This window comes from Mesocricetus auratus, unplaced genomic scaffold (genome assembly GCF_017639785.1).
Source record: "Mesocricetus auratus isolate SY011 unplaced genomic scaffold, BCM_Maur_2.0 Super-Scaffold_100038, whole genome shotgun sequence".
NCBI lineage: Eukaryota > Metazoa > Chordata > Mammalia > Rodentia > Cricetidae > Mesocricetus > Mesocricetus auratus.
Genome location: NW_024429216.1, coordinates 7,464,546 through 7,608,724, shown reverse-complemented (window position 1 = coordinate 7,608,724; position 144,179 = coordinate 7,464,546). Strand labels below are relative to the sequence as shown.

Below are 144,179 nucleotides of genomic sequence, written 5' to 3'. Positions count from 1 at the left end.
GAAATTACCATGTAACACTGTATTAGAAACTACGTGCTTAACTTCTTAAAAAGTAACGATACAACACCGTATGTGAAACTACATGCTTACCTTCTTCAAAACTAATGATACAACACTGTGTGTGATACTATATGCTTAACTTCATAAAAACTAACGATACAACACAGTATATAAAACTACGTGCTTAACTTCTTCAAAACTAACGATACAAAACTGTGTGTGATACCATGTGCTTAACTTCATGAGAACTTCCCATATAACCCTATATTAGAAACTACGTGCTTACCTTCTTCAAATCTAACGATACAACACTCTGTGTGATACTACATGCTTAACTTCATGAAATCTAACTATATAACACTATATGAGAAACTACGTACTTCATGAAAACTAACGATACACCATAGTATATAAAAGTACGTGCTTAACTTCTTCAAAACTAACGATACAACATTGTGTGAGAAAACACGTGCTTAACTTCATGGAAAAACTAACAATACAACACTGTGTGTGAAACTACATGCTTAACTTCTTCAAAACTAACGATACAACACAGTGTGTGAATCTATGTGCTTAACTACATGAAATCTAATTATATAGCATGATATGAGAAACTACATACTTAACTTCCTGAAAACTAACGATACAACACTGTGTGTGAAACTATGTGCTTAACTTCATGAGAACTTACCATGTAACACTGTATTAGAAACTACGTGCTTAACTTCTTCAAAACTAAGGATATAACACGTGTGTGAAACAATGTACTTTACTTCATGAGAACCTCCCATATAACACTGTATTAGACACTACGTGCTTAACTTCTTCAAAACTAACAATACAACACTTTGTGTGAAACCATGTGCTTAACTTCATGAGAACCTCCCATATAACCCTATATTAGAAACTACGTGCTTACCTTCTTCAAATCTAACGATACTACACTGTGTGTGATACTACGTGCTTAACTTCATGAAATCTAACTATATAACACTTTATGAGAAACTACATACTTACCTTCATGAAAACTAACGATACAACACAGTATATAAAAGTACGTGCTTAACTTCTTCAAAACTAACGATACAACATTGTGTGTGAAAACACGTGCTTGCCTTCATGGAAAAAGTAACAATACAACACTGTGTGTGAAACTACATGCTTAACTTCTTCAAAACTAACGATACAACACTGTGTGTGAAACCATGGGCTTAACTACATGAAATCTAATTATATAGCACGATATGAGAAACTACATACTTAACTTCCTGAAAACTAACGATACAACACTGTGTGTGAAACTATGTGCTTAACTACATGAAATCTAATTATATAAGACGATATGAGAAGCTACATACTTAACTTCATGAATACTAACGATACAACACTGTGTGTGAAACTATGTGCTTAACTTCATGAGAACTTATCATGTAACACTGTATTAGAAACTACGTGCTTAACTTCTTCAAAAGTAAGGATAGAACACGTGTGTGAAACAATGTGCTTTACTTCATGAGAACTTCCCATATAACACTGTAATAGAAACTACGTGCTTAACTCCTTCAAAACTAACGATACAACACTTTGTGTGAAACCATGTGCTTAACTTCATGAGACCCTCCCATATAACACTGTATTAGAAACTACGTGCTTAATTTCTTAAAAACTAACGATACAACACTGTGTTTGAAACTATGTGCTTAACTTCATGATAACTTCCCACATAACACTGTATTATAAACTACGTGCTTAACATCTTCAAATCTAACGATACAATACTGTGTGTGAAACTATGTGCTTAACTTCATGAAATCTCACTATATAACTCTATATGAGAAACTACATACTTAAGTTCTTGAAAACTAACGATACAACATAGTATATAAAAGTACGTGCTTAACTTCTTCGAAACTAACGATACAACACGTCTGTGAAACAATGTGCTTTACTTCAAGAGAACTTCCCATATATCACTGTATTAGAATCTACGTGCTTAACTTCTTCAAATATAACAATACAACACTGTGTGTGAAACTATGCGCTTAACTTCATGAAATCTAACTATATAACACTTTATGAGAAACTACATACTTACCTTTATGAAAACTAACGATACAACACAGTATATAAAAGTACGTGCTTAACTTCTTCAAACCTAACGATACAACAATGTGTGAGAAAACACGTGCTTAACTTCATGGAAAAACTAACAATGCAACACTGTGTGTGAAACTACATGCTTAACTTGTTCAAAACTAACGATACAACACTGTGTGTGAAACCATGTGCTTAACTACATGAAATCTAATTATATAGCACAATATGAGAAACTACATACTTAACTTCATGAAAACTAACGATACAACACTGTGTGTGAAACTATGTGCTTAACTACATGAAATCTAATTATATAAGACGATATGAGAAACTACATACTTAACTTCATGAAAACTAACGATACAAAACTGTGTGTGAAACAATGTGCTTAACTTCATGAGAACTTATCATGTAACACTGGATTAGAAACTACGTGCTCAACTTCTTCAAAACTAAGGATACAACACGTGTGTGAAACAATGTACTTTACTTCATGAGAACCTCCCATATAACACTGTATTAGACACTACGTGCTTAACTTCTTCAAAACTAACAATACAACACTTTGTGTGAAACCATGTGCTTAACTTCATGAGAACCTCCCATATAACATTGTATTAGAAACTACGTGCTTAATTTCTTAAAAACTAACGCTACAACACTGTGTTTGAAACTATGTGCTTAACTTCATGAGAACTTCCCACATAACATTGTATTATAAACTACGTGCTTAACATCTTCAAATCTAACGATACAACACTGTGTGTGAAACTATGTGCTTAACTTCATGAAATCTAACTATATAACTCTATATGAGAAACTACATACTTAACTTCCTGAAAACTAAAGATACAACGCAGTATATAAAACCACGTGCTTAACGTCTTCAAAACTAACGATACAACATTGTGTGAGAATATACGTGCTTAACCTCATGGAAACTAACAATACAACACTGTATGTGAAACTACATGCTTAACTTCTTCAAAACTAACGATACAACACTATTTGTTATACTATGTGCTTAACTTCACGAGAACTTACCAAATAACACTGTATCAGAAACTACGTGCTTATCTCCACGAAATCTAACTATATAACACTATATGAGAAACTACATACTTACCTTCATGAAAACTAACGATACAACACAGTATATAAAAGTACGTGCTTAACTTCCTCAAAACTACCGATACAACATTGTGTATGAAAATACCTGCTTAACTTCATGGAAAAACTAACAATACAACACTGTGTGTGAAACTACATGCTTAATGTCTTCAAAACTAACGATCCAACACTGTGTGTTAAACTATGTGCTTAACTTCATGAGAACTTCCCATATAACACTATATTAGAAACTACGTGCTTAACATTTTCAAAACTAACGATACAACACTGTTTGTGATAATATGTGCTTAACCTCATGAAATCTAACTATATAACAGTATATGAGAAACTACATACTTAACTTCCTGAAAACTAACGATACAACACAGTTTATAAAAGTACGTGCTTAACTTCTTCAAAACTTACGATACAACACTTGTGTGAAACAATGTGCTTTACTTCATGGAACTTACCTTATAACACTGTATTAGAAACTACGTGCTTAACTTCTTCAAAACTAATGATACAACACGGTGTGTGAAACTAAGTGCTTAACTTCATGAAGTATAAGTATAAAACACTATATGAGAAACTACATACTTACCTTCATGAAAACTAACGATAAAACACAGTATATAAAAGTACGTGCTTAACTTCTTCAAAACTAACGATACAACATTGTGTAAGAAAATACGTGCTTAACTTCAGGGAAAAACTAACACTACAACACTGTGTGTGAAACTACATGCTTAACGTCTTCAAAACTAACCATATAACACTGTCTGTGAAACTATGTGCTTAACTTCATGAGAACTTACCATGTAACACTGTATTAGAAACTACGTGCTTAACTTCTTAAAAAGTAACGATACAACACCGTATGTGAAACTACATGCTTAACTTCTTCAAAACTAACGATACAACACTGTGTGTGATACTATGTGCTTAACTTCATGAGAACTTACCATATAACACTGTATTAGAAACTACGTGCTTAACTTCTTTAAAGCTAACAATACAACACTGGGTGTGAAACTATCTGCTTAATTTCATGACATCTAACTATGTAACACTACATGAGAAACTACATAATTAACTTCATGAAAACTAACGATGCAAATCTGTGTGTGAAACTATGTGCTTATCTTTTTTTTGTATTTTATTTTCCAGTTTAAATTTAGATAAGAAACAAGGTTGCTTCACAAGTCAGTTCCAGGTCCCTCTCCCTTTCCCTCCCTTCCTCCCGAGCTCTCACCCCCTCCCCCGAGAACTTCCCATATAACACTGTATTAGAAACTACGTGCTTAACTTCTTCAAAACTAATGATACAACACTGTGTGTGAAACTATGTGCTTAACTTCATGAAATCTAACTATATAACACTATATGAGAAACTACATACTTATCTTCAGGAAAACTAACGATACAACACAGTATATAAAACTACGTGCTTAACCTAAAAAAAACTAACGATACAACATTGTGTGAGAAAATACGTGCTTAACTTCATGGAAACTAACAATACAACACCGTATGTGAAACTACATGCTTAACCTCTTCAAAACTAACGATGCAACACTGTGTGTGATTCCATGTGCTTAACTTTATGATAACTTCCCATATAAACCTATTTTAGAAACTACGTGCTTACCTTCTTCAAATCTAACGATACAACCCTGTGTTTGATACTATGTGCTTAACTTCATGAAATCTAACTATACAACACTATATGAGAAACTACATACTTACCTTCATGAAAACTAACGATACAACACAGTATACAAAAGTACGTGCTTAACTTCTTCAAAACTAACGATACAACATTGTGTGAGAAAATACCTGCTTAACTTCATGGAAAAACTAACAATACAACACTGTGTGTGAAACTACATGCTTAACTTCTTCAAAACTAACGATACAACACAGTGTGTGTAACTATGTGCTTAACTACATGAAATCTAATTATATAGCACGATATGAGAAACTACATACTTAACTTCAAGAAAACTAACGATACAACACTGTGTGTAAAACTATGTGCTTAACTTCATGTGAACTTTCCATATAACACTATATTAGAAACTACGTGCTTAACTTCTTAAAAACTAACGATACAACACTGTGTGTGAAACTATGTGCTTAACTTCATGTGAACTTTCCATATAACACTATATTGGAAACTACGTGCTTAACTTCTTCAAAACTAACGATACAACACTCTGTGAAACTATGTGCTTAACTTCATGAGAACTTCCCATTTGACACTGTATTAGAAACTACGTGCTTAACTTCTTAAAATCTAACGATACAACACTGTGTGTGAAACTATGTGCTTAACTTCATGAAATGTAACTATATAACACTATATGAAAAACTACATACTTAACTTCATGAAAACTAACGATACCACACAGTATATAAAACTACGTGCTTAACTTCTTCAAAACTAACGATACAACATTGTGTGAGAAAATACGTGCTTAACTTCATGGAAACTAACAATACAACACAGTATGTGAAACTACATGCTTAACTTCTTCAAAACTAATGATACAACACTGTGTTTGATACTACGTGCTTAACTTCATGAGAACTTACCATATAACATTGTATTAGAAACTGCGTGCTTAACTTCTTCAAAACTAACGATACAACACTGTGTGTGAAACTATGTGCTTAACTTCATGAAATCTAACTATATAACACTATATGAGAAACTACATACTTAACTTCATGAAAACTAAGGATACAACACAGTATATAAAACTACGTGCTTAACTTCTTCAAAACTAACGATACAACACTGTGTGTGAAACTATGTGCTTAACTTCATGAAATCTAACTATATAACACTTTATGAGAAACTACATACTTAACTTAATGAAAACTAACGATACAACATAGTATATAAAACTATTGCTTAACTTCTTCATAACTAACGATACAACATTGTGTGGGAAAATACGTCCTTAACTTCATGGAACCTAACAATACAACACAGTATGTGAAACTACATGCTTAACTTCTTCAAAACTAACGATACAACACTGTGTGTGAAACTATATGTATTGTATGATGGAAGTGTCATTCATGCCATAGACATAGCACATAGAAAGCAGTATCAGCAAACGCAAAAAACAAAGACCTGACCATCAAAAGCCATCGCTCTGGGAAATTCTCTAAGTGTACTAACTTTGCTTTTTGGGTTTTGTAGTCTTACCTGGAGAACTGTTCATGTTAGCTGAAGTATCTCAACCCAGGTATAGTTTTGGTGCTTAAACGCTCACTGGGATCCAGAATACCTGTGTAGTTATTGGCCAGCTTCTAAAGACATTCTATTGGCTTCAACCCATCTCTGAGTATTCTTCTATGGTGGACAGTCACAGTATTTCTGGTGATCCTGCTCATTTCTCTAGACACCAAGCCTCAAGGCACTCGGGACCTCAGAGACCTTCAGAGCAGGCCAGCAGGTTTACCACATGGGAATGTGCAATGTGAAGACTTTGCAGGTCCCCAGGACCTGATCAGTTACTGCGTAAGATTTGGGAAGGGTCTGACACTTCATCTAAAAGGAAAAAAATTAGAAGGTCTCCTGATTTGTCCCCTCTGGAGGTAAGTCTAATTAAGGTACCTTCTGTTTAGGACACAAAGGAAAGTCTGAATGTGGCTGTTGATTCAGTGTCCGTGAGTTAAACATTGAAAAAAAATCAGCTGTTCTGTTCAGATGTATGAATGTGTGGTGACAATGCCTGGTTGTCTTTACTATGTGTGTCTCTGTGTGTGTCCCTCTGTGTGTTTCAGTGATTGGAGAAACATCTAAAATGAAAGGGGATGATTCTTTCTGGGACTGTACCTAGAAGCTGCCTCCCTGGGATGACTTCCCTCAGTCTCACATGCAGAGTTGTGTCCTGGTCCCCCTTTCACACAGTGACTGGATGCAACAGTGGCTGTTTTTCCTATAGCAATGCTGGCAGCAACGGTGGGCACTGGCCACTATGGCCCAAATGAGTGTTCTGCACATGAGGACAGATGTGATTCAGAAAAGGTCTGGACCTTCTGTGAAATATATTAGCATCATTTGGAGTTAAGTGCCCAGTGATGGTTCAGGCCTCCGGAAATATGAAACCCCATTCATCCCTATCAGGTTCCTCGGCTTGACTAGTGGCTTTCCCCTCCCAGCTTCTTGGAAACCCAAACCCTTTTGGCCCCACCAGGTCTCACAGAATATAAGAAATCCTATTCTCAGGTTTTTGGCTCCTATAGCACCTGCTTGTTTCATTACATGACTCCATCTCTTGGTCCTGATGGACCGTTTCCTGTGTGGAGGCAGGGAAGGGCCCCTGCCACCCAACTGGAATGCACACAGAGAGGGAGGAATCCTTCTTTCCTCTTTCATGGATTACACTTTCTTTTCAACCAGTAACTAATATAATTGGAAAACTCAAAACTTACCATTCTTTGACGAGTAGAAAAACCACACCCAGCTGGGTGGAAGGATCACTGCTGGACAACGCAGCCAGGAGACAATGGATTTCCCTTGTATCAAATGTTGACTAAGGAAGCAATTTTCTCAAGACCCTTTAAGAATGATGAGAGACAGGTGTTAAAAGGATTCCCTTTTCACCCAGTCAACCCCAGATATTAGAAAAAAGGTTATACAATTAGATGGATTAAAAGTTATAAATAGGTCCCAGCTCATGGAGGTAGCTCAAAAGGCATTTAACAGCAAAAAACGGATTGAGAGACCAGACCACCATCACTTACTCTATTGATGAGACCCAGACTACAGATACCCAGCAATATTTTCGTGTCTTGTGCTCTGTCAGAAGAGTGTCTCCTAGCTGAAAGCCTTGCTCCCATCAAAATATACAGCTGGACTGTCTTTCAGATTGACAACAATGATTCCTGGAGGTGAGGCAGAAAACAGCTCCCCAGGACTGGCCCAACCACTGGCCACATTAAACAATACCAATGAACCTGGAAACAAAAAGTGAGATTGCAGCTCATAATTCCTGGCTTGAAGAGATGGGTTTGGAATACCCCTGTCCTGTCTGTGAAGAAACCTGGAATCTCATCCAACATCTGAGGAAAATGAATAAGAGCGTAGAAACCACTCACGTCATGGACCCAAACCGATATACTCCCATGAGTCTGATTCCTCCAGAGAAACAGCTATTCACTGTCTTGGACGTGAAAGGTGCGTTCTTCAGCCTTCCATTGGCAGAGGTGAGTCAACCCATATTTGTTTTTAAATGGAGGGACCCAAGGGAGGCTATAGATGGCAACTTACCTGGACTAGGTTTAAAAAATTTCCAACCCTCTTTGATGAGACACTACATGCTGACCTCTTGCCTTCCGTCACAGGTTTCCTGGTGCCATACTCTTATATAGATGACCTCCTCCTAACTTCTAAACTAAAATAGGTCATAAAAGGTCCACTGAGGGATTATGGGAGTTCTAGACCAGGGGCTACCATGTCACCTCAGAAAGCCCTTTTGTACATCAGGGTAACTGATGAAGGGAGGCCAAAGGCACCTGTCTCAGAGTAGGAATGCTGCCATCCTTCATATCCCAACTCCAAAGACTAATAGACAGGTTCAAGAGTCACCAGGTATGGCTAGGTATTGCTGCCTCTAGGATTCAGGGTTTTGGGAGATAGCAAGTCCTCTATACACCAGCAAAAAGGGGGTACTGAGCCCCTAATATGGGCTGAGACTAAACAATAGATGTTTTAAAAAAACAGCACTGGGTCTGGTTCCAGTCCAAGCAATTCCAGACATCACAAAATCTTTCCGTTTGTCAACGAAAAGCATTGCAAAAGGGACTTCAATCAAAACTGTGGGGCCACAAAAATATCTTGTGACGGACAAGTCTGATTGTTGGACCCTGTAGACACTGGATGACTCACCTATTTCAGTGCTGTAGCAGGTTTTGCCAGTCTAGTAAAAACAACACAAACAAGTGGACTCTGGGCCAGGTCTTATACCCACAGTAGCCTGAGCAGTGGAGGCCCTCCTCTGAGGAACACCAGAATGCTGGCCATCTAGTGCCTGCATGACACCATTCTCGGCCCTACTCCTGGACCACCCTCATGTCTGGCTTGAGAAGCCCACTGTCATCAATCCCGGTACCCTCTTGCCTGATGATGACCTGCAGGTGCTTATCCATGACAGCTTTGAGATGACACACCCTTGAAAAGATTTAGATACTGCACTCTACCCAGATGGGAACAGTTTCATTAAGTTGAAAGCAGTTATGTGGGGCTGCAATAGTTACTTTAACTGAAATGATTAGGGACCAAGCCTTAGGGACAGATACCTCAGCCCAGAGAGTAGAATAGATCAGTATTATCCAGACGCTCAGATAGGTTAAAGGAAAGTCTATCACAATATAGGCAGACAGTCCCTATACCCTTACTACCATGCATGTCCATGATAATACCTATAGAGAAAGAGTGTTGTCGGATAATTGATTACACTGTGAACCTTGAGATTGTGTTATTTCCTGTAAAGTTTGTTTCTAGTTGTGATGCAGCTCATCCCTAGCACACACCTTTAATCCAAGAGCTTTCTACTTACTGTAAACAGGATTAAGTAAAAACAACATTCTATATGTCAAGAGGTGGAACAAGCAACCAATTGATATGAAGTAACCATAGAGAGTAAAAGGGAGTCAAGAGCATAGAGACGCAGAAGTAGAAGGGAGGAACGTTGGGTTGGAGGAGTTTTTTATGAGATGGTGTAGGAGAAAGCTCTTTCTGAGACATTGTCAGTGGAGGAAAGTCAGTGGGGGTGTTTTTCCTGCCTCTCTGAGCTAGCAGGTTTTCACCCCAGCATCTGGCTACCAATGCTGGTGAAATCAAATGATGAGATTTTGTTTAAAACAACAAAAGTAGATTTCTTATTGATGGGTAAAAGGACCTTAAAAACAAGGAGAAAATCTTAGGAGTGGAATTTTCCAAGGGAAAAGATTTTCTGCTTAGGGATTGGTTAGTAAAATTGGCCAGAGGGAGAGTTGGCTTTGGTTTCAGGGCCAAACTGTATTTCTCTCACTGGTCCTTTTTAGCCTTTTGGCTCTATTTTCAGGGCTAAGGGATATTTCTTTCACTGACTCTGCTTCCAAGGCCAAAGTATGTTTCTTTGGCTGTGGTTTCAGAGTCAGGATGTTTGTCTTTGGTTTTGAGCCCAGGGATAAAAGGTTTCTTACATGTGCTCAGGTTTCAGAACTAGGGTGCTCAGGGATTGGTTGGTTTCCTGCTCAGGGATTGGTTGGGTTCCTGCTCAGGGATTGGTTGGTTTCCTGTTTACGCAGTGGTTGGGTTCCTGTTTCAGTTGATCAGGAGCAGAGTTGGATCTGGATTCAGGGTCAAACTGTGTTCCTTTCACTGACCTTGTTTAACTTTCTGGTTATAGTTTTGGGGCCAGGGCATATTTCTTTCACTAGCTCTGGTCCCTGTGTGTTTCTTTGGCTCTGTTTTTAACCATCAGGGTGTTCTTCTTTGGTTCTGTGTTCAGGGATAAAGTTTTTTTTAACCCCCCCCCCTCAACTGGCTCAGGTTTCAGATCCAGGCTGTGTTTCTTTCACAGGCTCTGGGTTCAGGGCCAGGGTGCTAGATTTTGTGCTCAGGGATTGGTTAGTTTCTCTGCCTGGGCCTTTTACCCTACAGTCCACCTGACTGTGCCTCCTCATTGCTGGGAATGAAAGGCATGTGCACCCATGCCCAGCCAAGTTTATTTCCACTAGGTGAATTGCTGCCTTTATCACTGGCAATGTTCTTTGTCCCCATCTGCCTCGATTTTTTAAAAGTTGATGTAAGTCTTCTTTTGACTATTGTGAAAATGGTCATTTTAATCTGCTAGAGTATTTTCTTTTACATATTTTCTGTAGTTAACACATGGTTAGATCTGCTTATTTTCACACATAACATGACAATCTATACTTTATACTTTAGGTTTAGATCATTTTTGTTTTTTTGCCCTAGTTGTGAAGATCCCAAGAGACTACCAGGGAGACAGACCCACCAAATTGCAAAAGCAAGGTTTTATTGTTCATCCAATGATGCTGCAACGATAAACGGCACACTTACTGAAAGTAAAAATAACTATTTATTGTAGAAATTACTCACAAGAGACCAAACAAGTAACCCAGATGAGCCGAGTAGTTTTCCGCTGCTGAACTGGAAGCCGGAAAGCTGGAAAAAGAAAGAGAGCTAGACTTCCGTTGTTCAGTCTTTTATACCTTCCTCCTTAACGCCCCTAGCCATGCCCAAAAGTGGGCCTGGCTAGTGACGTAGTTCACCGCCTATGTCCGTATACGTCTTTAGTCATGCTAAAAGTGGGTGTGGTTAGTGGTGCGGTAAACTGCTCTTTTATTACCTCATCTGTGTGTGCCTCTAGTAAGTCACATGGTTAATGGCGGCATTGTTTTCCTCCTACAATTCCACCCCCCCCTTTTTTTTTTTTTGGTTTTTTCGAGACAGGGTTTCTCTGTGGCTTTGGAGGCTGTCCTGGAACTTGCTCTTGTAGACCAGGCTGGCCTCAAACTTACAGAGATCCGCCTGCCTCTGCCTCCTAAGTGCTGGGATTAAAGGTGTGCGCCACCAACGCCCGGCTGCGCCACCAACGCCCGGCACAATTCCCCTTTTAGTCTAAAAAGTATATTTAAACTTAAAACAACTAACTTGTGTCAATGAACAAAATGTACCAAACATCTGTCCCATCTAAATCTAAATTTATCTGAAAGAAACACCCAAGTCTGAACACCTCTTTCCAATCCCAACTCTAAAATAATTGAAAACTAACACTAACAGGTGTAAACTATCCTATAATATCAATAGTAGGGAGAGATGTCGTGGAATTCTCAAAACTACTTCCTGCTGAGATGGGACAATGACAAGCTCATGGGGACCGGTGAGAAGAAAAATGTTAGTGTAACAAAATCTTCAGTAGATAAGACAGTCTTTGTTTGGTAGGAGATGCTTGATTGAAGTTCCTGACTGGAGTTCTAGTGTTGATTGAAGCTCTGGTCTGAAGCTCTGGCCAAATTGTAGAAGGTGTGCTGTTTTACTTCCTTGGTCTGGAGTTGTGTCGAGTGATGTAGTTTCAAGCCAGTTTCAGGATAGTGCTTGTTAGGTGGAGTCGATGATGTGGGGCAGTTCAGATGCCTCCAGTCGAATCAGGTGAAGTCAAGGAAGTGGATCCTCATTCTCTTTCTGAAGCAGTTGAAGATTGCTGTCAGGAAATCCCTTGTTCTCTGGAAAACTCAAACATTAATGTTAACAAAGAAATATTTTAACTTTATATGTATGCATACTGGAAGGGGTGACAATAGGGAAGATGGTAAACATGAAGGAAATTAGGCTATTCAGAAAAAGAAATCCACAGATAACAGTCCCTAATTTTATTTTCTTCTGTCTTATATCAATGGCTCTTTGATATAATACAAAAATTCTGAATTTTATTTAAATAATATGCTTGAAGTTAGAGTAGGAGAGCCACTCCAACTCCAAAGCCAGCTTCAGTTAAATGAATGGGGACTGAAGTATGTGAAGAAACAAAGATAAAAGGGTACTATGAAAAACAATATAGAGAGATTTAGACTTTGATACCACACAGTGAGTTATTGTTTGTTTGATGGTCCTCAGGGTAGCTATTCATTCTTCTTCAGGAATCCATATGTCCAGTATTCTTTGCTGAGTTTACCTGTGAAGACAACAAACAAAACACTTCTCTTTCCTTTTATGAGGTCACTTTACCCATGGTAGAATATGATTGTATAGATGAGCTGTTATCTTCCTCCTCCTGAGATGTCTTCTGTTCTGATCGAATCTTAATTAATTTTGATGGAACCCAAAGCTTTTCTTCTCCTGTGGAAACAAAAGCAAAACCCCTTCCCCAATGTAACACATATCCTGGTTTGCAGACTGAGGTCATAACATCCTTAAAATGGTTGGTTCCGTTCAGAAGTCTTCTCTATAGTCTAGTGTCTTTCTGCTGCAGTTTGTCTTTTTTCATCAGCATTAAGAAAATTCAATGTTAGTAAAGCATTATATAACCTGTGTTTGGGGGTCTTTGCTCCCCCTGGCTGTTTATGAAGCATCTCTTTTAAGGTTCAGTTAGATCTTTCAATCACTGCTTGTCCTGTGGGATTGTAAGCTATACCAGTTACATGTTTTATATTATTTGAAAAATTATTCCAATTTACTGGAGACATATGCTGAGCATTGTCAGTTTTTATTGTTTTAGGTATACCCATAACAGCCATCACCTCTAAGAGATGTGTAATAACAGAATCAGCTTTTTCAGAGCTGAGGGCAGTAGCCCATTGGAAGCCTGAGAACGTGTATATGGTATGGTGTACATATTTCAAACTTCCAAATTCTGGGAAGTGAAATACATCCATTTGCAAAAGTTCATTTCTGTGAATACCTTTAGGATTACAACCTGCTGGTAATGGAGTTTGATTGTACAATGAGCAACTGGGGCAATTTCTTACTATTTCTTTGGCTTGTTGCAAGGTGATAGAAAAATCCTTCTTTAAGCATTTGCTGTTAACATGGTGTTTCTTATGAAATTCTGAAGCTTCTAACACATTACCTACTAATAAACAATCAATTTCATCATTGCCTTGTGCCAGAGGACCTGGCAGACCTGTATGGGATCTGATGTGTGTTATATATATAGGATGAGTCCTGTTTCTGATGATTTCCTGTAATTGTAAAAACAATGAGGTTAATTCTGTACTATCAGGACCAATTCTGCAGTCTCAATGTGCAAGACAACTCTGTCTGCATACTGAGAATCCGTGACTATATTGAGAGGCTCTGTAAAGTCTTTAAGTACCATGAGAATGGCATATAACTCTGCCTTTTGTACAGAGTTGTAAGGGCTTTGAACTACTTTACTTATATGTCCTGATTTATACCCTGCCTTACCTGATTGTTTGCATCCATGTAGAAGGTAAGAACTCCAGAAATAGGTGTTTGCCTCACAATACGTAGAAGAATCTAAACTGTTTTCTTTATGAATTTGATTCTCTGTTTTGGGATATTTATTACTAATAGTTCCCAAAAAGTCACTGCAAGCTGTTTGTCAATACTCATTATCCTTCCATAAGGAGGAAATTTCCTCATTAGTTAAAGGTACAATAATTTCAGCTGGGTCTTTCTCAGTCAGTTGACAAAGCCTTAACTTACCTTTTAATATCAAATCAGAGATCTTTTCTATATATGTTTTCAATTTTTTATTCTGTTTATGTGGCAGAAATACCCATTCTAGTATGATGTCTTCCCTCTGCATTAATATTCCTGAGGGGTATTCTCTAGATGGTAAAATAACCAGAATACAGTCCAGCTTTGGATCCACACAGTCCACATGTGCTTCTAATATTCTCTTTTCTATCCATTCTAATTCTTTTTCAGCTTCAGCTGATAGTACTCGTGGGCTGTTTAGGTCTTTATCTCCTTTTAAAGCTATTTTCAGGTGTTTTAAATCATGCCCTTCTATACCGATAATTGTCTGTAATTGAGATATTTCTTCTAATAGTTTTTGAAGATCATTAAGAGTCCGGTAACGATCTCTTCTGATCTGCACTTTCTGTGGTCTAATTTTCTGAGTGTCTTTTTTATAACCTAAATGGTTAATAGAATCTCCTCTCTGTATTTTTTCTGGGGCAATTTGTAATCCCCAGTGAGGAAAGTTTCCTTTACTGCTTCAAACATCTTTTCCAAAGTATCCTTATTTGAATCAGACAGTAATATGTCATCCATATAGTGATATAGTAACGAATATGGAAATTTTTTACAAATTATTTCTAGAGGTTTAGGCACAAAATATTGACACAAAGTTGGGCTATTTAACATACCTTGAGGTAGTACCTTCCACTGGAATCACTGTACCGGTCGGGAATTATTATAGGTAGGTACCGTGAAGGCGAACTTTTCTCTGTCGTTTTCTTGTAACGGTATGGTGAAGAAGCAATCTTTTAAGTCTATAACTATAATTGGCCAATCCTTAGGTATTAGAGAAGGTAATGGCATCCCAGGTTGTAGAGACCCCATAGGCTGAATTTCCTTGTTGATGGCTCTAAGATCAGTAACCATTCTCCATTTACCAGATTTCTTCTTGACAACAAAAACAGGTGAATTCCATGCACTAGTTGATTCCTCAATAAGTCCAGCATCTAGCTGTTCCTGAAATAACTTCTCCAAAGCCTCTAACTTCAAAGATGTCATAGGCCATAGGCCATTGACCCTCCCAGACAGGTTCATTTTTCAGCCATTTTAAGGGTAGAGCTTTTGGTTGCTCTGTAGGTTTGGCACTAGCATCCTGTTTCTGTACAGCCTGTACATTTGGCATCTGTTTTCTGTACTGCCTTACTTTATTCTTTCTACCACCAAGAGCTTGTCTATAATTCCTAGCTGATACAGGAGGAATGTTAATCTGTATATTCCATTGTTGTAATAGATCAGGACCCCAGAGGTTTATAGCAATATCTACAACATATGGCTTTAACCTTCCTCTCTGTCCTTCTGGCCCAATAAAATCAATCCATTAACGCTCTGTTTAACTTGAGATAGGGTTCCAATCCCTAAGAATTGAACGTTAAACTCTTTTAAAGGCCAAATTGGAGGCCAAGACGTCTGATTAATGATGGTGACGTCACTCTCAGTGTCCAAAATGCCATTAATCACCATATTATTTACTTTAACTGGTGACTTGGGTCTATGATATTATATAGAAGTTTGCCAAAATATACGTTTTGAATTTCCTCCTGATATAATTGATTCATCCTCTGGAGCTGATGTATTATCCAGTGCCGTATTATTTACAATGGGCAGTGTATCTTCTAATTGTCCTGGGAGAGGCTGTACTCCACTGTAACTCGGAATGACTGGATAATCTTGCTTTTCGGAGCCTCCCTGAGGCCCTTGTTTACGTTTCCCGGCTGTAAAGGTCTACCTTGTCTATCTGTAGTCGACCAGCATTTCTTGGTCCAATGATTTCCCTTTCCACACCTCCTGCAGAGACCAGGAGGCTGAGGCTTTCTGTCTGATGCATTCCTGGTAAAAGCATTATTTTTAGGAATGCGTTGTCTACAGTTCCTACTCAGATGTCCTATTTTACCACAGGTAAAGCACGTGGCATCTTTATGTCTGTTAAAATTTTTGGAGGTTGCCTCGCCTACCAAGGCCTCTATATCTTCACACGTAGGGTATTTGACATCCTGGTGCCTCCTCAAGCCTGTAGAAATAGCTTCATCTACCCAAGCTCCCGTATCCTGACTTTTACATTCAAGGTTTGCTGTATATAGGACCCATTCCTCCAATGGCGCTGATCTTATTTTTAATGGACAAAGTACCTGCTTACATTGTGGATTTGCGTTCTCATATGCCAAAGTTTCTATAAGGAGTCGCCTAGATTCTGGATTTGCTACTTGTACTTCTATTGCTCTGGATAATCTCTCTAAAAATTCAGTGAACCTTTCCCTTGGACCCTGTACTATCTTGGTATAGGGTTGCATTATCTCTCCTGTTTCACAAACCTTATCCAAAGCATTCAAAGCAGCTGTATGGCATAAAGACAACATGTGCTCGTCATATGCAGACTGAACCTGTGTGTCAGTGTAAGCACCCTCCCCAAGAATCTTGTCTTGGGGCACTTCATGACCGTTCTTTAATTCCTGAATCTCTAAGGCTTTTGCCTCTTGCCTCCATAAAGCTCTCCATTGAATTGACAAGAATTTTTGAGCACTGCCGATGCTAATTGGGCCCAGTCTTTTGGGGTTACTTTATTTACAGTGGCCCATGAGGTTAGGAGCTCTTTGACATAGGGAGAATGAAGACCATATGAAACAATGGCCTCCTTGATTACCTTTTGGTCCTTCATCTGTATAGGTTCCCATTGATAAGCAATGGGACCATTTGAGTGCTTTTTCGTTGCTGGTTTTTATGTTACAGAGACTGGGAAACCCATAGATGAACGCATAGCAACCTTAGGGAGATCTTTCTGGCATTTGAGAGGTGTTGGAAAACTCCTGTCCTGACCTGTTGCCTGTATATCTGATTCTAAAGTATCAGATTGAACGTCTTCTAAAACCTGCAGTCTATTCATCATTGTTTCTCTGAGCTCTTGAAGTTCTTGGGACAAATAATTTTCTAAGGATGTCATGGAATCGTTCATTTTTTTGCATTCATCATTTACATGTGATTCCAAATATTTAATATTCTTATCGTTAGAAAGTATCTCAATGGCATGTAAACTGCCTTCCACAAATGCCATTCTACCAGTTAGTTTGTCATTGCTCTCAGACATGGAAGAAATCTTTTCTGTTAGCATTTCAATCTTATGTTCCAGTCTTTGTAGTTTGCTAGTGAAATCATCAAATTTGAAACAGTTTTGTTGGTTAAACGTTTCAACATTATGTCCCACTTTTTCTTTTTTTTGTTTTTTGTTTTTTGGTTTTTTGAGACAGGGTTTCTCTGTGGCTTTGGAGGCTGTCTTGGAACTCGCTCGGTAGTCCAGCCTGGTCTCGAACTCACAGAGATCCGCCTGCCTCTGCCTCCCGAGTGCTGGGATTAAAGGCGTGCGCCACCAACGCCCGGCCCACTTTTTCTATTCTGTCTGTTGAACACATTTTTCCTGAAAGTAATTCAATTTTGTGTTCCATCTCTTTAAACCTGTTTGTCAGACCTACATTATCATTTTTAATATCCTGAATATTTTCTACCAAACCTTCCTTACTATCCTGCAAGGAATTCTCCATTTCCTGAATTCTTTGTACTAGGATTTCATAACCATCCTGTGATGACTTTAAGACCTGTATAAGTTTGTTATATTTCACCCTATTTTTGAACCATTTCTTTAGCAAAATTATATTGATTATGAAACTAATAATCACCATCGTGGGTAGGAAGTACCTTCCAGGCAGGTCCTCAACCCTTTCTAAAATCCCATCCATACAAAAAACAAGAAAATTCTTAACATCCTGCATTGTAATGTTAGTTGACATTGTATAAAGCAGTTAAGTTTGTTACCAGTGGAGTTTTATTCAGGCCGAAATCAGCAGGCTGCCAGTGAAAGAGCACATGGCCGCCAGTGAAATCTTGGAATACCACCTAACCTTACTGACAGGTAGAAGGTGCTGGTTCCAGGAGGCAGGAATTGTGCCTTTCCGAGCGAAGTGGTGGGGAACTTAGCGAAAGGAGAGTCCACGTGTGCCTGGTCGGGCCGAGGAGCAGCCAGCTGCTTTCTGGGTGCCTGGATTTGGGTTCCGGAACTTCTGACACCAAAATGATGCAGCAACGATAAACGGCACACTTACTGAAAGTAAAAATAACTATTTATTGTAGAAATTACTCACAAGAGACAAACAAGTAACCCAGATGAGCCGAGTAGTTTTCTGCCACCAAACTGGAAGCCAGAAAGCTGGAAAAAGAAAGAGAGCTAGACTTTCGTTGTTCAGTCTTTATACCTTCCTCCGTAACACCCCTAGCCATGCCCAAAAGTGGGCCTGGCTAGTGACGTAGTTCACCACCTACATCCATATACCTCTTTAGTTATGCTTAACGTGGGTGTATTTGCGGTGTGGTAAACCGCCCTTTTATTACCTCATCTGTATGCGCCTCAAATAAGCCACATGTCTAATGGCGGAGTTCTGTTTTCCTCCTACAATAAAAGTCTAAAACTCCAAAGCCTATATAGGAAAAGGAAAATTTCCAAGCCGAGCTGAATTCCCAAAAAGGCAGCCCAACAGATAAGGCTAAAGAAATAACTGGGTCCAGAGGCCTGGAACCAGATAATGCCTCCCAGTGGTGTCAACATTTCTCTGTCCTAATGAAGATCAGATAGTTGTCAATTCATAGTTTTAAAAGTCCCCGCTTAGTAGATAATTAACAAACTTTTTTCCTCTACAGCTTCCTGCTTCATTGCATCCTGCCTAAACATACAGTTATTGTTTTATCCTATGTAACCATAAAACCTCTGTAATCTCAAGACATCCAGTCTTTTGAAAAAAAAACCCTCAGCTAAAAAGCAGCACTCTGCTTGTTGCCGAATGTGCAGGGTCCGAGTTGCAACTTGTAATAAAGAATCCTTTGTTTTTGGATTCGGTGAGTCGTCTCCTGAGCAGTGGTATTTTTGGGGTTCCATGATCTGGGTGTAACACTAGGAGATCCTCGTCTCTGTGGGTTCCAGGCTAGCTTTTACAATCAGTGCTGCTGGCCAAACTCCTTTTTAACAAGCAGTAGAATGACATTAGACCCTCAGGCACACCACATGCAAAAGTCAACTCAAAACAGATTAAAATTTAAGAACCAAAACTGACACTACTAGAAAAAAATATACAGGAAAAGCCTCATGACACTGGACATTTGGGGCATTACTATAAAAACACAAGCAACAAAAGCTAAATGGACAAATGGAATTTGCACCAAACTGAAAACCTTCACACAACGGAGGAAATAATTTACAGAGTAGAGGGATAACCTAGAGAATGGGAGAGAATATTTGCAAATTACACTACTGACACCAAGGAGTTGACACCTAAACCCCTGCACTGAATGCAGACAACTCAGTGACAAGGACACATGCTAATTAAGAAACAGGCAAAGCACAGACAGACATTTCTCCACAAGAACACCAGTATGGCCGATTATAGGCACATGAAAAGCAGTGAAACCCTTCCAGAGTCCAGCTACAGCGTGGTTCAGTTCCTGAGGAGGAGGTATGGAGTTGGCCTGGGAAGAATGGAGACTCACACTCTCTGTGGCTCTCTGAGAGAGGACCTCTTTTATTTACTCTAATAATGAAACCGTTATGTGCAGCAAGACATGTAAAACATGGGTTCTTCATAACCGTCTTTGAAATACTTTCAAGAGGGGCTGGAGAGATGGCTCAGAGGTTAAGAGCACTCACTGGCTGCTCTTCCAGAGGTCCTGAGTTCAAATCCCAGCAACCAAATGGTGGCTCACAACCATCTCTAATGAGATGTGGTGCCCTCCTCTGGCCTGCACGCACACATGGAGGCAGAATGTTGTATGTTGCATGCAGAATAAGTAAATCTTTAAAAAAAAGAACTTTCAAGATTGCAGTGTTCCCCAAGCTTTCTACCCACTTGTCCCTTCCCTGTCAGGGAAAAAAAGGTTAGCCAGAGGTCAGAGGTCATCAATTCTATACTCTAAGAGCACCCCTCCCATGATGGGCAGAAAACAGCTGGCTCCTGAGATTAGCAAGTAACTAAGTATTTTTATACTAACTAAAGTATTTTTTATATTATATTTTATTTTTTAATTCATCTTATGTGTCAACCACAGTTCTCCCTCTGCCCTCCCTTACCAACCTATTCCATCCACCCCTCAGAAAGGGTGACTCCGTGGGGAGTCAACAAAGCCTGGCACGTTCATTTGAGGCAAGACCAAGCTCCCCCACCCCCTGCTGAGCAAGGCATCCCACCATAGGAAATGGGTTTCAAAAAGCCAGCTCATGCATGAGGGATAGATCCTGGTCCCACAAGCAGATCAGGCTGCAAAACTGTTACCTACGTGCTGAGGGCTTGGTTCTGTCCCATGCAGGATCCCTGGCTGTAGGTCTGACATCCATAAGCTTCCACAAGTTCGGGTCAACTGTCTCTGTGGGCTTCCCTTCATGATCTTGGCACCCTTTGTTCATGTAATCTCTCCTCCCTCTCTTGGACTGGACTCCCATAGCTCTGCCTGGTGACTGGCTGTGGGTCACTGCCTCTGCGTTCATCAGTTACTGTTTCTGTGATGACAGGGTAGTCACCAATCTGATTACAGGGGAAGGGCCAGTTCAGGCACCCTCTCCACTATTGCTAGGGGTCTAGCCTGGGGTCATCCTTGTGGGCTCCTGGGAATCTCCCTAGCATTAGATTTCTCCCTGGCTCCCTCTATCGAGATATCTCTTTCATTGCCCTGCCTCTTCATCTCTCCTCCTACGCAACCATCCCCTTCCCTCATGCTCACATCCCCTACCACCCACCCCCAGTGTACCCTGGAGATCTCATCTATTTCTCTTCCCGGGGTGACCCATGTGTCCTTCTCAGGGTCCTCCTTTTTAACTAGCTTCTTCTGAGCTGTGGATCCTTTGCTTTGCATCCAGTATTCACTTATGAGTGAGTACATACCATGTTTGTCATTCTGGGTCTGGGTTACCTCACTCAGGTGATTTTTTTTTTGTCTAGTACCAACCATTTGCCTGCCAATTTCAAGAAGTCATTATTTTTTATCGCTGAGTAATACTCCATTATGATGTAAACGTACCACATTTTCTCATCCAGTCTTCAGTTGAGGGGCATCTAGATTGTTACCAGGTTCTGGCTATTATCAATAATGCCCCTATGAACATAATTGAGTAAGTGTCCCTGTGATATGTTTGAGCATCCTTTGGGCATATGCCCAAGAGTGGCGTAACTAGGTTTTGATATAGATTGATTCCCGATTTTGTGAGAAACTGCCATACTGATTTCTAAAGTGGCTGGATAAGCTTGTAGTCCCACCAGTAGTGGAGGAGTGTTCCCATTAGTCTGCATCCTTTCCAACAGAGATGGAATGATCTTAGCCACTCTGACAGGTGTAAAATGGCAACTCAGAGTCATTTTGATTTGCATTTTCTTGATAGCTGAGGATGCTGAACAATTCTTTTTTTTTTTTTTTTGGTTTTTACGAGACAGGGTTTCTCTGTATTGTTTTGGAGGCTGTCGGTCCAGTCTGGCCTCGAACTCACAGAGATCCGCCTGCCTCTACCTCCCGAGTGCTGGGATTAAAGGCATGCACCACCACCGCCCGGCGATGCTGAACAATTCTTTAAGTGCTTCTCAGCCATTTGAGATTCTTCTGTTGAGAATTCTCTGTTTAGATCTATGCCCCATTTTAATTGGATTATTTGTTTTTTTGATGTTTAGAATCTTGAGTTATTTATATATTTTGGATATCAGTCCTCTGTCAGAAAAAAGGTTGCTGAAGATTTTTTTCCAGTTCTGGAGGCTGCAGTGTTGTCTTATTGACAATGTCCTTTGCCTTACAGAAGCTTCTTAGTGTCTGTGCTATTGGTATTATATTCTGAAGTAGTCTCCTGTGCCGATGCGTTCCATGCTATTCCCAGTTTCTTTTCTATCAGGATTAGTATAACTAGATTTATGTGGAGGATTTTGATCCACTTGGACTTGAGTTTTGTGCAGGGCAAGATATGGATTTATTTGCCATTCAGTTATGCCAGCACCATTTGTTGAAGATGCTCTTTTTTTCCTATTGTTTATTTTTTCTTTTTCATCAAAAAGCATGTTTTGGACTTATGTCAGGGTCTTCAATTCAGTTTCATTGTTCCGTGTGTCTGTTTTTATGCCAATAGCAAGCTGTTTTCATTACTGGAGCTCTGTAGTAGAGTTTGAAGTCAGGGATGGTGATGCCTCCATAAGTCCTTTATTCTACAGGAGTGTTTAAGCTGTCCTGGATTTTTTTTTCCTTATGAAACTGAGTACTTTTTTTTTTAGGTCTGTGAATTTTGATGGGGATTCCATTAAATCTGTAGATTGCTTTTGGTGAGATTGCTGTCTTTACTGTGTTAATCCTACAGATCCTTGAGCATGGGAGATTTCTATTTTCTGATTTTTCCCTCAATTTCTTTCTGCAATGATTTAAAATTCTTGTCATATAGGTCTTGTTTGTTTAGAGTTATCCCAAGATATTTTATATTATTTGTGGCTACTGTAAAGGTTGTTGTTTCTATGATTTCTTTCTCAGTCCATTTATTTGTATGAAGGAGATCTCTGATTTTTTTTATTAATCTTGTATCCTGACGCATCACTGAAGGTGTTTATTAGTTATAGGAGTTTGGGGGTCACTTATATCACCATAATATCAACTGCAAATAGCAAAAGTTAGACTTCTTCCTTTCCAATTTGTATCCCCGTCTTCCTTTTTTGCCTCATTGCTCTAACTAGAACTTCAAGTACAATATTGAAGAGATATGGAGAGAGTGGACAGCCTTGTTTTTCTTGTTCCTGATTTTAGAGGAATCACTTTGAGTTTCCCTCCATTTAATTTGATCTTGGCTTATTGTATATTGACTTATTTTAGATATGTTCTTGTATCCCTAATGTCTCTAAGACGTTTATCATGAAGGTGTTGGATTTTGTTGAAGGCTTTTTCAAGCATATAAAGAGATGGTCATGGTTTTTTTTTCTTTCTGTTTATTTGTATGGTGGACATCATTGATGGATTTTCATAAATTGGATTATCCCTGCATCTCTGGGATGAAGCCTACTTGATCATGGTGGATGAATTTTTGATGTCTTCTTGGATTCAGTTTGCCAGTATGTTATTGAGTATTTTTACATCAATGTTTATGAAGGAGATTGGGTTGTAATTCTCTTTCTCTGTTACATCTTTGTTTGCTTTGGGTATCAGGGTAATTGTAGCCTCATGAAAAAGAGTTTGGCAATGTTCCTTCTGTTTCTATTATGTAGAACAATTTGAGGAGCATTGGTGTTAGCTCTGTTTTGAAATTTTGGTATAATTCTGTCCTGGAACCATCTGGCCCTGGGCTTTTTTTTTTTTGGGTTGGAAGACTTTTAGTGACTACTTCTATTTCCATAGTGGTTATAGGTTTATTTAAATTGTTTATCTGGTCTTCATTTAATTTTGTTATGTGGTACCTATCCAGAAAACTGTCTTCTTCTTTTAGATTTTCCAATTTTGTGGAGTATAGGTTTTTGAAGTATGATCTAATAATTCTCTGGATTTCCTCAGTGTCTGTGGTTACATCCCCCTTTTCATTTCTGACTTTGTTAAGTTGGATATTCTTTCTCTACCTTTTGGTTACTTTGGGTAAGGGTTTGTCTATCTTGTTAATTTTCTTTGTTTCACTGAATCTGTATTGTTCTCTTTGGTTTACTTTTATTGGCTTCAGCCTAACCATGTCCTCCTCTTGGGTGAGTTTGCTTCTTTTTGTTCTAGAGTTTTCTTGTGTGCTGTTAAGTTGCTAGTGTGAAGTTTCTCCAAATTTTTTATGTAGGCATTTAGTGCTATGAACTTTCCTTTTAGAACTACTTTCATAGTGTCCCATTAGTTTGGATAACTTCTATATTAATTTTCATTGAATTTTAGGAAGTCTAATTTTTCCTTTCATTGTTTGTTTTCCATGAGGTTGTAGGCTTCTAGAATCTGTGCTGGTGTTGAATTCTAACTTTGAGCCATGGTGATCTGATAAGATGCAGGAGGTTATTTCTATTTTATTTATTTATTTGCAGCTGTTGAAACTGGTTTTGTGATCAAGTATGTGGTCAGTTTTAGAGAAGGTTCCATGAGGTGCTGAGAAGAAGGTATATTCTTTTGTGTTTGGGTGAAATATTTTGCAGATGCTTGTTAAGTCTATTTGTGTCATAACATGTTAGCTCCCTTCATTCTCTGTTAAGTTTCTGGCTGGCAGAACTCTCCATTGTTGGGATTGTGGTGTTGAAGTCTCTCACTATTAATATGTGGGGTTTGATATGTGATTTAAGCTTTAGCAACATTGATTTTACAAAGGTGGGTGCCTTTGTATTTGGGGAATAAATGGCCAGAATTGATAATTCATTTTCATTGATTTTCCTGTGATGAATATGAAATACCCTCCGTCTCTTTTAATTTTTTATTAATTTTAGATTGATGTCTATTTTGTTAGATACTAAGATAGCTACACCAGCTTGTTTCTTAGGTCCATTTGATTCGAAAATCTTTTCCCCACCCTCTACTCTGAGGTAATGTCTGTCTTTGAAGTTGAGGTGTGTTTTCTTTTTTCTTTCTTTCTTTTTTTTTTTGAGACAGGGTTTCTCTGCGGCTTTGAAGACTGTCCTAGATCTCGCTCTGTAGACCAGGCTGGTCTTGACCTCACAGAGATCCGCCTGCCTCTGCCTCCTGATTGCTGGGATTAAAGGCGTGTGCCACCATCGCCCTTTGATCCTGTTTTTTTTAACCATTCTGTTAGCTTGTGTCTTTTTATAGGTGAATTGAGTTCATTTGATATTAATTCCGATAAATTGTTAATTTCTCTTAATTTTTGGTTTTGTTGGTGGTGGTGGTAGAGTGTGTGTGTGTGTGTGTGTGTGTGTGTGTGTGTGTGTGTGTGTGTTTCCCCTCTTTGGGATGTGCTGGTGTGAGATTTTATCTCTTTCCTGTGTTTTCATGGATGCAGCTAACTTTTTTGGGTGGGAATTTTCCTTTTAGTATTTCCTGTAGGGTGGTTGGATTTGTAGATAGTTATTATTTAAATCTGGGTTTGTCATGGAATATCTTGTTTTCTTCGTCTATGGTGATTGAAAGTTTACTGGGTATAATAGTCTGGGCTGGTATCCATGGTCTCTTAGCGTCTACAGAATGCCTCTCCTGATCCTTCTGGTTTCAGAGCTTCCATTGAGAAGTTAGGTGTAATTCTGATTAGCTCTGTCTTTATATGTTATTCAGTCCTTTTCCTTTGCAGCTCTTAATATTCTTTTTTTATTCTGTGTGTTTATTGTTTTGATTATGTGGTGAGGAGACTTTTTGGGGGGTTCAGTTTATTTTGTGTTGTGTAAGCTTCTTGGATCTTCATAGGCATGTTCTTCTTTAGGTTGGATAAGTTTTCTTATGTGATTTTGGTGAATATAGTTTCTGTACTTTTAATCTGGATTTCCTTTCCTTCTTGTATCCCTATTATTATTATTATTATTTTGGTTTTTTGAGACAGGGTTTCTCTGTATCGTTTTGGAAGCTGTCCTGAAACTCACTTGGTAGACCAGGCTGGCCTCAAACTCACAGAGATCTGCCTGCCTCTGCCTCCCGAGTGCTGGGATTAAAGGAGTGCGCCACCAACGCCCAATGTTGAATGTATTCTTTTTTTTTTTTTTTTTTTTTGGTTTTACGAGACAGGGTTTCTCTGTTTTGGAGGCTGTCGGTCCAGCCTGGCCTCGAACTCACAGAGATCCGCCTGCCTCTGTCTCCCGAGTGCTGGGATTAAAGGCGTGTGCCACCAACGCCCGGCTTGAATGTATTCTTACACTGCCATTTACCCATCTGGGTCTGGGATAGTTACAGGTACAGGTTTTACTTCTTGTGATGTTTATTGGCTGGGTCTTTTGTTCCTTTATTGTCTTTTTCCTTTTATTGCCTTTTGGCTGGAGTGGCCAGGGGTGCTGGTGATCGGCTGGTTGTAAGTCAAGTGGGGTGGTCTCAGCTGAGGTTTGGTGGGGTTGGATGCCTAGATTCAGTATATTGTTTAGTTCTTCTGGCTGGTGTAGCCTTTGCTTGTGCCTATGGGGTTTCCTCTTCCATCTGGTGGGGGTTGTGCCTGCACCTATGGAGTCTGCTCTTCCAGCCTGTATAGTTTTTCAACTGGTGCAGGTGGTGCTTCTGCCTCTAGGGGCTGCTGATGTTTTGGGGGAGGATTATAGGTTAAGTGGGTGAATTGGCCTGCCTACAGGATTCTCACCTGCTCACAGGATACTGGAACTGAGCTTCCTTTTTTAAAAAGCTGACTGTATAGCTTTATGGACACATTCTTATTAATATATAGTAAGTACACATAATAACAGATATCATTATGGCACTTTTTTTCTGCAAACATTTTATCTAAGACTTTATTCACATGAAAATCTCTCTGGAAGAAGAAATACTTTCAGCCGCCATCAGTTGTTTTTACACAGAGCAAGTCAATTTTTCTTTTTTTAACTTTTCTCATCGAGGCTGCAGTTTTCCCTCCCTCTCCTCCTGCCAGTCTCTCCCCCACTTCCCCTGGATCCAACCCCTTTGTCTCCTGAGAGTAGAGCAAGACTCCGAGGGACATCCATCAAACACAGCATAAGAAGCTACAATAAGGCCAGGCGTATACCATCACATCAAGGCTGGATGAGGCAACCTAGTAGGAGAAGGGTCACACGAGTGGACAAGAGTCAGCGATTGCCCTCACTCCTGCTGTTAGGAATCCCACAAGAACACCAAGCTATTAGCCATAACATATGCAGAGGACCTAAGTCAGACCCCTACAGACTCCTTGATTTCTGTGAGTCCTCATGACAGTTTATTCTGTGGGCCACATTCTCGTGGTTTTCCTGACCCTTCTGGTTGCCCCAATCCTGCCTCTCCCTCCTCTGCAGGACTCCCTGAGCTCTGCCAATGCTTGGCTCTGGGACTCTGCATCTGCTCCCATCAGTAGCTGGATGAAGCCTTTCTGGTCTCTTTGATGAGGATTCCACAGGGCTTGGTCCCAGAACACTCTGCAGGCAGGACAAACTGTAGGCTGAAGCCTTTGTGGCTGGGTTGGTGTTCCAATTACTCTACTTGAGGCCTTGCCTGGTCACCAAAGATGGCTGGTTCAGGCTCTGTGTCCCCCATTACTAGGAGACTTTGCTGGGATTGGTCTCATGTTTCCATGGAATTTCCACTGCACTAGGTATCCAACCTGACCCTGAAATGACCCTCCCTTCACCTGCTCACCCCTGTCCCCGTCCCCTGCCACTTAATCTATTCTGTTTCTCCCTCCCAGGGAAATTCTCGTTTCCCCCCAAGCTCTTCTTGTTTCTTATCTTTTACTTTATACCTAATATCCACTCATAAGTGAGTAATACCATGTTTGTCTTTCTGGGTCTGAGTTACCTCACTCAGGATGATTTTTTTTCTCTAGTTCCAATCATCTGTCTTCAGATTTCCTGGTGTCATTGTTTTTAACAGCTGAGTAATACTCTATTGTGTTAATGTACCACAAACCACCAAGTATGTGATCAGTTTTGGAGAATGTTCTATGAAGTTCTGAGAAAAAAAGTATATTCTTTTAAATGGTCTGTAGATATATGTTGGGTCCATTCGATCCGTAAAGTCTGTTAGCTCTATTATTTGTTTAATTTTTGTTTGGATTATCTGCCCATTATTTTGTTTGGTTTCTGTCTGGATTCTCTGTCCATTGATGAGTGTGGAGTATTGTCTCCCACTCTTTGAAATCTCTAAGGTAACCTGCCTCTCTTCGCAACGATTAAAATCAACAAATTCTGTATTTCAGTCTTTTCAAATTTATCACAGTCCCTACCATCGCACAGCAAGGAGGAATCCTTCTGCAGGGAGTCTCAGGCAAAGCGTAATCAAATCAGTTATGTCCCGATCTGATTTTACTCCAATTCTTCACTTTAAGATTTAGGCTCAGCCAGGCAGTGGCGACTCACATCTTTAATCCCAACACTCGGGAGGCAGAGAAAGAAAAATCTATGTGAGTTCAGGGCCAGTCTGGTCTACAAGAGAGTTTGGACAACCAGGGCTACACAGAGAAACTCTGTCTCGAAAAAACCAAACCAAACAAACACAACAAAAAAAAAACACCAAACCCTTAGGCTCGTCTATATATTCTATAGGAGAGAAAATACAGTACGAAGAGCCCGGAAGTCCGTTTGTAGTACACCTGGGAGCCTCCCCTTTGAGCGCACAACCCTTTGGGAACTTCAATCTACTGGGCACAGCTCCCAGACAGGCTTCACAGGTCGTTTGCTGGAATTTCTCTGAAACGCTTGGCTTGCCCCTGCACGCGACGACTACATTTCCCAGATGTCACCGCGCCGGAAGTAGCCTATCACTTCCGGTATCCGCGCTGCTATTGCGGGAGGTCTGAGCTTTCTAGTTGGAGGAAGAAGTAGGCGTTAAGTCTCCATTGAGCAAGGAGGGAGCCAGCGGGCTGCTGTGGTGTGGACGGTGGTCAGGGTGAGTGTGTGGGGACCGTGGTGTGCGCGTGTGTGTGACTGTGCGCGCGTGTGCGCGTCTCGAGCTCTCCGGTGCCGGTGTCCCCGCGCTCGTCGCTCTCCGCTCCCGCTTCCTCGCCGTCACGGGGCTGAAGCAGGGGACCAGGCTTCAGGAGCGAGAGCTCAGGGACGGAGTCTGGGGGAAGCTTTCCCTGAGCTCCACACTTGAGCTCGGGCCGAGCACTGGAGGCCGCCAGCGCCCCCAGGGTCGCCCAGGAGGGCGGCTACTTGTTGCGTCCGTAACTTTCTCAGAGCTGTGGGCACCGTGAGTGTCGCGGGAAGGGAAGGGAGTGCGCTGGGGTGTGTGGTCTGGGGTCTCACGAGAGCTCGCTCAGGCTCCCCGAGTCCGCCATTGTTCAAAAGGAGGGAGGGCCTGGAGCGGAGTGCGAGCATCATTGCTGTACACCCAAGATTCAAGAGTGAGTGGCTCCTTCTTTGTGTTTGAGAAACGAGGTTGTAGTGTTAGAATAGAGTTATCAGTATGTGAAGATAGTTGTAAGTTGATATCTCCAGTAATGTACTTTTTCCACGTTATTTTTCCTTTCTGGAAACGGACACCTATTGAATATTTATTATTTACATATATAACGTAATATATAATGGAATATACATGTACATATATAGTACACTTACAATTGTTTGGGCTGCATGGCTGTGTGTTGGGAAATCAAAGCCCATCCTCTCCAAGAGTAACACGTACTCTAGCCCCTGGGCTATCTCTCCAGCCATCTGATAATAGGCACTGTCAACAGGCTTGGGGACATCCGTCTTTGTGACTTTAACCTGACTCACCGTACTTACTTTTCATGTGCCTATAATCGGCCATACTGGTGTTCTTGTGGAGAAATGTCTGTCTGTGCTTTGCCTGTTTCTTAATTAGCATGTGTCCTTGTCACTGAGTTGTCTGCATTCAGTGCAGGGGTTTAGGTGTCAACTCCTTGTCACTAGTGTAATTTGCAAATATTCTCTCCCATTCTCTAGGTTATCCCTCTACTCTGTAAATTATCTCCTCCGTTGTGTGAAGGTTTTCAGTTTGGTGCAAATTCCATTTGTCCATTTAGCTTTTGTTGCTTGTGTTTTTATAGTAATGCCCCAAATGTCCAGTGTCATGAGGCTTTTCCTGTATATTTTTTTCTAGTAGTGTCAGTTTTGGTTCTTAAATTTTAATCTGTTTTGAGTTGACTTTTGCATGTGGTGTGCCTGAGGGTCTAATGTCATTCTACTGCTTGTTAAAAAGGAGTTTGGCCAGCAGCACTGATTGTAAAAGCTAGCCTGGAACCCACATAGACCAGGATCTCCTAGGTTTTGAGCAATCCTCTTCCCGCTGCCTCCCATTGTTACAAATGTAGACCTGTGCTACCACAACCAGCAGGACATCCTGTACTTTTTTACATGGTGTTGTGACCACAAACTTCATGAAACATAGTCATAAACGTCATGAGGTCACACATTATACTATCACAGAAATGTATAAATGTTGCCTGGGTGACGGTTTAGTCGGTACAGGTGTTTGCCACATGAAACTGTGCAGTGTCAGATGCAGTTGTACATGTCCAATCCCAGCCCTCATATTGCAGGATCGGAGGTGGAGATGAGAATTTCTGGAAGACTAGCCAGCCTGGTGTATGCAGAGGCCAGGAGGGGAAGGAAGGATAAAGAAACAAAGAAATTTTGTATCTGAGTTTTGTAGGAAGACAAAAATGTATAATTTTATAAGACTTTCAGATGTGCACTTGAGAGTTAGGCATGGCTGTAATCAGCCTGGGAAATGGAAGAGGCAGCTTGAGGAGTTCAGGGACATCCTGGTATACACTAGACTCTGTCTCAAAGCAAACAACTCAGAGTGTATAGAAACCAAGGCTTAGCTTGGACCTGCTGGGTTAGAGCATTGGTTTCTCATTTGGTGATGGCTGCTCCCCAGGAAAATGTAAGGGATCTGAGGGTGTGTTTGCTACTATAGTGTAACATGTAGTCTTCCTGCCAGCCACCTGGGTCCCGCAGCTGTCTCAGCCCCCAAATAACACACAAAACACTATATTAATTATGAAGCTGTTGGCCATTTGCTTGGATTCTTACGGCTAGCTCTGACTTAATTATTAACCCATAACTGCTAATCTGAGTATTTCCATGTGATATCTTACCAGAGAAAAGGGTCCGGACCTCTTCTCCGGCGTCCGGCATTGTGACTGACTGTGCCTCTATTTCCCACAATCCTCCTTGACTCCTAGTCTCACCTATCTTGCTTCCCTGTTGGCCAGCAGTGATTTATTAATCAACCAGCAGGACAACATATACACAGAAGGCTGTCTCCCATCACTAGAGCTAGAATGCAGGCGGGATGCTGCTGGATGTGTAGACAGTCTTCCCACAGGATAATTACGACAGCATACTGAGGTTGAGAAAGCCAGTTCTAGAAACAAAGTCTTAGGGCACCTGATATAAGTTTAAAATTGTTTTGTGAAAAATAGTCCATAAAATGGAAAGAGTGAATCAAATCATACTCACCTATGGTGACACCGTGGCTTGCAGCTAATTATCTTCATCAAGATTCATGATTAGTTGATGCAACCTGAGCCGTAATCATAGATGAGCGAAGGCAGTCAGAGGGTGTTCCATGGTGTACGACTCCATTTACTAAAAGTGGGTACAGAATGCTGAACACTGCCTGAGGATTGCAGCTGCAGACCCCCAGCCTCGCTGTGCCTCACTCAGCCCTGAGTGTTCAGAGGAGTTACCGTTCTGTTGCCATCTCCCTGTCAGCCCTGAGGGTGGGATTCCGGTGGGAAGATCTGCTTATGGTTGGGGCTAGCTGCCTGTCAGAAGGAATGTGGGGTCCCCTCTGCTGGCATCTTCTGGGGACTTCTAGGCAGGCGTGCCTGTGCTCTGCATGTCCGCACTGAGTCCTTGTCAGTGGCTTGTCTGGGTTGGGACAGAGTCGCTTGTGTGGACTCCTGTCTGCTTCTGTTTGTGAGTGGGTGGCTATGAGCAGTGGACAGGAGTGTGTGAGTGCGGATGCCTGGAAATAAACGTGGTCAGTGAAGCCATGCTGGCCCGAGTCAGTCTGGGAACATCAAGTGACAACCCAATGAAGACTGTCTTTTTGTCCCCCAGGGGAGGACCCTGAAGAAGAATGGCCAGCTCTGGTTCTCAAGACATGGTCTGTGTAAGTTACGTTCTCTCTTTACATAGGGTGACTTTGAGGTTAGGTGACTCTGCTGTCTTTCTCTCGTGAAGCTTCCCCAGGACCCACAATCCTCCAGCCCAAGCTGCCCCATCATCCCTCTCAGTGAGGGTTGGAAGGTCAGAGCACTTCCTGTCTGCCTCTCTCCTGCTGCTTCTGGAGTTTTCTGAGTGTGTCCCTGACCACCTGCTGTCTGCTTGGTCTGTGGTCAGGGAGCAGTGTACTTGCAGTGGGGGGCCAGAGTCCCACAGGGAAGCAGGGTCTTTGGGGTTCAGAATATTGAGGTGATGGTGTCTTTGACTGCACTGGGAATCCTGATTGACATCTTTGGTGTTTTCAGGCTGGTGATATGGGTTTGAGAGTGAATGTCCTGGGTGCATGTGTGTGAGGAGATGACCTGCTTGAGGGTCTTTAAGAGAGAGTTCAGTGGTGAGAGGGACAGGTCATCCAGGCTGCGATTGGAGGGGACGGCAGACTCCAGAGTTCAGGAAGACCTGAGACACATCATCATCTTGAACGCAGTCAGGGGCCTTGAGCGTTTCCATGGCTCCTTTCCCACTCTGGAGTCCTTTACCTTCTGTTTCTCCATCTTGAAAAAGGCTTCCGCAATTTCACTCTGCTGTGTTTGTGGTTTCAGGGCTCAGTGACATTTGGGGATGTGGCTGTTGACTTCTCTCAGGAGGAGTGGGCCTACCTGGATGCTACTCAGAGGGTCTTCTACAGGGACATGATGTTGGAGACCTACAGCAACCTGGTCACAGTGGGTAAGGCCATCTGTCCCCATGAGTGGGGGATGTGTCCTCTACACTGTTGGTTCTCTCACTCTGAACATAAAGACAGGGCCGTCTTTCCTGTGGTAGCTCAAGCTGGGCTTGGTGGCCCATTCCTGTCATTACTTCAGTCAAAAGACTGAGTCAGGATGACTGCTGTGAGTTCAAGGTCACCCTCAGGTACATTGTGAGTTCCAGAAGTCTACTCTACAGGGTGAGGCCCTGCTTAAAACAAAACAAACAAACTGAATGAAATAAATAAGGAAACAAATCAATGAATAGAATTAAGGTCTACAGAGATGATTGCTGTTTGAGAGAATTGGCTGCTCTTGCAATGCAACCTGACTAGCAAGTTAGCTCACAGCATTTGCAACTCCAGTTGAGGGATCTGCGGCGCTCTTCTGGCCTCTGTGGGAATCAAGCGTGCATGTGATATTCAGATGTACATGTAGCTTAAGATAAAATGAATTAAAATCCATATAATGTATAAGACGTAGCTGAGTTCCTCCTTCTTCCCAAAGGAGTAATGTGGGAATTCTTGGTTGAAAACTGGAACTTAATGAAGCACCTGTCCACACCTTGGAGATTCTCTCAGTGAGCTCTGGATTCAGAGTGAGACCCTGTCTCAAAAGCCAGAGTGGGAAGTATTCACATTGCTCCCTGACCTATACATACACATGCATGCATGCCTACTCACGCTTGTGCATACACACACTCATGGAAGCATGCATTCACTGTGCATGCATGCCTACACACGCTTGTGCATACACCCTCATGGAAACATGCATCTATTCTACATACATGCATACATACGCTTGTGCATACACCCTCATGGAAACACGCATCCATTCTACATGCATGCCTACACACGCTTGTGCATACACCCTCATGGAAACACGCATCCATTCTACATGCATGCCTACACACGCTTGTGCATACACCCTGATGGAAGCATGCATCTATTCTACATGCATACACACGCTTGTGCATACACTCTCATGGAAACACGCATGCTTACTCAACTAAATAAAAGAGCCTTTGTTTTTTTACTTCATAACGAATCAATAGAATCAACTCAAAAGAGAAATGGACACGTTCTATTTTCCTCAATGAACACTCCCTTTACATGCTTTGCAGGGAGGTTTTAAGCTGTGAATTTGTCCTTTTATTGAGCAAGTCTGTAAGAATGAGGTGTAAATGTGAACAAAGCCAAGGGAACTAACTCAACAGTAGATCACTACGCAGCATACTCAGACCCTAGTCCCATCCCCAGCATTACAACATAGAAAAATAGAAATTAAAAAAAAATTTGTGTCAGTATAGTTCACACAGTATTCAAAGTATTTGAATATACTATTTGATCTTAGTATCAATCCTAGCTAATAGATAACATCAACTCAGTCTAAATTATTGTTATTACTATTATTATCATTTGATATTTTTTGTTTGTTGTTTGTTTGTTTGTTTTGAGGCCAGGTGTCATGTAGCTCAGTCTGGCTGTGAACTTGCCATGAAGCCAGTGCCAGCCTTGAACTTCTCAACTGCCTGTTTTCACTCCTCAGGTGTTGTGGTTACTTGTGTGTGCCACCATTTCCATTTTTAGATGAAAAAAATGAACACAGACTCTTACATAAATGATTTATTATCGAGCTACAGAGATGGGGTTCCACTAGGTAGTGTAGCCTAAGGGTGTCCTTTTTTCCTTCTTTTAAGTGGGAAGTTCCATCTCCAAACCCCACCTGATCACCTTATTAGAGGAGGAGAGAGAGCCCTGGATGGTGGTGAAGGAAGAAACAGACAGCCCCAGCCCAGGTGAGTGACAAGTCAGGGCTCCAGCACTGCCAGACACAGCGTGGTCGGAGAGTCACCTCATGCCTGACACTGGGTTGACACACTTCCTTCAGAGCGCCAAGACCACAGCCAAGACCTGGGAACGAAGTCACGGTCATAGCAAAAGCTGTCACAGGGGCTTCTAGTTCATGAGTCACTAAGTCGTTCTCATCTCCTCCCTCTTACTGGGGCAGTTACCCTCTTTCTCATTTTAAATGTATTTTATTGTTGATTGTGTGTGTGTGTGTGCACATGTGTGCAGGTACCCACAGAGACCACAAGAGAGTGTCAGATACTCTGGGGCTGGAGCTACAGGGGGCTGCTGGCACTTGAACCCAGTTTCCTCTGGAAGAGCAGTCAGTGCTCTTAACTGCTGATGCAGTGATGAGATACTTTGACACCAGTGAAGGCAGTACTCCAGTGAGGCCCAGCAAGCATTTACTTCTGTGTCTTCATAGTCACTCTCATCAAAGTGTGATGGAGGAGCCGGTGCCTCTCACTGCAGCACTGGGGAGGAGGGAGACGCAGATCACTCGGCCTGGTTTCCTTGTCTAGCTCCAGGCACATGAGAGGCCCTGACTCAATAGGAGGATGGAGAAGCGGCTGGGACACCATGTGAGCACTCACCCCAGCCTCCACCCAGCTTCCCATGGGCGTGATGACTCCTCTTGGTTGCCAGTGAGACTTCATCTGGGACTAAACCCAAGCAGCTGGCTATACCCGTGAGAGAGTTTTCTTAAGCCACTCTAAGTGGGAAGATCACCTTAAATCCTTGTCTTTTGAGTGGTAAGGTCCCCCTTAAATCTGGGCCATCCCTTCTGTGGCAGCCTGTACAGAGGACGGGCAAGAAGGCAGCTCTTGCCTTCTGTCTGCTTCCCTCTCTCTGCTGGCAGGCCGTTCCTTCACTGACATGACAGCCTGCTTCTTTAGATTCCGGCGTGTTCCTAAGACCAGCCGAGACGTCCAGCCTCGTGGGGGAAGAGTGAACAACCCCTGCATTCCTGGACTTTGTGTTGGGGACAGGCAGTGTTGCCCTCGCGGGACCACAGCCTGTAAACCACTCTCACAAATCCCACACATACAGAATGAACGCTGCTGTTTCTCTAGGGAACCCTGACTGTCACAGGGCACATATCTATAATGCCAGGGCTTGGGAGGTGACAGCAGGAAGATCAGAAGTTCAAAGCTATCTTCAGCTACATACTGAGTTTGAGGCCAGCCTAGGCTACACGAGAGCATCTCAAAACATAGAGGGGTGGAGAGAGGGTGCAGTGGTTAAGAGCACTTGCTGCTCCCACAGAGGACCCAGGTTTCACTCCCAATGGTGCAGTGGTTTCCATCACACACAGAGGCTTGCAACTGCCTACAACTCCCAGTCCAAAGGATCTGATGTTCTCTTTTGTCTTCCTTCGGCACCAGGCATGCAGATGGTGTACATGTGCACTCACATACATATATCCAGGCACTCATAGAAACACAGAAAGTGAAAATAAAAGAATCATTAAAAATAAACAAGGAAATGCAGACAAATAACAACAGCTACAACAAAACCTTCCCAAACGAATCATCAGAACTATTGACATGTAACATACTAATTGGAAACTTGTGGCCCCATGAGCTGTGTTTATATCTATAACTACATTTTAAACAAGTTCTGTTGAACTGTTTGATCATATGCCACTAATATGACTCTTGATTCTAAACATTTCATGCATCTGCTGGTAGGATATTATCCACAACAACCTTCCATCAATCCTACTTAATGTAAACAACCTGTTACTATCATACTTAGATAATTATCTCAGAAGGATCCACAGAAGTATAGTTTTCTTTATGGGTTTTTCCCATTTTGATGGACTTTTTAAATTTTAGTTTTGTTTACATTTCAGCGCCATACTCTTTGAATGTATATATTATTAGGTTTCCTTAATCTTCTTCTCCTTTTGATGAGAATGGATTTTTTTTCATCCAATAATGTATCCTGACTGTGTCCTTCCCTCCTATACCTTCCCGATTTTCTCCAAGTCCTCTCTTGTCTAGATCTATTTTCCTTCTTTCTCTTTTAGAAAACAAACAGGCTTCTAAGGGATGATAAAGGAAAATATACTACAATAAAATAGGTTGAAACAAAATTCCCACATTGGAACTGGACAAAACAAGTGAAATTGCCCAAGAAACCACAAGAAATAGAAACCCACTTGCTTAAGGTCATGAATCCCATACAAACGCTAAACTGGAAGCCATAATTAGTAAATGCAGAAAGGATTAGATGCAGGCCCTGGGCATGCTGGCTCAGTGTCTGTGGGATCATATGATCTTTGATCATGTTGATTTAGAGGCCTTGTTTTCTTGGTGTCTTCCATCTCTCTGGCTTCTATACTGTCTCTTCCCGCCTCCTCTTCCACGAGCTTCCCTGAGCTGTGATGGGAGGGATTTGATGGAAGCATCCCATTTAGGGCTGAGTATTCCAAGGCCTTTTGACTTTCTGCATAGTTTCTGGCTGTGGGTCTCTGTATTTGTTCCCAGCTGCTGCAGAAGGAAGCTGTTCTGATGATGGCTGAGCAAGGCACTGGTCTATTACTAAGCAGAGTGTCATTAGGACCCATTGTGTTGCTTAATTTTTCCTTTTGATTTTTAGAACAATATTTTTGGTTTTGATCTAGATCCCTCAGGTTTTTGGCCACTCATTCATGGTAAGTGATGGGTTTTATCTCATGGAATGACCCTCAAGTCAAAGCTTGTAGTTATTGTCACAGCCTTTGGGCCCTAGTGTATCCTACTGGGAGGACAAGCAAAGGTTTTTGCTGCCTTATTCCAAGCGTTTGTGGGTGGTTTGGTGTTTATTTCTCTTTTGGTAGTGTGTAGAGTACCTTCCTGTCCCAAAGACATTGGTACATAGGGGTGAAGGCTCAGTGAATACTAAAATCTCTGCTTCTGCCTCTGCCACTGCCTCCTGAGTGCTGGGCTTAAAGGTGTGCCCATCACCCTGGCCAGGCCAGATTTTTTAAAAGGATGACAGATAAATTATGTATTTGTGTGGTTAGATTTTTTTTCTCACAAGTTGGTTAAAAAACTTCCACCATAGGGTGTGCATTTCAAGTCATACATAAAGAAGCACATAAGATTCTTTTCAGTATAGTTTGTGTCAATCTCTTTAAGCAGACATGCCGTCCCATTTCCACCCTGTTCTACTGTAAAGAGTAGTGTCTTCCATACACTTTCATTATTACTGCTCTCCTTCCTCCTGTTCAGCTTCTCAGAAAATACTTTAGAATCTAATGGAGTGTGTGTGTGTGTGTGTGTGTGTGTGTGTGTGTAAAATAAAATAGTCTTGCTTTCTGATTTTCTTTCAGATTTGGAGTCAGATTATGAAGCTCAAAAAATGTCTCCAGACAATCATATTTATAATGTAAATTTACCCAAACAGAGCATAAAGCATGTAAGTAAAGCTTGTGACTTCCAGGGCTCCAGTTTTAGTAATGGTCCCAACTTTAGTACATTCAAGAGACTACGGGGCTATCAAGATGGAGATGCTGATCAAAAGATTACTAACAAGAAAAAAATGCCTACTTACACCTGCCGAAGTCTGAATCACAATATAGAAAAAGCATATGAATGTAAAGAGTGTGGGAAGCATTTTGATTGTAGTTCAACTCTTATTCAGCATCAGAGTATTCATACTGGAGAGAAACCCCATGAATGTAAGGAATGTGGGAAAACCTTTAGACTCCACCAACATCTTATAAGACATCAGAAATCTCACAGTGGTGAGAGACCTTTTGAATGCAAGGAATGTGGGAAAGCCTTCAGACTTCCCCAACACCTTACAAAACATCAGAAATCTCACAGCGATGAGAGACCTTTTGAATGTGACGAGTGTGGAAAGGCCTTTCATCGTCCCAGCCTCCTTAAGTACCATAAAGCCATTCATTCAGGTACAAAACCATTTGAATGTGAGGACTGTGGCAAGTCCTTCAGGCGTGTCTCCCAGCTTGTTCAACACAGGAGTGTTCATACTGGAGAGAAACCCTATGAATGTAAGGAATGTGGGAAAGCCTTCAGACTCCACCAACAACTTACAAGACATCAGAAGTCTCACAGTGGTGAGAGACCTTTTGAATGTGACGAGTGTGGAAAGGCCTTTCATCATCCCAACGTGCTCAAGTACCATAAAACCATCCATTCGGGTGTAAAACCATTTGAATGTGAGGAATGTGGGAAGTCCTTCAAGCGTGCCTACTATCTTGTTTTACACAAGAGTATTCATACTGGTGTGAAACCATATGAATGTAATGAATGTGGGAAAGCCTTTAAGCGTCGCTCATATTTTAGGCAGCATCAGAAAATTCATTCTGGCCAGAGACCCTTTGGGTGTAAGGAATGTGGAAAGGCCTTCACTCTTCTGTTTCAGCTGACTCAGCATCAGAACATTCATAGTGGAGAGAAGTCACTTGAATGTAAGGCGTGTGGGAAGATGTTCAGTCATGGTTCTCTCCTTTTGCGGCACCAGAGTATTCATACTGGGGAGAAACCCTTTGAGTGTAATGTTTGTGGGAAGGCTTTTAGGCTTCAGTCATACCTTTCTCTGCATAAGAAAACTCACACTGATGAGAAACCTTTCAAGTGCAAGCTGTGTGGGTCAGCCTTCAGACATTTGTACCTACTCAGTCAGCATCAGAGAGTCCATACCGATGGGAAACCCTATCAGTGCAATGTATGTGGAAAGGGCTTTCTTCGTAGTACATTCCTCAAGATTCACCAGCGAATCCACACTGGTGAGAAGCCCTTTCAATGTAAGGAATGTGGGGAAGCCTTTCAATATCGTTACCAATTTCTTCGACATTTTAGCATTCATAGTGGCAAGAATCCTTATGAATGTGAAGAATGTGGGAAGTGCTTTACTTGTGATAGAGACCTTACAGTACATCAAAGAATTCACACTGGCGAGAAACGTTACCAACGCTAAGAATGTGGGAAGGCCTTTAGTCAAAAGCAAACTTGATCTGACACACTGAAATTCATATTGGAAAGAAACCTTACATAGGTAAGGGATGTGCAAAGTTCTTTGTCAATACTGCTAAGCTGGCTATATATCAGAGAGTTTTTACTGGTGAGAAGAAACCATACTGAATGTAAGAAATGTGGGAAATGTCTACATTTAGTTCAACCTTCACTGAATAACAGAATTCATACTGCTATGACACTATCAATGCAAAGAATGAGAAAATAACCTTCAATTTGAGCTCAGGCCTTGTTTATCCTAAAAGAATCCACGCTTGGGTGAAACTCTATGAATACAAGGAATGTGGTGACACTTTGAGCTCTTAAAGCTCTCCAGAGTCCTTATAAGTCTGAAACACTATGAAAGTAAAGAATGCGTGGAAGCCTTATTGTAAATGGTGAGCTTGCATAACAGCAGAAAATCCATCATCATCAGGAGTCCTGTGCATGTAAGGAAAATGGATAAGCTTTTGTATGATAATTTTAAAAATATATTTATTTATTTTTAAGATTTATTTATTTATTTATTACATATACACTGTTCTGCCTACATGCCAGAAGAGGTCACCAAACTGAATTGCAGATGGCTGTGAGCCACCATGTGATTGATGGGAATCAAACTCGGGACCCCTGGAAGAGCAGTCAGTGCTCTTAACCTCTGAGCCATCTCTCCAGCCCTTGTATGATAATTTTAGTGAACATCAAGGAACTCATTTTGAGAAGGGTGTGGCTGAGAATTATGGAAATTTTTAATCTGCTCTGTGTTTGGTCATCATCAGAGTGTTTGTATCCTCCTCATGCCAAGAAACCCTGTATTTTAGTTTGGGTTTCTGTTCCTGTAGTGAGATATCAAGACCAAAAACCAAGTTGAGAAAGAAAGGGTTTATTTGGTTCACACTTCCACATCGATGTGCGTGTCTCCATGAAGTCATGATGGGAACGGGTCATGATCCTAAATCTAGGAGCTGATGACGAGGCCGTGGAGGGGTGCTGCTTACTGGTTTGCTTCCCATGGCTTGCTCAGCTGCTTTCTTTCTATCTCTTGTATCTTAGCCCATTTCTCTTCAACTGTGTTCTACTTTGGAGTTCTTTACCTTTTTAACTTTCTTTATATCTTCCTTTCCTGCTGTCTGTGTTTCTGGCTGTCTGGGGGCCATCTGACAACATGTAAATGGCGTGTACTATCAGCTGTCGGCAACAGTGAGCACATCCCCAAGCCGCACAGCATGCTGCATGGCAGATACAGACAAAAAAAAGTTTTAAAAATCAAGGCAGTGAGCACAGCTCCCACTTTTGGTGGTAAATGTACCCCTGCCGTGTTGGAAAGCCAGCAGCTAAAATGTCCTCTTTAATCCTAGCAATGTTTAGCAGCTAAAAAAACTGGTGGCCAGAAAAAGAGATATACAGTAAAGACGGTTCAGGTGAAAAAAGTCTCTAAAGGGTTTACAGTGTGTTTAAAAATTGTACATAGGCTTGGGAGAGAAAAGAAAAAGGATAATGTGGTTAAAAAAGAAATAGAGTAGCTGGGTGTGGCACATGCCTTTAGTCTCAGCACTTGGGAGGCAGAGGTATGCAAATCTCTGTGATTTCAAAGCCAGCTATGTCTACAGAGTGAATTCCAGGACAGGCAGAAGTACAGAGAAACATGGACACCCTCCATCTCAGGGCCCTTCCCATTGATCACTAATGGAGAGAATGCCTTCCAGCCGGATCTCATGAAGACATTTCCTCAACTGAAGCTACTTTTTCTGTGATGACACACAAAAGCAGCCATTAATATCCTTTGAGTATGAGGATGTGAGAAGTTTTGTTCACAGGTGAAACTCTGGTGAGAATGTATAAATCATGTTCTTGATTTTCCTTGTTGGTTCTATAAACCTAACTCCAACGTTGCTCACTCAGGACAGCCTTATGGAGAGCAGTTATTGGGACAAAAAAACCTTCCTTTTCACCATTTTCATTTCACAGATCCCGTGACAGTATACTGTTTACTTGTTAGATAATTTGTTAATCACCAGCACAATACAAGCCAGGGTTGTGGGAAGGGTGTTATAATAGGTAATAAAATCCTTGAGAGCATTTGGTTCATGACTGTGTTCTTTAAAATATCTTTGACATTGTTTTCTCTTATTAACATCACTGTAACATATATAAATAGCAAATTGTATTGCACATAGTTTGGGGATGTCTCATGCATCCATCCACTATTAAATTTTAAACAACTTCATTCTGGATACAATCAGATGAAAAGTACTTGAAAGGATTGTCATTGAAAATCCATTCCTTAAGTTTTTGTGTGGAGATGTTAAAAACTCAGACATTAATGAATAAGTACTTTTTAAAAAATGTTAAACTGATAAAAATCAAAAGATAAACCCTGTAGTTTGTGCTCTCTGCCCAAATATTAAGATAAACTAAGCATTTATGACAAGGCAAGATAGTACAAACTCTCCTCCATCGTCTATTCTTTTGACTAGAATTTGACTTCTGATACAGAATCTTGTGGAAAATTACCCAGCTCTATTCTTGGAACCTGAGGTCAAGATGTCCTTGTTAATTTAATTTGGCTCCAGTTAAACTGCCTTTGTACAAACATCTGCCTCTACCTAACTGCTTATCTTGGCTTCTGTTAAACTGCCTGCTTGAGCGAAAGCTCTCTCTGCAGCTGCTGAGCAAGATAGTTTTTTTTTCTTTTTCTTTTCCTTTTTTTTTCTTTTTTCTTTTTTTTCTTTTAATAGTCCCTTACACTGAATGCTTGGGGCTACACATGGTCCTGAATATCTGAATGTAGTCGCAGCCAACTGGAATAAAGACTAAGTTGGTTATAAAGTGTGTCTAAGTGGTATCCTCTGGTGCAGCATAACACATTAAAAGTTGCCGAATTGAAACCACTTATAAAAATACATGTGTGGAATTTCTCATACACATGAAAAAGTTGTTTGGTATAACTCGTGCTGGACTCAGTAAAAAATTGCTGTCAGTCAATGTAACCAGGAAGCCAGGACTTGACTAACCCTGTTTTTGTTGGCACTTTAGTCCCAAGTATGTGTACTTCTCCCTTGCACATGAGCAATTCACAAAGTTGGAAAAAGATAAGCGTTCAAGTAAAGAACGAACACAAGAAACAGAATAAAGCCTAAACTAATATAAAGATGCCATCAGGAGTAAATGAAGATTAATAGGATATAGATTCATGGTTTTAGACTTTATATGTATGTGTGTCTTGCTTGCATATATGTAAGTGCACTGTCTGTGTCTGGTGCCTGGGGAGCCCAGAAGAAGGCACCATATCCCCCTGAAACTGAGTTGAGACAGTTGTGAGCCATCCTGTGGATGATGGAGACTGAACATGGATCTTCTGCAAGAAGATCTCTAGCCCCAGTGATGATAATTAAGGTAAAAACAAGATTTTATTCAAGATCATAAACATACATTTGAATTTGGTATTTTACTGGATTCTAAAGTACATTGTTATGGCCTCATCTGGAAAAGTCTCCTATTTAATAACACTTATCTGGAATGACACTTTCATGTGAATGGTCCCTTTGGGAGAAGTTGCTATATTCCAAGTTCATCATGGTGAAGATATTTGCCTAGTACAAAATTCAGTAATGGGTAAATTTCTCTGTTGATGAGACAAAGGCGATAGATACCCAGCAATATTTTCATGTCTTGACCTCTGTCAGAATGTCTCCTAGCTGAAAGTCTTGCTCCCATCAAAGGTACAGCTGGACTGTCTTTCAGATTGACAACAATGATTCCTGGAGGTGAGGGCAGAAAACAGCTTCCCAGGACTGGCCCAATCCCTGGCCAGATTAAGCAATACCAATGAACCTGGAAACAAAAAAGTGAGATTGCAGTTCATAATTCCTGGCTTGAAAAGATGGGTTTGGAATACCCCTGTCCTGTCTGTGAAGAAATGTAGGACCTCATTCAACATCTGAGGAAAATGAGTAAGAGAGCATAGAAACCACCCACCTCATGGACCCAAACCGATACACTACCATGAGTCTGATTCCTCCAGAGAAAAAGCTTGACCTGAAAGATGCATTCTTTAGCCTCCCATTGGCAGAGGTGAGTAAACCTATATTTGTTTTTAAATGGAGGGATCCAAGGGAGGCTATAGATGGCAACTTACCTGGACTAGGTTGACCCAACGATTTAAAATGTTTCCAACTCTGTGGCACACGCCTTTAATCCCAGCACTCGGGAGGTAGAGGCAGGCGGATCTCTGAGTTCGAGGCATGCTTGGTCTACAGAGCGAGTTCCAGGACAGCCTCCAAAACAATACAGAGAAACCCTGTCTCAAAAAAAAAAAAAAATTCCAACCCTGTTTGATGAGACACTACATGCTGACCTCTTGCCCTCCTGGTACCATACTCTTATATAGATGACCTCCTCCTAACTTCTAAACTACAATAGGTCATAAAAGGTCCACTGAGGGATTATGGGAGTTCTAGACCAGGGGCTACCATGTCACCTCAGAAAGCCCTTTTGTACATCAGAGGGTACCTGATGAAGGGAGGCCAAAGGCGCCTGTTTCAGAGTAGGAATGCTGCCATCCTTCATATCCCAACTCCAAAGACTAATAGACAGGTTCAAGAGTCACCAGATGTGGCTAGGTATTGCTGCCTCTAGGATTCCAGGGTTTTGGGAAATAGCAAGTCCTCTATACACCAGCAAAAAGGGATACTGGCTCCTAATGTGGACTGAGTGTAAACAAAGGACGTTTGAGAATTTAAAGACAGCTCTGAGTTTGGTTCCAGCCCAAGCAGTTCCAGACATTGCAAAACGTGTTTGTGAAAAGAAAAATATTACAAAAGGGACTTAAACCAAAACTGTGGGGGCCATAAAAATATCTTTGTGACATACAAGTTCTAATTATTGGACATTGTAGTTACAGGGTGAGTCACCTATCTAAGAGCTGTGGCAGGTTTTGCCAGTATAATAGGAAAGTCAGTGGGGTGTTTTCCCTGCCTCTCTGAGCTAGCAGGTTTTCACTCCAGCATCTGACTACCAAGTCTATGCTGGTAAAATCAAATGATTGAGATTTCGTTAAAAACAACAAAAAGGGCTTCTCATTGATGGGGAAAAGGACCTTAAAAGCAAAGGGAAAATCTTGGACATCCCAGAGGTTATTTGTTGTCCCCTATGAGTTGCTGTATTCCACTGCCAACATCAAAAAAATTCTGGAATGTGGGAAACAGGGGACACCTGGTACTCAGACTTTATGACACAAGAATGGACACGGGATAGATTTACTGTCTAGACTAAACTGCTCCCTCTTCTTGGTCCCCAGATCTATGGGGTCTAACAAAGATTTCCTACCCATACTAAAGCCCCAACCAATTCTCCCCTCTAAAGAAACTGCCTCGCTTCACACATTCCAAGTCACAGTCCTGATTCCCACTCTCTAGGAATCTGCAGAATTCTCATGCCTGTTTTATACTCTTGGCAAGACCCACTATGTAGTTGCTCATTCCCAGCCACAAATCGGTCAGGATTGCTTGTCATGCTTAGACCCCCTGCTAGTTCGAATGTCACTGTCCCCCATAATCTCACAGGGAGTGACACTATTAGGAGGTGCAGCTTTGTTGGATTGGGTATGGTCTTGTTGGCGCAAGTATGTCATAGTGGGTGGGCATTTAGACTTCCTATGCTCAGGATGCCACCCAGTGTCTCAGTTGGCTTCCTTTTGCTTGTAAAATGTAGAACTCTCAGCTACTACTACTCCAGTTCCATGTCTGCCCACACTCCACCATTCTCCCTGACATGGTGCTAATGGACTGAATTTATCAAACTGTGGTGAGCCATCCCAATTTTAGAAGAATTGGGGTCATTGTGTCTCTTCACAGCAATAGAAATCCTAACTAACCCCCCCCCCCAGTCCCCATACAACATGGGGATAGGAACCAACTAGACTGTCAGCCTCTTGACTGACAAAACTCATTGTGACTTTACATCCCAAATTAACATTAGAGGACTGTAAGTGTCATGCTTACTTACTGGACCAGGAATTAAACTAGGCCAGTTGGAGAGGCCATAGTAAGACTGAGACTCTGACAATTTTATTGAGGGCAACCAGATTTTTTTATTTAAAAATAGTATTTTTCATTTTACATACCAACTCTAGGTCCTCTTCCCTCTCCTTCTCCAGCCCCCAACTCCAACCCTTCCCATCCCATCCATTCCTCAGAGGGGGTAAGGCCTTCCTTGGGGAGTCAACCAAGTCTGCCATACCAAATTGAGGCAGAACCAAGCCCCTCCTCCTTGTATCAAGGATGAGCAATGTATTCCACCACAGGGGGTGACTTCCAAAAAAGCCAGTTCATGCCCCAGAGATAGGTCCTGGTGCCACTGACAGGGTCCCCCAACAGATCAAGTCACAAGACTGTCACCCACATTTAGAGGGTGTATTTTGGTGTCATGCAGGTTCCCCAGCTGTCAGTCCATAGCCCATGAGCTCCCTCTAGCTCTGGTCAGCTGTCTGTGGTTTTCCCATTGTGGTTGACCCACCTTGCTCATATGATCCCTCCTCCCCCTCTTCAACTGAACTCCAGGAGCTCAGCCCACTGTGGTCACTGCATCTGCTTCCATCCGTTAGTGGATGTTGGTTCTGTGATGACAATTAGGGTAGTCACTAACTGGCTTAAAGGGGAAGGTCCGTTCTGACAGCCTCTCCACTATTGCTAGGAGTGTTAGCAGGGTAATCCTTGTGGATTCCTGAGAATTTCTCGAGCATCAGGTTTCTCCCTAACTCCATAATGGCTCTCTCTATCAAGATATCTCTCATTGCTCTCTTGCTCTGTCCCTCCCCCAAATTGGTCTTCTTGATCTCTCCTGTTCTCATCCCCATCCCCTCTCTTCTGCCCCTCCCAGTTTATCCAGGCGCCTCCATGTGTGTCCCTCTTACGGTGCCCCTTTTTACCCATCTTGTCTGGGGTTGTGGATTGTAACCTGGTTATCTTTGCTTTACATCTAATATCCAAGTATGAGAGAATACATACCATGTCTGCCTTTCTGGATCTGAGTTACCTCATGGAAGATTTTTTTTTCTAGTTTCATCCATTTGCCTGCAAATTTCAAGATGTCAGTGTTTTTTACTCCTGAGTAATACTCTATTGTGTAAATGAACCACAATTTCTTTCTTCATTCTTAGACTGATGAACATCTAGGTTGTTTCCATGTTCTGGCTCTTAAAAATAATGCTGCTATGAACATAGCTGAGCAAATGTCCTTGTGGTATGAGTATATGCCCAAGAGTGGTTTGCTGGGCCTTGAGGTAGACTGATTCCCAATTTTCTGAGAATCCGCCATACTGATTTCCAAAGTGGCTGTACAAGTTTACACTCCCACCAGCAATGGAAGAGTGTTCCCCTTTCTCCACATCCTCTCCAGCATAAGATGTCATCAGTGTTTTGTTTGTTTGTTTGTTTGTTTGTTTTTGCTCTTACGAGACAGGGTTTCTCTGTTTTGGAGGCTGTCGGTCCAGCCTGGCCTGGAACTTACAGAGATCCGCCTGCCTCTGCCTCCCGAGTGCTGGGATTAAAGGCGTGCGCCACCAACGCCCGGTGTCATCAGTGTTTTTGATCTTAGCCATTCTGATAGGTATAAAATGGTATCTAAAGTCATTTTGATTCACATTTCCCAGATGGCTAAGGATGTTGAGCAATTAATTAAATGCCTTTTAGTCATTTAAAATGCTTCTGTTGAGAATTCTTTGTTTCGATCTGTACCCCATTGTAATTGGATTATTTGGTATTTTGGTGTCTAGTTTCTTGAGTTCTTTATATATTTTGGAGATCTGCCCTCTACCAGATGTGCGGTTGGTGAAGATCTTTTCCCATTCTCTTGGGATGTGTTTTTTCTTATTGACAGTGTCCTTTTCCTTACAGAAGTTTTTCAGTTCCAGGAGGTCCCATTTATTGATTGTTGAGAGGAACCAGATTTAAGTGCTTATCAGAAACAAAACAGTGGTGATTGTCAGGATCAATACAGTTGTAGTTGCCAGTATACAGTGATGGTTGGAAACTTTACAGGGTACAGAAGGTTAACATCAAAGACCAATGATTCCAAGGGAACCTCCAGAGCAATGCAAAGCAGCCTAATGCTTCACTGCCTGAGCAAGTACATCATTCTCTCAGGAACTGAAAGCCACAGAGTGCCCCAGGAGCCATGGACTCTAACCTGAAAACCCGTGACACATGCCTCTCAAGGTAGGTAGGCCAGGCCAACTTCGTGGTTCCCTGTGGATGAATTACAAGGACTGGAACTGGTCTAATACCCAAAACCTTTAACCTAGGTATTTCCCTGGTTCTGCTGCCTGCTGATCTACCTATGGGTTAACTTATCTGGACAACAGTAATGTTACTGAGGCCCTGACATGAATGGTAGGCACATACAAGTGGTAGGACTAAATGTGCCTCTTCAGCAACCTTCCAAACTGAGAAACCCCTTTGTGCACCATAGTACAGTTCTGCCACACATATACCGATGTAACGGGGAAGAAGGGAGAAGACATTTTAACATGGACCCTGGACCACAAAGGATTAATGCTGCAGTTCTGGTGTTGGATTCACATGGGTCCCTGGAAGGAAAACTCAGAGGCACCTTAGGAATGACTTTATACAAGGGATCCAGCCTCTAAGGATGGAGCAGTTATTGTCTTCCTATTTACACCTTAGCAAGTTCATTTCTGTATCTCAAAGTTGGGCCGTACATACCTGAAACTGGGGCGAGGCGGGGGATGGTCTCCCCTCAGGACATAGCAATCCTCCCTTCTCCTAATGAGAGCAGATATACCTGCGTCCCCCACCCCCTATGGCTTCCATTCTGCTGGGCAGATGCTATCTCTTCAGCTTCACTCTGCTAAAAGGAAGCCCCCACAGAAGTGCAGCAGTCTCCTCCAGCTCTTGCCCCCCTCCCTAGCAGGGAACGTCTCTGCCAGGATTTTCTGCTCAGTTCCCTAATGACATCTCAGCAAGGTTCTTCTATTCTGCACTGGTGAATGACGATCTTCACCCACGACTCTTTGGGAAGGAGGAGTCCAGAAGAGTGGCTGCCTCTGCCAGGGTGGGAAAGCAATGCCAGGAACTCAACAGGTAGAGTAGAGGGCTTCTTAGGGACAGAGCCTTCCCAGGGAGTTTTCCTGCTCTGGGATTGGTTAGCAGAGTTGGCTCTGGTTTCAGGGCCAAACTATTTCCTTCACTGGTCCTTTTAGCTTTTTGGCTCTATCTTCAGGGCCAAGGGATATTCCTTTCACTGACTCTCTGGTTCTAGAGCCAAAGTGTGTTTCTTTGCCTCTGTTTTCAGAGTTTGGATGTTTCTTTGGTTCTGGGCCCAGGGATAAAGTGCTTCTTTCACTGACTCAGGTTTCATATCCAGGGTGTGTTTCTTTCACTGGCTCTGGTTTCAGAATCAGGATGCTCAACGATTGGTTGGTTTCCTGCTCAGGGATTGGTTAGACTTTCTGCTCAGGGATTGGTTGGGTTCCTGTTCAGGGAGTGGTGGATTCCTGTTTCACTTGATCAGGAGCAGAGTTGGATCTGGACTGAGGGTCAAACTGTGTTCCTTTCACTGACGTTGTTTAACTTTCTGGTTATAGTTTTGGGGCCAGGACATATTTCTTTCACTAGCTCTGGTCCCAGGGCCAAAGTGTGTTTCTTTGGCTCTGGTTTCAAAGTCAGGATGTTTTTCTTGGATTCTGGGTTTAGGGATAAAATGTTTCTTTCACTGGCTCAGGTTTCAGAGCTTGGGTGTTTTCATTCATTGGCTCAGGTTTCAGATCCAGGGTGCTAGATTTTGTGCTCAGGGATTGGTTAGTTTCTCTGCCTGGGCCTTTTACCCTACAGTCCACCTGACTGTGCCTCCCCATTGCTGGGAATGAAAGGCATGTGCACCCATGCCCAGCCAAGTTTATTTCCACTAGGTGAATTGCTGCCTTTATCCCCTTCTACCTCGATTTTAAAATTGACCTAAGTCTTTTTTTGACTATGAAAATGGTACTTAACCTTTAACATATTTTTATGGTTAGCACATGGTTGGGTCTGCTTAATTTCAAATCTAACCTAACAATCTATACTTCATAGTTTAGGTTTAGATCATTTAATATGATTAGTGGTATTCCTAGGATCGTCTATTATCGTGACAGTTTTCTGTAAATACATGAAACAACAAAAGTGATTTTGAATTTCAACTGAACCCTGATTGTGTCCAGAATAGAAATCTGATGTAAACTGCCCTTCCTCTCCACGATTAAAACAAGCCAATTTTTTAGTTCAGTCTTTTCAAATTTATCACAGTCCCTACCATTATTACACAGCGAGGAGGAATCCTTCTGCAGTGGGTCTCAGGCAAAGTGTAATCAAATCAGTTATGTCTCGATCTGATTTTATTCCAGTTCTGCACTTAAATTAAAGCTCGTCTGTACACTCCATAGGAGAGATTATAAATTACCTGCAGAACACGGAAGAACCAGGGCACCTTTTAAGCGTGCACCCCTGTGGGAACTCCCACAAGCCTCTGGGGCAGCTCCCAGACGGGCTGGCCAGGTTGCACGCTGCGATTTCTCTGATGGCAGAAGAGCGCTAGACGACCTGGAGTCTTAGACACCGGGACTGTATTTCCCTGGGGCGCCTGCGCCGAAAGCCGACCATCCAATTCCGGCAGCCTGGGCCGCTAAAGTGGAAGTTCATCTTTCTAGTTGGAAGAAGACATTTCTGTTTGGCGTAATTCTCCACTGAGTGAGGCCGGAGCCAGAGTGCTGAGTGTGGACGGTAGTTGTGTCTGTGCGTGCATACGTGTGTGCACGAGGGTGGTGTGTGTGTGACTGTATGTTGGTGTGCTTGAGGGTGGTGTGTGCGTGCGCACTCGTGCGCGTCTCGAGCTCTCCGGTGCCGGTGTCCCCGCGCTCGTCGCTCTCCGCTCCCGCTTCCTCGCCGTCACGGGGCTGAAGCAGGGGACCAGGCTTCAGGAGCGAGAGCTCAGGGACGGAGTCTGGGGGAAGCTTTCCCTGAGCTCCACACTTGAGCTCGGGCCGAGCACTGGAGGCCGCCAGCGCCCCCAGGGTCGCCCAGGAGGGCGGCTACTTGTTGCGTCCGTAACTTTCTCAGAGCTGTGGGCACCGTGAGTGTCGCGGGAAGGGAAGGGAGTGCGCTGGGGTGTGTGGTCTGGGGTCTCACGAGAGCTCGCTCAGGCTCCCCGAGTCCGCCATTGTTCAAAAGGAGGGAGGGCTTGGAGCGGAGTGCGAGCATCATTGCTGTACACCCAAGATTCAAGAGTGAGCTGGCTCCTTCTTTGTGTTTGAGAAACGAGGTTGTAGTGTTAGAATAGCGTTGTCGGTACGTGAAGGTGGAATGCGTAAATCGGTGTCTCCATCCTTGTGTTTGCATTGTCTCCCCCTTTCCACTCAATATTCATAGAATCGTTTCAGAGATCCTGACGCCTTCTCTCTACAATCAGTCCGTTTCCCCAAGGTGTTAGAGGTAGGGACCTCCAGAGGTTACCCTTAGGGCTTCCCAGGTGTGATTTGTTAAATCGGTTACTATTTTTTTTGTCATCACACATCACTTAGCCTTTGATTTTTAAAGGTCTCTTCCTTTGGAAGCAGGGGAAGCATGGAGGTGGTAGACATTTCTGTTCACTTTCAAGGATTTCCAGAATGAGAGAATGACAGCACAGAATTTGACATCTTTGAGGGCTGGTGATTTTCAGGGTGTCTGTGTGGAAACGGGTGTGCAATGCTGTGGTTGGACGTGGGGATGTGGATCTGTGGTGTCTGGTTGGAATCTTGGTTCTGTCCCCTTCTAGCTCTGTAGCCCTGTCATGCTCCTTAGAGTGACGGTTTTGTTAGTGCAGTGCCAGCCGTATAGTAACGGCCTGATGTGTTTTAGTTGTTGCTTTGTGTGGTCATTTGGGGTTCATTCTCTTTAGTTTTCTGTAGTACAAGAGAGGGTTAGAAATAATGTGCTTACTGGTTGTATTTTTAAGAAAAGGACTTTAAAAGGGTAGGATTTATGATGTACATTTTGATATCAGCACCAGGAGGCAGACACAGAAAGATTTCTATATGTTCATGGTCACTTTAGTCTACACAGTAAGTTCCAGGCTATCTCCGCTACATAGTGAGACCCTATCTCAAAAACAGTAACAAGGGAAAGAAATGTACTAACATAGAGCAGGGTTGTTTTTTGTTGTTGTTAATTTTTAGATGAATTTTTTATATTGTTTACACCATGATAAGTTGGAGTCGTTATGTCCTTTGGGATGAATAAACCTACCTGTCACATTTTTGTAGTGAATACACTTAATGGCTACTCTCTGAATCTTTTCAAAACCCTTACTCATAGTCACCGAGTTTTATGATATATATAGAACTCGTGTTGTGTAGCTGAAGTCGTGCAGCCCTTGATCAGCGTCTCCCAAGTCCATTACAGATCCCCGTCTCCCACTGTCAACCGCGATGCTGCACGTCCAGCCTCAGACACTCATAACCCCCTTACCCACCTTTTACTTGTTCCTGTGAGGTAGCATCTTCAGATTCTGCATGGAGATCCTGGGTGTTTGTCTTTTTGTGTAAAAATTGCCTGTTTTTATTTAAATTCTCTGTGTGTGGCTATGTGTACACGGGCACTGGTGCCCTCAGAGGCCGTATGTAGAGGGTCTACTGGAGCTGCAGTAACCGGCATTGTGAGCTGCGGGGGGGGGGGGACACTGAACTCCTGACCTCTGGAAGAGCTGACCCAGCTCTCAGCCTCTGAGCTATCTCTCCTGCCTCAGCATCTGTCTTCGTCTTTAGCTCATTTTCTACATGTTCATCCGAGTATTGGTACTGGTTGGACATTATTGCACTGTGCTTTGAACCTCATTCTCGATTTGCTTTGTCCGTTCATCTCTTGTTGGGGTTACATATCACAGCTATGTAAATAGTACTGGAGTAAACGTGGAAGTGTAAATGTCTCTGTATGGTCCTGATTTGATTACCTTTGTGTCTCTTCTCAGTAGTGGGCCATGTGACAGTTCAATTTGTATTGTTTCCAACAATGACTGTATTAATTCGCATTTCCTCCAGGAATGTTCTTTTTCCCCCATGTTCTCTGCACTGTGTTTCCTTTCTGATAATGGACACTTTTAAAAGAGGCATTTGTACCATGTGCATGCCTGGTGTCCGAGGAGGCCAGAAGAGGGTGTGAAATTCCCTGATACTGAAATTAGGGATGCTTGTGAGTCACCATGTGGCTGCTGGGAATCGAGCATGGGTCCTCCACAAGAGCATAAGGTACTCTAAAAATACTGGGCCATCTATCTCTCCAGCCCCCTGGTGATTGACACTCTTATGAGGCCGGAGGAGGCCTCCCGTTGTGATTTTAATGCGTTTCTATCTGATGCTTATTTTTCATGCACCTCTAATAGGGCACAGTGATGTTCCCTGTGTGCTATGTCTATTTCTGTCTTTGCCTGCCTCTTAATTACCATGTGTGCTTGTCACTGAATTTTCTTTATTCCTTATAAAGTCACTGTGCTGGAGGAGTTTAGATGTTAACTACTTGTCAGATGTGTCGTTTGCTAATATCTCTGCATTGTCTAGACTCTCCCTCCTGACTGTTTCCTCTGCTGTGTAAGGGTTGGAATCCCGTTTGTCCATTGTTGCTTGTGTTTTTACAGTAACCCTCCAAACGCCAGTGTCTTGGAGGTGTTCCTCTTTTTATTATTAGTATCAGTTTAAGACTTTAAATTTTAATCTGTTTTCAGTTGACTTTTGCATGTGGTGTGATTGAAGATCTAGCGTCATTCTAGTGGGTGTTAAAATTGAATTTGGTCAGCACCACTGATTGCAGAGACTAGTGGGGAACCCATGTGGGCCAGGCTGTCCTGGGACTTTGTTTTTTTCATTTTTTGAGACAGGGTTTCTCTGTGGCTTTGGAGACTGTCCTAGAACTCGCTCTGTAGACCAGGCTGTCCTTGAACTCACAGAGATCCACCTGCCTCTGCTTCCCGAATACGGGGATTAAAGGTGTGCACCACCAATGCCCGGCTTGTCCTGGGACTTTGAAGAACCGTCTTGCTGCTGTTGTCCCAGTGCTGGCAATGTTGACCTATGCGCCCACATCTAAAAGAATTTCTGCATTTTATCTCTGACGTCTGGCATCACAAACTTCATGAAGTAAAGGCAGTCATAAACGTCATGAGGTCACACACTGAGCTATCAGAGAAATGTGTAAATGTGGCTGGGTGATGGCTCAGTCGGTACAGTGATTGCAAGCATGAATCTATGCAGTGCCAGATGCTGTTGTGCATGTCTCTAATCCCAGCCCACCTATTGCACGCCGGGAGGTGGAGATGGGCATCCCTGAAAGGCAGGGTAACTTGGTGTATGCAGAGGCAGGAGGGAAGGAAGGAAGGAAACAAAAGAAGCCAGGTGTTGGTGGCACACATCTTTAATCCCAGGCAGGGGACTCTCTGTGAGTTCAAGACCAGCATGGTCTATAAGAGCTAGTTCCAGGACAGCCTCCAATGCCACAGAGAAACCCTGTCTCGGAAAACCAACAAAAAAAAAAATTAAAGAAAAGAAAAGAAAAAGAAAATATGTATGACTCTAGCAAAAACCAATGAAACAAATAACCCCATAGTTGAGTGAAGCAAGGCTTAGATTAGACTCAATGGCTGGAGCACTGGCTCCCTGTTTGGTGATGGCTGCTCCACAGGATAATATCTCAGGGAGTTCTGAGATGCGTGTGCTACTCAGATCCTGTGAGTAGAGATTGGATGATGCGGAGCGTTGTACAGAGCCCATGAGAGTCCTGACATACACCCCAACCCAGATTAATGATGTCAGTGTGCTGAGGTGATGAAACCCAGCTCTAGACTCAGGCTTAGGACACGGGGAGTGAATTTGACATTGTATTGTACAAAATATTCTTATATTTTGGAAATCATGGAAAGAGGGAAATCAATTGTACCTCCTGTGACAGCATGTTTTGTAACTAATACTTTAGAGGCAGGGGAATGTGGATCTCTGAGTTCCAGGCGAGTCTGGTGTGTGGTGTGAGTTCTAGAACAGCCAGGACTAACAGAGAAACCCTGTCTCAATAAACAAAACAAAATAAAATTCATTGTTTAGTAAATACAACCTGAGCCATAATCATAGACGAGCGAAGGCAGTCAGAGGGTGTTCCATGGTGTACGACTCCATTTACTAAAAGCGGGTACAGAATGCTGAACACTGCCTGAGGATTGCAGCTGCAGACCCCAGCCTCGCTGTGCCTCACTCAGCCCTGAGTGTTCAGAGGAGTTACCGTTCAGTTGCCGTCTCCCTGTCAGCCCTGAGGGTGGGATTCCGGTGGGAAGATCTGCTTAAGGTCGGGGGCTAGCTGCCTGTCAGAAGGAACGTGGGGTCCCCTCTGCTGGCATCTTCTGGGGACTTCTAGGCAGGCGTGCCTGTGCTCTGCATGTCCGCACTGAGTCCTTGTCAGTGGCTTGTCTGGGTTGGGACAGAGTCGCTTGTGTGGACTCCTGTCTGCTTCTGTTTGTGAGTGGGTGGCTGTGAGCGGTGGACAGGAGTGTGTGAGTGCGGATGCCTGGAAATAAACGTGGTCAGTGAGCCATGCTGACCCGAGTCAGCCTGGGAACATCAAGTGACAACCCAATGAAGACTGTCTTTTTGTCCCCCAGGGGAGGACCCTGAAGAAGAATGGCCAGCTCTGGTTCTCAAGACATGGTCTGTGTAAGTTACGTTCTCTCTTTACATAGGGTGACTTTGAGGTTAGGTGACTCTGCTGTCTTTCTCTCGTGAAGCTTCCCCAGGACCCAAGCTGCCCCGTCCCTCTCAGTGAGGGTTAAAAGGTCAGAGCACTTCCTGTCTGTCTCTCTCCCGCTGCTTCTGGAGTTTTCTGAGTGCATCCCTGACCACCTGCTGTCTGCTTGGTCTGTGATCAGGGAGCAGTGTCCTTGCAGTGGGGGCCAGAGTCCCACAGGGAAGCAGGGTCTTTGGGGTTCAGAACGCTGAGGTGATGGTGTCTTTGACTGCACTGGGAATCCTGATTGACACCTTTGGTGTTTTCAGGCTGGTGATGTGGGTTTGAGAGTGAATGTCCTGGGTGCATGTGTGTGAGGAGATGACCTGCTTGAGGGTCTTTAAGAGAGAGTTCAGTGGTGAGAGGGACAGGTCATCCAGGCTGCGATTGGAGGGGACGGCAGACTCCAGAGTTCAGGAAGACCTGAGACACATCATCATCTTGAACGCAGTCAGGCGCCTTGAGCGTTTCCATGGCTCCTTTCCCACTCTGGAGTCCTTTCCCTTCTGTTTCTCCATCTTGAAGAAGGCTTCCGCAATTTCACTCTGCTGTGTTTGTGGTTTCAGGGCCCAGTGACATTTGGGGATGTGGCTGTTGACTTCTCTCAGGAGGAGTGGGCCTGCCTGGATGCTACTCAGAGGGTCTTCTACAGGGACATGATGTTGGAGACCTACAGCAACCTGGTCACAGTGGGTAAGGCCATCTGTCCCCATGAGTGGGGGATGTGTCCTTTACACTATTGGCTTTCCTTATTCTGAATGAACAGACAGGGCCGTCTTTCCTGTGGTAGCTCAAGCTGGGCTTGGTGGCCCATTCCTGTCATTCCTTCACTCAGAAGGCTAAGACAGGAGTAATTGTCAGTTCAAAGTCACCTTCAGGTACATTGTGAGTTCCAGTAGTCTACTCTACAGGGTGAGGCCCTGCTTAAGACAAAACAAACAAACTGAATGAAATAAATAAGGAAACAAATCAATGAATAGAATTAAGGTCTACAGAGATGATTGCTGTTTGAGAGAATTGGCTGCTCTTGCAGTGGAACCTGACTAGAAAGTTATCTTATAGCATCTGCAACTCCAGTTGAGGGATCTGCGGCGCCCTTCTGGCCTCCATGGGAATCAAGCATGCATGTGATATTCAGATGTACATGTAGCTTAAGATAAAATGAATTTATAAGACGTAGCTGAGTTCCTCCTTCCCAAAGGCGTAATGTGGGAATTCTTTGTTGAAAACTGGAACTTAATGACGTACCTGTCCACACCTTGGAGATCCTCTCAGTGAGCTCTGGGTTCAGAGTGAGACCCTGTCTCAAAAGCCAGAGTGGGAAGTATTCACATTGCTCCCTGTCTTATACATACACATGCATGCATGCCTACACATGCTTGTGCATACACCCTCATGGAAACATGCATCTACTCTACATACATGCCTACACACGCTTGTGCATACACCCTCATGGAAACACGCAGCCACTCTACATGCATGCCTACACACGCTTGTGCATACACCCTCATGGAAACACGCAGCCACTCTACATGCATGCCTACACACGCTTGTGCATACACCCTCATGGAAACATGCATCTACTCTACATACATGCATACATACGCTTGTGCATACACCCTCATGGAAACACGCAGCCACTCTACATGCATGCCTACACACGCTTGTGCATACACCCTCATGGAAACACGCAGCCACCCTACATGCATGCCTACACACGCTTGTGCATACACCCTCATGGAAACATGCATCCACTCCACATGCATGCATACACAACTAAATAAAAGAGCCTTTGTGTTTCACTTCATAACGAATCAATAGAATCGAATCAAAAGAGAAATGGACACGTTCTATTTTCCTCAATGAACACTCCCTTTACCTGCATTGCAGGGAGCTTTTTTTAAATTTTAATTTATTTATCATGTATACAGCATTCTGCCTGCATGCCTGAAGAGGGTATTGGATCTCATTACAGATGGTTGTGAGCCACCATGTGGTTACTGGGAATTGAACTCAGGACCTCTGGAAGAGCAGCCAGTGCTCTTAACCTCTGAGCCATCTCTGCAGCCCTGCAGGAGGTTTTAAGCTGTGAATTTGTCCTTTTCATTGAGCAAGTCTGTAAGGATGAGGTGTAAATGTGAACAATGCCAAGGGAACTAACTCAACAGTAGATCACTTGCCCAGCATGCTCAAATCCTTATTCCATCCCCAACATTGCTACATAGAAAAAATAGAAATTAAAAAAAAAATTGTGTCAGTGTAGTTCACACGGTATTCAAAGCATCCGAATATACTATTTGATCTTAGTATCAATCCTAGCTAATAGATATCATCAACTCAGTCTAAATTATTGTTATTATTATTATCATTTGATATTTTTTGTTTGTTGTTTGTTTGTTTGTTTTGAGGCCAGGTGTCATGTAGCTCAGTCTGGCTGTGAACTTGCCATGAAGCCAGTGCCAGCCTTGAACTTCTCAACTGCCTGTTTTCACTCCTCAGGTGTTGTGGTTACTTGTGTGTGCCACCGTTTCCAGTTTTTAGATGAAAAAAATGAACACAGACTCTTACATAAATGACTTTATTATCCGGCTACAGAGATGGGGTTCCACTAGGTAGTGTAGCCTAAGGGTTCATCTTCTCGCCCAGTATATATACTCTCCCCTATGTGACAAGCCCCTGTCTGCATTTCTGAGATTAGCACACCTCCCTTTTTTCTGAGATACCGGCCGTCTATGCAGCACAGAGTGGCCTGGTTCATGCCTCCACCTGCTGGGCTTACAGGCATGATCCACCATGCCAAGCGTTATAGACCTCAATAAGGGATACTCTGTATTTTTAGAGATCTGCACTAGTAGCTCATGGCGGCACACACCCTTAGTCCCAGCATGTGGGAGGCAGAGGCAGGCAGATCAAGTATGTGCAAGACCAGTCTGGTCTACATATCAAGTTCCGGACATCCCGTGATAATTACAGCGGTCAAGTCTTATAAAGAAATGTCTACAGATGTGTCCCTTTTTTCTTTCTTTTAAGTGGGACGTTCCATCTCCAAACCCCACCTGATCACCTTATTAGAGCAGAAGAGAGAGCCCTGGATGGTGGTGAAGGAAGAAACAGACAGCCCCAGCCCAGGTGAGTGACAAGTCAGGGCTCCAGCACTGCCAGACACAGCGTGGTCGGAGAGTCACCTCATGCCTGACACTGGGTTGACACACTTCCTTCAGAGCACCAAGACCTGTGGAAGACCATGGCTGAGACCTGGGAGGGAAATCACGGTCATGGCAAAAGCTGTCACAGGGGCTTCTAGTTCATGAGTCACTAAGTTGTTCTCATCTCCTCCCTCTTACTGGGGCAGTTACCCTCTTTCTCATTTTAAATGTATTTTATTGTTGGTTGTGTGTGTGTGTGCACATGTGTGCAGGTACCCACAGAGGCCATCAGAGAGTGTCAGATCCCCTGCGACTGCATTTACAGGTTACTGTCACAGCCTTTGGGCCACCATGGCCCTAGTGTATCCTACTGGGAGGACAAGCAAAGGTTTTTGCTGCCTTGTTCCAAGCGTTTGTGGGTGGTTTGGTGTTTATTTCTCTTTTGGTAGTGTGTAGAGTACCTTCCTATCCCAAAGACATTGGTACATAGGGGTGAAGGCTCAGTGAATACTGAAATCTCTGCCTCTGCCTCTGCCTCTGCCACTGCCTCCTGAGTGCTGGGCTTAAAGGTGTTCCCATCACCCTGGCCAGGCCAGATTTTTTTTAAAGGATGACAGATAAATTGTGTATTTGCGTGGTTAGATTTTTTTTTCTCACAAGTTGGTTAAAAAACTTCCACCATAGGGTGTGCATTTCAAGTCATACATAAAGAAGCACATAAGATTCTTTTCAGTATAGTTTGTGTCAATCTCTTTAAGCAGACATGCCGTCCCATTTCCACCCTGTTCTACTGTAAAGAGTAGTGTCTTCCATACACTTTCATTATTACTGCTCTCCTTCCTCCTGTTCAGCTTCTCAGAAAATACTTTAGAATCTAATGGAGTGTGTGTGTGTGTGTGTGTAAAATAAAATAGTCTTGCTTTCTGATTTTCTTTCAGATTTGGAGTCAGATTATGAAGCTCAAAAAATGTCTCCAGACAATCATATTTATAATGTAAATTTACCCAAACAGAGCATAAAGCATGTAAGTAAAGCTTGTGACTTCCAGGGCTCCAGTTTTAGTAATGGTCCCAACTTTAGTACATTCAAGAGACTGCGGGGCTATCAAGATGGAGATGCTGATCAAAATATTACTAACAAGAAAAAAATGCCTAAAGTCTGACTCACAGTATAGAAAAAGCGTATGAATGTAAAGAGTGTGGGAAGCATTTTGATTGTAGTTCAACTCTTATTCGGCATCAGAGTATTCATACTGGAGAGAAACCCCATGAATGTAAGCAATGTGGGAAAACCTTTAGACTCCACCAACAACTTACAAGACATCAGAAATCTCACAGTGATGTGAGACCCTTTGAATGTAAGGAATGTGGGAAAACCTTCAGGCTCCCCTGCCTGCTTATAAAACATCAGAGCTCTCACAGTGGTGAGAGACCTTTTGAATGTGAGGAGTGTGGGAATTCCTTCAAGCGAGTCTCCCACCTCATTGAACATAGGCTCATTCATGCTGGTGTGAAACCGTATGATTGTAATGAGTGTGGGAAAGCTTGCAACATCAGAAAATTCATTCTGGTGAGAGTCCCTTTCAGTGCAAGGAATGTGGGAAGGCCTTCACTGTTCTGTCACAGCTCACTCGGCACCAGAACATTCGTACTGGAGAGAAATCTTTTGAATGTCAGCAGTGCGGGAAGATATTCAGTTGTGGGTCATTCCTTCTGCAGCACCAGAGTATTCATGCAGGTGAGAAACCCCTTGAATGTAATGTATGTGGGAAGGCTTTTAGGCTTTTGGTATACCTGAGCATCAGAAAACTCACACTGTTGAGAAATCTTTCAAGTGTAAGCAGTGTGGGTCAGCCTTCAGACATAAGGACCAACTTAGGGAACATCAGAAAATCCATACTGGTGAGAAACCCTATCAGTGCAAGGAATGTGGGAAAATCTTTCGTCGACGTTTAAATTTAACTTGGCATCAGAGTATCCACACTGGAAAGAAACCCTTTGAGTGTAAGGAATGTGGGAAAGCCTTTAGACTTAATATGCATCTCATATGGCATGAGAGGTTACATAGTGGTGAGAGACCTTTTGAATGTAAAGAATGTGGAAAGGCTTTTCATCTTCCCAGCCAGCTCAATTACCATAAGAGCAGGTTTCATACAAGTGAAAAAAGTATTTGAAATCGAGAAATGTTGCAAGTCCTTCAAGCGTGTCTCCAGTTTTGTTGACCATAGGATCTTTCATGCTGGTGTGAAGCCATATGAATGTAATGAGTGTGGAAAAGCCTTTAATTGTTGCTCAAACCTCACGCAACATCAGAAAATTCATTCTGGTGAGAGACCCCCTAGTGTAAGGAATGTGGGAAGACCTTCACTGTTCTGGTACAGCTCACTTAGCACTAGAGAGGAATCATTTTGGTGTGAGCAGTGTGGGTCAGCTTTCACACCTCGGTACCAGCTTACTGAACATCAGGACATTCATCAGTGAGTGTAGGTCCAGGGCACACCTGCTGTTTCACTACCCTGCTGCCATGACAGGCTCAAGTAGGGCAGGCCCGAGCTTTCAGTTTACCCTAAAGCAACACCTAAGTCCAGGAAAAGACCACAGACCACGCCCACCTAGGAATGGACCGTCCAAGGGAAAAGTACCAAAGGAAATTCCTGGTGTTCCAACCATTGTAGATAGGATCACCTGGTGTCCCTTAGCTGGGAACAGATCCAATTCTCTCACCAAGACACCCCTAGACAAATGTCAGCTGATCACCATCTTGAACCCTGAAAGTCACCTCACCCTCAACCTCTGCTATTATTAAAAAAACAAAAACAAAAACAACAAAAAAAACCAAACCAAAAAACCTACCCTGCCTGGGTTGGGCACCCTGCTCTCAACCATTGTTGGGATGGAGAGTCCAAGTTTGAGCTTGAATAAAGGCCCTTTGCTTTTCCATACATGATTTGGTCTCCTCGTTGGTTTTTGTGGGACTCTATGATTTGGGCATAACAGTGAGAAGCACTTTTAATGGAAGGAATGTGGGGAAGCCTTTTGGTATTATCAACAATTTCATACTGGCAAAAACCCTTATGAATCTAAGGAATGTGCAAAGTGCCTTACTTGTGGCAGATACCTTAAAGCACATCAAAGAATTTACACTAGTGAAAAGATACTAGTAATGTTAAGAATCTGGTGGGAGCCCTTTAGTCAAAAATGTAACTTTGTTTGCCCAACAATTCATATTGGAAAGAAGCTTTAGAATGACAAGGAATGTGGAAAGGCCTTTAGCACTAATCTTAAGCTACCTGTATATAATTCACACTGCTGAGAAACCCAATGACTAATAAATGTGGGAATGTGTGTAGATTTAGTTCATCCTGCACAGTGGAGAAGTCATGTGGGCACGAAACCCTATCACTATAAAGAAGGAAAGAACTTCAATTTGAGCTCAGGCCTTCGTCAATACAAAGGAATCCATGCTGGTATGAAACACTATGAATGCAAGGAATGTGGAAACATTTATAGAATTAACTGAGCTCCTACAGCTTATCAGAGGGTCCATATAGGCCTGAAACCCTGTGAATGTAAAGAATTGTGAAAACCTGTGTTATGAATGGTGAGCTTACACAACAGCAGAAAAATCTGCAATCATCAGGACTCCTGTGCGTGTAAGGAGGGTGGACAAGCTTTTGCATGGAAATTTTACTGAATATCAAAGGACCCATTGGCAAGATTGTGATTGAAAAGATTGTGTAAAGAACTTTATTCTGCCCTAGGATTTGGTCAACATCAGACTATTCATGTATTCTTGATGCCAAGAAACCTTTAGAGAATTAGCATGTTGTTTAGAGGAGTTATTCTGTTGAGATGTCTTTGAATGTCACAAATAATAGGGAAGCCTTCATGTTCTTGATTTATTTTCATCTTGTTAGTTTTACAAACTTAATACATCGAACACTTCTCAGCCAACTTAGAGGGAGCAGTTATTGGATCTAGGTTTATCTGTGGTGCCTTCCTTGTCCTAGTTAGCATCCCCTGGCTTCTGTGAATGGCCGGCCAGCACAGGACCTGCCAAAGCTGTGGGGACAAGGTTTTCATCTATATAAAGTCCTTGAAAGAGGATTTGGTTCATGCTTTTACAGTGTTCTCCCTTTTGTTGGCATTACTGTAACTGATATGAAAGGCAAATTATACTTCAGATAGCTTAGGAAAGTCTCATGGGTTCCTCCACTATAAATTTTAAATAACTTCATTCTGTATACATCTGTTGCGTGAAAAATTGCATGAAAGAATTTTCACTGCAAACCCAAGGAACCAAGTGACAGAGAGAGATGAGTGATGAGCAAATTGGCAAAGAATGGGCTGGCAAAACCAGCAGAGACAGCTGATCTGAACAGGGGAGAGATCTTGGACCCCAGAGCGACAGTGGGGAGGCCAGCATGGGACTGATCTGGACCCCCTAAATGTGAGTGTCACCGAGAAGGCCTGGGCAACCTATGGGGCCCTGAGCTGTGGATCAGTGTCTATCCCTGGAATACAAACAGTCATCGTGTGCCTATAGCACAAAGAGGGATGCTCTCTCAGCCTGGACTCTTAGGGGAGTGCCTGGACCCTACCCAGAGTGAAATGACAGACTCTAGATATCCCCTATGTGGAAGGATTTGGCAATAGGGTGGGAGGGAAGGGGAGTGCGGGAGGAGAGGAGGGAGAGGGAACTGGGATTGACATGTAAAACAAGCTATTTAAAATTAAAATAAAAAATGATTAAAAAGTATTTGTGCGGAGATGTTAACACAGCCATGGATAAATACTTTTTAACGGGTTAGACATACAAATTTCAAAACATAAAACCCTATAATTTATGTTCTCTGTTCATCATGAAGATAAACTATACGTTTGTGAGTGACAGGGCAAGACAGCGCAGAGGCCCCTTCGTCTCATATTCTTGCTGAGGCCATTTAAGGGTTGAGCAGAATTGGACTTCTGATGGAGAACCTTGTGGGAAATTCACCAACTCTGGTCTAGGAACCAGAGGCCAAGATACCCCAGATCCTGGCTTCTGTTAAACTGCCTGTATGTACAAACCTCCCCGTGCAGCTAACTGCTTATTTTGGCTTCTCTTAAACTGTCTGCTTGGGCAAAAGCTCCCTCTTCAGCTACTGAGCAAGATTACAGGATGGCTTGTTGGTTTATTTATTTATTTGTTTGTTTGTTTGCTTTTAATAACCCATTGTTCTGAGTGCTTGGGGCTACACTTGGGTCCTAAACACCTGAGTGATGGCTATAAACTGAGTGGTCCTCTTGATGGGGGAAGTCCTGTACATTTGTCAATAAAGCACTATAAAAACACATGTTTAAAAATTTTATACATATGAAAAAGTTGGAAGAATATACCAGACTTTTCTGTGTCCTCACCTAGATTCAAAATTGTCAAGAATGTACTGTGCTAATTCTATTTTTCTGTATATTAGTATTATTGGGCTGTACCATTAAGAATACCTTTTAGAGCCTGGCAGTGGTGGCACACACCTTTAATCTAACCAGCACTCAGAAGCAGAGACAGGTGGATGTCTGTAAGCTTGAGGCCAGCCTGGTAACAGAGTGAGTTCCAAGACCACCAGGATGGGTTCACAGAGAAACCGTGTATCCAAAAAACAAACAAACAAAAACAAAAAAAAAGAAGAAAGAAAAAATATGTTTTTGAGTTTGGTAGGTGTGTGGTAGTGCATTTCTGAATGCTGAGGCAGAATGGCCAAGAGTTGAAGGCAACTTTAGCTACATAGTGACATCAAGTCCAACTTTGGTTGTCAAGAGACCCTTTCTAAAAAAAGAAGTTGTAGACATGTCATTTCAATCCTTACCATGACAGCTGAGATGGAATGTCATCTATACTAAAAAACTATATTATTATTTTTTAAAATGTTTTTATATTATGTGCATTGGTGTTCTACCTGCATGTATGTCTGTGTGAGAGTGTCAGATCTTGGGGTTATAGACAGTTGTGATGTGGGTAATGGGAATTGAGCCCGAGTCCTCTGGAAGAGCAGTGAGTACTCTTAACTGCTGAGCTATGTCTCCAGCCTCTGAACCATCTTATTCTCAAGGAAACGACCCCGATACTCTTGTTTGGGCAGACACCCCTTGCCCAACCACAGGCTGCGTTTTCTAGAAGACATGGTTCTCAGTTGTTCTTCCCCTCATTGCTGTACCCCAGCCCCCACTCTGGCAGACAACCCCTGCCCATGCACAGGCCATGCCTCCTAGAAGACCAGGCAGACTGCCTTCCCATGGAGTCCTCGACTCTCAGTGACCCCACTTGGGAATCTATACCCAACTCCTTCCCCTTTCCTGTTGCTGTATCCCAGCCTCAAACTCAAGTGGAGACTTCCTGCTTGGACCAGATGACACATGGGCCACCCATCCACAGACCTTCTACATTCTCTTGGTGCCCCGCCCTAAACACTGCCCCCAATGCTCCCTCCCTCCCTTCCTTGTCTCTGTGTACCAGCCTCCAGGTTGGGCAGAGATTCCCTGCTGGATCAGAGGCCGAATAGGCTGCCAGAACTCCAGGTAGCCTTCCCTACCTGAAGAATTCCTCCACTCTTGCTGCCTCCCCACCTGTCCCCAACACCCCACCCCTCCTTGCCACCTTGGTCCTAGACCCCTGCTCAACACCAGACCACATTAGAAACAGAAGACCAGAGAAGAAACAAACCAAAGAGCAAAACACCCACCCAACAAATACAAACCCAGAATTGGCACACAGAACTATAAGAACACCAACTCCAGATGTCTAGATGCCAGCATAAGAATACAATAACTGGGGCAATGTCACCACCGGAGTCCACCCATCCTACTACAGCAAGCTCTGAATATTCCAACACAACTGAAGCACAAGAAAAAGACCTTAAATCCAAAATCATGAAGATGATAGAGGTTCTAAAAGAACCCCTTAAAGAAATTGAAGAAAAGACAAAAATTGGAGGAAATGAATAAATGCCTTTAAGAAAGCTAAGGGAATTCTGGAAATTGAAAATCTAGCTAAATGAACTGGAATTGAAGATGTAAACATCACCAACAGAATACAAGAGATGGAAGAGAGAATCTCAGGTATTGAAATATGACAGAAGCAATAGATACATGGCTGAAAGAAAATATTAACTCTAAAAAGTTCCTGACCCAAAAATCCAGGATTCTGGCACACTGTGAAAAAAACCAAATCAAAGAATAATAGAAACAGCTGGGTGGTGGTGGCGCATGTCTTTAATCCCAGAACTTGGGAAGCAGAGGCAGGTGGATATCTGAGAGTTTGAAATCAGCCTGGTCTACAAGAACTAGCTCCAGGGCAGGCTTCAGAGCTACACAGGGAAACCCTGTCTCAAAAACAACAACAACAACAAATAAAAGAATAATAGAAATAGATGAAGGAGAAGAATCCCAACTCAAAAGCCCAGAACATATTCTCTTTTTTCTTTTTCTGGGTTTCTCTGTATTGTTTTAGAGACTGTCCTTTCCTGGAACTCGCTCTGTAGACCAGGCTGGCCTTGAACTACCAGAGATCTGCCTGCCTCTGCCTCCCAAGTGCTGAGAAATATTTTCAAGGAAATCATAAAAGATAATTTTCCTAACCTAAAGAGGGAGCTACCTATTAAAGTATAAGAGGAATACTGAACACCAAAGGCTTGGACTTGAAAAGAAAGTCCCCTTGTCCCATAATAGTCAAAACACTAAACATACAGAACAAAGAATACTAAAAACTGCAAGGGGGAAGAAAGCAGTTTCTTTTAGAATTACTCTGACTTTTCAGTGGAGACTCTAAAAGCTGTAAGTGTTTGGGAGTTCTGCAGATTCTAAGAGACACAGATAGCAGCCCAGGAAATGATCCAGAGTTTTAGGATATTCAGAAACTTGTCATTGGCCTTCAAACTGGTTTTTACGAATGTTTATATCCTAAGGAAGATCCAATATAGATACTGATTCAGCCTTGCTCTGTCTGTTATTGGATTGTCAGTGTTGATTGAACCCAGGGATTTGTCCATGGTAGTTATGTGTTCAGTCACCAAACTACACTCCCAGCCCTTAGCCATTGTATCTTCTATCTAAGGAAAGTTAGGTTCAGATGACGAATTTTGGGTAAGAACACATCACAGGTTGTATATCTTGTTGCAACATGTCCGGGATCACTTAGGTGTCAGCTATCACATTATTGGTGAAATTAAACTTGGTCATTTGGATAAGGTGGTGGCTCCCAGAGCTCCACTGAAAGGTCTAGTTTGTTGTGCATAAATAATCTACATGGAGATACTATTACTTCCAAATATTTATAGATATGGATACTTTAATCCTGGGTCCAATATATGTAAAAATTGAAATTCTGAATGAAGAGCATAATAATGATAGCATAATTTAGGTTGTGTGGTGTAACTGATGCTCAGTTAATACTATTCAGTGAAAGCAGGAATCCAAGACTGATTTGAATGGAATCTTGTTTTTGTTGGCACTTTAGCCCCAAATATGAGCACTGTCCCTAGCACATAGGCAACTGACAAAGTTGGAAGAAGTTAAGCATTCAAGTCAAGAAGCTACAGAAGAAACCCTAACCCAATATGAAGATGCCATCAGCAGTAAATGAAAATGAATAGGACAGAGCTTCCTATTTTAAGACTTTTTATTGTATTATATAATGTCTTGCCTGCATGTTTTAAGACATTTTATTTTATGTATATTAGTGTCTTGTCTGCAAGTACACTTTCAGTGTGCCCTGGTCCCTGAGGGGGGCAGAAGAGGATACAAGGTCCCCCTGGAACCAGACATTGGACAGTTGTCAGTCACCAAGCATGTGACAGAGACTGAACTTGGGTCTTCTGCAAGAAAATACAGCACGTGCTCTTAATTGCTGAGTCATCTCTCCTACCCTGATGATGATCATTGTAATCTCAAAAGGAAGGAATATTTCTTCAAGATCATAAATTACACTGATTTTCCTCCATTTACATTTCTACAATTATTTGAATGTGGTATTTTACTGGATTTTACAGTATATTGTTACAATGCTATCTCAAAAATTTACCTTTATTTCTTAGTGCCTATTTTGAATGATAGCTTCATGCGTATGGTCTTTTTGGGATAGGTTGTTCTGATTTTAATTCATTGTGGTGAAGAGAGTTGTGTAGTAGAAAATTCAGCAATGGGTAATGTCTTAGGGTTTCTGATACTGTGAAGAGACACCATGGCCATGTCAAATCTTATAAAGGAAAACATTCAATTGGGCCTGGCTTATGGTTCAGAGTTCCAGTCCATTATTGTCATGGTGAGAAGCATGGTGGCATGCAGGCAGATATGGTGCTGGAAAAAACTGAGTCCTACATCCAAATACCCAGACAGAGAACTGGCTTGTGCACTTAAGACCTCAAAGCACACCCCCTAATGACACACTTTCTCCAACAAAGCAACACCCATTCCAGCAAGGCCACACCTCCTAATAGTACCATTCTCTAGCCGATTATGGCCACTTACTTTCAAACCACCACAGGTAACACGGAGCATTTTATTGTTCCCACCCTCAAGGCCAGATAATGAGAGATTTAGTCTAAGGCATGGTTACTAAATGTTTGGAGAATTAAGGAAGAAAGTGTGCTTCTTCCTTGTATCTTAATAAAGAAATCTTTTGCCATTTCCCCCTTTTTGGTTGGGGTATTTAAGAATGTTGAAGAATAAACTTGGTGCATTCAGTATTCACTTGACTGCCCTCCTGACTCTATTCTGTGTCTCCGTCTTTTCCTTAGCATCTTTACCTGCCATTTCTCAATCCATACTCCCCTTCTCAGGCCCGAACATGGTTTAATACAGATTGGCGCAAAGTGGGGCTACTATAGAGTCAACTATTATATGACAGTGTGGTAGTTTTGAATATTTGGCCTCCATAAACTCATTGGGAGGGACACTATTGGTTATGGCCTTGTTAGAGTGAATATGGCCTTCTTGGAGGAAATGTGTCACTGTGGGAGCAGGGTTTGAAATTTTCTATACTCAAGATACTGCCCAGTGAGTCAGTAGACTTCCTGTTACCTCTGAGTCAAGATGTAGGACTCCAGGACCATTTCTGTTTGCATGTCACTTTGTTCCCTGCCACGATGATAATGTACTGAACCTCTGATACTGTAAACAAGCACCTCAATTAAATGTTTCATTTATAAGAGTTGCCATGAGCCGGGCATTGGTGGCACATATCTTTAATGCTAGCACTCAGGAGGCAGAGGCAGATGGATCTCTGTGAGTTCATGACCAACCTTGTCTACAAGAGCTAGTTCCAGGACAGTCTCCAAAGTCTGTCTCAAAAGACCAAAAAACAAACAAACAAACAAACAAAAAACAGTTGCCATGGTCATGGCTGAAAGGGGTAAACTAAACTCAAAGGCTTCACTTCTAATAATTTAGAAATAAAGGGACCAGACCCTCACTCAGCCCCTGCTTTAGCAACCGTGACAGGCTACAGAAAAGACATGTAGGCCTCTGACACAAGGAAATGCCAGATCCTCTAGTCTCCCAGAGCCTAGGGCAAAACTCAACACAAACTCCAGACCCGCCCCCTACCCATAGCCTCTTAGATGCTTGGTGCCTGGGAACTGTTTGGCCACAAAAGAAACTCTAGGGGGAACCAACACCTCCCCTGTAGTCTCCAGGATATAGTTCTGAAAACTATTGGTGTCTACGTACAACAGGCCACCTGCAAGTAACAAGACAATGCCATAGAAACCACAGAATGTTCCCTCTCAGCACTTACCAATGAAATGTTGTGCCCAAGATGCTGAGACCACCAGGAAGACCCACCAAACTGCAAAAGTAAGGTTTAATGATTGTTCATCCACCCACAACAGGGACCCTGTCTAGTAAGCTGACGCAGCAGCCTTCAGAGGGAGTGATATTCCCTGTCTACTGCTAGGTTTTAAAGACAAAAGTTACAGGATTACATCAGTAGGTACAGGTTGGTTTCTGATTGGTTGACATTTGGGAATAATCAGGAGAATTTCTCAAAGTCATATTTTGTCATGAAATATCTGTGTACCAATTATTTTCATTGGAAAAAATGACAATAGCATTGTAAAACTATCTTACTTATTCAAAAACCCTTTTGTAGCATTTTCTTTTATTAAAATGAAAATACAATTGATGACTCTTCTTTCTTAATATTCAATATTCACTATTCATTCCTGAACAAGTTGGAACAAAAGCCCCATTTATATATTTTTAAAAGGCAAAGGGGAATGTGTTTTTTTAAACTAATTTTATAGCCTTATAGACACATTATTATTATATAGTAACAATACATAATAATGAGTATCATGGCATTTTCTTTTCTGCAAAAAAAATTTTTTTTGTTTTTTGAGACAGGGTTTCTCTGGATTGTTTTGGAGGCTGACCTGGTACTCACTCTGTAGACCAGGCTGGCCTCGAACTCACAGGGATCCGCCTGCCTCTGCCTCCTGAGTGCTGGGATTAAAGGCGTGCACCACCAATGCCTGGCCTCTGCAAACATTTTATCTAAGGATTTATTACTATGAAAATTCCTCTGGAAGAAGAAATACTTACAGCCACCATCAGTTATTTTTACATAAGAGCAAATTAATTAATTAATTAATCTTCTCTCATGTATTACATTCAGGTTGCACTTTTCCCTCCCTCCCCTCCTGCCAGTCTCTCCCCCTACCTCCCCTCTTCCCCAGATTCACCCCTTCTGCCTCCAGGGACACCCACCAACACAGCATAAAAAGAAGGATGGGATAAGCATTGGGGTCAGGAACACCATGGGAATACAGCCCACAGAATCAACTGGCCAGGACTCATGAGGGCTCACCAAAAGCAGGGAGGCTGTATGAGTCTGGCCTAGGTCCTACATACACATTATGGTTGAGTAGTTTAGTGTTCTTGTAGGATTCCTAACTCTGGGAGTGGAGTCAGTAGCTGACTCTTTCGCCTACTTGTGTGGCCCTTCTACTGAATTGCCACGTCTAGTCTTGATGTAATGGTATGTGGCTAGTCTTATTGTAACTTCTTATGCTGTGTTTGGTGAATGTCCCTGGAAGGCCTGCTGACTTTTGCTCTCAGTTGGTCCCCTATATTAGGATGAAAGGTTGTAACAATTAGATGGACTTAAAGATAGAAATAGGTCCCAATTCCTTGGGGTAGCTCAAAGTGTGTTTAACAACAACAACAAAACTGATTGAAAGACATGACCTTATGCATAAACTAAAAGCCACCTTCACCTTCTTGATTGATGAGACATAGTAACAATACAGATGCCCAGCAAAATTTTGGTATCTTTCCCTCTGTCAGAAGAATGCCTCCTAGTTGAAAGTCCCGCCCCCAGTCAAAAGGTAGAGTTGGTCTATCTTTCAGATTGACAACAAAGATTTCCAAGTGTGAGGACAGAAACCAGCCACCCAGGACTGGCCCAACTACAAATTCAACTACCACTGACCAGATTAAACAATACCCAGTGTACCTGGAAATAACTAGGGAAATTGCAGTCTCATCGTGCCTGGATTAGAGGGAGGCATCCTGGTGCCCTGCCAGTCACTTGGAATACACCTCTCCTACCTGTGAAGAATCCTGGGACCTCTAACTACAGACTCATCCAAAATAGGCAGAAAATTAATAAGAGTGCATAGAGACCATCCACCTCATGACCCCAGACCCATTTACTCCTATGAATCTAATTTTTCCAGAAACAGGTCTACACTATCTTGGACCTGAAAGATTCATTCTTCAGCCTCCAATTGGCAACGTCAGTCCATTTTTGCTTTGAAATGAGGTATCCAAGGGAGGGTACAGAGGGCAACTTACCTAGACCAGGTTGACCCAAGGATTTAGAAAGTCTCCAATGCTCTTTGAAGAGACACTAAGTGCTGACCTCTTGCCTTTCCCTCAGAGGTTTCCTGGGATCATACTCTTATAAAGATGACCTCCTAGATTCTAAAACTAAAATAGATTATAAAAGGGCCACTGAGGGACTACTGAAAGTTATAAAACTTGGGCTACACAATATTGGCTAAGAAAGTATCACTTTGTACATCAGAGGGTACCTGATGGGGGGAGGCAGAAATGAGCCTGTCTCAGAGTAGGACTGCTGTCATCCTTCAGATTCCAACTCCCCAAACCAAGAGACAGGCTTAAGAGTTCCCAGGGGGCTAGGCGTGGTCACCTCTAGATACCAGGGGTTTTAAACTAACAAGTCAGTTACACCAACAGAAAGGGAGTACCGAGCCCCTAATATGAACTGAGACTAAACACTAGATGTTTGAGACTTAAAAACAGCTCTGACTTCAGCTCCTGCCTGAGTACTTTCAGACATCTCCATGCCTTTTCATGTTTGTCCACGAAACAAAAGGCATTGCAAAAGGGACTTTAACCCACATTTTAGGGGCCACCGAAAATGCTCTGTGACATACCTGTCCTAATGATTGGACCCTGTAGCTACAGGCTGGCCCACTTGTATAAGAGCAGTGGCAGCTACTACTAGTCTAAAGAAAACAAACAAAACAAAACAAAAAACAAATAACCAAGTCAACTCTGGGTTAGGATCTTATACTCACAGCACCCAAAGCAGTGGAGGCCCTCCTCTGAGGAACACCAGAATGCTGGCTATCTAGTGCCTGCATGACACCATTCTCGGCCCTACTCCTGGACCACCCTTATGTCTGGCTTGAGAAACCCACTGTCATCAATCCTGGTACCCTCTTGCCTGATGATGGCCTGCAGGTGCTTATCCATGACAGCTTTGAGATGACACACCCTTGGAAAGATTTCGATGCAGCGCTCTACCCAGATGGGAGCAGTTTTATTACAGATGAAACCAGGTGTGTGGGGCTGCAATAGTTACTTCAACTAAAATGATTAGGGCACAAGCCTCAGGGCCAGGTACCTCAGCCCAGAAAGCAGAACTGTTAAAAACAGAACACCATGAATATGGCAACACGTACAAAGGAATGCATTCAACAGGGATTGGCTTACAGTTTCAGAGGTTTGGTCCACTATCATGATGGGAAGCATGGTGGCAGGCAGGCAGGCATGGTGCTGGAGAAGGAGCTGAGAGTTCTACATCTCGATCTGCAGGCAGCAGAAGGAAAAACTGTGCTACCCTGGGCATAGCTTGAACACAGGAAACCTCAAAGCCTGCCCCCAAAGTGACACTTCTTCAACAAAGTCACACCTACTCCAACAAGGCCACACTATGGGGTCTCCCTTTTCCTCGTGGTCTGTTGACCACCAGGCTGTGAGGACAAAGGGAGCTTAAGCAGTGAGCAGGACTTTGTATGGCCTGTGAGTATGGTGGCAAGCGCCTTCCAGGAGTCAGCTTCGGTGAGAAGCTCAACCTTGTTCCAGAGTGAGGGGAAGATACAGGGCAGGGACAGCAGCTGGGCTGCCACCTAAGGGGTGCTCACAGTGTGCTTCATTTGCATTTGGCAGCATGGTCCCATCATGGGAGCACAACACCTAATTATCATATGGGTGGCAGGGTGAGGGCATTTGCCAGAGACTAACTTGTTGTTGACTGTTAAGATAATTAAGACATACAAGCTGGGTGGTTGGTGGCGCACGCCTTTAATCCCAGCACTCGGGAGGCAGAGGCAGATGGACCTCTGTGAGTTCCAGATCAGCCTGGTCTACAAGCACTTGCTCCGTTCCCCCTTCCCTCTCTTTTACCCCCATCCACTCTTCCTCTGTCTCCATTCAGAAGCGGGTAAGGCCTCCCATGGGAGGCCACAAAGCATGGCATATGAGGTTGAGGCAGGACCAAGCGCCTCTTGCTTGCATCAAGGCTGGGCAAGTCACCCCACCATAGGAAATAGGTTCCGAAGAGCCAGATCATACATCAAGGATGGTCCCTAGTCCCACTGCTAGGAGCCCTACAAAAAAAACCAAGCTTCACAACTGTCACCCAGATGCAGAGGGCCTAGGTGGATCCCATGCTAGCTCCCTAGCTGTTGGACCAGAGTCTGAGCTCCCTCAAGCTCAAGTCAGCTGTTTCTGTGGGTTTCCCCATCATGATCTTGAGCCCCATTTCCAGATCTTGGCTCAGTGCTTGGCTGTGGGATTTCTGAACCTGCTTCCATCTATGATAATTAGGGTAGTCAAAATATGATTATAAGAGCAGGCCAGTTTGGGAACCCTCTCTACTATGGCTAGGAGACTTAGTTGGAGTCATCCTTATGGGTTCCTGGGAGTTTCCCTGGCACCAGGTTTCTCTCTAACCCCATAATGGTCCCTTCTATCAAGATACCTTTTTCAACGCTCTCCCCACTCCATTCCACCCTCAACGCAACCATCCTGATCCCTCATATTCCCATCCTTGAATTCCCTCCCCTCTACCACCACTCCTAGTTTACCTCAGAGATCTTATCTGTTTCCTTTACCCAGGGTGATCCATGTGTCCCTCTTAGGGACCTCCTTGCTACCTAGCTTCTCTGGGACTGAGGATTGTAGCCTGGTTTCCTTTGCTTTATATCTAATATCCACTTATGAATGAGTACATACTTTGTCTTTCTGGGTCTGGGTTATGTCATTCAGGATGATTTTTTTTCTAGTTCCATCTATTTGCCTGCAAATTTCATGATGTCATTGTTTTTCCACTAATACACCATTGTGTAGATATACCACATTTCCATTCTTCAGCTGAGGGGCATCTAGGAGGGAAGGTAACATGCCATAGACCTTATCACAGATGACTCGATAATGGAAGTACCATTTTGGCCATAAAACTCAGCACATATGGAGTTCCACCTGCCAAATAAAAAAAAAAAGAAATGTATCAAAGTTCGTAGATCTGGGAAAGTCTCTAAATGTACTGGCCTTGAGTTTTGGCTTCCGTAGTTGTGGTTCTGGCTAACTGTTCTTGTAACTGAAGTTTGTCAAAGCTCACCCTGAAAAAGGCTCCAGGTTAAACCGGGATCCGACTACCTAGGGTCACCACTGCCCAGATGATAGAGACTTGCTATTGGCTTAAACCCACATCCAGGTAGTCTTCTCTGGTGGACAGTCATATAATTTTCTGGGTTGCTGATGGTGCTTCTCCATTAAAGCCCATGGCCCATCAGAACCAAGCTTTCCTGGATGACTGTCTGTCTTTTCTTTATTCCTTGTTGCCCCAGTGAGTTAACTCTACTGTGCAGGTTGTGACAGTAAAATGTTAAGACTCCATGTCAGATTAACAGGCATCTTTCTTTCCCCACGCCCCCCCTCATTTTCTCTTCCCCCCCTCCATTTCATTGTGCTATGAAGGACATGGAAGTCCTTGCTAACTAAATCTAGCACATTTGAGAAAGCGTCTCCCCGCTTTTTATCCCCTTTATTGGATCACACATGCTCCTCAACTTACAAAGAGGTCACTTCCTGATAAATTCTTGATGAATTGAAAGCACCATAAATCAGGGATATATTTTAATCCACCTAACCTAAGGAGACCATGACCAAGGCAGCTCTTATAGAAGAAAACATTTAATTGGCAACTTGCCTAAAGTTCCTGAGGCTTAGTCCATTATCATCATAGCAGGTGCAGGTGCAGGTGCAGGTGCTGGAGATGAGAGTAATATCCTGACCTGAGGCATTTCTCAACACATGACTGAAATCTCCTCTCAGGACCATAGTAGCCATGTAGCCAGAGGCTGACATAAGTGACTATTTTGGCCTGACAATGTTCACAGTTGTTATTTTAATCCTTTGTAGTATAACATAAAATTATATTCTACAAAGAGATTATTCAAACACTGTATAATTTCAGTTATCTTAGAACTCATACACTTTTAAGTTTCTAGTATTTTAGACAATGCATTTGTGATATTTTCAACTTCGCAGGACCTGGGCTCACCTAGGAGATGAGCCTGTAGGCATGACTTGGAGGGATCATTAAGATAAGTTAGCCTATGGCCATGACTGTGAGGAATTATCCAGCTAAATTAGCCTCTGGACATGTTTCTAAGGAATTATCTCTGTAAGGTTAATCGCGGTGAAGAGACACATCTTGGAAGCCAGATGTTTGACTACATCTTGAAAACTAGCTGAAAATGAGCACGTCATTCTCTGCTGGGTACTTCAGATGGAGTATGAGCAGCGGCCCCAAACTCACATTACAGTTACTTCCTTTTGCTGTGATGGGGTGTACCCTAGAACCCAGAGCAAAAACAAAATTTTCTCCCTTCTCTCTTTTTTTCCAGCTATTTTGTGCTAGGAGCAAGTGAATTAATGTGCCGGGTTGTGGTTCACACCTTTAATCCCAGCACTTGGGAGGCAGAGGCAGGCGGATCTCTGTGAGTTCCAGGCCTGCCTGGTCTACAGAGCGAGTTCCAGGACAGCCAAGGCTACAAAGAAAATCCCTGTCTTGAGAACTGGGGGAGAGGGGGGGGGAGACAGAGACATAGAGACAGAGACACAGAGAGAGACAGAGAGAGACTAATGATATTTATACAGCCATCTGTTCATGATTTTTACTTTAATTCCATTTATCAAACAATATGTTGCTTATGACCTTGATTCCTTTAAATTCATTGAGACTTGTCTTGTGGCTCAGAATATAGCTATGTCTGCATGTAAGAATTCTCTTGTCATTGGGAAGAGTGTTGCATAAATACGACACCAAGTGGGTTGTGTCAACTTTATTAAAAACTGAGAGAGTAGATGTCGTAAAACAATCCAGGGACGGTATACAAACTGTCTTCAGGTGCCTATAGCACAAAGAGAGATGCTCTCTCAGCCTGGACTCTTAGGGGAGTGCCTTGACCCTACCAAGAGTAAAATGACAGACTCTAGATATCCCCTATGTGGAAGGATTTGGCAATAGGGTGGGAGGGAGGAGGGGAAGGGGAGTGTGGCAGGAGGGGAGGGAGAGGGAACTGGGATTGACATGTAAAACAAGCTATTTAAAATTAAAATAAAAAATGATAAAAAAAAACAATCCAGGGACAAGCAGAGGACTGAAATATGGAAAATAATGTACAATAGAGCATCTGCTAACTCAGGGAGGTCAAGAACGGCAAGGGTTTGTAGGGGTGAAGTGCGGAGGTCAGACAGTTGCTGGGAAACATCCTTGGCTACAAGAAGCAATGACAAAGTGACATCAGTCTCCAGTTCAAGAAAAACTTCATCAACAGACGTACTCACAGAAGTATCTTTTGCGTGTAAGGTCGTAGTAGGGCTCGTACACTTCAAATAGTGTTTAAAGGAGTATAGGAACCATTCCTGCCACAGTTGTGTGTGTGAAAGCCCTCCCTTCAAGGCCCCCTGCTTCCATTCCAGTTTAACTGTCTCCATTGTGATTCTTGCAGTGTTCACAGCCGATATGCTGTCCAGTTCGACTACGCTCTGTGGGTTTTCTGTTTTTGTCCTATACGCTCTGTGGGTTTTCTGTTTTTGTCCTATCAGTTATTGAGACTGGAAACATTTGAATGTGATATTGGATGTGGCTATCATTCCTTATTAGTATAGCAGGTATAAATAGTCCCCCTTCATATTTTGAAGCGGTACTATTAGGCATATACTATGGGTTTATTTTAATGCTTAGACAGGATTTTATTATATAGTCCTAGCTGGCCTCAAGCTAGCGGGTCTCCATCTAACAGACATCCAACTGTCTTTGCCTTGTCATTGCTGCGAATAAAAGGCATGTGCTACTGCCTCCAATCAAGGCTTGTTTGTTTGTTTGTTTGTTTACCAGTGGATGAATTTCCCTCTTTATTTTCACTGGCAATGTTCTTTGTCCCCCATCTGCCTCAATTTTAAAATTCATTTAAGCCTTCTCTTGACTATTGTGAAGATGTTCACTTTAATCTGCGAAGTACCTGTCTTTAAAACATACTTTCTGTAGTTAACACATGGTTGGATCTGCTTGTTTTCAAATGTAACCTGACGATCTATTCTTCATACTTTAAGTTCAGATCATTTATAATACATTTAATACGATTGGTGCTATGACAAGGACCGTCGATTATCTTGACATTAGTTTCCTATCCCGCCCGGAATGAAAAAAGTTTTGTGTAAATATATGAAACAACAGAAGTGCTTTTTCATTTTCAAGGGTGTCATGTTACGGCAAAAGTAGGATTTTGCTACAAACGGGAAGAATGTGTTTGTGTTTGTTTAGGACACCTTCCCGTGAAGTCCTTCACTTTGGACTGTCCGATCCGGGTGACAGGAACTGCGAACCCTGCAAGGGTCCCGCACAAATGGCTCTCTGAAGTCTGATGTTACCTACACTGGTTTAAAACCAGCCAATCCTCTAGTTCAGTCTTTTCAAAGTCATCATGGTCCCTACCCTCGTGGCACAGCGAGGAGGAAGCCTACCGCGGGGGTGTCGGGCAAAGCGTAATCAAAGCAGTTGTGTCCGGATCTGATTTTACCCCAGTTCTGCACCTAAACTGTACTCTCCATAGGCGAGATTACAAACTGCCCGCGGAACCCGGAAGTGCCTTTTGATCACACGAGGGCGCCGCCCCTTTAAGCGCGCACCCCCGTGGGAACTCCCACAAGCCTCTGGGGCAGCTCCTAGACCGGCTGGCCCGCGTTGCATGCCGGGATCTCGCTGAGCCGCAGAGCGCCCGCCTTCCGCGAGTTCAGGACCCCGGGACTACGTTTCCCAGGAGCCACCGCGCCGGACGTAAACCATCAACTTCCGGTGTCCTGGCGGCGCTCCCGCGGACGGTCAGAGCTCTCTGGTGGGAGTAAGAAATTGCTCGTTGGCGTCGTTGTTCCCTGAGTGAGGCGGGCGCCGGCGGGCTGGGCGCGGACGGTGCTGTGTGTGGGTGAGTGTGTAAGGACTGTGTGTGCGCGCGTGTTACTGTGCGCGCGTGTGGCTGTGGGTCTCTGTGTGTGCGCTCTCGTGCACATCTCGAGCTCTCCGGTGCCGGTGTCCCCGCGCTCGTCGCTCTCCGCTCCCGCTTCCTCGCCGTCACGGGGCTGAAGCAGGGGACCAGGCTTCAGGAGCGAGAGCTCAGGGACGGAGTCTGGGGGAAGCTTTCCCTGAGCTCCACACTTGAGCTCGGGCCGAGCACTGGAGGCCGCCAGCGCCCCCGAGGGTCGCCCAGGAGGGCGGCTACTTGTTGCGTCCGTAACTTTCTCAGAGCTGTGGGCACCGTGAGTGTCGCGGGAAGGGAAGGGAGTGCGCTGGGGTGTGTGGTCTGGGGTCTCACGAGAGCTCGCTCAGGCTCCCCGAGTCCGCCATTGTTCAAAAGGAGGGAGGGCTTGGAGCGGAGTGCGAGCATCATTGCTGTACACCCAAGATTCAAGAGTGAGCTGGCTCCTTCTTTGTGTTTGAGAAACGAGGTTGTAGTGTTAGAATAGCGTTGTCGGTACGTGAAGGTGGAATGCGTAAATCGGTGTCTCCATCCTTGTGTTTACATTGTCCCCCCTTTCCACTCAATATTCATAGAATCGTTTCAGAGATCCTGACGCCTTCTCTCTACAATCAGTCCGTTTCCCCAAGGTGTTAGAGGTAGGGACCTCCAGAGGTTACCCTTAGGGGCTTTCAAACTCCAATTTGTCAAATTGATTACTATTTTTTGTCATCATGCATCACTTAGCGTTTGATTTTTAAAGGTCTCTTCTTTCAAAGCAGGGGGAAGCATAGAGGTGGTAGGCGATTTCTATTCACGCTCAAGGATTTTGGGTGTGGGAAAGTGACAGCACAGAATTTGACATCTTTGAGGGCTAGTGATATTCAGGGTGTCTGTGAGGAAACGGGTGGTATTGGCCAGATCCAGGTGTGCAGTGCTGTGGTTGAACTTGGGGATGTGGATCTGTGGTATCTGGTTGGAATCTTGGTTCTGTTCCCTTTCTGTAGCCCTGTCATGTTCCTTAGAGTGATGGTTTTGTTAGTGCAGTGCCAGCCGTATAGTAACAGCCTGATGTATTTTAGTTGTTGCTTTGTGTGGTTTTTTTTGTAGTACAGGTGTGAGTAGGCATGTTAGAAATAACTTGATTACGGGCTATATTTTTAAGAAAATGACTCAAGAAAAGAAGAAGGTAGGATTTATGGTATGCACTGTAATGTCAGCACTTGAGAGACAAAAGCAGGCAGATTTCTTTTTTTTTTTTTTTTTTTTTTTGGTTTTTCAAGATAGGGTTTCTCTGTGGCTTTGGAGGCTGTCCTGGAACTTGCTCGGTAGACCAGGCTGGTCTCGAACTCACAGTGATCCGCCAAGCAGGCGGATTTCTGTATGTTCATAGTCAGCTGAGTTCACATAACAAGTTCCAGGCTAGCTGGGGAATACAGGGGGACCCCCATCTCAAAACAACAAAATGAAAACGAATGTAGTAATGTAGAACAGATTTTCTTTAATGTTGAGATGAAATGTTTTGTATTGTATACAACATCATACTTTGGAGTCTTTATGTCCTGTGTGATGAATAAATCTACCGGCCACATTTGTTTGTAGTGAGCACATTTAATGTCTATTCTATGAATCTTTTCAAAACTGTTAAATCAACCCCGAGTTGCATGATGCATCTGGAAGTCGTGTTGTGTAGCTGAAATTTTGTAGCCCTTGATCATCATCTTCCCAAGTCCATTACGGATCCCCGTCTCCCACTGTCAACCACGACGCTGCACGTCCAGCCTCAGACACTCATAACCCCATTACCCACCTTTTACTTGTTCCTGTGAGGTAGCATCTTCAGATTCTGTATGAATGAAATCATGAGTGCTTATCTTTTGGTTTAAAGATTATTTTATTCAAAATAATCTGGTGTGGGTGTTTATGGCTACAGTGACTCTAGGTAGAGGGTCTACTGGAGCTGCAGTTACAGGCATTCTGAGCTGTCGGGGAACTGAATTCCTGACCTCTGGAAAAGCTGACCCAACCCTCAATCCCTCAGCCATCTCTCCAGCCCCAGCATGTCTTTTTGCTTTTAGGTAACTTCCCTTGTTATTCTCCACGCTCATCCATAGTGTAGTAAGTGTGTCCGTGAAGTTCCTGCTAGGTTTGCCCTGTGCTTTTATACTTTGCTGGGTTACATATCACAGCTGTGCAGATAATGCCTGGACTAACTGTTAACCAGCTCTGTTAAGTTTCTGTCTGGCAGACCTGTCCATTGTTGGGAATGGGGTGTTGAATTCTACCACTATTACTGGGCATTAATTTGTTATTTAAGCCTTAGTAATGTTTCTTTTACAAATGTAGGAGCTCTTGTATTTGGGGCATAGATGTTTGGAATTGAGATTTCCTCTTGATGGATTTTTCCTGTGCTAAATATGAAATGCCCTTCTTTATCTTTTTAGATTGATTTTAGATTGAAGTCTGTTTTGTTAGATATTAGGATAGCTACACCAGCATGTTTCTTAGGAACAGATTGGAAAACTTTTTCTCAACCCTTTACTCTGAGGTAATGTCTTGTCTTTGGGGTTGAGGTATGTTTCTTGTATGCAGCAGGATGAATTCTGTATTTGTTTCCCATCTATTATCCTGTCTCTTTTTCATAGGTGATTGTTAGTTACTGTTATTTTTGTTTTTGTTGGTGATGGCATTGTGTGTTCTTTTGGATTTGCTGCTGTAAGCTCATCTATTGCCTGTATTCTTGTTCTTGTGAATGCAGCTGACTTCCTTGGGTTGGAGTTTTCCCTCTAGTACTTTCTGTACTAGGGCTAGGTTTATGGATAGGTATTGTTTAAATCTAGTGTTGTCATGCAGTATCTTGTTTTCTCCATCTATGGTTATTGAAAGCTTTGCTGAGTACAGTAGTCTGGGCTGACATCCGTGGTCCCTCAATGTCTGCACAGTATCTGTTCAGGACCTTCTGGCTTTCATTGTTTACATTGAGAAGTTAGGTGTGACTCTGATGGGTCTGCCTTTGTATGTTACCTGGCCTATTGTTCTGTATGTTTTGATTATGTGGCAAGGGAACTTTTTTCTTTGTTCCAATCTATTTGGTGTTCTGTAAGCCTCTTGTATTATCATAGGTGTGTCCTTCTTTAGGTTGGGAAAGTTTTCTTCTACGATTTTGTTGACTACATTTGTGTCTTTGAGTTACACTTCTTTTATCTCTGTAGTTCTTGGGTTCAGTGTTTCCACGGTTTCCCAGATTTCCTGCATATTTTATGTTAAGGATTTGCTGGATTTATCATTTTCTTTGACCTGTGAATCTATTTTCTCTATTGTATCTTCAACTAATAAAATTTTCTCTTCTATCTCTTTTATTCTCTTGTTTATGCTTGCATTTGTGGTTCCAGATTGTTTTTTTTTAATTAAAAACTATCTTATTTTTACATACCAATCCCAGTTCCCTCTCCCTCCCATCCTCTCATTCCCTCCACCAACCCCCCCCCCCCACTCCTCAGGGAGGTTGAGGTCTCCCATCAGGGATCATCAAGGTCTGTCACATCATTTGGAGTAGAACCTAGGCCCTCCCTCATGTATCTAGGCTAGGAAAGTATCCTCCATAGGGAATGGGCTCACAAAGCCCACTCATGCACTAGAGATAAGTATTGGTTCCACTGCCAGAGGCCATATAGACTGCCCAGGCTCCTGACACCAGGTTCAGGGGACCTGGTTCAGTCCTATGCTGGTTCCTCAGCTGTCAGACTGTGAGCACCCACTTGCTCAGTTCTGCTGTATCTGTGGGCTTCCCCTGCATGGTCTTCACACCTTTGCTGGACACTGCTCCCTTCCTCCAACTGGATTCCAGGAGTTTGGGTCAGTGCTTAGCTGTGAATTTCTGCTTTTGCTGCCATCAACTACTGGATGAAGGCTCTATGATGCCATTTAAGGTAGTCATCAATCTCATTGTGCGGGAAGGGCATTTAAGGTAGCCTCTTCCCTGTTGCTTAGATTCTTAGTTGGGGTCATCCTTGTGGATCCCTGGAGATTTCCCTAGTGCCAGATTTCTCATTAAACCCATAATGGCTCCCTCTATTAAGCTATCTCTTTTTCTGTTCTCCCTCTCTGTTCTTCCCCCAACTCGACCATCCCAGTCCCTCATGTTCTCTTCCCCTCTTTCCTTTTCTCCTGCTTTTTATCCTACCTCCCTCCACCCTCCTGGTGCCCCCAATTTACTCAAGAGATCTTGTCCCTTTCCCCTTCTCTGGGGGACCATGTATGACTCTCTTAGGGTCCTCCTTGTTTCCTAGCTTCTCTGGGGTTGTGGATTGTAGGATGGTTATCTTTTGCTCTATGTCTAATATCCACCTATGAGTGAGTATGTACCATGTTTTTCTTTCTGTGTCTAGGTTACCTCACTCAGGATGGTTTCTTCTATTTCATTGGTTTTTTTTCCCACTGAGTAGTACTCCATTGTGCAAATGTACCACACTTTCTTTATCCATTCTTCAGTTGAGGGGCATCTAGGTTGCTTCTAGGTTCTAGCTATTACAAATCATGCTGCTGTGAACATAGTTGAACAGATGTCCTTGTAAGAATGTGCATCTTTTGGGTGTATGCCTAAGAGAGAAATTGCTGGATCTTGAGGTAGACTGATTCCCATTTTCCTGAGATACCGCCATACTGATTTCCAAAGTGGCTGTACCAGTTTCTGTTCCCACCAGCAATGGAGGAGTGTTCCCCTTTCTCCACATCCTCTCCAGTCCAAACTGTTGTTGGTGTTTTTTATTTTAGCCTTTCTGACAGGTATTAAGTTGGTATCTCAGTTGTTTTGATTTACATTTCCTTGGTGGCTAAGGATGTTGAGCAATTTCTTTAAGGTATTTGTCAATTTCTTCAGTTTTTGTTTGTCTTTTCCTCCATTTCCTTAAGGGAATTTTTCATCATGAGATGATTTTAAGGGTCATTCATCTGCATTGGGGTGTTCAGATCTTGCTGTTGTGGCACCACTAGTCTCTATGTGTTGTCGAGCGTGTTCTTACCTTGTGGTCTGTGCATCTCTTTCTCTAATAGTATGGGTGGAGCCTGTGCTTCCGGGGCCCCTTTCTCCAGTGGTATAATTGGGGGCTGCATTGACTGTACTTCAGGTGCAAGCAGAGCAGAGCCTCCGGTTATCGCTCCAGATGGGCTTAGGTAGTCACTCCTTGAGGTGCAGGTGGAGTACAGCTAAGATGGACACTCCTCCCGTTGGAGGCGGGGCCATGGCTATGGTAATTGCCCCTCTGGGTGTAGATGGGACTGAGGTTCCAGTGGTCACTGCAGTAACGGGCTATCTCAGTACCAAGCAGTGGCAGTGGATGTTGGCTGGGGCACAGGCGCTCTCTGCCAGAGGACCTCCTTGTGATATTCTGGAAGCTGCTGCTGTTGCTGTCTCTCCCAGCAGTTGCTCCCTGCTCCTGGGCGGGTGGCTTGGCATCCCTCTGATGCTGCTCTGGGGTCTCCCAGTCACTTCCTAGTGATTCTCCCTTTAGGTTCAAGCAGTCAAACAAGGACCACTGAGCTGATAATGGACACTTTAAAAAAAGATAGTTCATTTTTTATGAGTGTTTTGCCTGTATATCTGTATATGCACCATTTGCATTCCTTGTGCCTGAGGGAGATAGAAGAGGGTGTCAAACCCTCTGAAGCTGGAGGGAGAGATGACTATGCATCACCATGTTAGTGTTTAGAATTGCAGCTGCAGCCTGACCCTCCAGACTTGTCCTCACTCAGCCCTGAGTGTTCAGAGGAGTTACCGTTCAGTTGCCATCTCCCCTGTCAGCCCTGAGGGTGGGATTCCAGTGGGAAGATCTGCTTAAGGTCGGGGGTTAGCTGCCTGTCAGAAGGAACGTGGGGTCCCCCCTGCTGGCATCTTCTGGGGACTTCTCGGCAGGCGTGCCTGTGCTCTGCATGTCCGCACTGAGTCCTTGTCAGTGGCTTGTCTGGGTTGGGACAGAGTCGGCTTGTGTGGACTCCTGTCTGCTTCTGTTTGTGAGTGGGTGGCTATGATCGGTGGACAGGAGTGTGTGAGTGCGGATGCCTGGAAATAAACGTGGTCAGTGAAGCCATGCTGACCCGAGTCAGTCTGGGAACATCAAGTGACAACCCAATGAAGACTGTCTTTTTGTCCCCCAGGGGAGGACCCTGAAGAAGAATGGCCAGCTCTGGTTCTCAAGACATGGTCTGTGTAAGTTACGTTCTCTCTTTACATAGGGTGACTTTGAGGTTAGGTGACTCTGCTGTCTTTCTCTCGTGAAGCTTCCCCAGGACCCACAATCCTCCAGCCCAGGCTGCCCTGTCCCTCTCAGTGAGGGTTGGAAGGTCAGAGCACTTCCTGTCTGCCTCTCTCCCGCTGCTTCTGGAGTTTTCTGAGTGTGTCCCTGACCATCTGCTGTCTGCTTGGTCTGTGATCAGGGAATAGTGTCCTTGCAGTGGGGGCCAGAGTCCCACAGGGAAGCAGGGTCTTTGGGGTTCAGAATGTTAATGTGATGGTGTCTTTGACTGCACTGGGAATCCTGATTGACACCTTTGGTGTGTTCAGGCTGATGACACGGGTTTGAGAGTGAATGTCCTGGGTGCATGTGTGTGAGGAGATGACCTGCTTGAGGGTCTTTAAGAGAGAGTTCAGTGGTGAGAGGGACAGGTCATCCAGGCTGCGATTGGAGGGGACGGCAGTCTCCAGAGTTCAGGGAGACCTGAGACACATCATCATCTTGAACGCAGTCAGGCGCCTTGAGCGTTTCCATGGCTCCTTTCCCACTCTGGAGTCCTTTCCCTTCTGTTTCTCCATCTTGAAGAGGCTTCCGCAATTTCACTCTGCTGTGTTTGTGGTTTCAGGGCTCAGTGACATTTGGGGATGTGGCTGTTGACTTCTCTCAGGAGGAGTGGGCCTGCCTGGATACTACTCAGAGGGTCTTATACAGGGACATGATGTTGGAGACCTACAGCAACCTGGTCACAGTGGGTAAGGCCATCTGTCCCCATGAGTGGGGGATGTGTCCTCTACACTGGCTTTCCTTATTCTGAATGAACAGACAGGGCCGTCTTTCCCGTGGTAGCTGAAGCTGGGCTTGGTGGCCCATTCCTGTCATTCCTTCATTCATAAGACTGAGGAAGGAATATTGCTGTGAGTTCAAGGTCACCCTCAGATACATAATGAGTTCCAGGGTAGTCTAGTCTAAAAGCCCCGTTTCAAACAAAACAAAACAACAAAACAAAGAAATAAAATGAAATAAGTAAGGAAGTAAATCAGTAAATAAGAATTAGTGTCTAGTGAGATAGCTTGTTTGTTAAGAGAACTGGCTTTTCTTGCAAAGGACCCAGGTTCAGTTCCCAGCTCCATAATGTGACCTACTGTAACTCCAGTACCAGGGGACTGATGTTCTCTTCTTGTCTCCATGATCATGCATGCATGTGGTACTCAGATGTCCATGCACACAGACACTTACATGTGCATAAAATAAAGTAGATTTAAGTCAATAGAATTTTTAAAGAGGTGGCTGAGTTCCTCCTTCTTCCCAAAGGTATGATGGGAGATTTCTCCGGGTGAAAACAGGGCCTTCATGAAGTGCGTGCCTTTTGTCCACACTTTGGAGATCCTCTCAGTAAGGCCTGGGATCAGAGAGACCCTGTCTCAAAAACCAGAGTGGGGAGCAATCAAAGATGACACCTCACACTGCTCCCTGTCCTGTTCACACATGCATGAGTGTCTACACACACTTGTGCACACACCCTCAAAAGATACATACACTACATGTACACACACACAACTAAATAAAAGGCTGTTCTGATTTACTTACTAATGAATCAGTAGAATGGATTCAAAAGAGAAGGGGACACATCCTGTTTCCTTCTGTGAACATTTCCTTTACCTGCTTTAGTTTTAGGGTGTGATGTTTGTCTTTTTCATTGTGCAAACTGTTAGAATGAGGTGTAAGTGTGGAAGACAGCAGCATAAGTCACAATAATGATGACCATTTTCATGGCGGGGATGTAACTCAGTGGTAGAGCACTTGCCCAGCATGTTCAAGGTTCTCGTTCCATCTCCAACATGACTAAATCAATGAATGAAATTAAACAAATAATAACTAGACAATATTCAAATAGTCTTTAGCCTTAACAGTATCCTTATCCAGTGAATACCATCAACTCGATCTAAATTATTTTCATTATTATTTTTGAGATCAGGTCTCGTGTAGGTCAGGCTGACTTTGGACTTGCTGTGAAGCTAAGGCCAACCTTGAGCATCTCATCTTCTGCTTCCATTCCTTAAGTGTTGTGATTTCAAGTGCTGCCATCATGCCAGGTCTTTAGATGGGAACATTGCACATAGAATCCAATGGGACTTGCCTAGATAAATGGCCTTATTAGTGAGCTGCAAAGATGGGGTTTACACTAGAGTGTAGCCTAAGAGTTCATGTTCTCACTCACTAAATATGTATTTCCCTTATGTGATAAACCCCTATTTGTGATAAGCCCCTATCTGTGTTTAAATGAGATTAAACCCTTTTCTGAAACAACTGGTTTCTTATCCAGGTTGCTCCTCCTCCTCCTTCTTCTTTGAAGTCTTTCCTCAGTATTTCTTGGGCTTGCAGGCATGATCCACCATGCCAAGCTGTATAGACCTTTATAATAATTAAATCTGTATTTTTAAAAATCTGCACAGGCAGCTCATGGTGGCACCGCTTTTAATCCCAGCATTTGGGAGGCAGAGGCAAGCAAATCAGGTAAGTTCAAAGCCAGCCTGTTCTACATATCAAATTCCAGGATATCCTGGGATAACTAGAGGTACCAAGTCTTTACAAAACAAAAACAAAAAAGAATACAAAACAGAAAAACTCTACAAGTGTCCTTTTTTCTTTCTTTTAAGTGGGAAGTTCTATTTCCAAACCCGATCTGATCACCTTATTAGAGGAGGAGAGAGAGCCCTGGATGGTTGTGAAGGAAGAAACAGACAGCCCCAGCCCAGGTGAGTGACAAGTCAGGGCTCCAGCATTGCCAGACACAGCGTGGTCGGAGAGTCACCTCATGCCTGACACTGGGTTGACACACTTCCTTCAGAGCGCCAAGACCTGTGGAAGACCACGGCTGAGACCTGGGAGGGAAATCACGGTCATAGCAAAAGCTGTCACAGGGGCTTCTAGATCATGAGTCACTAAGTCGTTCTTATCTCCTCCCTCTTACTGGGGCAGTTACCCTCTTTCTCATTTTAAATGTATTTTCTTGTTGGTTGGGTGTGTGGGTGCACATGTGTGCAGGTACCCACAGAGACCATCAGAGAGTGTCAGATACAAGTGTTATGATTTCAAGTATGTGCTACCATGCCAAGGTTTTAAATGGAACATTGCACATAGAATCGAATGGAACTAGCCTAAATCAATAGCTTAGTGAGCTGCAGCGATGGGCTTTATACTATACAGGGTAGCCTAAGGGTTCATGTTTTCACCCACCATGTGTATTTTTCCTCTTAAGTGACAAACCGCTGTCTGTGTTTCCATGAGTTTAAAACCTTTTCTGAAGCAGCTGGTTTTTCATCCAGCCTCTTCTCCTTTTTCTCTGAAGTCTTTCCTCAGTATTACTCAGGCTTTTCTTCTAAATCTGTTTTTCCGAGATGGGTCTTGCTATGCAGCACAGACTGGCTGGCTCATTCCCCCAGCTGTGGGCTTCCAGGCATGATCCACCATGCCAAGCTATATAGACCTTTCTAATAAATAATGTCTGTATCTTTAAAAATCTGCTCAGGCAGCTCATGGTGGCACCACTTTTAATACCAGCATTTGGGAAACAGAGGCAAGCAAATCAGGTAAGTTCCAGGACATCCTGGGATAAAGAGACTAAGTCTCAAAAAACCAAACAAACAAAAAACCCAAAACTATTCTCCATAAGTGTCATTTCTTTCTTTTTTTTCTAAGTGGGAAGTTCCATTTCCAAACCCGATCTGATCACCTTATTAGAGCAGGAGAGAGAGCCCTGGATGGTTGTGAAGGAAGAAACAGACAGCCCCAGCCCAGGTGAGTGAGAGGAGGCGGGGCTCCAGCATTGCCAGACACAGCATGTGGTCGGAGAGTCACCTCATGCCTGACACTGGGTTGACACACTTCCTTCAGAGCGCCAAGACCTATGGAAGAAAACTGGTTGAGACCTGGGAGGGAAGTCACGGTCATGGCAAAAACTGTCACGGGGGCTTCTAGTTCATGAGTCACTAAGTCGTTCTCATCTCCTCCCTCTTACTGGAGCAGTTGCCCTCTTTCTCATTTTAAATGTATTTTCTTGTTGGTTGGGTGTGTGTGTGCACATGTGTGCAGGTACCCACAGAGACCACAAGAGAGTGTAACTCCCCTGGGGCTGGAGTTACACGTGGCTGCTGGTACTCAACTCAGGTCCTCTCTTAACCTCCGACCCAGTGATGAGACAGTTTGAACACCGGTACAAACGGTAGCACAGTGAGGCATAGCACATAATTGCATAGCACATAATAATTGCAATTGCAAGTCCTCATAGACACTGTCAACACGGTGTGATGGTGTATCCTGTGCTTCTGGCTATTACAAGTAATGCTGCTATGCCCATAACTGAGCAGATGTCCTTGTGGTGTGAGTGTCCATCCTTTGGGTAGATGCTCAAAAGTGGTGTTGCTGGGTCTTGAGGTAGATTGATTTCTAATTTTCTGAGAAAACGCTATACTGCTTTCCACAATGACTGTAAAAGTTTACACTTTCACCAGAAATGGTGGAGTGTTACCCTTACTCCACATTCTCTCCAGCATAAGCTGTCATCAGAGTTTTTGATCTTGGACATTCTGTTAGATGTAAGATGGTATCTCAGATAGTTGGATCTCAAATTAGATTGATTCCAACCTTCCTGAGGACACACAACACAATTTCCACAGTAACTATACAATTTTACATTCCCACCAGCAGTAGATGCCTGGTCCTTTTACTCTTTACCCTTGGCAACATGAGTGGTCACTTGTTTTATTGATCTTAGCCATTCTGATGTTAGTATAAGAGGAGAGTTCAGAGTAGTTTTGATTTGCATTTCTCTGAAGTCCAAGGATGTTGAACTAAAATTTAAGTGTGTCCTAGCCATTTTAGTTTTCTCTTTTATAATTCTGTTTAGACGTGTATCCCATTATCCATTGGGTTTTTTTCTTGATATCTAGTTTTTTGAGTTTATATATTTTGGGTATTAGCCCTCTAATTGGTAAATTGGAAAAATCTTTTCCCATTCTGTAGGTTGCACTTTGTCTGAATGACAGTGCCCTTTGCTGTACAAAATCTTTTCAGTTTCATAAGGCTCCACTTATTACTTGTTGGTCTTCATGCCTGTGATGATGGTGTTCTGTTCACTAAGTCTTTTCCTGTGCCAGTGGGTTCTGTCAGGTTCAGGGCACCTAGTTTCATGTTAAAAGGTTTTTGATTTATTTGGGGTTGAGTTTTGTCAAGTGTGATAAGTATGGATTTATTTGTATTCTTCTACATGCAGCCATCCTTTTTGACATATACCGTTTGTTGAAGATGCTTTCTTTTTTCTAGTGTGTATTTTTCGCTCCTTATCAACAATCTATAGTTGTATAGTCTGGGTCTTCAGTTTGATTCCCTTGACCAACGTGTGTTTTTCTGCCAGTACCATGCTGCTTTATTACTATAGCTCTGTAGTACAACTTGAAATTAGGGATGGTTATACCTCCTGCAGTTCGGTTATTATATAGTATTGTTTTAGTTATTCTGCCTTTTTAAAATGTGTGTGTGTGTTTACATATGAAGATGAAAATTGGCCTTTTCAAGATCTGTGAAGAATTTTGATGGAAATTGCATTGAATTCGATTGCTCTTGGTAGGATGGCCATGTTTACTATATTAATATTAGTTGAGGCTGTTGTGAGGGGTATTGTTTGCTGTGGAAGAATCCTTTTGTACATGGTAAAGATTTTTCTTTGAATTGGTTTAATTAAAAGCTGACTGACCATTAGCCAGGCAGAAAGAATAGGCGAGACAACCAAACTAAGGATGCTGGGAGGAAGAAGGGTAGAGTCAGGAGAGTGCCCAGCCTTCTGGACACAGAGGAGCAGGACAAGTACAAAATGAGGTCAACAAGCCATGAGCCACATGGCAAGACATAGATGAAAAGAAATGGGTTAATTTAAATTGTAAGAGCTAGTTAGTAAGCCTGAGCTGTCAAGCCAGCCACTTACAATTAATATTAAGTTTCTGAGTGATTATGCCGTCAGCCAAACATTTACAATTAATACTAAATTTCTATTATTTGGGAGTGGCTGCGGGACAAATGTCTAACTACTGTTGTTTTGCTGATTTTTTTTTTCATTTCTCGGTCAGTTTGTCATTGTTCATAGGAGGGTTACTGATTGTTGTAAGTTAATTTTGTGTCAGCCTTCTTTTCTTGAATGTGTTTATCAACTATAAGAGTTCCTTGGTCGAATCTTCAGGGTCACTTATGTATATTGTTGTATCATGTGCAAATCAAGATACTTTGACCTTTCTGATGTGTATCTCTTTGATCTACTTCAGTTGTCTTACTGCTCTAGGTAAAACTTCAAGTACTTTATTGACTTGATGTGGAGAGTGTAGACAACTTTGTCTTTTTCTGGATTTTAGTGTAATTGCTTTGAATTTCTCTATATTTAAGTTGATGCTATGTGCTTATATGATGATATATTATCTATGAACTAGTGACCGGCTGCTTTGCTTATCTGACTCTCAGCTTGAGCCCCAGTATCAGTCTCTGGGTTTTTACTTTATTTGCAAAGGTAATCCACTGAGCATGAAAGTGCCTTTGCCTCAACTGCTAACAGTATCCTGTCCAAATTAGATGAGCAGGACACCAAAAAGAGTGACTGCTAACCTTGCTACGACAAGGTGGTTCAGTCCTTCAGAATATCCTGCTTCACAGAAATGTCTGTCAGATATGCTAGGTCTATAGGCTGAAGGTGGATGCCCCAACATTGCAGAGGAACCTTGGTGGCTATCCAGGCAGTCAACTGTTTCTGTCATTTCTCACATTTTTTGGAAGTCACTTGCTCACACTTCCTGCTTTCTCAGTGTTATTTCCTTCTTAGGTTTCTAAGGGAGTTGCAGACTGGATAGTACTCTTGTTTACCAGACTCATAAAAGAAACTCACTAAAGATATATAAAGTGTAAAATGTTGAGAGACATTAAAAGATAATTTGATAATGCAAATTAGAATAGAAAAGTAAATTAGATACAAGACTTTGGACTCACCAAGATAGGCTAGATAATAAAGAATTTTCTCAGAATTTGTCAAATACAAATGGACTAGACATTGTTGATAGTTATTGCCTATATATATATTGTATATACATATTTATATAGTTTTTCTTATGTTAGTTGTAGCCTTTTAATGTTAGACAAAAAGGGGGAACTGTGGTGATATATTATTTATGGTTTAATAAAGCTTGCCTGAGAATTCAAAAAGCAAAGCTAGCCTCAAGCCTCAGAGCAGGCGGTAGTGACACACATCTTTAATCCCAGGACTCAGAAGACAGGCAGATGGAGCTCTGTGAGTTCAAGATCCAGTTCTAAATAGAAACAGCTCACACAAAGGTGATCTCAGCATTTGGGATCCCACACTGTTAATCCCAAGAATTGAGAGGTGTAAAAGGAAGCATCAAAGGGTCTGTCTCTTGAGAGATTTAGTCTCCAGCTGCATTGAGGAGAGGCAGCAGCCTGAGGCTTAGTGGAGAGAAGGTGGAGACAGGATCACCCCTTTTAGTCTGAGGTAGAGGTAAGAGCTAGTGGCGGCTGCTTTGCTAATCTCACCCTCACCTCGAACCCCAATACCAGTCTCTGCGTTTTTACTTTTTGTGTTACAGTCTTGCTGTACACTGCCTCTTTTATGTTGAGGTTTGTCCCTTGTATTCCTAATCTCTCCAGGACTCTTATCATGAAACAATATTGATTGTTGTCAAAGGCCTTTTCTGCATCTAATGAGATGATCCTGTGGCCTTTTTCAGTTTTTTTATATGGTGGATTACATGTATCATTTACATGTGTTGAACCAGCCCAGCATCTTTGTGATGAAGCCTGCTTGTTCATGATTGATGATCTTTTTGAGTGTTCTCAGATTCAATTTGCAACTATTTTATTGAGAATTTTTGCATCTATGTTCATCAGGGAAATTGAAATCTAGTTTTTAGTATTGGATCTTTGTGTGGTTTGGGTGTCAGGGGTGCCTGAGGCCTTGAAAAAAGAATTGGGCAATGTTCTTTGTGTTTACCGTTTTTTTTTTTTAAACAATAATTTGAGGAACATTGGTCTGAACTGTTCTTTGAATGTCTGGTAGATTTTTGTGCTAAAACCATCTGGGCCTAGACTTTGGGAGACTAATGTTACCGATTATCATCATCATCATCTTCCTCTTCTTCTTCTTTTTGGTCTTTTGAGAAAGGGTTTCTTCTCTGTGTAGCTTTTAGATCAGGTTTGGCCTCGAACTCACAGAGACCTGCCTGCCTCTGCCCTCCGAGTGCTGGGATTAAAGGCGTGAGCCACCCCTGCCTGGCACTGATTCTATCCTTATTCTATTCCTATATGATCTTCATTTAACTTTAGCAAGTTGTATAAGTCCTAAAAATCACCCATTTCTTGTACATTTTCCAATTTGGCGGAGTTTAGGCTTTTATTGTATGTCCTAATGATTCTCTAGGTTTCCTAGGTGTGGTTGTTATGTCTTTTTTCATCTCTAATTTTGTTAATTTGGATCTTCTCTCTGCCTTTTAGTTAATTTGGCTAAGGATTTTTCAGTCTTAACTGATTTTCGAAAAGAAGTAACTTTTTTAAAATTTGTTTTTTTGAGATAGGGTTTCTCTGTGTAGACCAGACTGGCCTCACTGAGATCCGCCTGCCTTTGCCTTCTGAGTGCTGGGATTAAAGGCGTGCGCTGCCACTGCCTCCGCCACCACCACCACTACCACCTGGCATAAGAACCAACTTATTTTATTAATTCTTTGTATTTCTTTCCTTTGTCTCTATTTTATTGCTTTCAGCCCCAAGTTTAATTCTTTCTTACTGTCTACTCCTTGTGGGTGTAATCTCATGTTTTTGTTCTAGAGCTTTTAATTGTGCTGTTAAGTTGCATGAGTGAGACCTCTCCAATTATGTTATGTAGGTAAGTGGTTCCTTGAAGGTGCCTCTTAGAACCAGCTTCACTGTGTCCAAGAAGTTTGGGTGTGTTGTATCTTCATTTTCATTCAATTCTAAGACGTCTTTAATTTCCTTCTTAATTTCTGTATTGGCTCAATTTTCATTCATTATTGTGCTGTTCAATTTCTATGAGTTTGTAGGCTTTCTATTTTTCTGTCCTTATTGATACACAGCTTTAATCTGTGGTGGTTAGATAGCATTGAATGTGTATCTGTTGAGACTTGTTTTGTGTCCATGCATGTGGTGAATTTTGGAGAAAGTTTGATGAGGTGCATTTCTCTACCTGTTGGTGAGAGCAGGGTATGAAGTCTTCCACTATCTGTATGTGAGAGTCAATATGTGATTTATGTGTTGCTTACTAAATTGGGTGCCTTATGTTTGGTGCATAAATGATGGTGGATTTTTCTTTGATGACCATGTGGTGTCCTTTCCTAACTTTTCTGATTAGTTTTGGTTTCAAGTCTATCTTGCCAGATATTAATATGGCTACACCAGCTTGCTTTTTATTTCCATTTGCTTGGGATTAGAAGATTATCTTCCATTCTTTTACTATAAGGTGTAATCTGTCTTTGCATTTATGTTGTATTTATTGAATTCAACAAAATGTTAGATCCTGTTTTCATCTACATTCTGTTAGTTTCTCTTTTAATTGGAGGGATTAAGATCATTGATGTTGAGATACATGTTTGTTGATTCCTGTTATTTTATTGGCAATGTTTGTTGAATCCCGTTATTTTATTGTGGTGGTGGTAGGTGTTTCTCTTTCATTTGATAGTCTGGGATTATTTGTTCCTTGCGTTTTCTTGGTTTTGGTTAACCTCTTTAGGTTGTAGTTTTGTTTCTCCTAACTTCTATAAGGGTGCATTTGTAGATAGCCATTCCTTAAATTGGGTTTCATCATGGAATGTCTAGATTCTTCCATCTACAGTTATTGAAAGTTTTGCTGGGATTAGTAGTCTGGGCTGGCATCTGTAGTCTTTTGGAGTCTGTAAAATGTCTGTCCAGTCCCTTCTGGCTTATAAAGTTCTCATGGAGATGCCAGGAGTTATTCTAATAAGTCTGCTTTTATACTTGGTCTGTGTCTCTTGAAGCTTTTAATATTTATTCTTTGTCCTGTATGTATGGTGTTTTGATTATTATATGCCAAGAGGACCTTCTTTTCTGCTCCAGTCTATTTGGTGTTCTGTATGATTCTTGTACTTTGACAGACATTCCTTTGTCTTTACCTGGATTTCTTCTCCTTCCTCAGGCCATTGCCTCACCTAGTTAGGTTCATCAGTTAGCCACTTTAAAAATTGGTCTTTTGGTTCCTCTGTTAATTTGACACTTGTATTCTGTTTTTATACAGCCTTGATTGTTGGTGTCTGTTTTATATAGTGCCTTACAATATTTTCCCCATAAGCATGAATTTGTTTATTATCTCATATCTGATACTGAAGGAATATTAATCTGGGTATTCCATTGCTGCAATAGATCATGAGCCCATAGATGTATTGCCCTATTAGCCACATATGGCTTCAGCCTTCCTCTTTGTTCTCCTAGCCCTATACATTCAACTCATCTCGTGCTTTATTTTATCTGATATAGGATTCCAATCCCTAAGAATTGAATGTTTACCTCCTGAAGAGGCCAACTTGGATGTCAAAATTCTTGAGTTATAATGGTGACATCCACTCCAGTGTCCAGCAAACTTTCAAATATAGCATTATTTATCTGTACTCTTAGTTTTGGTCTTTGGTCATTTATAGAAATCTACCAAAATGCACATTTTTTTTTGTTTCCTCCATGAATGCTTGACTCATCCTCCGAAGCTAATCTACCACCTATAGCAGTATAATTTTTTACAATAGTCACTGGATTTCCTAATTTTTCTGGGGAGGATTGTCCTCCACTGTGACTGGGAATGACTGGACCACGTTTGACATGGGGGCCTTCAAGAGGTAAAGGGTTTCCTTGCTTGTCTCTTGTCGATCTACATTCATTGGCCCAGTGTTGTCGCAACTTCTACTTAATCCAGAAGGTTGAGACCTTCTGTTTGAGTTATTCCTAGAAGAAGCATTATTTCTAGGAATGCCTTGTCTACAATTTCTTCTCAGATGTCCTATTCTACCAAAATTTAAACATTTGATATCTTGATGTCTTTTCATACCTTTGGAGATTGCTTCTCCTACCCAAGCCCTACTGTTACAATCAAAAGTCTCCATATTGGCTGCATGCAGGATCCCTTCATCTGTTGGTGCTGATCTGATCTTTAGGGGCCCCAGCACCTTTTTGCATTCTAAATTAGCATTTTCAAAAGTTAGAGATTCAAGGAGCACTCAACTACCTTCTGGATCTGCTACCATTATTTATACTGCTTTAGTCAATCTTTGCAAAAGTTCACTGAAAGGTTCTTTTGGGCCTTGTATAACCTTAGTGTATGACTCAATTCTTTCCCCTGGTTCTTGACTCGTGTCCTAAGCATTCAAGACTGCTCTACAGCATAAGGACAAGATGTGTTCATCATATGTAGCTTGAGTATCTGCGTCAGCACAAAGACCCTCACTGGCCAGCACTCGGGAGGCAGAAGCAGGCAATTCTCTAAGTTCGAGGCCAACTTGATCTACAGAGCGAGTTCCAGAACAGACTCCAAAGCAATATAGAGAAACCCTGTCTTGAAAAACAACAACAACAAATGAAATAAAAAAATAAAGACCCTCACCAAGAATTTTATCTTGGGGAGCCTTATAACCTTTCTTTTTGCCTTGATGTTCAAGGTCTTTTGCCTCTTCTCTGCATAATGATTGCTACTTCATCTGTGGACCAAATTCTAGGACAGCTGAGACTAATTGGCTCCAGTCATTTGAGGTTATTCTATATCTTGTAGCCCATGACTCTACTATCTCACCTATAGTGAATGAATGCTACTGCTTTCTTAATACCTGTTAAGTCTTCCATACATACTGGCTGCCAATGACGCTGCATGCATCTCTCTGGATGTTTCTTATTTGCTGGCTTTTTGGTAATAGTAACAGGATTGACTAAAGCAGGTGATAATGCTATAACTTTTGGTAAGGCATCCCTGACCCTGAAAGATACTGGTAATATTAAATCCCCTTCATTTTATTGTATTTGTACCTCAGCTCCTGGTGTATCAGTTTGAAGGTTTTCTGTGGCCTGTAATCTATTCACCATTGTTTCTCTGAGTGTTTGAATTTCCTGGACAGTATAAACTTCCAACAATTACTTTAAATCTGTCAGTTTCTTGTTCTCTTCATTCATATATGATTCTAGAGATTTAATGTTAAATTCTCATCCTTAGTGATTATGTGGATGGCATGTAGATTGCCTTCCAAAAACAATGTTTTTTTTTTAAGTTTATTTTATGTGTATTGGTATTTTGCCTACATGTCTGTGGGTGTCAGATCCCTTGGAACTGGAGTTACAGACAGTTCTGAGTTGTCATGTTGGTGCTGGGAATTGAACTCTGGTCCTCTGGAAGGACAACCAGTGCTCTTATCCTCTGAGCTATCTCTCCAGGCCCCCAAAACAGTGTTTTATCTGCTAGCTTGTCATTAATCTCAGACATGGAGCAAATTTTTTTCTGTTAGCAGTTCAATACTATGTTGTATTTTTTGCATTTTGTTTGTGGAATCATCATTGCCATTTTCAATGTTATTAATCCTTTTCACTAAGTTCTCATTACCAGTCTATAAAGCCTGTATGATTTCTTTATTATGTTCCTCATTCTTTGCTCTATTATGAAACAATTTCTTTAAGGATATTATATTGATTATCAAGCTAATAGAAACTATGGCTGATAGTAAATATGTTCCAGGTAGGTCTTAAACCTTTTCTAAAATCCCATCCTTATAAGAAATGAGAAGACTTTTTACTTCCACTTTTTATCTGCCACTGGTGTAGAGTAGTTAATTGTATATATTTATGTATTTATCTTAAATTGCAAAAGATACAGTACTATACCTCAAGTAAAATCCCGGAAGGTGAGGTCTGGATGCTCTCTGGCTCGCTCGTCGATCTTAATCTGCAGTAACTATGTTTGGCCAGCAGGTGTACGCTGAAGTGAGTCCAGAGGCAAAGGCGCTCCGGTCTTTCTTGTACTTGTATTACAGTATACAGTTTCTTTCTAAACAACACTCAACACACCCAAACCAAATGAATTTTTGTTAGAAGAGAAGAGATTCAGTCTGTGCAAACCCCCGGTGGTTCTGATCCAGCGTAGCTGAGCAGCTGTTTTAGCAGCTAGAAGCTCCTTCCGCTGCCATGGCTCAGGTAACCTTACAGCTGCAAACGCAAATTCACAGTGGAAACAAAAACTGCCGCTCCAGAAGCTCTGCAGATGCCTTCCACACTGATGTGCTGGACGATCCTCACAACATACAATTTCCCACTTGAGCTTAGCACACAAATCCCCACTCGCAGTCTGTAGAGAGATGCCTTTTTTCTTTTCTGCTGCTTTGGTTTTTTCCCCACTAGTAGCCTGGGCTCTGCCACGTTGTAGTCCCCAAATAAACACACAAGAGGCTATATTAATTATGAAGCTGTTGGCCTTGCTTGTTTCTTACTGGCTAGCTCTGACTTAAGTATTTATCCCATAATTGTTAATCTAAGTATTTCTCTTACCAGAGAAAAGTTTCCGGGCTTCTTACCCCATGGCGGTTACATCTTGACTCCCTGTGTTTCTCCTACCCAGAGTACTCCTCGACTCCTATATTGGCTAACAGTGCTTTATTGACATATACACAGACTTTCCATCATCTCCTCTTTTCTGCCTAAATAAAAGAAAGGTCTTAACTTTACCATAGTCAAATTATATATAACAGAACAGTTATCAAATAAGAACACAGTTACAATATTTTGTCTATCAACATTCAGCAAGATTTAAAGTAAATATCATCCATTCCATCCTTGTAAGTTCAAAGTTCGATATGTAGCTTATCTTTTATCATAACTAAGGAAAACTATAAACATGCACCGGAATGAAGCAGTTAGCAGACTTGGGCAGTGCAGTCTACTGAATTGTAGGTTGGCCCTTTTTGGAACCCCAGAATGCAGTGAGGCTGTCGTGCGGGCTGATTGTGGGAATACAACCGTGTGAGTGCCAGTTGAAGGCAGGGTATTAATGAGTTCACTACGCCCAAGATAAATGATAAACAGGTGTTTTATTGAGGAACACCGTATATAGGTAAAGAACCACTATGGCATTCCTGCTCCAGAAGATGCAGTCTCTGCCTTCTGATACGCTCTGCGACCCAAGAGAGAGAGCCTGCAGTGCTTCTGATACGCTCTGCAACCCAAGAGAGAGAGCCTGCAGTGCTTCTGATATGTTCTGCGACCCAAGAGAGAGAGAGAGCCTGCAGTGCTTCTGATATGCTCTGCGACCCAAGAAAGAGAGCCTGCAGTGCTTCTCTACCTTCTGGTCACTCCTGCACCTGAAGCCACGCCTGAAGGGTGTGGCCTTTAATACAGATATCCTGGCAAGGCAAAGTGTTACTACACTTCAGCTATATGATAATACTCAGGGCCTGCAGTGGTGGGCTGGCTGGGCTCTAGTGCAGACATAGTATCTTGGCTTTTATTGTGTTTTCACATGGCGTCTAGGTATCTGGGTTTGGGACGATTGTAATTCTAGGTGCTGATATCTGGTCTTAATGTTTGTTGGATGAATGTTTTGTCCTTTGCTTTCTGTTTCCCTCTCTAGTTCTTAGGAGAGTGTGGTGGCTGTGCATTGCCTGGTAGGAAATACTTGTGGAATACTGATAGGTGAGGCCACTGGAGTGCCAGGTAAATTGTGTTTCTGGGTGTTGGGTGCTGACACAGGAAAGGGATGGGGTAGGAGGGTGTTGTTGAGGGGTTCACAAGAGTGACGAGGGCAGGTGCTCCACTAGGATCTGCTTAGTGTCCTGGGCATAGGAACCGAGAGTGAGGAGACATCACAGGAAATACTCTGCTACTGAGCTGGGGGTGAGATTGGGACTGGACTTGGAGGAACGGAGGGAAAGGTAAAGATCGGCAGGTAGCCCACCTGTTTCACTATCCAGAGTGGCGTGGCGGTTTCCAGGGAAATCTCTCTGAGTTGTTGGCTGGGATAAATCAGTGAGTGGGAGAAGGGTTTGGAGTGTGGATCTGTGATTGTGATCTGAGATCGGGGCAGGAAGGAAGGGGAGTCCACAGCAGGTGGTCTGCTACAAAGCTGTGGAGGAGACTGTAACAAGAGGTTCTTTGTCCCGGCTGGTCCCACTGCCCCTTAGGCCTGAATGAACATACAGATGCTACTATATTAGTCATAAAACTATTGGCCGGTGGCTAGGGCTTCTTATTGGCTAGCTCTGCCTTAATTATTAACCCATTTCTATTAATCTATGTATTTCCATAGGGTCTTATCTTACCGGAGAAGGGTCCTGACCTGCTACTCCTTTATGGTCTTCATGGCGACTGTTCTTGTGGCCTCCCTGTGCCTACCTCTCCCAGAATTCTCCTCGTCTCCTAGTCCTGCCTGTCCTCCTACTCCATTGGCCAACAGTGTTTTATTCATCAGCCAATAATAGAAACATACATACAGAAGGCCTTCCCCGTCATGAGCCTAGGGAATTGGATGAGGAGGAGAGTGGGAAAGATAGAGAGCTGCAGTTAGCCTAGCTGCTCTCCTGATCGGAGATGCGTAGTCGTCTCTAAAACTATAAAGAATTCTCTCTCTTTCTGCTTTTCTTTTTTAAGCTTGTTTTTGTTTTTCTCAGGCAGAGTCTTACTATCTAGACAGTGATGGCCTGGAACTCATGCTGTTGGTACTACTGGATCCTTTTTCCTGGTGTTCAAACTGTGCCACCACCACCACCAACAGTTTCACCTCCTTTTTAAGAATTCAACTCATGCCAATTTTTTTAGTGTATGACACATTTTATACATTTGTGTGTTATACACTTTTTATCATGATTTGTTTCAAAAACCTTTATTTCAAGAAGCATATAAGATTATTTGATATTTGCTTGTTATAATCTCATTAACTCATTTCTTCCCTATTTCCAGCCTGTTTTTCTGTGAAGAGTATTGTCTCACATAAACTTTATTATTGCCGCTCTGTTTGCTCCTGTTCATCTTCTCTGACATTACTTTAGAGTCTGGCCTTTCCTTTAATAGATTTTATGTTACAGGAAAATGTGTTTGTGTTTCAGGAAAATAATACAGTCTTCTTTCCTTTCAGATTTGGAGTCATGTTATGAAGCTGAAAATGCATCTCAAGAAAATCATATTTATAATAGAAATTTGTTCAAGCAAAGCATAAGGAACTTAAGCAAAACTTTTGGCCTCAAGGCATCCAGTTTTAGTAATGGCCCCAACTATAGTACATCCAAGGAACTACCGAGTTATCAAGGAGATGGTTATCAAAAAATTAGTAACAAAGAAAAACTACTTACTGATACCTTCCAGACTCTTGCTCACAATATAGAAAAACCGTATGAATGTAAACAGTGTGGGAAATACTTCAGTTGTAGTTCAAATCTTAGTCAGCATCAGAGTATTCATACTGGAGAGAAACCCTATGAATGTAAGGAATGTGGAAAAACCTTTAGACTTCCCCAACATTTTGCAAGACATCAGAAGTCTCACAGTGGTAAGAGACCTTTTGAATGTGATGAGTGTGGAAAGGGTTTTCAACTTCCTAGTGTGCTTAAGTACCATAAAACCATTCATACAGGTATAAAACCATTTGAATGTGAGGAATGCGGGAAGTCCTTCAAGCGATTCTCCCACCTCGCTGAACATAGGATCATTCATGCTGATGTGAAACCGTATGAATGTAATGAGTGTGGGAAAGCCTTTAGTCGTCGCTCAAACCTCATGCAACATCAGAAAATTCATTCTGGCGAGAGACCCTTTCAGTGTAAGGAATGTGGGAAGGCCTTCACTGTTCTGGCACACCTCACTCGGCACCAGAACATTCATAGTGGAGAGAAATCTTTTGAATGTAAGGAATGTGGGAAGATATTCAGTTGTGGGTCATTCCTTCTGCAGCACCAGAGTATTCATACTGGGGAGAAACCCTTTGAGTGTAATGTGTGTGGGAAGGCTTTTAGGCTTCAGGTATACCTTTCTGAGCATATGAAAACTCACACTGGTGAGAAACCTTTCAAGTGCATGCTTTGTGGTTTAGCCTTCAGACGTAAGTACCAGCTTAGTGAACATCAGAGAATCCATACTGATGAGAAACCCTATCAGTGCAAGGAATGTGGCAAACTCTTTCGTCATCATTCAAATTTAATTGACCATCAGAGTATCCACACTGGAAAGAAACCCTTTGAGTGTAAAGACTGTGGGAAAGTCTTTAGACTTAATATTCATCTCATACGACATCAGAGGTTACATAGTGGTGAGAGACCTTTCGAATGTAAAGAATGTGGAAAGGCTTTTCATCTTCCCAGCCAGCTCAATTACCATAAAATTGTTCATACAAGCATAAAACCCTTTGAATGTGAAGAATGTGGGAAGTCCTTCAAGCATGTGTCCACCCTTGTCCAACATAGGATCATTCATGCTGATGTGAAACCGTATGAATGTAATGAGTGTGGGAAAGCCTTTAGTCGTCGCTCAAACCTCATGCAACATCAGAAAATTCATTCTGGTGAGAGACCCTTTCAGTGTAAGGATTGTGGGAAGGCCTTCACTGTCCTGGCACTGCTCACTCGGCACCAGAACATTCATAGTGGAGAGAAATCTTTTGAATGTAAGGAATGTGGGAAGATATTCAGTTGTGGGTCATTCCTTCTGCAACACCAGAGTATTCATACTGGGGAGAAACCCTTTGAGTGTAATGTATGTGGGAAGGCTTTTAGGCTTCAGGTATACCTTTCTGAGCATATGAAAACTCACACTGGTGAGAAACCTTTCAAGTGTAAGCTCTGTGGGTCAGCCTTCAGACGTAAGTACCAACTTAATGAACACCAGAGAATCCATACTGATGAGAAACCATATCAGTGCAACGAATGTGGGAAATATTTTCGTCGACGTTCAAATTTTACTGAACATCAGAGTATCCACACTGGAAAGAAACCCTTTGAGTGTAAGGAATGTGGTAAAGCCTTTAGACTTAATATACATCTCATTCGACATCAGAGATTTCATAGTGGTGAGAAGCCTTTTGAATGTGATGAGTGTGGAAGGACTTTTCATCTTCCCAGCCAGCTTAATTACCATAAAACCATTCTTCACACTGCTCAAAAAATATTTGAATGTGAGGAATGTGGGAAGTCCTTCAAGCGATTCTCCAGCCTTGTTGAACATAGGATCATTCATGCTGGTGTGAAACCGTATGATTGTAATGAGTGTGGGAAAGCCTTTAGTCGTCGCTCAAACCTCATGCAACATCAGAAAATTCATTCTGGCGAGAGACCCTTTCAGTGTAAGGAATGTGGGAAGGGCTTTACTCTTCTGGCACAGCTCACTCGGCACCAGAGCATTCATAGTGGAGAGAAATCATTTGAATGTGAGCAGTGTGGGTCAGCTTTCAGACTTAAGTCCCAACTCAGTCAACATCAGAGAATTCATACTGATGTGAAACTCTTTCAGTGCAAGGAGTGTGGAAAGGACTTTATTCATAGTACGGGCCTTCGAATTCACCAGAGAATCCACACTGGTGAAAAGCCCTTTAAATGTAAAGAATGTGGAGAAGCCTTTCAATATCATTACCAATTTCTTGGACACTTTAGAATTCATACTGGCAAGAATCCTTATGAATGTACTCAATGTGGGAAGTACTTTACGTGTGACAGAGACCTTAAGTTACACCAAAGAATTCATACTGTTGAGAAACTTTACCAGTGTTAAGAATGTGGGAAGGCCTTTGGTTGAAAATCCAGCTTGGTTTGAAATGCTAAAATTCATATTGGTAAGAAGCCAATGTAGTAAGCCCTTTTGTGATAATTCTACTTTAGCAGTGTATCTGAGAATTCACACTGGCGAGAAACCCTATGAATCTAAGAATGTGGGGAGATGTTTAGATTTAATTTTAGTCTTCATTGCACAGTGGAGAAGTCATGCTGGCATGAACCCTTATCACTGTAAAGAATGTGGAAAAACCTTACATTTGAGTCTTCATGAACATAAAGGAATCCATGTTGGTTTGAAACCCTCTGAATGGAAAGAATGTGGAAACTTATAGAATTAGCTCAGCTTTCAAACCTCAGAGAGTCCATATAGTTCCTCAGCTCTGTGAATGTGAAGAATGTGGGAAAGTCCTCTTTGTAAATGGTGAGCCAGCATTTTCAGGAGTCCTGTGCTTGCATGGAAGGAGGACACACCTTTGTATGAAAAGTTTACTGAACATCAGAGAACTCATATTGGCAAGACTGGGACTGAAAAGAATGTGGGAAGAACTTTATTCTGCCCTAGGATTTGGTCAACATCAGAGTATTCATGTATTCTTGATAATGAGAATGCAAGAAGTCTGTTGTTCAGAGGTGATATTCTGCTGAGAGTGTCAGGTAATGTTAGCCATCATGTTCTTGATTTACTCTCATCTCATTCTATAAACTTAATTTGTCAAATACTTTTCACACAGGTCAGCCAACTTTCGGAAACCAGTTACTGGAGCTAGGTTTATCTGAGGTTCCTTCCTTGTCACCATTAATGTTCTATGGCTCCCGTCATAATATCATAAATATACTGCATATTTACTTTCAGTTTGCATAATTTGTTAATGGCCAGCTCAGTACCAAAGTCATGAGAACATGGTAAGATTTTTCAAGAGTGTTTGGTTAATGCCTGTGTTCTGTAAAATAACTTTTACATTTTTCTCCCTTGGCATTACAGTAACTGATAGGACAGGCTGTTTGTATTTTACATAGTTTAGAAACCCCTCATGCATTCATCTACTAGAAAATTTTAAACACCTTCGTTCTGTATACATCTATTGTGCAAAAAGGAATATGAAAGGATTTGAATTGCAAATCCATTAAGTATTTGTGTGGAGATGTTTAAAAAACACAGATATTCCGACAGCCTCCAAAACAATACAGAGAAACCCTGTCTCGAAAAACCAAAAAAAAAAAAAAACAAAACAAAACAAAAAAACCACAGCTATTGATGAATAAGTACTTTCTAAAGGGGTTGAACCCATAAAATTTTCATAAGATAAAACCCTATAATTTATGTACTTCTTCCACACAGTAAGATAAACTACATTTGTGACAGTGCAAGAACGTCCACAGCATCATCCATCTCTTATTCTTACTTGGCACTTCAGGTTTTGATAGAATTTGATTTCCTTGATGGTGAATCTCATGGAAAATTACCCAACTCTATTCAGGGAACCTGAGGTCAAATTGCCCCTGATAATTTACCTGGCTTCTTTTAAAGAGCCTATGTGTGCAAACCTTCCCCTCCAGCTACTGCTTATCTTGGCTACTGTTAAACTGTCTCCCTGGGCAAAAGCTCCCCCTCCAGCTGCAGAGCAAGATTAGAGGAGATTGGATTTGCTCTAAGTGGTTGTGACTACACTTAGGTCCTGAGTATCTGAGTGTGGTCCCAGCTGACTGAAATAAATACTTTTAGTTGTATATAAACACTTTCTGAGTGGTCTTCCCTGGTGGGCTCCCCATTACATATTAGCAAAAGTTGCCAATACATTTGTGAACCAGGCAGTTGTGGCACACAGCTATAATCCCAGCACTTGGGAGGTAGAGGCAGGTGGATTTCTATGAATTTGAGGCCAGCTTTGTCTACAGAGTGAGTTCCAGGACAGCCAGAAACCCTGTCTTGATCCTCCATCATAAATGTCTGAAAACTTTCATACATATGGAAAAGTTGGAGTAGTAAACAATACATTTCTGGATCATCATCTAGATTGGAAATTGTTATCAATTTCCTGTGTTGATGCTTTGTTCTGTATATATGGGTATTTGGGGTGTAACATTAAGAATGGTTTAGACATGGGTATAGTAGTGCATGCCTAGTAATTAGAAGGCTGATACCGGAAGATCAGGAGTTAGAAGTAAGCCAAGCTATGTAATAACTTCAAGTCCAACTTTGACTGTATAGACACCCTTTATCAAGAGAAAATATGTTGTAGACATGACATTTCATACCTTACTACATCAGCCAAGATAGAATACCACAAAGCCATAATTAAGGAAATGATCCAGAATTTTATGACATTCATAAAATTTTCATTGGCCTTCAAACTGTCCTTTTTACAAAAAAAATTTTTCACATGCATATCCCTAAGGAGAATCCAATAGAGGTAGACATTTGGCCTTGCTTTGTCCTTTATTAAATTTTCAGTGCTGATTTAACCCAGTACCAGGTTCTCTGGCAGGTAGAGCTGAGGGAGAACTGGTCCCACTGGTCATTCCCTGGGACTGAGCAGGATGAGGAGTGTCGATGACTTGGACCTCCTCTCACCTAGCTACCAGGGAGAAACTGAGTAGGGAGACTTGTCAAAGCAGGTCTCAATTTATTACAACAGGCAGGAGCTTATATAGGGTTTAGGTAGGGGACTATTAAGATCAGGTAACGCTATATGAGGACCAATAATATTCCACCAAGCTGGCAGGTAACTAGGCAGGGTACATGAGGCCTTGCTGAGTCACCTTTATGTGGAGGTTACAAGCCAGAAACCGGTTGCCAAACTCAGGAGGTTACACTGGGCTTCACAGCCAAGCCTTTTTAGGCCAAGCAACCCAGGGCCTTGTGGGTGGTAGGAATGTATTCGGTCATCAAGCAATATTCCCAGCCCATAGTCATTGTACTTCTATCCAAGGAAAATTATGTTCAGGGTGAGCATTTTGAGCAAGAACACATTGAGATTGTAAACCATGTTGGGACAAGTGCAGAAATGTGTTCACTATCATGTTGGTGAAATTAAGCTTAGTCATTTTGGTAAGGTAGTAGGCACAATTTAATCTTGGTTAAATATAAATAAAAATTGAAATCAGCTTCTAAATAGCTTAATAATGTTAACATAATAAAAGTTGTGTGGTGTAACTGAAGCTGTACTCGGTACAAATTTCTTTGTTTATGTCTTCATGAAGTGACCTGTGTAATTGGAAAACTCAAAACCCACCATTCTCTGAAAAGTGTACTGGGTGAGGGTTGGGGTTCTAAGAGATGCTGATGAATGATGTAGCCGGGATTTTTTCCTTTTGTCCAACACTGACCAATTTTCTCTAGACATTCTTTAGAAGAATTAATGGCAACTGCTAAAAAAAAATTGCCCTTTTCACCCTGTTGTCCCTATATTTTAGAAAAAAAATTATAAAATTTAGATGGATTTAATGGCCCCAGTTCCTGGAAGTTACTCAAATGGTGTTTAACAACGTGAAACTGATTGGGAGAGAAGACCTTTTACATAAAATGAAAACTATCACCTTTATTGATGAGATTCAGTTAGACTACAGATACCTAGCAAAATGTTGGTGTTTGCCCTCCCTCTATCAGAAGAATATGCCCTAACTGGAATGCCTACCCCCAGTCAAAGGATACAGTTGGTCTATATTTCAGATTGACAATAAAGTTTCCTAGGGCTGAGGGCAAAAACCAACCCTTCAAGATTGACCTAACACAAAGTTCAACTAACCAATTCAGCTACTCCTGACCAGATTAAACAATATCCAGTGACCCTTAAAACAAAAAGGGAAATTGCAGCCTATATTGCCTAGCTTAGAAAGACCCGCATGGAATACACCTCTCAAGTCTGTGAAGAAATCTGGGATCTCTGATTATAGACTTGTCCAAAATCTGAAAAATAAAATAAAAATGAGAGCTGATATTATCCACCCCATCCACTCCTCCTAAGTCTGACTCTTTCAGAGAAACAAGTCTACAATGTCTTAGATCTGAAAGATGCATTCTTCAGCCTCCTAATGGCAGTGGGGAGTCAACTCATATTTGCTTTTGAATGGACAGACCCAAGTAAGGTTTCAGAGGGAATCTAACCTGGACCAGGTTGCCCCAAAGATTTAAAAATTCTCCAACCCTGTTTGATGGGACACTGAGTGCTGACCTCTTGCCCTCCATCAGAGGTTTCCTGGAACCATACTCATAATATATAGATGACCCCTGCCTCTAAAACTGTAATAGATTATAAAGAACCACCAAAGGACTGTAAGGGTTAAAGACTAGCAGCTATAATGTCACCTCAGAAAGTCCCATTTTTTACATCAATGAATACCTGATGAGGAGAGGCAAAAGAGCCTGTCTCAGCCAGGCGTTGGTGGTGCACGCCTTTAATCCAAGCACTCGGGAGGCAGAGGCAGGTGGATCTCTGTGAGTTCCAGGCCAGCCTGGTCTACAGAGCGAGTTCCAGGACAGCCTCCAAAACAGTACAGAGAAACCCTGTCTCGGGGAAAAAAAAAAAAAAAAAAGAGCCTGTCTCAGAGTAGAATTGCTGCCATCCTTCAGATCCCAACACCAAAGACTAAGGCATGTCTGAGAATTCCCAGATGCAGGTAGGTATTTCTGACTCAGGATTCTAGAGTTCGTGGGAATAGCAAGGCTTTTATATGCCTGGATTGAAACTAAATAAAGGGCATTTGAAGCTTTAAAATCTCAATCAGCTCTAGCCCTAGCATTCCAGATATCTTGAACCCTTTTTTCTGTTTCTCCATGAAGCCAAACCAAATAATAATAATAATAAAAGGGTTTATACCAAAAGTTGGGACCATGAAGAAGTCCTATGGCATACCTGTCCAAACAATTGGCTCCTGTAGGCACAGGATGACCCATCTGTCTTAAGAGCTATGACAGGAACTATTAGTCTACTGAGAAAAGCAAATGAATTCACTCTAAGTCAGGATCTTAGAACACCAAGCAATAGAGGACCCCTCTGAGGAATGATAAAATGCTGGCTGTCTGATGCCTGCATGACCCAGTACCAGACCCTACTGCTAGACACCCTGATATTAATGCTGAGACCTTACCTAATGAAGACCTGAAGGTGTTTATCCATGACTATCTCAAGATGACATTCCACTGAAAGATTTCTATGCAATGCTCTCCATGGATGGGAGCAGTTTCATTAAAGATGAAACCAGGTATGTGGGGCCTTAAATAGTTACTTTAACTGAAATGATTGGGGTCCAAGCCTTAGGGCCAGGGACCTCAACCCAGAGAACAGAGCTGATTGATCTGACCCAGGCTCTCAGATGGGAAAAAGAAAAGTCCACCGACATATAGACCATCACTATACCCTTACTAAAATGCATATCAATATTACCTATAGAGAAAGAGAGTCTTCAGTGTTGGGGAAAAGGACATTAAAAACAAAGAGAATCTTGGCCCTCCTACAGGCTATTTTACTTTACCTGTGAGTATCTATGCTCCACTGCCTGTGGAAAAGGACATTAAAAACAAAGATAGAATCTTAGCCTTCCTAGAGGCTATTTGACTTTACCTATGAGTGGCTATGCTTCACTCCCTAGGCCATCAAAAAAATTTCTGGCCCATGGGAAACAGAAAATCAAGGTACTCAGGCTGTGCCACAGGAAGGAACCCTTGAGATTTATTTACCATCCTGATTATACTGTCCCGTCAGGGTCCTCCGGCCATCAGCCAGATATGGCTGCCTCACATACTCATAAGAAAAGATGTGCCTCAACCCTCATAGAAAGTACGTGACTCTGGACCACCCTACTACCTTTGGAAAATTCCAGAAACATGACTGCAGCTTAATTAGCAGTTAAAGATTAGCTCAACAGAAAGCCCCCAATTCCGCCAGTAGTTAGGTGAGGACATAGGAAAAATGGAGACAGATAAAGTAAGAACCTACGGTCAGGTTGCCTAGCAACACAGGAGTTTCTACCCCCGACCTTTTGCCCTGTGAACTACGGTTCCAGGCAACACAGAGGGTTACCCCTCAAACTGACCTGCTCTGCCAGACTCATTGCAGCTGCAGGACACTCCCATTCCTTCCCCTCCTCCTTCCCCTATATAAATCCCTTTGGGGTGAAATAAAGTTGTCGCCTTGATCAGAATCCTGTCTTGGCGCCCATTCTTCATATCTTCTGCCCTCACCTTTACCCTAGGTACCCTCCAGACCCACGTTGAATGTCCCATGGGTCAGGGCATTATTGGCACCCACGTGGCCTGTGGCCTGAAGTCTGACAATTGGGAAAGACGCCATTCACTGGAAAGAAGGGCCCTTCGAGAGTGTCTCCCAGGGCACCGTCTTCATTTCGGTAATCCGCCGAAAAGAGCAAGTTGGATGGTGGTGAGCAGCGGCGAAGATCTCGTGGCCAATGTGAGTGATGGGACAGGCATTCTCTCAAAGGTCTCTCTTTATTTCCGGGCTCAAGGAAGCCCAAGATAGGAGGAATTAGAGTGAAAACGCAGGATCCTGTACAATGCTTTAATTTTGTGACTACTGTTTATCCTTGGCTCCCTGAGGAGAGAACCATTGATGAAAAGACCTGGCGCAGGGTTGGTGACTGCTTCCAAGATTATTATAGGGTGTTTGGTCTGAAAAAAATCCCTGTCAGCACCTTCAATTATTGAAACCTAATTCAGGGCATCCTTAAAACAACCTCACAATGGCTGGACCTTCAAAAACTAGTGTCAGAGGGAGAACATTCTCTTAAAGATGCCTCATCTTGGCCCCCATCTGCGGCCAGAACTTCTTCCCTCGAGGAAGAACCCCTACGCCCTATTAGTGGGTCTCCTTCCTCTCCCTCAGTCATTATTAATATGGAGAAGGAGGCCCCAGAGGAGAATCCTCCTTGCCTCAATGCTATCCCACCTCGTAAGATTTACCCATCCTTTCCTCCTTAAAAAAGGGAGTCCCTATGAAAGGTTCAGATAATCATTCAGTTGGAGAGGCAGCTGACCTCCAAGAGGAGGCGGCCAGGTTTGAGTCAGATCTGAACCTCCACCCCAGGTGGCCACTAACCCATTTGCCTCAGCTCCTCAACTGCCCTTTCCCCCTGCACCCCTTTCTCTCTCTGACTTCCCACCTTTTCGGCTCCCTCCCCCCTATTCTGCCCTTGATGAGATTGTTGGATCCCCTGTTGTGACTGCAGCACAAGAGTCACGTCAGAGCTAGTTTCCCTTAAAAAACTTGTGGAAAATCGACAGGAACAGGTCAATCTGATAAGAGCTTTGCAGCGCTAGAAACAGAATTAAACGAACGCTCTCTTCCCTGCCCCTCAAAAGCAAAACCAAAATCAAAACAGCCAGTTTTAGCATTCCCCCTTTCCCTTCCCAGTGGCAGTAACGCGCCCTGCAACTCCCCCACAGAATCGCAGATTCTGTCCACGCAGACCCCGTGGATGAGGAGGCAGACTCCGGAGCCTGCTCTGGAGGGGGGAGAAGCCCAGGCAGCACCAGCCGAACGGGAGGTCTGTTTAGAACCAGCTTCACGCTACACTTACCGCCGCATTGACATTAAGATATTGGAAAAATTAAAGTCTGCAGTGTCCTCTTACGGGCCCATGGCTCCATTTACTCTGGCTCCCCTAGAGTCCTTCTCAGAAGGGTGGCTTACCTCTGAGGAATTCACCCAATTAGCCCAGGCTTCTCTGTCAGGGGGGTGATTTTGTTATCTGGAAGTCCGAAATGACTGAGATCACAACAAAATAGAAACAAAAAATCGCACTCAGGCTGATACTGGCTCTTGGACCGCTGCCAGACTTTTAGGCAAACTGCCCAGATGCAGTTTTCACCGGATTGCTTGCTCAAGTTCACCATGTCTGCCTCACTGCTTGAAAACGGTTACCATCAGAATGTAATACCTCAGCCACCATAACTAAGATCGTTCAAGAGCCAGACGAATCCTTCAGTAGCTTCATTATCCGCCTTACAGAGGCCACAGAACGTCTGTTTGGTCCCCAAGATCCGGACATCTCCTTCCTCAAACAACTAGCCTTTGGAAATGCTAACCTTACTTGTCAGGATAAACTTAAACATCACTGTGCCAAGCCTCTGGCCCGGTATGTTTGCCTTCTCTCAAGTGCAGGAACCATGCCCTAGGCTTGGCTATCAGGGTGGCTATTGGGCAAATGGGTCTATCCCAGGCCACTAAAGCCTGTTTTAATTGCAGACAGCCTGGGCATTTTCAGAGTGAACGTCCTCAACCTAAGCAGGCCAGGCCGTCTCAACCAGAGCTACTTACTACCCGGGCTCCCCCTCTTGGAGGATCACCACGTCCCCTTCCTAATACTCCATGACCTTGCTGCAAACACGGCTACTACTGGCAGAGAGAGTGCAGATCCTGTTTTGATTCACAGGGACAAGCCATACCCTCCCAGCCACAGGGAAACTTCCTGCAGGGGCAGCTGCCAGCCCCCAATTCCCAGATGAACCCCAGGAGCATGTCAGGGTTTGTCCCCCCCCAATCAACCCAATATCACCAAAAACATTCCCCTCTGTTTCCCAGCTCTGTCGGGCCACTGCTGGCAGCCCAGGAATGGATCTCTGCTCCTCCGCCAGCACAGTATTAACACCAGAGGAGGGCGTCAAAGCCATACCAACTGGCACATTCGGACCCCTTCCCCAAGGTTTATTTGGCTTGATTATAGGCAGAGCATCTCTTTCTCTAAAAGGCCTCCAGGTTATCCCCACCCCCATTGCCCCAATCACACAGGAGAGATTTTTGTTTTAGCTAGAGCTCAATGAGGTATTATACATGTCTCCCCCTCTCAACTATTGCACAGCTCTCGCTCCTGCCCGTGGCTCCCCTTACCAATCCCTCGCTTAAGAATCACAGAGATCCAGGTGAACTAGTGATTGCAAATGTGTTTGGGGCACAAGAGATCACCCACTCCTGGCCCACGCTTAAACTCAAGCTGGAAGGGAAGGAATTTTCAGGGATCCTTGATTCTGGTGCTGACTCCACTGTGATTTCTTCCAGACATTAGCCATAGTCCTGGCCTCTCACTACGGCCTTTACCCACCTTCAAGGTATTGGCCAGTTTAATAATCCCCAAATCAGCCCCCACCCCTTGCATTGGGCATACTCAGAGGGCAATTCAGGCACAGTTACACCGTTCTTAGTCCTTGACCTCCCTGTAAACCTCTGGGGGAGAAACATCCTCGCTCAGATGAATGTTTTTTTTGTTTTTGTTTTTGTTTTTTTTGTTTTGTTTTTTTCGAGACAGGGTTTCTCTGTGGCTTTGGAGGCTGTCCTGGAACTCGCTTGGTAGTCCAGGCTGGTCTCGAACTCACAGACATCCGCCTGCCTCTGCCTCCCGAGTGCTGGGATTAAAGGCATGCACCACCAACGCCCGGCTAGATGAATGTTTTTATATGCAGCCCGAGTGAGGTCTTTACCAAACAAATGCTCTCTCAAGGATTCCTCCCGGGACAGGGTCTTGGGAAGCATGACCAAGGCATTAAAAAAACTCATTCAGGTCTCATGCCACAGTGCCAGACAAGGCCTGGGGTTTTACCACCTGCCTTTTTCCTAGAGGCCACTTGCTCGCCTGCTCCCCACAATCATGCAGATAAAATCAGCTGGAGGGACGACTTCCCAGTCTGCGTGGCACAGTGGCCACTTACACAAGAAAAGCTCTCAGCGGCAAGAAAGCCAGTGCAGGAGCAGTTAGCCGCTGGTCACATAGAACCCTCCTCCTCGCCATGGAATACTCCGATCTTTCTAATAAAAAAGAAGTCGGGTAAGTGGAGACTGCTCCAGGACTCGAGGGCTGTAAATAAGGTCATGACCCCCATGGGAGCACTGCAGCCAGGATTTCCCTCCCCGGCTGCCATCCCTACCCATCTTTTTAAAATCGTCATAGATTGTTTTTTCACCATTCCCCTCCACCCTGAGGATTGTCATCATTTTGCCTTCAGCCTCCCCCAAATAAATTTCCAGGGACCTACGGACTGCTTCCAATGGCGAGTTCTTCCCCAAGGAGTGGCCAACAGCCCCACCCTAGCTAAAAATTTGTGGCTCAGTTTATAGCCCCTACCCTGCAAGCGTGGCCTCAGGCTTACATACTCCACTACATGGATGGTATATTACTGGCTGCCCCCACAGAAGCAAGGCTCCTGATTGCTTTTCCCATCTCCAACAAGTCTTAACTCAGGCGCGACTCTAGATCGCCCCTGAAAAGGTGCAGACCCACCCGCCCTACTCCTATCTTGGGTTGGAACTCCGAGGCAGGCAGGTTTTTACACCAAAAAGTGAGTTTCACCTCCCTTCCCTTAGGACACCTCATGATTTTCAGCAGCTCCTTGGCAATTTGCAGTTTTTGCTACCCTACCTTGCTATACCCCACCCTGACATCTTAGAGCCGCTACATGACCTGTTAAATGGTCTTCAACTCCATCAAAGATCACAGAAGGATAATATATAAACACTAGAATTGATGGAGGCATCATGCTACCTTGACAGTACCCGAAGTTCCTCTGTAACGTTGGGACATCCATCTTCAGCCCATAGGCCATAGTGTCTGACAGACTTCTCAGCAAAGCAGGAACTTTTAAACTGTATTGGCAGATTGTCAGTCATTTTTCTGTGTTCTGCAGTGTGTCTGGCAGACACTTCCATGAAGCAGGAACCCTTTAGGACTGTCCAAATTCAGTAGTCACTTTTCTGTGGTACTGCATGTCCAGATTATACAGCAACAGTCAAACAGTCTAGGCAAGAGCAGTTTCTTGTCCAAATGGCTAATCTTGCCATGTTGAAAGCAAACTCCATAATGAGATGTGGTCACTGCCACTGCCAGATGCTCATATACACCATTCAATTGTTAGCAGAGCCTCTTAAAAGAACCTTGCTGGCTTTTTGTTTTGTTTGTTCATTTTACTGCTTATATCAGTCAGGAAGACTCCCTTAGGTAAGCTGAGTGAGTCCCTGCTTGTCTCTAGCAAAACAGACACTACTCGAGAAAAATGCTGCTACCAAGAAGCCGTGCTTCTCTCTGTTCTTTTGTTTCTAAAATCCCGTTTTGGGCATTCTACGGGGAAATTCATGTCCCACTTCTGCCACCATTCTGTAACATGTACTCTCCCTGCCTACCGTCTGGTTCCTGTTGCTGCTTTCAGTTCCCAAATAACATACAAGACTTTATATTAATTATGAAGCTGTTGGCCATTTGCTTGGTTTCTTATCAGCCAGGTCTGATTTTATTGTTAACCCATAATTGCTAATAGTATTTCCATGTGGTCTTCACTTACCAGAGAACAGGGTCCGGACCTCTTGCTCCTCTGGCTTTCTATATCATGACTCCCTTTTAATCTTTTCAAAGAGCTCCACTTTCTGGTGACTGAGTATCAAATATATGAGCCTATGTGGGCCACTGTTATTCAAAGCATCATAACCAGTGACACAGTGGTAGAGGACTATTATGTTATTCTGTGTGAGAGTGTGGCTGCCTAGTAATTACCTCTCATTGCCTCTGCACAAACAAGAACTACATGTAGCTCTAACCTGCACGTGTTTGTACTGTTGTATCTGTGTAGGGAACTGCACATAGAGGCTGGAAGAGGGCATCAACTTCCTGCAGCTCTAGTTGCAGGTGGTTGTGAGCTGCCCAATATGTGTGCTGGTAAACATTTTATAAATTTATAATGCCCTATAGTCCTATAAGTTTAAATATTTTAATAGATAGTTTTTAAATTTAAATTTCTATAAAACTCCCAAATTTCCTTTTAAGGAAGTTGAAAATTGTCTGTGTGTGTTGGTGCAGGCCTTTAATCTCCAAAGATATGAGGAGACATCAAAATGCTAAATTTAATTGTGCTAAAATAGGCCATCTGAATAGAAATTGTAGACAAAGCATTTCTAGAAATAATGCATCTTCTGGGAATAACCAAAATAGAAGGCCCCAACCTTCTGGATTATGTAGAAGATGTTGCAAAGACCAACATTTGACCAACAGATGTAGATCGAAGAGAGACAAACTATTGGGAAACTCCTTAGGGGTCCTCTCAAAGGACCAAACGTCAAAATTGGTCCAGTCATTCCCAGTCACTGTGGAGGAAAATCCTCCCCAGAACAATTAGGATATTCAGTGCCTATCATAATAAAATCATACTGGTCTGGGTGGTAGAATAGCTTTGGAGGATGAATAAAAATTCAAGGAGGAAACAGAAAACATATATTTTGGCAGACTTCTATAAATAATAAGACTGAAACTAAGAGTACAAATAATGTTCGCACGCCTTTAATCCCAGCACTCGGGAGGCAGAGGCAGGCGGATCTCTGTGAGTTCAAGGCCAGCCTGGTCTACAGAGCGAGTTCCAGGACAGTCTCCAAAGCCACAGAGAAACCCTGTCTCGAAAAACCAAAAAAAAAAAAAAAAGAGTACAAATAATGTTATACTCAAAGGATAACTGGACACAGGTATGGATGTCACCATTATTACTCCAGAATCTTGGTATTCAAGATGGCCTCTTTAAGAGGTAGATGTTTAATTCTTTGGGATTGGAACCCTATCTCAGGTAAAACAAAGTAGAAGATGGGTTGAATGTATAGGGACAGAAGGACAAAGAGTAAGGCTGACATAGCAATAAATCTATGGGGTCGTGATCTGTTGCAGCAATGGAATGCCCAGATTAACATTCCTCCAGTATCAAAACAACCCATAAATCAACTCATGTTTATGAAAAAATGTTAAAAGGCACTATGTAAAACAGACACCAAACATCCAGGCTGTACAAAAACAGAATAAAACAGTGTTGAACACATAGGGGGTTAAAAGCCCAATCCTTAAAATGGTTAACTGACAATCCTGTCTGGGTGGGACAATGGTCTATGAGTTTAGAGAAACTAGAGGCTGTAGAACAGCTGACCAGGAACAGCTAAATGCTGGTTATATTGAGTTGTCTACCAGCACTTGGAATTCTCCTGTATTTGTTATTAAAAAGAAATCAGGTAAATGGTGAATGCTTACAAACCTGAGAGACATTAATAAATTAATTCAGCCAATGGGCTCTCTACAGCCTTGAATGCTGTTGCCCTATTACCTTACAGAATGGCCTATTAGAGTTATTGACCTAAAAGACTTTTCACTATACCTTTTCAAGAAAAAGATAGGGAAAATTTTGCCTTCATGGTGCCAATTTACAATAATTCTCAACCTGCTAAAAGGTTATACCACAGGGACTGTTAAATAGACTCACCCTGTGCCAATATTTTGTACAGCAGTCATTGGAAATAATGCGTTAAGCAATTTCCTCAATCTATAATTTGTCTTTACATGTATGACATTTTACTATCTGATTCAAATGTAAATAATTTAGAATGTTTGACAAAGCAAAGACAAATTTGCCTTGTTGGGGATAACAAATTGCTCCTGAAAAACTGCAGAGGGGATTATATTAATTATTTAGGCTATAAAATAGGTTTACAAAAATAAGACCCCAAAAGGTACAAATTAGGAGAAATTATTTACAGACTCTTAATAACTTTCAGAAATTGATAGCAGATATTTCTTATCTATGGCACATTATTGGGATAAAACCTGATCAACTGATTCATTTAAACAAAACCTTAGATGGTGCTAAGGACTTAAATAGTTCCAGGGAATTAACAGCTGAAGCTGAGAAAGAATTGGCTTTGGTGGAAGACACATTACAGATGGCACATGTGGATCTTGTAGATCAAAAGTTTAAGTGCATTCTAGTCATATTAACCTCTAAGCATCCCCTACAGGAATTTTAATGCAGAGGGAAGATATTATCTTAGAATGGATCTTTTTTTTTACCACATAAACTAAGAAATTAAAAACTTATGTGGAAAAGATCTCTGGGTTGATTCTGGAAGGAAAATTGAGACTTTGTCAGTTAGCAGGAATAGATCCAGCAAAAATTATAGTACCTTTAATGATGAAATTGAGAAATTAGGGGTGGAAAGTGAACCCCGGCGAAGAACTTGTAGTGATTTTTTGGGATAGGTCAACCCAATCATGAAGGCAAGATAATTCAACTTACAGAGAACTAACTAGATCCTTCATACATTGTAAAGGAGACATCAATAACTGGAGCCCCTACATTCTATATTGATGCAAATCGTTCAAGAAAGGCAGATTACACATCAGAAAATTTAAGTAAAGTAGATCTAAGTCCTTATAATTCTGTACAAAAGTCAGAACTGTATGCCATTCTCGTGGTGTTAATGGATCATAAAGAACCTCTCAACATAGTTACTGATTCACAATATACAGAAAGAGTTGCTTTACATGAAACCACTGAATTTATACCAGATGATACATGTCCCGCGCTACCGTCTCGCCAGCAAGAACGACGCAGAACACTCGGATCCTTCTGCAGTAAAGCTTTAATGCATCTTGAGAGATAGATGATCAGCTTCTTAGAGGGAGACCCCAAGCTAAGAAACCCAGCCCCTTATATAAGCCTAGGAGCTCCGAGTGAGACGTGTAGAGCCGGGATTGGTGGTTTGCACATCACCCCAGATGACGCCACGGGAGAGGCACAGCTAAAACGGTTAACTCCAACTGACAGCAGATGTCAGCGCCATCTTCTAACGGTTAACTCCAACTGACAGCAGATGTCAGCGCCATCTTCTAACGGCAATAGCGATAGCGAGGGCGGCTCCTCACATCTCCCCCTATTCATTTATTTTTGAAGCAATAGGACACCCACAACTTTGGAGTGGAGATAGAGGTCAAATCCCCATGTGCAAATTCGGAACATGTACAAAGCTCCTCTCCAGGGTCTTATCCCCAGAGAGAGCCCTGACCAGTCCGATGTCGTTTTTCTGGGGGAAGGAGATCATGACATAGAACCTTCATGCAAGATGACTTATCTCCCAGGAGAAAGTCGTTATACCGCAGACCTCTCCTGTGCAGTGCTTAGCCTTGCAACTCCTTGGGCTGCTGAAGCCTACCCACTCTATCCCGTGCAATGAGACTAGCCTCGTGGGGTGCAAGAGCCGGGAGGCCAGCGACCTATTGCTTTAACATGGTTAACCAAATGTCAGGGGAGGCTCCGTGTTCTAAGGCAGCAAGTGCTTGTGCCACCACCACTTTGTCTCTTTTGTTTGGGCTCTGAGCTTACACACCATCCAAAGCATCAACACTATTCCACAGCAGAGAACTAGGCTAAATGATCCTACCCCCACCCATTCCTTAAAATAAGAAAATGCAGATGAAATCCAGGAGGAGAGGCCTTCCATCAGAGAAAGATCCAGATGCGTCGAATTCACTTGCAGGATCGCCATTCTCAACTCACGGAGTGTCTGCTCAAACTCAAAAGTCCAATTCTGTAATAAATGTTGAGACAGAGCTTGTGACAGGTTAGCTGCTCTTGTAAAATTCTCATATTGTACTGAAGTGACACAAAGGCCAGGCAACTTTTGTTCACATCCCAATTGGGCCATCTGCCACAATATATCCAATTGTTCCTGAACCAAATTAATCTGTTGGTTTACCAACATCAGGCCTCCTTGTATCTGAGAATTGGCAGTGGCCTGTTTATCTAGGACCATGGTCACAGTGGCCTATAGTTCATTAATGGTTTGAGTTGTCTGCACAGTGGCAGAAAGTGCAAGGGCCGAGGCGGTAACCGAAGCAGTAACCGCGGCAGTGGCTATCAGGCCCACAATAATAGCAGAGATCCCAAAAATCTCGCTTTTCCCTAAACAAACTCAAATTACTTGGCACCTCAACAGGAACTGGAACAAATCGAGGCATGCGCATTACCAAAGCAAAAGGGTGCTTAATAGCATCCCAGCATAATGCATAAAAACAATTCTAAGCAGAGCAATTTATTTCTTTCTGATTCTTACCTAAGGTATCATTACTCACAACCCAAATAAAGGGCAGCTGAATAATTAGTTCTCTTAAAAGGGGTATACTTAACATTGGAGGAGGACCAATCAGATGATCCATAGCTCTGTCCCTCACTCAGACTGTTGCCTAATGCCCCTTTCCAATCAAAAGTAATCTGTCCCTTCTCACTATCATAGGAGAAAGATCAGTACAGCTTCCATTAATTCAAAAGGATTAGCATTAGATCTTTCTGGATCCATATGAATAAAATTATCCTTTAATGAAGAAATCACAGTAAAGCACAAGCTTCCTACTAATGACAAGGTTCTCTCATCCTGAAAACTCTGTATCTGAGGATCTAAAGGCAAAAAGGCAAGCCCCAACTCTCTATTAGTTGTGAAAAATCTAGGGAACACCTGGGCATTCTGCATCACTGGCATCGGTAGGGGAAGGTAGACATGATGGCCCACCGTAACTCTCCCATCATACTAGGAACCATCATCCCGAGTAGGAGAGTCTTCATCACCCACTTGGCCTCCATCCTTCTTATTCTGGAGTTGTGAAGGAGCTCTTCGAGTGAGTCTTTCAGGGATCCACAGGGGGTTTTCTTCCTCCTGTGGAAAAACACACACAGCTCCCCTGGATCTTATAAGAATAGGATCCGGGCCTTTCCAGAGATCAGTCAAGACATCTTTCCATTTTACCATTTCTTTTGGCCTATCAGGCTCTAAACTGTGGCGATCGGCCGCAGTGTGGCCTTGGGCATCAGAGTTCAAGAAATTAAGGGTAAAAAGTGCCATGGATACAGCAACTCTTGGTACCGAGGGTAGAACATCCTCAATACTCCCCTTTTGTTTAATCAGATATGATTTGAGTGTACGATGGGCACGTTCCACAATGCCCTGTCCTTGAGGGTTATAAGGTAGGCCAGTTAGATGGGTAACATCCATTTGCCGACAAAACTGTCGGAATTTTTGAGAGGTATATGCTGGTCCATTGTCTGTTTTTAAAATTCTGGGTTTTCCCCAAGCACTCCAGGCCTCAAGGCAATGTTGAATCACATATGAGGCCTTTTCCCCTGTTAGGGGTGTGGCAAACATTACGCCAGAACAGGTGTCAACAGAAACATGAACATATTGAAGCCTTCCAAAAGAGGGAATATGAGTAACATCCATCTGCCACATCTGCAATGGTCTAATGCCACGTGGGTTTATTCCCATGTGGGGAGTAGGTAAGAATTCGCAGCAATTCTGGCATTGAGTAACAATTTCCCTAGCCTCTTTCCTGGATAGAGCAAAACGACGGCGCAAGGTCTCAGCCGTCACATGAAAGCGCTTATGGAATTCTTTTGCTGCTTGTGCATGGGTAGACAAGGCAGCGGCCACCAGCTTTGTAGCCTTGTCCGCTAAGTCATTCCCTAAGGACATGGGACCTGGGAGTCCAGAATGTGCTCGGACATGGGTAATGAAAACAGGAAATCTCCTATTTAACAAGGCAGCTTGTATCTTTTGAAAGATGTTAGCAACTCTGCTGGAGGATCTTATTATTCCAGCTATCTCAAGGAGATTAACTGCATTAACCACATAAGAGGAATCTGATACAATATTGAGGGGTCCTGGAAAAGCCTCAAGAACCTCCAGTACTATCAGACATTCTACAACTTGAGGTGAAGTTTCATTATATTGTTTAGATATAACCCTATCCTTGACCACATAAGCTCCCATACCAGTTTTCGATCCATCAGTGTACACCACAGTCCCATCTGGGAGTGGGTCTTTAGCTGTCACTTGTGGAAACACTATAGCCTGGTTTAGGGCAAACTGTAAAATTGGATGCTTTGGAAAATGATTATCAATTTGTCCTGAAAAGGAAGTAACTAAAACTGCCCAATCACTAGATGTGGCTGCCAAGGTCTGAACTTGTGCAGCAGTATAAGGCACAATCAAGGAATCAGGATCCCTGCCAAAATGTGTAACAGCTGCTTTTATTCCGCGAGCGCGAGCTGTGCAACAGCATCAGGGTACCAGTCAATAATCTTAGCAGGGGAAGCATTTGGATGAATCCAAAGTAATGGTCCATGTTGCCACAGGACTGCAGTTGGCAATTGAGCTGTCTTAAAAACACACAGATTAAAAGGTAGTGACTCCTCAATACGTTGTAATTGTGCTTCCTGTAAGGCCTCTTCCACCATCTGTAAGGCTCGGTGGGCGGCAGGGGTAAATTTTCTGGGTGAGGAGATATGAGGCTCACCCTCCAGGAGATCGAAGAGGGGTTTTAGATCAGCAGATGGAATTTTTAAAAAGGGCCTCAACCAATTTATATCTCCCAGAAGTTTCTGAAAATCATTTAATGTTTGTAAGTGGTCTTTGCGAATTTCTATTTTCTGAGGAACTATATTTTTGGGAGTAATCATTGAGCCCAAAAAGAGGCCTGTATCTGCAATTTGAACCTTTTCTGAGGCAATCTCTAATCCCCACTGTTTTAATTCAGCCACCAGCATGGGAAAAGCCTTTTGTAAAACATCTAACTCTTTGTGACAAATAAGAATATCGTCCATATAATGGATCATGATTAAAGATGTAAATTGCTTCCTAATTGGCTCCAAAGCCTCCTGCACATACAGCTGACATATTGTTGGGCTATTGGCCATGCCTTGCGGCAGTACCTTCCACTGAAATCTCTTGTCTGGTTCCATATGATTAAGAGAAGGGATAGTGAAGGCAAACCTTGGTCTATCCCGTGGGTAAAGTGGAATAGAGAAGAAACAATCCTTAATATCTATAATAATAAGCTTCCAATCTTGAGGAAGTGCAGAAAGCAAAGGAAGGCCTCTTTGAACAGGGCCAAAAAGATGCATCTGATTGTTAATGGCCCGCAGGTCATGGAGTAATCTCCACTTCCCAGATTTCTTCTTAATAACAAAAATTGGTGTATTCCATGGGGAGGTAGAAGGCTCTAGATGCCCCAGCCGTTCCTGTTCTTGCACTAATCTTGTGACAGCCTCTAATTTTTCAGAGGATAGAGGCCATTGAGAGACCCATAACGGCTCCTCTGTTTTCCATGGTATGGGTCGTGAAGCCTCAACGGCCCCTAAATAAAACCCAGTCCTTTTCTACCCCGATTTCCGTGTTGCGTAATGGGTTTTATTCTGCCTTGTTCTTGCCTACCCAAGCCTCTACCGTTTGTATACCCCATCTTTGCCATAATGGCTGATGCCTGGGGGAGTATTCATTAGTTAGGGTCATGCCCATGGCTTGTAACACATCCCGTCCCCATAAATTTACAGGGAGTGGCAACACATAGGGGGTAAAACATCCCTGTTTGCCCTCAGCATTCCGCCAGGTTAAGGCTGAGGCACTGATGGCAGGAGAGGACTGGTATCCAAGACCTTGTAGAGAATGAGATGAAACAACAGTGGGCCAAGACTTCGGCCACCAATGGAGTGAAATAATGCTTTTGTCTGCTCCCGTATCCATTATCCCTTCAAATTCTTTTCCATTAATTAACAATTTTATTGTAGGTCTCTCATTTAGGGGTATAGCCAGATAGGCTGAATCACTTCCAGAAGATCCCATAGCCCTTTTTTGTAAAGTGTAGGTTTCTCCATCCCCGAGGGAGGGCAGCAACACCAGTTGTGCAATTCTATCTCCCTGCTTTATAGAAAATACACCCCGAGGGCTAGAACAGAGAACTTGAATCTCCTCTTTATGATACGGGTCAACAATTCCAGGATATATAATGAGTCCCTGTAAAGTTAAGGAGCCACGGCCCAGAATAAGCCCAATGGTGGCAGGGGGCAAAGGTCCAGGGGAATGGACTGGGACCGGTTGAACATTCATTTGGGGCATGAGTAAGAAGTCGGAGGCGGCACGCAAGTCCATTCCGGGGTTCCTCGGAAACCTCTACTTCCTCTTGATTGCTTTTCTGAAATTGGTTCCCATATTTCTGAGGGCCCTGGGACCATGGGCCCCGTGACCCGTTTTTTGATTGGGGTACCTTGGGTTCTTCAATAGGGGCAGAAGCCTCCCTTTTACATCCCGGACTGACCTGCATTCGCTAGCCCTATGATAACCTTTACCACAACGATGGCAAAGCTTCGATTCTCTTGTTCTTTCAGGGGCTTGACAATCTTTCTTAAGGTGCCCCATTCTCCCACAATTAAAACAAGCTTTTCGATTAGATAAATCTCTATACCTGTGCGTTTGTAAAATGGCGGCAGCTAGTCCTGCATTGGTTAGGGGTCCCCCAGCTCCCTGCACACTCTGAGCCAATCTTGTAAACCTTTGCTTTTGCGAGGGCGATAGCCGCTCGACATTCCTGGGTTGCTTGTTCATAGACAAGTTGCTCAATCAGGGGCATAGCTTGTTCTGAATCACCAAAGATGCGACTGGCGGCCTCTGTCATTCTGGCCACAAAGTCTGAAAATGGCTCTTGGGGTCCTTGGACAATCTTTGTAAGGTGTCCACTGGACTCTCCCCTTTTTGTGAGGGCCTTCCATGCTTTAATAGCGGCGGCCGACACCTGACCATAGACACCCCAGATGTAGTTGGTTTGATTAAGGGCATGTTGACCCTGACCTGTCAGCATTTCAAATGTCCACTGCCTCTGATTCTCATCTTCAGCCGTGGCATTAACTCTAGCTTGTGCCTGGGCTGCATCATACCAGAGAGCCTTCCATTCCATGTATTGTCCCATGTTGGGAAGCACTGCTTTCACTGTCGTCTGCCAGTCAGTGGGAGTCATGGCAAAATTAGCAAGCCTTTCCACCTGTAATGTGGTAAAGTTAGCATTGACCCCATAATTACGAACGGATTCGGCCAATTCTTTGATTTGATTGTAATCTACAGGGGTATGTACTCTTCCGCCTTCCGCATTCTCGAATACTGGAAAAGCTACTTGTATTTTTCTCCGTTCCTCTAAAGGTAAAAAGGAGTCAGTACCAGTATTCAGCCGAAGCTCATACTGCGGAGGCGCTGAGAGGCGTGAGCCCGCCGGATTTATAGGTGGTGGCCTCACATTCATTTTTGTTTTCAGTGGCCGGTGTCTATCAGGGTGATATCTTTCTTCCTCATACCGTGCCACCTCCTCCTCTAGACCACCTTCTTCGCTAGAATCCAGAGTGTCAGAATCAGAATTATCTAGCTCCAAGGCTTCTAGCTCTACTGTAGGGTATAGACTAGATTCTGGCTTTTTCTTTTTCTTAGATTTGTTAGGGGGTGAATGATCACTCCCTTCTTTCTCTCCCCTTTCTTAACTTCTTGGAGAGGGCCTTTTTTCTTAGACATGTCTTTCCTTTTGCGAGCTCCCATTCTCTCACTCCGTTCAGTTTCTGACATGCTATCCTGAACTTCCTCTAAGGTTCCCTGACTTTCTATTATAGCAGGGTGACAGGCCTCATCCTCCAAGCAGTTTTTAACTAGCTTCCAAATGGCTTTGGTACCTAAGTGGAGATCTCCTTCTGCATGCTTCCTGTCTAGTTCTTTACCTAGCTTGTTCCATGAGGCCACAGTGAGGGACCCGGAACAAGCATACCATGGTGCCACTCTATCTACCTCCTTCACAAAATTTTGAAGTGTTCGTGGTGCAATTTTAAGATCTCTTTGTTTTAGCACAGTCTGTAGGGCAGTAACCACTGACTGTGACAACCCCATCGCGCTAGCGGCTTATCTAAAAAACGGCGCTCAACTCCGTTACCAGACTGACAGCACCAGACTGACAGCACCAGACTGACAGCACCAGACTGACAGCACCAGACTGACAGCACCAGACTGACAGCACCGTTCTGTCAGCACCAGCCACGATGAAGGAGAAGGACAAACAGGACTAGCACCAAAGCCTCCACTGACCCGTCCCACGGTGATGACAAACTAAGGCCAAAGTCGAGAAAGGGGTGTTCAGGATAAAGCATACCTCTCTGAACTTACGTCCCTGCAGTTCTGAATCCGCCCCGTCTTCCGAGGGTCTCCCGCGGCGCCGGCGATGTTGAAGAGTTCCGGGTTTCGGCACCAGATGTCCCGCGCTACCGTCTCGCCAGCAAGAACGACGCAGAACACTCGGATCCTTCTGCAGTAAAGCTTTAATGCATCTTGAGAGATAGATGATCAGCTTCTTAGAGGGAGACCCCAAGCTAAGAAACCCAGCCCCTTATATAAGCCTAGGAGCTCCGAGTGAGACGTGTAGAGCCGGGATTGGTGGTTTGCACATCACCCCAGATGACGCCACGGGAGAGGCACAGCTTAAACGGTTAACTCCAACTGACAGCAGATGTCAGCGCCATCTTCTAACGGTTAACTCCAACTGACAGCAGATGTCAGCGCCATCTTCTAACGGCAATAGCGATAGCGAGGGCGGCTCCTCACAGATACATAATTAACTTTATTATTTATTCAATTACAAAACATATTCAGGGACAGAAATCACCGCATATATATATATATATATATATATATATATATATATATATATATATATATATCACACATCCGAACCCACACGGGTCTGCCAGGCCCCCTAGCATGAGTTGGTAATAATGAGATTGACCAACTATTGATAGCAAATGTGCTGCTGGCCTCAGAATTTCATTAAAAACACCATGTGAATAGCAAAGGTGTGAAAAAAGACTTTTCCATCACTTGAGAACAAGCCAAAGGATATTATAAGGAAATGCCCTACTTGTTCTTTTTAGAACCAAATTCCACCACTTGCAGGAAGCAATACAAATGGTACGCAAAGGAATGAAATCTGGCAGATGCATGTGTTCCATTTTGTAGAACTCGTAAAATGAAAATATGTATACCACACCTGCTGGGGGCCGAATATTATATTTCAGATATAGGCCTCAGCTCAATTCCAGGAGCTTGAATCTCCTATTGTCTTTTAGATGCTGGCTGGTTACCTCCAGATGGCCTGGCACAGTGGAAAACGATTTCTAGTTTGTGTAACAATAGGCCTAGGCCTCATGCCCATCATAGTGGGATGTTCTTGAAGACTGGTGAGAAGTGAGATTTGCTTTTTTGTTTGTTTGTTTTTGTTTTACGAGACAGGGTTTCTCTGTATTGTTTTGGAGGCTGTCGGTCCAGCCTGGCCTCAAACTCACAGAGATCTGCCTGCCTCTGCCTCCCGAGTGCTGGGATTAAAGGCGTGCGCCACCACCGCCCAGCTCCAAGCATACTTGTTAAAGTAAAACATAAAATCTCCATCTCGTGTCAGAAGAGGCATCTGATATGGGACAGAAGAAAAATATTTAGGACTATTGTATTGCTACTAATCTTATAAGTTTTTCGTGCTACTAATGGTCATATAGAGTACTGATCAATCCCAGAAAAAGACTTTGTCTGCCTTCATATTCATGACTTCTTGTTTGAGTCTTTGTCAGTTTTCTACAGCGAACCATGGCCACACCTAACAATGCCAAAAGGAGGATGGGCCTCCACAATGATAATTTCACCAGTACCATGAATCACCACTATGCTTAACAGCACCAACTAATGATCAGCTTTGGACTACAAACTGCTCAAAACAATTTTAAGATGACTTGCTGGGATGATCCAGCCTCACAGACACTGCTCAGAACAATCTCAAGGTGGCTAGTTGAGGTTATCCAGCCCCACAGACTACTTTAGCTGGGATTTGAAACAAGCCCTGTACTTGCCCATTACACAGAGACTGGACAACAAATGATACAGCTTGACAAGTAACCCAAATTTTCTTTTCAAGATCCCCAGAAGATGCCATTATCCCCAGACTGATGCCCACGTTCCCAAGAGATGGGGTGGGTAGTTTTGGTCACTCACTAGGTTTTGGATATTTGTCATTGTTTAGCGGGATTGGCTACAAAATGTTGTTGCTTGTGATCAGGAAGAAAGTTGAACAAAGGTGATTATATTCAAGGTTTTTGTTTTTGTTTTAAGTGGAATCCAGATATGATAGGACAAAAAGGGTAGATTATTTAATCGACTCTGAAAAGAATAAAAGGAGGATATAGATATGATAAGATAAAAAGGGAGATTATTGAATCTACTCTTAAAAAGCAACTACCAGTTTCAAATATTTTATATTGGATTGAACTTTTATATATTTTATACAAGTTTTGTATATTGATACAAATTTGAGATTAATTTTGCTAAAACACACATAATTTCTAAAATTGTTCAAGGCATTATACCTATACAGGTCATTTAACAATGTAATACAAATCTCTAGTCCTTGAAAGTTATTATTATCAACTTTCTGGGATAATAAGGAAATGTAGTTTAGTAATTAGTCAGCTATTACAATCGAACTTGTAGTCACATTAGGTACGTTTACAAGGTCAAACAGATGTTTTTGGAAGACGGGTCGTCTTCTAACTCTTCAGAGATCTACAGAATATGGCATTTACCATGCTATAACAACATAGGTTCTTTTCTATGACAATGAAACAAGTCTTCTCCTAGCAGCACCAATCTACATCGGAGAAGATGATGGGCATCGAAGAAACTCCACATGGAGCTTACTTACTTTGTGGCAAAGGTAAGCCACTGGACAAGAAAGTGCCCTTGCCTCAACAGCTGACAATATGCTGTCCAAATTGGACAAACAGGACACCAGAAAGAGTGACTGCAAACCTTGCCAAGACAAAGTGGTCCAGTCCTTCAGAATATCCTGTTTCACAGAAACGTCTGTCAGACATGCTAGGCCTATAGGCTGAAGATGGATGCCCCAGTGTTGCAGAGCAACCTTGGGTGATTGTCCAGGCAGCCAGCAGTTTCTGTCATCTCTCACATTATTTTGGAAGTTGCTTTCTCTCACTTTCTGTTTACTCAGTTAACATGATTTCCTCTGAGGTCTCTGAGGGAGTTGAAGACTAGATAGTATAGTTATAGTTTTCCTTGTTTACCAAACTCAGTTAAGAAACTCACTAAAGGTGTGTTAAGTGTAATAGGTTTGAAAGACATTAAAAAATGATTTGATAATGCAAATTAGCATAGAAAGCAAATTAGGTACAAGACTTTGGACTCATCAAGAAAGAATAGATAATGGACAATTTTCTCTGAATTTGTCAAATGGTAATTGACTAGACATTGCTGATGTACTTATTGCCTGTATTATATATAGTTATTATACTTATTTATATAGTTTTTCTTATATTAGTTATAACCTTTTAAAATTTTAGGTCAAGAAGGGAGACATGTGGTGATATCTCACTTGTACAAATAAAACTTGTCTGAAGGTCAGAGAATGGAGCTTGCCACTAAAGTACCTTTTGTTAACTACCCCATTTTTTCAAGAGGGAAGAAACAGGGCACAACCATAAAAATTCCAACAGTTTGAACAACTCAGTTCTCAATATCTGGGATTCATCATAATCCTCTGTGAGTCTCTAAGTGGCTCAGGTCACCTCTTGGCACCACCCTTGACAGCATACACAGTCACCATTGCAACTGGGATCTCTTAGAAACTCTAGCCTTGTCACGTTATGCCAAATCTTAGCTGCTCTCCACGACACCATCATGCTTTCAAAATATCACCTGGGTAACTATTACATTACAAATTCAGCTACCAACATGAGGTGCATTCTTGTCTATGAATGCATGGGGGTATAGTTTCAATAGTTTATTAAACAAGCATTGGTTTAAAATCCTAACTTTGATAGACATTGTTTTTAAGACTTTGTTTTCAGGACAGTAATTATCAGACAGAAATCCATACTAATCCCAAATTCCCTGGAAAACTGTTGTTGCATCCTTGATTTATAACATTGATCACCTATAATCAAGATGGTGATGAAGTCACATGATAGTCACTCTCTCTCCAGTCTTAGTAAAGTTATCTACCAGCCATGTAGCTGCCTCCATCCTGATGGGGGACAGAAAGTTAAAATAGTAGCAAGCCATATGTTGCTAGTACATGGTTCCTTTAAGAATATTTATGTATAGTTCTTAACTATCAAGCCCCTTTGTTAGGAGTTTTAAGACAACTTTTCTGTTACAGATATTACGGATTTTAAATCATGCCCAATAAACTTATAAATCTTGAGGTACAGAAAGTTCACATAAAAGTCTCACAAATCTTGAGATAAGTTTATATCTTAGGAAAATTCTTAGGCAATAAATTAAACAATAATCTTTTTGGCTGTTTTACTTTGCTTTCTCTTCTCTGTCAGGTAGATCATCTGACACAGGACATAGAAGAAACTTAAATAAGCATGCCTGACCCTAGAGAAGGGAGAACCATAACCCAACTCCAGTCCCAGCTCTTCCATAAAGTAAAACAGCATAAAACAATTTTAATGTCATCCACACCCAAGAAACATTTGAATCCCTATGAAACTGAATCCAGTGACCATAAAACTAGGAGATAAATTCTGAGCCCCTTTCTGCCATCAAAACAGTCATGGCAAGTGGCACTAGCAGTGGTGGCCAGGACCTAGCTGTGACAGAGACAGCAAAAGCAAAGCCGATAAACACAGAAGATAGAAAGCTCTCACACTCAAAGGAGACCAGACAGAAACAAAAACGTGCAGTGGCTACCATCATTCATCGTCGTACATTCACTGAGACCAATTCATATCATTCTGGGCTCCCATGTTTGCAACAAACCTTACAGACTCACAGAAACCCAGACCCATTAACACACACAATACAGACAGAAAAAAACTTTAAAACAATCTAACTAGGTGGGTGGGTGATGTCTCAATTCTTTCCCTGGATGGGAGAATATCTGGGGTCCTATAGCGCTCCCTCCACATCCCAGATGGAGACCCCACAGAACAAAACTCCCCAGACTGCCCGTGTTGATGTTGCCTTTCTCAGCGCTGCACTTCCCTCCAATAGTCTGTAAAGCAGACAGCAGACTCAGGGCCTGGGGACATCTCAAAGAGTATGCCTCCTGCCTCCTCTTCCCAGCTCTGGGATGCCGGGATTGCAGGCACTTCTATACCCAGCTGTATAGTGCTTCTTTCATTGTGCATAAGAAGGTACTTACACAGAATATTTACATATTTTGTGTGAATTCTCATGTATTATGTGTGCTTTTAATAGATTTTTCATGTTTCCCTTTATTTTTACTATAAATTTGTTATTACTATTGTTATTATTCCAAGTTTTTGGAGACAGAGCCTACTTAGCCCAGGCCGGCCTCAAACTCCTGAATCTTTTGCCTCAGTCTCCCAAATGCTGAGATTACAGGTAAGTACACCACCATGTCTGGTCCATTTGTTTTCAAAAGCAGGTGTGCCTGCCGGTGTGTTTGTGTGTTGTGTGTGTAGGGTGGACATCTATGTACCTCATCCCATGTATGGAGTGATGGGAGAATGTCCTTCTAAAAATATGTTTCTCTTATTGGTTAATAAATAAAACACTGTGGCCGGGCGTTGGTGGCGCACACCTTTAATCCCAGCACTCGGGAGGCAGAGGCAGGCGGATCTCTGTGAGTTCGAGGCCAGCCTGGTCTACAGAGCGAGTTCCAGGACAGCCTCCAAAACAATACAGAGAAATCCTGTCTCGAAAAAAAAAAAAAACCAAAACACTGTGGCCAATGAGGCAGGAAGATAGGCAGGACTAGGAGATGATGAGGATTCTTGGAAACATAGGCAGGAATAGTTGCCATGTAGTGGAGGAAGGGGTAACAGGTCTGGACCCTTCTTCGGTAAGATAAGACCACGTGGAAATACTTAGATTAATAGAGATGGGTTAATAAGACAGAGCTAGCCAATAAGAAGCCCTAGTCATCGGCCAACAGATTTATAATTAATATAGTGTCTATGTGTTCATCTGGGGCTGGCATGGCTGTGGGACCAGACTGGCGGGAAGAACCATCCGTTACAGTGGAGACCAGAGGACAACTTCCCGGTGCTTTCTCCTCTCCCATGTGGCACCAGGGATGGAGCTTAGGCTGTCTTGGCTAAAAGCCCCTTTGTCTGCCGAGCCATCTCGCTGCCCCATCTATATTGACTTTAATATCTGGCAGAGCTACCTTGCTTGTTGCCTTTTAATTGTCTTCACCCCCCCCATGATGCTTATTGAACCTAAACATGAACTTCATAACAAAGTTGCCTAGTTCTGAGAGAAACAAACATCAAAAGCTTACGTATAATCTGTCCCATTTCTCCCTTCTCCACCGGGGGTGGTGGGGAACCTGACCATCTCTTCCTTTTCCATGTCCTCTTTCCTTTCTCCCTCCTTCCCTCCCTTTTTCCTCCTTGATAAGTTTTGTAATGGAGTAGGGATGGGAAACAGCAGATTTCTAGATTTGCAGTAAACATTTCTCTCTCGAATTCTAAGTGGGTCAAGTATTCAGGAGTAGCTTATGTGATTGTTCTGATCCAAAGACATTGCTGATGTCTCCAGCCGTCAGACAGCTTGACTGGTTCTAAAGGACCCCCACATGGGGAAGACAGCGCTGCCTCTTGGCCAGAGCCCTCAGCTCTGCCCAGTGAAGCCCTCTTCCTGGCATTGCAATGATGTGGTCAGATTTCCCCAGAGCACGTTAACCTACACCAAGTAAAGAGGAAGCTGAGCTCAGTCTGTCTAGTTTTTTGTTTGTTTGTTTGCTTGCTTGCTTTTTTGGTTTTTCAAGACAGGGTTTCTCTGTATTGCTTTGGAGGCTGTCCTGGAACTCGCTCTGGCCTCACAGAGATCCGCCTGCCTCTGCCTCCAGAGTGCTGGGATTAAAGGTGTGCGCCACCAACGCCTGGCATCTGTCTGGTTTTTAAGTTAGAAACATGCAATTTAAAATGCAGGATGGATGTGGTTTTTTTTTATAAATTTACAAAAAGTTTGTGTAACTTCCCAGGGAATGCTGGTCAAATCTGGAAGTCTAATTCCTCCCCGAGAGACCCAGGGGCCAGTAGTCTGGGAACAGAGTGTTCAGGTTCACAGTGCAGCAGTCCACCTTGCGGTTGGCTCTTCCTCTCCATCACACGTGTCTCCAAGGGGGTAGGGGTGGCTTTTTCCAGGCTTTTAAAAATTATAGTTTTAGGACATTTTAACTTTTGGCTAGAGTTTCTCCCCCCCCCCTTGTGTTTACACATGTGCAGACCACATAAACACAGCTGTACTTGAAGCCAGGTTACAGAATCAGATGCCCTGGACCAGCTGCCCAGCATGGTTCTTGAGAGTTAAACTAGGGACCTCCTCCAGTCTGTTGGAAGACCAGCGGTTTTCTTAACTGCTGAGCCATCTCTTGCCATGGTGATGTCATCACTGAACGGTTGTAGATTAAGGGTTCAAGGGAACACTGAAACGGATTGTCTTTTGGAATAAGAAGTTTATTAGAAGAGTTATTAATGCCTTAGATAGACCACAGTGTGGCAGAGGCTATAGGAGAGGTCAAGCCCACCGAGCAGAGTGAGAACAACAACTTCTTCTTCTTCTTCTTCTTCTTCTTCTTCTTCTTCTTCTTCTTCTTCTTCTTCTTCTTCTTCTTCTTCTTCTTCTTCTTCATCTCCTCCTCCTCCCTCCTCCTCCTTCTCCTCTTTTTCCTCCTCCTCCTTGGTTTTTTGACCCAGATTTTCTCTGAGTAGACCTGGCTGTCCTGAAACTCACTTTGTAGACCAGGCTTACATAGAACATATGCCTGCTTCTGCCTGGGGTTCTGGTATTAAAAGCATGTGCTATGAAACAGCCTCATATAGAATCTGTTGTGTTATTACAAGTGTTAAGTCTAACGGAGATTTTTAAGGAAAATGATCAAGCTGAGTGTCTTGGTTAGGGTTCTATTGCTGTGGAGACACCATGACCACAGCAGCTCTTACAAAGGAAAACATTTGGATGGGCTGGCTGACAGTTTCAGAGTTTCAGTCCATCATCTTCAAGGAGGGAAGCATGGCAGGATGTAGGTTAAGAGTTCTCTATCTTGATCCACAGGCAGCAGAAGAGACCTGTGTCCTGCACTGGTCATGGCTTGAGCATCTGGGACCACAGTGCCACACTTCCTCCAACAAGACTATGCGTGCTCCAACATGGCCACACCTCCTAATAGTGCCACTGCCTGTGAGCCAAGCACTCAAACACATGAGTCTGTGGGGACCATGTCCATTCAAACCACCGCACTGAGCAAGTAAACATACGAAATGCACAGACTGAAGAGAGAAGGGGTGCCAGGAATTGGAATGGAGCTAAATCTGATGTTCAAGGAGATAAACAGAGTAAAGAAGAGCTGCCATTAAATGTAACAAAGGGAGTTGTGATCTCAGGGCAAGACTCCACCCAGTAAGCCTCAACTTATGAAAAAGAATTTTTAAAAAGCTTAGAGCCAGGTATGGAGTTGCAGGCCTTTAATCTCAGCACTCAGAAGGCATGGGCTGGTGGATCTCTGAGTTCAAGGCAAGCATGGTCTACAAGGTGAGTTTCAGGGTAGCCAAGCTTAGGCAGTGACTGAAACCATTGAAAAAAGAATATTAGTGAAGATATAATTGAAAGAGGAGTTCATGTTCCAGCCCCAGAAAGCAGCAGAACTTAATGATTTCAGCCATGCTGTTCTGGCTTTAGAGTCAAAGATAGAAGAAAGAGGTTGTGGAATCTCCTTCCACAACTTAGGGAAGCCACCGAGGCCAGGCATTTGGCAGGGGTATCTCTGCTTGAAGGCCAAGGGAGGCCGCTATGTGAAGTTGCAAAGGTGAAGCCCGGATTGCTTTGGAGACCCCATGATGTTGGAGATGCCAGAACCATGGTATACCTGCCAAGGACAGCTGCTAACGGGGAGTGTGACCAGCCCAAGAGAAAAAAGTGTCTTACAGTCAACAAAGCTGAAAGGAACTGGAGATGTGAAGAGCATTTTGACATCAGACATGGAGATGCAGAGTTTGGAGTCTGCCCAACAAGTTCTGGTCTTGGTTTGATCCAGTATTTCCAGTATTTCCTCACTATCCTCCCTTTCCTCTATTTTGGAATAGTAATGTGTATCCTATGCCACTATATGTTGGAGTTATGTGATATTCTTTTTCATTTTGATTTTACAGGGGATCACAGTTAAGAGATTACATGAATCTCAGGAGAAACTTGCAACTTTGGATTTTTAAACAAAGTTGAGAGTGTTGTAGACTATAGGACTTTTGGAGCTGGACTGAATGCATTTCTGCATTATGTGAAAGTTATAAGCCCATGGGGGAAAGGGAGGTTTGACTAGGAATGGGCCCATAGACTCATGTGTTTGAATGCTTTGCCTATACCAAGTGGCACTATTAGCAAGCGTGCCTTGTTGGGGTAGGTGTGCTCTTCTTGGAGGAAGTATGTCACTGGGGAGGTGGGCTCTGAGGTCTTCATAAGCTCAAGTCTGACCAGTGGGACAGACAGATTTTCTTCTGCTGCCTGTGGATCAAGGACTAGAACTCTCAGTTCCTCCAGCACCATGACTGCCTGTATGCCTCCATGTCTCACCATGTTGATAATGGACTAAACCTCTATAACTATAAACCACAATTAAATGCTTGCCGTTATAAGAGTTGCTGTGGTCATGGTGTATCTTCACAGCAATAGAAACCCCAAGACACCTAGGATGACTTTGAGCTACTGATCTTACCGCCACCACATCCTGAGCATGGAGTCCACACAAGTCTGAACACAACTCAGCTCACCTGTGTTCCAGGAAGCCGGGCCTGGGGTCTACCGGACTTCATTAATGGAGGGAGAGATGAGTCCTCAGTTGTAGGTATCGCTTCCCTAACATTGTCCTTCTCTGGACCTGTGATCACTGTACTATTTCTGCCCTCTAGTGACAAAGTCCTTAAGAAAAATCTCCTGGCAACTTCTTCTCAGAATACTAATTGTCCAAGTTAACCGAGTTTCCAGAACCTTCCAGGGATGCTGCCAGAAGTGACTGGAAGGAAAGATTTCCTGAACTCCCTACAGGGGTTAGGGCACAGGACATTGACACTTAAAATTCGAGGGACTTGAAATAATGCACCTGACTCTGCTTTTGTTCCAGCAGCAGCCGCAACAGAGCCCTGAAGGGTCTAATGTCTAGAAGAAAAGTTCTGGATGCCTACAATTCAAACGACTCCTCTCTTTTAAGGTTTCAAGCTAGGTGTGGTGGCTACGAGAGGTTGAGGCAGGAGAATAGCCAGAAAGTTAAGGAAAGCCTGGGTTATATGTTATGAGTTTCAGGCTAGCCTGGGAACCAAAAGCAAAATAAACAAATAAGAGCACAGGGTGGAAGGAAATGGAGGGATTTCTCAACACATGACTAGAACCACCTGTAGAGCAGGAGAGAAGAATATCTGAAAAGGGGTCCAGATGCATCTTTGAGTGAGGAGAACTGAGGATACACACACACAGAACAGGAAACAAAGGCACAGAGAGCTGAGACAGGGGATCTGGTAGGCAAAACCACAACAGGAATTCAGGATCCTTGTAGTTAATGGAATGTTTGTGGTGCGCACTCATCTACCTACTTATGCATTTAGCTCCCCTACACAACACACAGCAATTATCTAATTTTTCCATGAGGAATATGAGATAGCAGTTAAGAAAAGAGCTGCAAACACAGGAAAGACGGACGAGACCAACCAACATGACCCTGCAGAGAGAGAGAAAGAGTGGTACACCCTGGCACGACAGGAACCTAAGAATGTTTGTAAATGACTCAAAAATCCAGTGAAAGAACAAAGCAAAGTTTTGCAGGAATAGTCAGCTGGGTCCCAAAGGACCCCCTATCTGCACTCTCTACTCTAGTAATCAGCCCATGGAGAATCTTAAAAACAGACATGGTCTTTACTTTTTAAAATTACAGTAGAAATATGTAAAGTATTATTTTTCTCCAACAAAGCACACGCAAAGGAAGCTTTCAATAGAATTGTCTCCAGGTAATGGTCATTCCTGCCGTAGGTGGCACACACCTTTAATCCCAGCACTCCAAAGGCAGAGGCAGGTGTTCAAGGCCAGACTGGTCTGCAAAGTGAGTTCCTGGACAGCCAGAGCTGTTACACAGAGAAACCTTGTTGAAAGAAAGGGAGTGAGGGAGGGAAGGAGAGAGGGTAGGAGGGAAGGGAAGGAGAGAGGGAGGGAGAGGAGACAGACAGAGACACACAGAGAGAGACAGAGACAGATAAAGAGTGTTGGGGAATAGTATGGTAAGGTGTGTGACTTTTGTTTATGCTGCATTTGTTTAACTCTGTGTTACTGCCTGTCTAAAACACCTGATGCTCTAGTAAAGAGCTGAACAGCCCATATCTCGGTAGGAGAGAGGAATGGATGGGATTGGCAGTAAGAGGGTACATATGAGGAGAAATCTGGGCAAACAGGATTGAGGACCAGGGAATGAGCGAGGAAGGAGGACTTCAGGGGCCAGCCACGCAGCTATACAGCCAGACAGAGGAGGAAGGAAAGAAAAGATACACAGAAGTAGAGGAAGATAAAAGCCCCAAGGCCAAAGAGAGAGGGGTTAATTTAAGTGAAGGAAAGTTCACAAGAAGCAAGCCAATCTAAGGCCAGGCATTCATAACTAATAATAAACCTGTGCATGTGATTTGTTTGGAAGCTTGGTGGTAGGCCCCCCAAAGAGTCAGAAAGACTAGAGAGTAAAGAGCAAAACACCACACTACAGAAGAGGGGGAGCTCCTTCAAGGCCCCCTGGTTCCATTATAGTTTAACTGTCTCCATTTTGACTCTCCCAGCGTTCACAGTTGATTTGCTGTTCAAACTGACTATGTTCTGTGGCTTTTCTGGTTCTGTTCTGTCCGTTGTTGAAACTGAAAACATTTGAATGTGGTCATGGATATGGCTGTCATTCCTTATTGCTACAGTGTGTGACTTTTGCTTATGCTGTTTACCTCTGTTGCCGGGGTCTGGCCTGTGCCAGTTCCTTGCTGCAGGGACCATCTATTCTGGACTGATGTCTTTCAGGCCGTGATCAGAACCAGCCGAACAGCCCTGGGTCCAACCCTGAGTGAGGGAGTGTGGATGAGGGAAGTCCTAGTACCCAATGACATGAAAAAGACAAGACAGAGACATCTGGTCATCTCAGGAAGACCCTCAGTCAATACCGGAGACCACGGTTTATCCCAGCATCATCTTAAATAACTCTCCAAAAGTGGGGGTACTGGCAGAAGACATCTATTATCATGTATAAAGGGCTGACTAGGTAACCAGCCGGCATCTAAAAGACAATAGGAGATCTGAGTCCTGGAATTGAGCGGAGGCCTATTTCCGAAATATTATATTCGGGCTGACATTCTGTGAAGCTATGATTCTTTGTCTGTCTAAAGCACCAGATGGTCTAATAAAGAGCTGAATGGCCAATAGCGAGGCAGGAGCAAGGATAGGTGGGGCTACCAGGCAGGGAGTATAAATAGAAGAAGAAATCTGGAAAAAGGAGCAGGATAGAACAAGGAGGGGAGGCTATCAGGGGCCAGCCACCCAGCCAGCCAAGGAGTAAGAAGAATAGTAAGGTATACAGAAAAAAGATAGAAGCCTACAGGGTTAATTTACCTAAAGAAAAGCTGGCAAGAGACAAGTCAAGTGAAGGCTGGGTATTCACAACTAAGAATAAGGCTTCCTGTGTGATTTATCTGGGAGCTGGTGATGGATCCCTCAAAAAGGTCAAAGGTAAAAAGAGTAAAACATTGCACTGCACTATAGCCGTATATATCTATTTCCCCTTCATATTTTGAAGCTGTGCTATTCAGAGTATACTCTGAGTTTATTTTAGTTTAAATAGGATTTTGAATGGAAAAAAGGGGAGAAATATGACTTGTTCTAGGTATGGTGGAGGCGAAGGTTTATTGTAGGTATGTGGGAGAGCATAGCCAGTGTCAGAGACAGGGACATCCGGAGAGTCCAGCGTGGTCATGATCCTGAGCCATGGGGGAGAAGGGGAGGAGAAGGGAGAGGAAAGAGAGGGGAGCCAGGTGTAGCAGGAAGCAACCAATATGGTTAGATTATAGAGGAAAGAGCAGCCCCGGCCCTGGGCTGGAGAAGGTTAGGGCAGGGGGCAGGGTATACCAACCATACCCTGTACCAGGCAGGGACTGAGGGATGCTGGGAGAACCTAGAGGCCAGCATCCACTCCAGTATTTTAAACAGGCATCTCAGCCTTTTGCCTCTGCTTGAACCCATATAGTCCTAGATGGCCTCCATCTCACAGACACCCACCTGGCTGTGCCTCCCCATTGCTGGGAACGAAAGGCATGTGCTAGTATGCCCCGCCAAGCTACCTCCAGCGGATGAACTTCCCTCTTTATTTTTACTGGCAATGTTCTTTGTCCCCCGTCTGCCTCGATTTTAAAATTGACTTAGGTCATTTTTTTAATTTATTTGTTATGAATACAACACCCTGCCTCCATGTACACATCAGAAGAGGGCACTAGATCTCATTACAGATGGTTGTGAGCCACCATGTGGTTGCTGGGAATTGAACTCATGACCTCTGGAAGAGCAGTCAGTGCTCTTAACCTCTGAGCCATCTCTCCAGCCCGACTTAGGTCATTTTTTGAGTGTTGTGAGGATGGTCACTTTAATCTGTTAGAGTACTGACTTTAACATATGTAACACATGGTTGGGTGTGCATGTTTTCAAACCTAATCTGATGATCTATGTTTCAGGTGTTTCCATTATTCACAATACATTTAATGTGATTGGCGGTTTTACTAGGATCGTCTATCCTCTTGACATTTGTTTTCCACCCAGCTCTGGGATGACAAAGAAGCGTTACGTGAATATAAGAAACAACAAAAGTGGTTTTGAAAGTTCAGTAGTGTCATGTTACAAGAAAAGTGGTTTTTCCGACAAAAGCTAAACTTACTTTTTTGTTTAGGATACATTTACGTGGTCGTCATTCATCCTTTAACGTGGGGTAAAAGGCTGTCTAATGTACCATCGATACAAATCCACGTGGCCCCCGGTCACATTTTCCTCTCTAGAAAACAGGGACAGAGAGCCCTAGAAGTGTCAGCACATCTCTGAAATCTCTCATGTAACCAGCCCTTCGTTTCACGTTTAAAATCAACCAATTGTCTAGTTCGGACTTTTCAAAGTCATCACAGTCCCTACCATCACACAGCCAGGAGAAATCCTACCGCCGGGGTTCTCAGGCAAAGTGTAATCAAAGCAGTTGAGTCGCGATCTGATTGTATTCCAATTCTGCACCTAAACTAAAGCTCAGCCGCGGTGGTGCCTCACCCCCTTAATTCCAGCACTCGGGAGGCAGAGGCAGGAGGATCTCTGTGAGTTCGAGGCCAGCCTGGTCTACAGAGTGAGTTCCAGGACAGCCAGAGCTACACAGAGAAACTCTGTCCCGAAAAACAAAAACAAACAAAAACAAACCAAACCGTCAGGCTCGTCTGTACACTCCATAGGAGAGAAAATAAATTCCATGACGAACCCGTAAGTACCTTTGGAGCACACCAAGGAGCCTCCGCTATAAGAGCGCATCCCTTTGGGAATTATCTCAAGTCACTGGGCATAGCTCCTGATCTAGGTTGTATGTTGGGATTTCTCTAAAGCACTTGTCTTCCTCGGGATTCTGCAAGCTTGGACTGCATTTCCCAGAGGCCACGGCGCCGGAAGTAACCAATCACTTCCGGTGTCTGGAGCCGCTGCGGCGGAAGGTCAGAGCCTTCTAGTTGGAGGAAGAAGTTGGCATAATTCTTCTCTGAGCTAGGCGGGAGCCGGCGGGCTGGGTGTGGTGTGGACGGTGGTGTGGGTGAGTGTGTGGGGACCGTGGTGTGCGCGCGGGTGTGACTGCGAGTGTGCGCGCGTGTGTGTGACTGTATGTTGGTGTGCTTGAGGGTGGTATGCGCGCGCTCTCGTGCACATCTCGAGCTCTCTGGTGCCGGTGTCCCCGCGCTCGTCGCTCTCCGCTCCCGCTTCCTCGCCGTCACGGGGCTGAAGCAGGGGACCAGGCTTCAGGAGCGAGAGCTCAGGGACGGAGTCTGGGGGAAGCTTTCCCTGAGCTCCACACTTGAGCTCGGGCCGAGCACTGGAGGCCGCCAGCGCCCCCAGGGTCGCCCAGGAGGGCGGCTACTTGTTGCGTCCGTAACTTTCTCAGAGCTGTGGGCACCGTGAGTGTCGCGGGAAGGGAAGGGAGTGGGCTGTGGTGTGTGGTCTGGGGTCTCACGAGAGCTCGCTCAGGCTCCCCGAGTCCGCCATTGTTCAAAAGGAGGGAGGGCTTGGAGCGGAGTGCGAGCATCATTGCTGTACACCCAAGATTCAAGAGTGAGCCGGTTCCTTCTTTGTGTTTGAGAAACGAGGTCGTAGTGTTAGAATAGCGTTGTCGGTACGTGAAGACGGAATGCGTAAATCGATGTCTCCATCCTTGTGTTTGCATTGTCTCCCCCTTTCCACTCAATATTCATAGAATCGTTTCAGAGATCCTGACGCCTTCTCTCTACAATCAGTCCGTTTCCCCAAGGTGTTAGAGGTAGGGACCTCCAGAGGTTACCCTTAGGGCTCCCAAGTTGTGATTTGCTAAATTGATTACTATATTGATGGGATCACACGTCACGAGTCCTTTGGTCAGAGTGGGAAAGTGAGCACTTGTTAGTGGCTTGTCTGGGTTGGGACCGAGTCGCTTGTGTGGACTCCTGTCTGCTTCTGTTTGTGAGTGGGTGGCTATGAGCGGTGGACAGGAGTGTGTGAGTGCGGATGCCTGGAAATAAAAGTGGTCAGTGAGCCATGCTGACCCGAGTCAGTCTGGGAACATCAAGTGACAACCCAATGAAGACTGTCTTTTTGTCCCCCAGGGGAGGACCCTGAAGAAGAATGGCCAGCTCTGGTTCTCAAGACATGGTCTGTGTAAGTTACGTTCTCTCTTTACATAGGGTGACTTTGAGGTTAGGTGACTCTGCTGTCTTTCTCTCGTGAAGCTTCCCCAGGACCCACAATCCTCCAGCCCAAGCTGCCCTGTTCCTCTCAGTGAGGGTTGGAAGGTCAGAGCACTTCCTGTCTGTCTCTCTCCCGCTGCTTCTGGAGTTTTCTGAGTGCATCCCTGACCATCTGCTGTCTGCTTGGTCTGTGGTCAGGGAGCAGTGTCCTTGCAGTGGGGGCCAGAGTCCCACAGGGAAGCAGGGTCTTTGGGGTTCATAACGTTGAAGTGATGGTGTCTTTGACTGCACTGGGAATCCTGATTGACATCTTTGGTGTGTTCAGGCTGATGACACGGGTTTGAGAGTGAATGTCCTGGGTGCATGTGTGTGAGGAGATGACCTGCTTGAGGGTCTTTAAGAGAGAGTTCAGTGGTGAGAGGGACAGGTCATCCAGGCTGCGATTGGAGGGGACAGCAGTCTCCAGAGTTCAGGGAGACCTGAGACACATCATCATCTTGAACGCAGTCAGGCGCCTTGAGCGTTTCCATGGCTCCTTTCCCACTCTGGAGTCCTTTCCCTTCTGTTTCCATCTTGAAGAAGGCTTCCACAATTTCACTCTGCTGTGTTTGTGGTTTCAGGGCTCAGTGACATTTGGGGATGTGGCTGTTGACTTCTCTCAGGAGGAGTGGGCCTGCCTGGATGCTACTCAGAGGGTCTTCTACAGGGACATGATGTTGGAGACCTACAGCAACCTGGTCACAGTGGGTAAGGCCATCTGTCCCCATGAGTGAGGGATGTGTCCTCTACACTGTTGGCTTTCCTTATTCTGAATGAACAGACAGGGCCGTCTTTCCTGTGGTAGCTGAAGCTGGGCTTGGTGGCCCATTCCTATTATTCCTTCTCTCAGAAGGCTGAGTCAGGATGACTGCTGTGAGTTCAAAGTCACCCTCAGATACATAGTGAGTTCCCACATAGCCTTATCTACAGAGTGAGGCCCAGTTTCACATAAAACAAAATAAATGAAATAAATAAGGAAACAAATCAATAGATAGAATTAAGGGCTACAGAGATAATTTGGTGTTTAAGAGAATTGGCTCCTAGCCTGGTATTGGTGGAGCACGCCTTTTATCCCAGCACTCGGGAGGCAGAGGCAGGTGGATCCCTGTGAGTTCAAGACCAGCCTGGTCTACAGAGTGAGTTCCAGGACAGCCTCCAAAACAATATGGTTCTCAGATGTACATGTAGACAGACACATGGGCATAAAATGAAATAAACATAAGTTGGGTAGAATTTAAAGACGTTGCTGAGCTCCTCCTTCCTCCCAAGGGAGTGCTGTGGGGTTTCCTTGGGTGAAAACAGGGACTTCATGAAGCACCTGCTGTTTGTTCAGAGCCTTTGGGTGAGCTCTGGGTTCAGAGAGAGACCCTGTCTCAAAAACCAGAGTGGGAGCAATCAAAGATGACACTTCACACTGCTCTCTGTCCTGTTCTCACACACACACACACACACACACACTCGCACGCACGCATGCACGCATGTATGCCTACACACTCTTAAGCATGCACCCTCATAAAAGATATACATACTGGGGGCTGGAGAGATGGCTCAGAGGTTAGCACTGGCTGTTCTTCCAGAGGTCCTGAGTTCAATTCCTAGCAACCACATGGTGGCTCACAACCATCTGTAATGAGATCTGGTGTCCTCTTCTGGCCTGGAAGCATACATGCAGACAGAATATTGATACATAATAAATAAATGAATCTTAAAAAAGATGTGACCAAATATGTATAACAAAAAATACCATTAAAAAAAAAGATACATACACTGCATGTGCATGCATACACCACTAAATGAAAGAGCATTTATGATTTACTTAGTAATGGATCACTAGAATAGACTCAGGACAGAAGTGGACCCGTTCTGCTCCCTCCGTGAACCCTTTCCTTATGACGTGCTTTGTTGTAGGTGTTTCGGGTTGAGTTTGTCGTTTCACTGTCAGAACGAGGTGTGAGTATGAAAGGAGGCAGCATTAGTGACAGCACACAATGTTCATGGCTGGTGATGTGACTCAGAGGAAGAGCACTTGCCCAGCATGCTCAAGGACCTCGTCCATCCCCAGCATTACTAAGTAGTAAATGGAAGTTAAAGAAAGAATAATTTTGTGTTACCATAGGTCAGAAAATATTCAAAGTGTTTGAATATGCTATTTCTTCTAAGTATCAGCCCTACCCAATAGATATCATCAACTCAACCTGAATTATTTCCTATTATTAATTGCTTTTTTTGAGGCCAGGTCTCATGTAGCTCAGGCTGACTTTAGACTTGCCTGAAACCAACGTCAGCCATGAACTTCTCGTCTCCCGGCCTCCACCTCCCAAGTGTTGTGACTACATGTGTGTGCCACCATGCCAAGGTTGTAGATGGAACATTGCACATAGAATCCAATGGGACTTGCCTAGATAAATGGCCTTATTAGTGAGCTGCAGAGATGGGGTTTACACTAGAGTGAAGCCTAAGGGTTCATGTTCTCACCCAGCTACTTACTTTCCTCTTAAGTGAGGCTGGCCCCCTCCCCTTTTTTCCGAGACAAGAGTCCTGCTGTATATATAGCACAAGTTGGTCCGGCTCATTCCCTCAGCTGTTTGGCTTACAGGCTTGATTCACCATGCCAACCTGTGTGGACCTTTATAATTCTATATTTTGGAGATCTGCACTAGCAGCTCATGGTGGCACACACCCTTAGTCCCAGCATGTGGGAGGCAGAGGCAGGCAGATCAAGGTTAATTCAAGGCCAGCCTGGTCTACATATCAAGTTCTAGGATATACTGGTATAATTAGAGATACCCAGTTTCAAAGAAACCAAAAAGGTTACCACATGTGTCCTTTTTTCTTTCTTTTAAGTGGGAAGTTCCATCTCCAAACCCCACCTGATCACCTTATTAGAGCAGAAGAGAGAGCCCTGGATGGTGGTGAAGGAAGAAACAGACAGCCCCAGCCCAGGTGAGTGACAAGTCAGGGCTCCAGCACTGCCAGACACAGCGTGGTCGGAGAGTCACCTCATGCCTGACACTGGGTTGACACACTTCCTTCAGAGCGCCAAGACCACAGCCAAGTCCTGGGAACG

At 43.1% G+C, this 144,179-nt stretch overlaps 3 protein-coding genes across 26 annotated transcripts in view; all 3 read left to right on the top strand.

Moving 5' to 3' along the window:
- Nucleotides 1-28,777: 28,777 nt before the first annotated feature.
- On the top strand, nucleotides 28,778-41,817 carry LOC101831992 (zinc finger protein 60). Of its 2 annotated transcripts, XM_040734221.1 has the most exons (5): nucleotides 28,778-28,918; nucleotides 32,068-32,119; nucleotides 32,775-32,901; nucleotides 34,621-34,719; nucleotides 38,091-41,817. In XM_040734221.1, the coding sequence occupies exons 2-5, from the start codon at nucleotides 32,087-32,089 to the stop codon at nucleotides 39,701-39,703; spliced, it is 1,872 nt and encodes a 623-aa protein (XP_040590155.1). In that variant the 5' UTR covers nucleotides 28,778-28,918; nucleotides 32,068-32,086; the 3' UTR covers nucleotides 39,704-41,817. The 2 variants fall into 2 exon arrangements, with proteins under 2 accessions (XP_040590155.1, XP_040590156.1); XM_040734222.1 differs by lacking the exon at nucleotides 34,621-34,719.
- LOC101831457 (zinc finger protein 60-like) lies at nucleotides 38,130-106,656 on the top strand. Of its 20 annotated transcripts, XM_040734205.1 has the most exons (8): nucleotides 43,567-43,812; nucleotides 47,778-47,954; nucleotides 55,408-55,459; nucleotides 56,096-56,222; nucleotides 58,560-58,658; nucleotides 87,367-87,465; nucleotides 88,409-88,507; nucleotides 100,875-106,656. In XM_040734205.1, the coding sequence occupies exons 3-8, from the start codon at nucleotides 55,427-55,429 to the stop codon at nucleotides 103,493-103,495; spliced, it is 3,078 nt and encodes a 1,025-aa protein (XP_040590139.1). In that variant the 5' UTR covers nucleotides 43,567-43,812; nucleotides 47,778-47,954; nucleotides 55,408-55,426; the 3' UTR covers nucleotides 103,496-106,656. The 20 variants fall into 20 exon arrangements, with proteins under 20 accessions (XP_040590143.1, XP_040590139.1, XP_040590141.1 ...); XM_040734209.1 differs by lacking the exons at nucleotides 43,567-43,812; nucleotides 47,778-47,954 and adding an exon at nucleotides 38,130-38,176; XM_040734207.1 differs by lacking the exon at nucleotides 47,778-47,954.
- Nucleotides 106,657-139,837: 33,181 nt separating this feature from the next.
- Nucleotides 139,838-144,179, top strand: part of LOC101834615 (zinc finger protein 60-like) — an 11,829-nt gene continuing 7,487 nt past the window's right edge. For 2 of the 4 annotated variants that reach the window (XM_040734438.1, XM_040734441.1), the window contains exons 1-4: nucleotides 139,960-140,311; nucleotides 140,993-141,044; nucleotides 141,694-141,820; nucleotides 143,957-144,055. In XM_040734438.1, coding sequence (XP_040590372.1) covers nucleotides 141,012-141,044; nucleotides 141,694-141,820; nucleotides 143,957-144,055 — 259 coding nt within the window. In that variant the 5' untranslated portion in view covers nucleotides 139,960-140,311; nucleotides 140,993-141,011. The other 2 variants (XM_040734440.1, XM_040734439.1) reach the window with 2 other exon arrangements.

Coding starts and splice junctions, on each gene's coding strand:
- LOC101831992 (XM_040734221.1), top strand. CDS start 32,087: ATGGCCAGCTCTGGTTCTCAAGACATGGTCTGT. Junction 32,120..32,774: donor GTTCTCAAGACATGGTCTGT/GTAAGTTACGTT, acceptor TTGTGGTTTCAG/GGCTCAGTGACATTTGGGGA. Junction 34,720..38,090: donor AACAGACAGCCCCAGCCCAG/GTGAGTGACAAG, acceptor ATTTTCTTTCAG/ATTTGGAGTCAGATTATGAA.
- LOC101831457 (XM_040734209.1), top strand. CDS start 55,427: ATGGCCAGCTCTGGTTCTCAAGACATGGTCTGT. Junction 55,460..56,095: donor GTTCTCAAGACATGGTCTGT/GTAAGTTACGTT, acceptor TTGTGGTTTCAG/GGCCCAGTGACATTTGGGGA. Junction 58,659..87,366: donor AACAGACAGCCCCAGCCCAG/GTGAGTGACAAG, acceptor CTTTCTTTTAAG/TGGGAAGTTCTATTTCCAAA.